This window comes from Saccostrea echinata, unplaced genomic scaffold, assembly GCF_033153115.1.
Source record: "Saccostrea echinata isolate AGI-Se365-2 ecotype Australia unplaced genomic scaffold, CSIRO_AGI_Sech_v1 ptg000045l, whole genome shotgun sequence".
Taxonomy (NCBI): Eukaryota; Metazoa; Mollusca; class Bivalvia; order Ostreida; family Ostreidae; genus Saccostrea; species Saccostrea echinata.
Window position 1 is genome coordinate 6,000,001 of NW_026889794.1, and position 114,375 is coordinate 6,114,375.

Genomic DNA, 114,375 nt, shown 5'->3' on the forward strand with positions numbered 1-114,375 from the left:
CATAGGAATATAGAGGAAAATCTTTTGAAATTTTCTCCTCAAGAACAGCAAAGCCATAATAGGTCATATTTATATGGAAGCATCCTCAGGTAGTGTAGATTCAAATTTGTTCAAATCATGATCCCCGGGGGTAGGGTGGGGCCACAATGGGGGATCAAAATTTTACATAGGAATGCATAGGGAGAATCTTTAAAAATCTTCTTCTCAAGAACAGCAAAGCCATGATTGGTCATATTTATATGGAAGCAAATTCTTCAGGTAGTGTAGAATCTAAATTTGTTTGAATCATGACATCTTTAAAAATCTTCTCAAGAACAGCAAAGCTATGATTAGATATATTTGTATGGACGCATCCTCAGGTAGTGTAGATTCAAGTTTGTTCAAATCATAGCCCCTGGGGGTAAGGTGGGTGATCAAAGTTTAGCATAGGAATACATAGGAAAAATCTTTAAAATTCTTCACAAAAACAGCAAAGCCATGATTGGTCATAATTTGAATAATTGTTCAAATCATGACCCCTCAGGAGAATAGAGGGGCCATAACAGGGGATCATAGTTATACAAAGGAATATAAAGGATATATCAGTATAAATTTTCATCTTAAGAACAGCAAAGTCATTATGTGTCATATTAATTCAAAAGCACCCTTAGGAAGTGTAGATTCAAGTGTTCAAATCATAAAATACTGAAATGATTTCTGCTTTTTCCTAGCCAAAGTGCTCAGGTGAGCAATGTGGCCCCTGGGCCTCTTGTTCCAGTTTATTTTCTATTATTATATAATTATTTACCATTCCGTGGATTTTTACAGGGTTGTATTATACTCAGGTGAGCATTAAAGCACCTGGGCCTCTTGATTTTCAAGGCAATTAAACACTTTCTATTTGGGCAAAGTCAAGGTCAAAGATTTATGCCAGATCAATGTTGTACAACTGTTGGCATCATGTTTATGATGAGTTTCTGAGACATGGTCAAAAGTTAATGCTATATATATATATATATATTAGATTCTTTGGTTAAATGTGGGAGTAATTGGTGATGTCAAGGAGCAAAGGATAGATGGCCATGTGTGGCAGGCTGATAAAAATGGAATTCAAGCTTCTTGGCTGTGTAGAGACCCAGAATCTGGAATCGTGGACTTTGAAATTGCTGTTGGAACTACTCCAGGTCAACTTCTATCTCTTTTTTTTTTTTTAACTTCAGTCACTAATTTTATGAATGCAAAAAAGAAGGGGGAAAATGATTTTTTTTATAAGCTTACAATGTCTATTTGCAAAGAATCACTATTTAGCTGAGTTAATCTAGTCCCACAGCTCTTTCACCCCAGGTTAAAGTAAGAGCATTTTCCATTTTCCCTGTAATTGTATGCCCTACCTTGATGTACATGTGACTGGCATGGATGATGCATTTAGGGATGTGTATTATAAGTCATGCTTTTGATGTTGCATATGACCCATATTTTCTAGATGATTTACCAGATTAAATTTTTGTAGCTGCTGATCATGAGGTTCATTCCCAAGTAACATGTCCTACCTTAAACTTGCATGGATGACACATATACTAGTAGTCATCTTACTTAATATGATGCAAAGTGATGTATATTATTTTAGTTGTTTAATGAAAGGTCTCTCTATAATGTTGACCTTCCATGTCACCAATGAATCTTATTGATGATTCCTTGTAGACAACATTCATAGTGCTGAGCTTCTTGATCTATAATTACCCTTTTATTGTAGGATCTATAGTTACCCTTTTATTGTAGGAGGAAGTGATACTTTGCCATGGAAGTCAGTGGGGAGAGAGAGTAGTCAGTATATCAGTGGCCTAGATCTAGAACTGACCAATCAGACCACAAGATCTCCTGTATATTATTTGTCTCTGAGGGCCAGGAATGGAGCTGGACTCGTCAATTCCCCTTCTAGAATCTCTACTCCCATTATTGTAGTGGAAGAGGACAAAGCTGGTTTGCAGACATTTTCAAAAACATTTTGGAATAGTTTTACATTTTCTTTAAAAATATTAAAAGTTATTTTACCATTTGAGGATTTTCAGAAATTGTTGAGTTTTTATTGAATTTTTTAGGCATAGTTGTGGATGGTCCTGATAATGTGGACCAAACAGTTATAAAGAAACAAGCTGTCAACATCACATCAGACATTGACTACCAGCTGGACTCCTCTACTGTCTCTATCCAGTTTACTGGCTTTGAGAGTGCTCTTCATGGAGTCATGCATTTTGAGGTGGCAGTTGGTACAGAACCCAGTGGAGATGATGTTCTTCCATTCACTACTGCAAATGTTGTCCATATGGAGGAAACAGATATTGTTGGACACGGTATGAATTTCATTTAATTTTGAGGTATTGTATCTTCATGATCATCTATAAATGCTCTCATGATGGAAGATCAAAGGAATTATTTTGTACATTCTTCTCTCAGTCTGCCTGTCCACTATTTACTCTGACAAAACATTTGGAATTGGTATTGAAAAAAAAAACTTATCCAAATTATCCAATTGGCTGAAGATAATTTCATAGTCAATCTTTTTGTTCCTGGCTACTTAAGCTGTCAGAAATTGATGTAGATTGCACTTTTCATTTTGTTCTACTGGCATATATATACTAGAACTACATAATTCTCTTGATAACAGGTTTAACAAGTTCTGGATATGTTCAAGTAAATTTACCTCTTGAAGCCAACAAAACATATTACTCAACAGTGAGAGGTGTCACAAATGGTGGAAATACATTGGAAACAAGTTCTGATGGATTTACCATAGATCAGACTCCGGCCATTATAGAAATTAACAGGTAAATTTAAGAATAATAAGTTGCATTTTAGTAGGAACTGCATTAAGAGATAATGTTTGAATTCTAAAAAAAGCTTTCTATTATATATTTTTTAGACTTGGAGATAAAACCTCACAAGAGATAGACAATGGAGGGTTGCTTTATAAAATGACGGAAGATTCCCTATCAGCAAAATGGCATTACAATGAATCAGAATCTCAAATTGTAAGGGCATGGTACTCTGTAGGAACCTATCCATTTGGTCAGGATATTACTAAACAACAAGATATATCAGTATCCCAGATGCTGTCAAGTTTTCTTGCTAACAATGAAATCATCCCAGATGTTAAAGGTATTAAATTTTCCTCAGTGAATTTTTGTAAACAGGAAAAAAAAGAGCTTGAATATTAAAAACCAAATGAATAAGCTTTGCTAAAAACAAAATATAAAGTGTATTCAGTCACTTGAATGACTCAGATGATTATTGCTATCTTTTCTCATGCATCATTTGTAAGCTTTCAAACAATTTTTAGCTTCTCGGAAACAATTGAACCATTTCAACCAATTTTGGTATAATTATACTAATTATATATGTACAGCGACTATCAGAAATATCGGAGCGTAACAAATACCTAATTTTAGTTAGATTGCATGTTGACATAACATCTTTCACAATAAATGATGAAACTGACTGGGAAGCAAAAAAATTTTATGCCCCTGCAATGAAATGACTGGAACATATAGTGTTACCCCTTTCCATCTGTCATTCTGTCATTCCTTCATAGTTTTCCAGACTTTTTTTTTGCTATGCTTATAAATAGATAAAGAGCTGATTTTTAGTATGTCTCTTGATATTGATGACTTATATAGGCCCATTTTTAGGTCACCTGAGTCACTCAGGTGACCTATTGCTATCCGTTCTCGTCTGTCGGCATGCGTTGTGTGTTAATATTTGAACATTTTTAGCTTCTTCTCTGAAACCGCATAACCAATTTCAACCAAATTTGGCATATAGCATCTATGGGTGAAGGGGAACAAAAATTATGAATTTCATGGTCCCTGCCCCCCTGGGGCCTGAGGGGTGGGGCTAAAACCACCAAAAATAATGCAATCTTTAAAAATCTTCTTCTTTACTCCTGGACATCAAGCAGTCAAACTGTTGGCATCGTTGTAATAAGCATTGAGCCCTCTACCAAAATTGTGAAATTCATGGCCCCAGGGTCAGAGGTTCTGGCCCAAGGGTGGGGCTATATAGATCATATAGTGAAAGTGCATTATTTCTTTGGAAATCTTCTTCTCTGCTCCTGGGTATTAAATAAAGTAACTAAGTACATAGTTATGATGAGTAAGAGTGCCTCTTCCAAAATTGTGAATTTCATGGCCCCAGGGTCAGGGGTTCTGGTGTTAGGTCGGGGCTCTATTGATTATATAGTGAATCTGCATTAATTCTTTGAAAATCTTCTTCTCTGTTCCTGGGTATTAAATAAAGTTACTAAGTACATAGTTATGATGAGCAAGAGTGCTTCTTCCAAAATTGTGAATTTCATGGCCCCAGGGTCAGGGGTTCTGGTGTTAGGTCGGGGCTCTATTGATTATATAGTGAATCTGCATTAATTCTTTGAAAATCTTCTTCTCTGCTCCTGGGTATTAAATAAAGTAACTAAGTACATAGTTATGATGAGCAAGAGTGCCTCTTCCAAAATTGTGAAATTCATGGCCCCAGGGTCAGGGGTTCTGGTGTTAGGTCGGGGCTCTATTGATTATATAGTGAATCTGCATTAATTCTTTGAAAATCTTCTTCTCTGCTCCTGGGTATTAAATAAAGTAACTAAGTACATAGTTATGATAAGCAAGAGTGCCTCTTCCAAAATTGTGAAATTCATGGCCCCAGGGTCAGGGGTTCTGGTATTAGGGCGGGGCTCTATTGATTATATAGGGAAAATGCAATAATTCTTTGAAAATCTTCTTCTCTGCTCCTGGGTATTAAATAAAGTAACTAAGTACATAGTTATGATGAGCAAGAGTGCCTCTTCCAAAATTGTGAATTTCATGGCCCCAGGGTCAGGGGTTCTGGTGTTAGAGCGGGGCTCTATTGACTATATAGTGAAAATGCATTAATTCTTTGAAAATCTTCTTCTATGCTCCTGGATATTGAATAAACTAAGTACATAGTGACGATGAGTTATGATGGTTGCCTCTTCCAAAATTATGAATTTCATGGCCCCTGGGTCAAGGGTTCTGGTGTTAGGGTGGGGCCTCTATTGATTATATAGGGAAAATGCATAAATTCTTTCAAAATCTTCTTCTCTGCTCCTTGGTATTATTCAAACAAAGGAAGTGCATGGTTATGATAAGGAAGAATGTCTCTTCCAAATTGTGAAATTCATGGCCCCTGGGTCAGGGGTTAGGTGAAGAGGGGGAGGGGGCTCTATTGATTATATATTGAAAATGCGTAATTTCTTTCAAAATAATTTTTCTTTTCTACTACTGGTTATAAAGCAAAGAAACAAGTGTATAGTTATGATGAGCAAGGGTGCTTCTTCCAGAATTGTGAGTTCATGGCCCCTGGGTCAGATGGTCTGGTGTAAGGATGGGGCTTTATTTATTTAATAATATAGTGAAAATGCATTTCTTTAAAAATCTTCTATGCTTCTGGGCAATTAAACAGAGTAGAAGTTTTAATATGCAAAGGTATTTTTACCAGAATTTTGAACACCTGGACCATTTAGTCAAGTGTTCTGGTCCTGCCCAGTTCTCTATTAACTTGTATTCTGCTGAGCAAAGTTATCCCCCTTTGCCATTCCCCTTTGATAATTAATCACTGTAAACAATTTATTTGAAAGGTTAATAGAATACAAGAATTATGCAAGAATATTTATTGTAAAATAAAAAAATTACTTTCACAGTTTTAATGATCAGGTAGACTTGGAAATAATGAATAAAATTGAGACAAAAATAACATTTTTTTAAATGTTCTTCAAAGGCCAAGAGAGATTAATGTGAGAAGTTATAATATGGGGTTAAAAAATAGACATTTTGTTAAGTAGTCTGCATGGTAATAGTGATAAATGGGGGACAGATAGTTACAAGACCAATTATTTTGTTGATGCTAATCATACTATATTTCTTGCTTTTGGGCAACAAAGCTTCATTTATCAGCTTATGGATCCTCTAAATTGTTGTATTGTACTCAGGTGACCATTAAGGCCCTTGGGCCTCTTGTTACAAAAGTTATGGCCCTTACACTGAGTCTCTAAAAATTTTGATTATTAATTATTCACAGTTTTGCCACCTTTTTTATTACTTTGCATATTAGTGCTCATCATTTCATGCAGCTTTTAGCATGTTATGGTATAGACAACTGATTCCAGAAAACAGAAACAGTATTATGATATTTTTTATTTTTCTGCCATTTTCTCCCATTTTTATTTTCACACTTGTGGACTTTCATATATTTAAAACCTGCATGTCAGCAGGGGCATTCATGTCATCCTGACACATCTGTTTATTTGATTTTAGGGAAACCTAACATCATTAGTGCATGGGCAGAAAACTCTGTAGGCCTGGTCAGCAAAGTTAGGGCAGGAACAGTGGTCATTGACAAGACAGCACCAAAGGCTGGAACAGTCAACTGTCCTGCTTTTATTCATGTAAGTTGTAACAATCCTGAAGAAGGAGTGACATTGAACTTCTCATGTTGAAAATGCTTATGTTTATCCTTGATTTTGGCAATTTTCAAGCCTTCACTTGATCATTCTTATTACAAAACACCCAATCATTGAATGAGAGTAGAATATTACAGGGACCTTTTGCCAAAGTTTTATCCTTAGTATTAAGAGTAAAATACAATTAAGGAGGCTGACTGGGGTTTTCATTGCGCGATACTTTGCATGGTATACTGTGGAATCATTTTAATTCATGGGGGTCAATGTTTGTGGGCAAGCAAAATTTTACTTGTTTGTGGGGACAATAATTGTGTGGCTTATAGGTAGATTCAATGAATCAGTATGTTTACAAAATAAACATTTGTGGGGATACAAATTCGTGGGTAAGGGTGACTCATGAAATTTTCTTTCCTGGTGACCTATTGTGCTTAATAACAAAATAAGTAATTTATGGGGAAGACTGTCTTTAGAAACCTTACCTTCAATGAAATGTGATCAGAAAAGTATCCCCCCCCCCCATTTTAATTGCTATATTAATTAATACTCATGGAAATTTAGCAGAAAAGCTGAAACGTGTATGCATAATGGATAAACTATGAGCCCTTTACCAGAATAAGAAAAATTTTGGTCCAGGAATTGTGTCAGGTAGAAAATGAAATGTCATGATTATATTAAAAAGTACATCAAATTTATATCAGACATAGTGGAATCATGTCGTCTGTCTCATGTTTTATCTAGATACTTGAAAACTATGTACTGTATATTTTTTCACTCTTTATTTCAACTCTTTATTAATATTTTTTACCATTAGATTTATTTATCAAAATTAAAAAAAAAAAATTGTGGCTTTTCTTGGGACCTGTGTGAGTGTTCTTGTTTTGTTCATCATTTCATACAATGTGTGAACAAATTTTAGTCTTCAGTTCCTGTGGTGTGTACCTGGACAGGATTTGTGGACACAGAGTCACCAATTAAAGAATACAGAATCATGATGGGGCATTCCAAGGGAGACAACTCTATATTCTCAAATGGTGTAGTTCCTGGCCATATCCAGACTTTCACTATACAAGGTACATATAATACAGTAAAACACGCTTATAAAGGAGTGCAAGGGATGGATGGTTTTGCTTTGTTATAAATATCTGTTAGGTTCACAATATATTTTAAGTCACTTGGAATGAAAATCACTTTGCTGTAAGCATCAATTCAAAATAAATGTATTGGTTATAAGCTTGTTTTGGTTGAATGAGAATACAAAAAAGAATGTTATACATATAGAAACAAAATAAAAATGAATGTTTGATTTAAATGAGCAAAGCATGCTCAAAGTCATATTTTTGCCTGGAAAGCAATATCAAAGATTGACATAAAGATTATTTATATATTTAGCAAAAGTTGAAAATGCACAAGGTACTATGTTTACACTGATTCAGAAGTGATCTGTTTGACAGTGGATGAATTATTATCAGGTAAAGTCAAGGTTGACAAGAGACTGGATAAAGTTGTTTTATACATTATCAAAGTGAACAAAGAATCACAGAGAGCCAGGGTTACTTGTTGTAATCAGTGACAAGTGGCAAATAGCAAGTTATATAGCCAAGTCTCTGTGTACTGAATTGTAGCACTAGGCAAGTGACATCCCGGTATATTGAATACCTTACACAATAGGCCAAGTGTTCATTGTATATATTGCATTCATTATCATCCCTTTAAGGCTTGGGAAAACCAAGTGTGATACCAAGGAGATCACTCAGGTTTAGCACGCTACAATAAGCAAGGGTATTTTTACAGATTTTTGAAATTCTTGGACAACATTGCTTCGTCTATCAGTTAATTTTGTTTAATCCCTCTATGGATCCTTTACAGTGTTGTATTATACTCAGGTGACTGTTAAGGCCCTTGGGCCTCCTGTTGTTTCTTATAAACACCAATGCCATTTGCAGAATGTTTTTTCATTCAGGTATCAATAGCTTTCTGGAATGTAGGGTTACTTTTTTGGAAAAAGTTGACTTCTTAGTGTCCTACTTTTCTCTTGTAAAAATCGCTGAATCCTGGCTGCAATCTGTGTTAAAATATTTGGGGAATAAGGCATTTAATCCTTCCTCTAATTTCCAGAATAAATTTGCTCATCCAATAGTTCAGTACATGTAAATCAACAGTTTTTAAGTTGAGTGGTAACAGATAGGCTTCATTGTAAGTTTCCACTTGACGTGATAATCAGTAATTATCTAATCATTCCACAGGGAATCTGTCCATTTGATGTTAGCTCTAGTTTTCTTCAGAATTTAGTCTAGTAAAAGTTCCTTCTTCATGTCTTCTTCTGTAAGAGGTATAGGAAATCTTGATTCTGTTTCTTCAACTTTAGGAACTTCCAACTTAAGGGAATGGAATTAATGTAAGTGGGGGAACAGTTTTCTGTCAAATCGTCTTGAAGAAACATTGAAATAACATCTAACCTATACAAGGAACAAGAAAATGAAAAATATGAAATTGCTAAGAATGTTATTTTTTTTTACAGAAATATTAATTAATGATGATTTTTACAGGTGTTGGAGAGAGAGTTGAGCATGATGCAAAGTACTACGTTACAGTGACAGCAGTGAACACAGTTGACATGACTGAGAATGCTTTCTCTGATCCTATTAGGGTGGATCTAACTCCTCCCCAGAAAGGAATGGTGGTTGATCTTCACTCTGTATACAGGATTGATGCAACAAGCACAGACAACACTGTGGCCATGAATGCCAAGATCTGTTTGACAGAAGAAGGTAAGGTCTGACTTTAAAATTGAAACATTTTATAAAGTGATGTGCAAATTTTTTCAGAATCATCATTGATATTAACCAGAAGCTTTATATCAATCAGTTATTAGTCGCCCGCATGGCGCAGTGGTAGAGCGTCTGCTCTAGAGTCGCGGAGTAAGGAGTTAATCCTTATGTCGTGGGTTTGAATCCTACTGTGGGACGTGGAAACTGGTCCTTCGGATGAGACTGTATAAACTGAGGTCCCGTGACGCAGGAGATGCTGGCAAAAGAAAAAGATCCCTCACTGCTCAATGGCCCTGAGTGCCGAGTGTAGGTCAAAATTTGCAGCTCTCCACCGGCAAGTGGTGGCATCTCCATATGAGTGAAAAATTCTCAAGAGGGACGCTAAATAACAAACAAACAAACAAACAATCAGTGATTATGTCATAGCATGTCACTTACTTTTTGAATGATTCTAATTGTCTTAAAGCTGCATCATTTTCACTCCAAGTAATTATACGTGAAATGTGTCAAATGTTTGAATTTTGTGAGTTTGGTTGGAGACATGAGGCCCAATTTAAATGCTTAGTACACAATTACCAATTATTATCTGTACCTTTTATTATTAATAATGAAATTATATTGTTACTGATTATTTTTATCAGCACCTAATCAACTGAATATTGTCTGTAATTTAATCACTTGTTTTATTGTAAAAGTATTAAATTTTGGTTTATTCAAACGACTTTTTACAGTTATGGACTTTATTTGGGAAACATCACAAATTATCAGGTTTGTCACCCTGGGCACAAGCACCCTTGGGTGACAACCCTCCTCAAACCTGATAAATTTTTTATGTCTCCCTACTATACAGTCCAAAATAATTTAATTATCCTGAAGAATTTAAATTTGATAAAAATAGATTACTAATAGCTGATAAATAGTCTATAATAAAAAAGAATACTAAATGTCTAGAGAATTTTAGCATTCAATATCTTGGCGTTTTACTGAATGCTGAGTTTGCATTATGTATTGTATACAAGTATGTCCCAACACCCTGCATGTGACGGAGACATCATGAATTAATTGACTCCCTGCATGTGACATGCTCTAGCCCAATCAGATTGACTGTATTATTTTGAAGGATAATGATGTAAGTTAAAATTTTTCTTCTTTGTTACAGAATGTAAGACATTGGATGCAGTATGTTCAGAATCCTTCACCTCTCTTTCTGTGACTTGGATTCCATTCACTGACTTAGAATCCAGCATTGTGGAGTATGTTTCAAGTTTACAAGTCATTTGCAAGTATTTTTTTTTTAATCCAAACTGCTGGTTGTACTACACCTATACTTTTAATGTGAATATCTTTCAGGTACCAGGTAGCTGTTGGAACAACCCCAGGAGGAGGACAGGTGAAATCATTTTATGGAATTCCAAAAGGCAGTAAACATCATACAGTTACAGGACTCAATCTGAATGGATACAGACAGGTATTGATACAGCAATCTGTTGCTTTTGCAGTATATTCTTGTATATTGTATATGCCAGTATCTTGACATTTTGTCAAAGTTTGTTGTATCACAGAGTTTATCAGGAATTTAAAAGCAAAAACATGTGCAGATTTAAATTTAGCAGGTGTTTTTAAAAAATGGGCAGAATAATGCATTAATCTGTAGAGAGAGTAAAATTTAGTGTAGAAGTAATTAATTAAAGTTTGATGCATGATGGCTAGATTTATGGATTAGATTTTTTTCTATTTCCTGGAGGTTTTAATGAAAAAAAAATACAAAGATAGAATGAACATGGTTTGCAAAAGGTTTCTGTCATTAGAATAAAACAGTGTCATGATAATCTAGAGAAGAGTAGAAAAAAGTACATTCATGTTAAATTTATCCAAAGCAGGTAATTGCTGGACTTCAAGACCCTCTAAACTTAGAAGTTCAGAACTAAACAAATTTTATAACCATGCATGCAGTTAATGAAATCAAATGACATTATATCCATCGATCACTCAATGTAGGGGAACAAAAAGAGAGATATCTGACATATTTATAAGTGACCATATATTGGAGATAGTTTTAAAAGCATTATCCTGTGAAAAATCCATTTCCAAGGTAAAATTACAATTAAACACAGATATCTTTGCCTATGATGTGTGAAATCAGCTCTTCGAAATAAAAATCTTGTCCAACTCTTTCATAAGGCTACATAAAATTGAAATTATGGTTTTTGGGGCCACGCGCATCTATTTTGAGGGAGCAGCATTGCAATTTGTATCATATTTTCAATAAAATAAAATGTTGGTAATGTGGAGACCAATCTGGGAAAAAAATTCTGTCCTCATTTTTTCATAGTTTTGCTCTAGACTTTCATTTCCAGTATCCATTCTGTATTAATGTGGACATTGACAGTCATTTGACATGGGCACTTTGTTCGAGAGAAGTGAAATATATGTATATATTAATTTTGTTAATTTTGTGAGATGTTGAATATATCTACAAAATGACTCCAGTATAATTATAAAGGAAGAATATTCCTTGTTATTTTATACAAAATTCTGGAATAAAAAATGCTTCCTGCATCTAATTTATCGCTGATAAAAATCGCTGCCCATATCTGTTTTTATGAAAACCATGAGAACCATAATATAAATTTTACTTAGCCTAAAAATCATAATTTAAATCATTATTATATCTTGTTTCCAGCTATTTGTATCAGTAAAAGGAATAAATGGAGCAGGATTAAGCAGTGTTTCTACATCAAATGGGGTATATATTTCCTATCTTAGCCAAGGGAGACCTCCATTGGCTCCCATTGGAGTTCTGGACATGACTGATGGAGAGGATGTGGACATGTAACTTTTTCTTTCAATTATTTCCTTCTTCTTCATATTGTTTTATGCTGCTTCAGATCATTTCAAGAATGATCGTGCCTATTTGTAGAGATTTCCAGACAAACATCAACACAATACAGGCAGGATGGGATATGTCAGGGGACCCTTGTCCTGTGGTTAAATACGAGTGGGCCATCAGGAGAATAGATGGACTTGAAATTTCCAGTTTCCTTGATATGGGATGTTAGTATTTTGTTTGTAGTCTAAAACTTAATAATGTACCTTATTATATAACTATTCTATGCAACGTGTTATCTGATTGTTTCTAGACAGTCACATGACCATAAAACTTCATATTTCCCTGTCAATCGTCATCATGCTTTTAATCATATTCAACCTCTTTGGAGACCTTATGCATTTTCCTGGGATGCTTATTGTTCGTTGAACAAAAACTTCAGAGAGAAACAATGTCACAAAATTTACATTAGTAGAAAGGTTTCATATACCAAGCAGTGTTGAAATTAATGATCTTCTTTCCAATAAGGATGCTTAAAAAAACAAATCAAAGACAATTGTCTTTGAAGTGTCCAATCGTTTTGGTGACTTTCTTTTAAACTAAAAGTGGATTTGAGAGTGGTGTCCAATGTTAGAGTTTGTGTTCATTTTTAAAGACAAGTTTCAATATATTAAACTATTTATTGCATGGATGTTTGAGAAATATGAAGATTAATTCAGCCAAGAAAAATCATATTCCCCTCAGGCAAAGGTCTGGAGGAATGTGATTTTTCTTAGCGAAAAAAAAACCTTCATGTTTCCCGAACATCCATGCAAAAAATGTATAATGTGTTGGGGATGTGGTGTCCATGTCTTTAATTCTGTTTCACTCTTTCAGTGAAGAAAACAGGACTGATTGATGGCTTAGTCATGAAAAATCTAGAGACATTCATAAATTTGGTGAGAGTCACCAATGCAATAGGGTATCAATATACAATGAGGTCTAATGGAGTAACAATCCAAGAAACCCCATTGCTGCCAGGCAAAGTGTATGATGGAGACATAGATGGATTTGACTTAAACTATCAACCACAGATAACCACTGTATCTGCTAACTGGAATGGTTTTGGATTATCACCTGATGCTACTGTTCAGATTGACTTGAAAAGTGGTAAGAATGAATTAGGCAGGGTTCGACATTAACGTTAGTCCGTTAGTCTCAGACTAATACATTTTCATTCGGACTAATAAAATCTGTGGCTAATTAGTCCGAACGGACTAATAAAAATTTCTGGAAAAAATTTATAAATTACCGATGTTCGGATTCTCGACAACTTTCACTGGGAAACCCCGCATGTATTTTTAGCTATCTAGCTTCTTGGCGGGAAGTTAGGTAATTTCAAGTCAATGCGGTGCTTAATTTTGGAACTGATTGGTATGAAATTAAACAATTTAGCGATCATAATTTAGTAAGACACAAAAAGAAAGATGTTGGACGTTTGGATGTAATATGTAGAGAGAAAAAAAACGAACGAGATCGGGAACAAGATCGTAGTTCCTGATCGCGAGATTTTAACGAATCTTGAAATAAAACATTCACGTATTTAATGCTTTGTTTATTAAAAAAAGTACATTGCAATGTTTATTTTTAAATTAACCCCTACAAAACATCGATGGCTTTTTTTTGATGGACACATAAATTCGCGTGCGGACTAGTAAAAGTAAAGAAGCACTAGTCCGACCGGACTAAAGCCTAAAAATGTTAGTGTCGAACCCTGTTAGGGTATATTGGTCCATTAATTTGGTGATTGTATAGACATAAAATTGTTTGTAAATTAAAATGACACTAGTATCAATAATAAATATTGAGGAAAAAAAAAGGTTCAAATGATTTTGAAACTTAGTTGGCTCTTTATTTGAGTTTTTATTGTGACTATTCCAATACTTGTCATGGGTGTTTTTTTTTGAGTTTCGAGCATGCAAGCTGAAATAGAACAGATGTTTCATATAATGTGTTCAAATCATTAGTTTAGAAGAGAGAAACAGTTATAGAACAAGAATAATGGAAAATTTTTATGGTTGCAGGTAACCCAGGAATACAAATCGACAAGAACAAGCTTGAGGCACAGGATAGAAGCCAACAGGTGGCTTACTACTTGGTGGCACTGGGAACAGACCGCCGCTTCAACAAGACAAGGGACAATGTGGTACCATACACTAATGTAGGAACCAACACATCAGTGACCTTCTATGACCTTGACCTGACTCCTGGCATTGCTTTGTACTACTTCTCTGTCTATGCCATCAGTAAATCTTTCTCCAGAACCCTGGTAACCTCCAATGGATTTTATGTCGTATATGATGGTGGTGTTACAGGTAAACTTCAAAGAAAAAAAATTTTCTCATTGAAAATCAGTTTAAGAATCAAATGTTTACAAATATTTTGACATAACTTTTTCCTGCTTGAAGTAATCTAATGCAATTTATTTTTTAGCTGGAACAATATTAAGTCCAAGTGCATGTGTTCCTAGTGCATCAGAACTAGATGTGCAATATGATGGTTTTACTTCTAAACTTGGTATTTTAATGTATTACATTGCCATTTCAAACCACACAGAGGCAAATTCAACTAACTGTAAAGAATTTGTAAGTAGTCACCACATGTATCTTTAATTCATTTCTCTATAGAAAATTTAACATTTATATATACATAAAAAAATGATGAATACATTTTAGGTTGATGGGGGTAGTTTACCCGAACATGAGAGAAAAGCCTTATTCTCTGTACTGGATGTAAAAAACCAAGGACTTAACACCTATATTAAACTGACAGGATTAAATCTACAACATGGGAAATCTTACTATATATGGGTAATGGGTGAGTGAACTTTCTGCAAAGATAGACAGAATTTGATTAGCTAATTAAAGAGTATTTTAAAACATTACCTATTGTTTCATTATTTTATTTTTTTTATACTATAAGGCACTGATAAGTCAGGAGCCTGTGATATGACATATTCCAAGTTTTTGGTGGATGTCACAGCTCCAGTTATAGGTGACATAAAGACAGGCCCTTGGTATAATATGGTATGTGCAAAATGAACACACTTTAGATTTGATATTAATTATGATCATTAATTTTACTGCACTGCCGTGCTCATTCTCATACAGGTTAATTTCCATTTCAAAAACTTGATAGGACCAACAACAGCACTTTTCAATGCAAAACCATTTTATTAACTCTACATAAAAGCCTTACTATTAAATTTCTTTTCATCTTCTGAATGTAACCTAATTCTTTTTTCAGAGCGTAGCATATTCCGCAGATAATTCTACCATTAATGTAACCTGGAAAGATTTTGAAGATTTAGAGTCTGGAATTTCCACATATGAGGTTTCCTTATGGAAGAATAAAACTTGTCACAGAGACAGCGAAACAGTCTTGATAACAAATTGGATATCACTCAGCAGAAATTCTTCCTTCTATCAGCTTGTGGACCAAGAACTAGAGGTACTGTAGATAAGTGTTACCAGAATACCAACACAGTCCTGCGTACTCTCCCGATTTACCTGTAATTTTTACGTTTTTTGATCCCCTTATTATACTTTATGATTTACATGTCAAATGTCCTGATTTTGTAATTAATTTTCACCATTTTCTCTTTTAAAAGTATTGCTAAGAAAAATAAATCAGTACAAATGCTTGAGTGATAGAAAATCATGCAATTCTCCAGCATGTATGTTACATGTAGCTGTTTGATGGACAGGCATTCATATAAACATCAAGATTATTTTTTGTCCGTAAATGATATAATTTTAGATTTTGCAAACAACAGAGAACATATGATAATGGATGGGAACAGATTGCAGTTGGTCACTTGAGTAGCTCAGGTGGCCTAAAAACAGGATTATATGCTGTTTGCAGACCTGCCTACCAAAAATGCAATTGTAATCTGTAGTTTTCTATCAATTTGTCCCTAAGATTTCACTTTTCTGCAGATTTTACTTTCTGTATCAAAATTGTGAAATTCATGTGCCCAGCGTTCAGGGCCCAGGTCTCAGGGAAGGGCTTAAGATGATAAAATATTGAAAATTCTATAGATATGTACCTTTTGGGGGGAATAGGACAAGTTCACAATATCTGTTGAAAATTGTACATGGGAATAAATTTTAAAACTAACTTTTAAAAATTTCCTGATGAAGAACAACAGAAACATATTGACACAGGTGAGCATTTTGGCTCATGGGCCTCTAGTTTTGTTTTATGCAAGATGTTATAACAGCCATTATACTATGTGATGAAGTTGCTATAAAAGGTTGAAATTTTACTTAGATCTGTGAAATTTAAGTGTTCTTCATTCTAGGTTAATGTGCCATATTATTTAAAATTACGAGCAACAAATTGTGCTGGTTTGTCTGTTGTGAAGCATTCACCACCAATCCTGGTGGACTACACTCTTCCCACATCAGGAATGGTCCAAGATGGCAAGGATTTCCAGAATGATCAGCTCTGGTTCTCGGATCCAAGCTATGTAGAAGGTTGTATTTAAATATGTCATCTAGGTTTTCAACCAGTGTGGGAAAATGGCATATACATGTATATATAATTATAGTAGTACTTTGTAGTTTTTTTTTATATTTCAGCAACTTTTAAAGTTCTCAATTTACAATGTTTAGAAATAATCAAAAATATTTTTATTAATAGGATCTTTTCTTCATTTCACCAATCCAAATTTATTACAACATGCTTGTCCAAATCGTGAGATCTCGATGAAGGACACAGGATGGAAACAACTGAATAAGCTGGGGATGTTGAGTCCTGACGGAGAAGCCTGGAGAATTAAGTATGAGGACAAATATGTGATACCAGCTCCTGTTGAGGACAAGGTGGACCTCAAATTGGTCCTCACCAAAGATTCTACAAACAGAGATATCATGGGAGCTGGTGCTATTTATAGAAAAGCTGAGCTTTATAATGGAGGGGAATACAAGGTGAATTAATTAATATGATATACTGTAAATAGGGTTATTTTCGCCCCTTGTTTTTTTCGAACTTTCAAATTTATGAACAATTTGCCCCGTTTTAAATTCACCCAGTCACAGTTCTGGGTTAGAAATTATGCTGCGTTCTTTGAATTTGCCCCAACAGACAGTAGGGTGAAAGGGGTGAAAATAAATCCGGGGCAAAATTTTCCTATATATATCAAGGTAGTAAGATAATTTAAGCTACCATGTAAGTCATGCACAAAAACTAACAAATATTCAATATGTGTTTGGATAATTTTATTTTAGTTTAGGTAGGTTATGTAAATAAGATTGTCATTTATTTATGATTTGAGCTAAAAATCTTTGTTGGAATGAATTACTCCTGCAATTGCACCATTATGTAGAGACTAGGCAGTTGTAGCCAGTGATCTCTTAACCCCCACCCCCACCCCACCTCAAAAAATGGCAGAGGGCTACTTTATTGCAGTTATTTGAAATGCTTAAAAATTCAATGAATAATTATATTTTTTAAAAAAAAAAGGTGAGAATGAAGGCAGCTGACCAAAATGGTGAGGTAGTGACAGAGATTCTGTTTTGGGAGAGCACTGAAGATGGAATTGCTACATACAAATACAAGTTAGAAAAAGAGTTTGAAAACTGTGTGTGCTGTTTTAGAAATCCAGTACCTCAGGTATTTTAAAAATCTAAGTGGTAATATCTCTAAAACACTAAAAGAAAAAAAATTTACAAGACTAGTATTTCATGAATGTCATGACACTTAATATGTACATTATAATATTTACTTTAGTCCTGTGAAGGATGTAATTGCTCCAGTTACCTTGTGAACCAAGGATATTATTTGAATGAGACCTTCAGTACAACTCCAGCCCCAACTACTTCAGCTCCCGTAAATATAACCTACCCACCATATGATGTTGTGGACAAACAAGGAACTAGTGTCATTGATAAAGCTGATCCTACAACTAACATCGCTCAAAGTTCTTGTGGAGTCCAGATTTACTCAGGTTATATTTCATGAGTTATAGCTCCCCCTCTACACACATTTGTTTTTAGCTGGTCCCTCTGTAGTTACAAAATGTATCCAGCCAATAGAAATCTTGCAATCCTTCCTTAGAAATGTACTCAAAAGTTCTAAATATTGTTGCTAATGACCTTAGAAATGTACTCAAAAGTTTTAAATATTAATTGTTGCTAATGATCTAAAGGTTTGAAATGATCTTGTTCAGGGGCAATGAACTATATAAATCATGACAATTATTTTTGAGCTATAACTTGTGACCCAGCCAACTCTAGAACTGAAATCAAATATAAGTACATTACTGCTTTTGACAATTAGTTGTATATATATCATAATCTTGACTAGAGGAGGAGGGGCAATGAGAGACTGGAATTATGTTAAAAATCAATCTGGGCTGTATCTTTTATCATGTATGAATGTAAACCTCTGCATGTTGCTGCCAATGAGCTGAAGATGTGTGTATAATCTTGATTCGAGGTGATTGCATGGTCTTAGGGTCATTATCATTGGTATGGTTGACAATGGAGAAGACATGTTTAAAAACTTCTGTTTTGTTTTGATTTTAATGTGAATAAAAATGCTACAATATAGTTATACATGTGTGTGTTAGCATGATTAATAATTTTATGTGTGATTTTCAGAGAATAAAGAAGCTAATTCCAGTGCGTTTGTTGTGTCCTGGTGCAGATATCATAATGACAGCTACAAATTGAGAAAATTAAGAACTGATATTGATGTTAATCCAAGTCAAAATTTTCACAACTACAGGGTGCACTTTGCTGTGAAAAATGAGGATGCTCAATCTGTAAGTTGACCATTTATTTGATATCTTTATTCCTTTGAAATTAAAAAGGATGGTAACAAAAATAAACTTTTTAAAGCAATATTAAAAGTACAGAGTCAGAAAAGATAAAATTAAGCTTCCTTACTTCCTCCATGATTGTGAAGATTAAAAATTAATCAAATTACCCCCCCCCCCCCCCCCCATTAAGATAAAGCTACAATAAGGGGTTCAAGTATAGGAAAATTCTTTAAGAAAACAGCTTGGCTACAATAACTTAAACCAGTATGTACAGTGGCTGCAACGTTATTGTTGACAACTTACACCAACGATCACGTTACACGAACGATTCTGCACGATTAACGCACGATTAAAGCTGTTACACAAACGATCCTTCACGCACATCATTCTACACGTTACACGATCTTTCATGATTGCTAATGCAAATGCACGATTCTTCACGCAAAATAGTTAAAAATATTTAGGAGTGGATATTTTCAAAACGAAATAAGGCTTAATAATTATTTTAGATTCCAAATCATTGATACTATTCATCGACTTTGGAAAACTTAAAAAATATTCTGAAATGGATATTTTTGAAACTAAATAAGACTTCTTAGTTATAATTAATTTTGGATTACAAAAATATATTTACGTAATTTTCCGACTTAGGAAAATTGATTTTGTTCTTTACGATTGATATGTAAAGATGTTATTTATGATCGATTGCTGTATGTTCTATCAGATGATATAGGTGGGCCGTGAGTTTTGATTAATTTCTATTGAATTTTATGATATACAGTAAGGGGCATGGGATTAAAAAAAGGCATAAAAATGAATTTGTGAATTTCTAAAATTAACAATTATTTTACAAATCATTCATATGCAGGAAATATAAAAATAAAGTAAGTTACAGAGATAAAGACTGATAAAAGTAACCCTGATAATCATGTCGTGTACATTCGCCGACTAAATATTTATGTAACTAAAGCATTGGGAATTATTTAATTATTTTTTTTTTGTAAAAATATACATTTTTGATATAAAAATTTCTTAACCACAATTAGCAGTAAACATAATTAATTTACATCAGAGAAAAAATTGTTAAACATCTTAAATACGGTTTACCATTAAAGGTCACGCTATTTCATTGAAGAGAATACAATATTGTACGACTTACTATATTGCTTATGTACAAATGATATTAGTTTGTTCAATATGTAAATCACGCTTCATTTATTTTATTTGGAATAAAGAAAACAGACCAGCGAAATGCTTGTTTAACAAATAACATTCCGATAAAAACTAACAAAATGAAATTTGCACGTTTCTTAACGCACGATCAGGCACGATTAAAACCGCAAATGATTGAGCCTGATACACGCACGATCTATCTTTCACGAACGATCAAGCAAGTTACACGAACGATTCTACACGATTGGTTTGTCAACAATAACGTTGCAGCCACTGTAAGCATTATCAAGTAGTAAAATTTGAAGTTTGTTAAAATTATAACTCCAGGACGAAGGTTGGGTTAAACTTTGGGTACATAGTTTTATACAAGAAGAGGAATAGACATAAACAATTGTTTGATTGCCTGGGACAGGTGACAAGTAAAACTGTAGAACACTTGCCTTGATGGGCAAGTGAACAAGCAAGTGAACATAGATGGTTAGCAGCAGTTTCACAGTAGATCTTAATTTAAAATATATACATGTAGCATAAGCAGAGCTTCTTTGAAATTAAGAAATTCAGTGATTCAAAAGTTAAACAGTTTGCATTGGATATCAGAAATATATCAAAAATGTGAAGAAAAAATTATTATACCCCCCCCCCCCCAAATGAAGTTGGGGGTGGGGTGGGGTAAGGAGTACATAGGAATCACCTTCAGTTGTCAGTCTATCTGTGCAATCTTCTCTGGACTACAAGTTTGTAATGGAGAATCACTGGAAGCTCATACTTGGTGCAGAAATTGTTCATGACTAGAGAAAGTATCTTGACCTTGACCCATTTGGGCAATTTCAAGGTCAAATGCAGAAAAGGTATAAAATTCTTGTCCGGGCTTTAACTTAGCAATGGAGAATCATTGGAAGCTCATTGTTGGTAGAGAGATTGTTCATATCTAGTGGAGTGTCATGACCTTGACCCAAGATCATTTGGGGAAGTTCAAAGTCAAAGACAGAAAAAGTATAAAATTCTTGTCTGGGCTTTTTACTTAACAATGGAGAATCATTGGAAGCTCCTACTTGGTACAGAGATTGTTCATGTCTAGTGGGAATGTCTTTACTTTGACCCAAGGTCATTCTTACATGTTCAAGGTTACTGACAGATAGACTATAGAATACTACGGAATTCTTGTCTGGGCTGTAAGTTGTAATGGAGAATCATTGGAAACTCATACTTGGAATAAAGACTGTTTATGGCCAAAATTTGAATGGGCACTTTAAAAAAAATGCAGCAGGGGTATTATTTTGTGAGCTTGCTCATAGTACTTATAGTTTAAGTCCAGGTGTATCTTTTCAACTACATGTATAATAATAACCCAGTAGAGCTACAGTCTCATGAGAGACTTCTGATTTTCTTATTTGAATAGAACTTTGTACACATTTAGACTACATACATCTTGATTTTGTGTGCTTTTTTCCTTCTAAAATTATTTAAACATGCTGCTCCTGCATGTCTGCTTTAAACGAAAGAAATGTTATTAGAATCTTATCAAGAGTTCAGGAGAAGTATGCTATATTTATCTTTTTTTCTGATCATTTAATGTCAACTAGCAGAGCTACAGTTTTATTAAGGATTTGTTGGTTTGAGGAACAGAAATATGTAATTGTAGATCATTCAGAACTTTATATTGACCTTTTATTCTTTGTAGATTGTGATGTGCATGATGGTATACATGGATGAGAATTTCCTGAATGAGATTTGTGATGTCCCTCATCTGTCCACTAATGCTTTATTGTTCATTCATGTGTTCAAACGACTGAACAAGCTACCAGAACATGCAGACAAATTCAGTGTTTGGTCAGCGAGAGCCTCCATCTCTGCTCTTGAGATGCCACCCCCTGTAGGAACTGTATGTAGATCAGGTCCACAGTTCATCGGATTTACTAATCCTATCATGAAGTATGAAGCAGGAGTTGGTACAGCACCGCTGGGGACAGATGTTGTTGAATTCAGAGAGGTAAATCATTAATACATGAGTCAAATTAATCTGCAGCATCTCACTGTATTTAAATTTCAAGTTTATTCAGATCAGAGCTTATAATGCTAGGGTGTGACCACAATAGGTGGATAATGCTCAAATCTTGCAAGAGGCATGGGGATCCTGGGAGGGCAAAAGGTGTCAGACTTTAAAATAATATACAGTGAAACTTGTTTAATCCGGATGTTGTATAATCCGAAATCTTGTCTAATGCGGTATAAAATTTCAGTCTGTTGCAGTAAATTTCATTGTTTTAAATGTTGTCTAATCCAGAATGTTGTCTAATCCGACCAAATTCTTTGGAACCAATGGTGTCCGGATTAGACAAGTTTTACTGTAGTTACTGACTTTTTTCCAGTAACTTCAAGACCACGATTTATATAAACTTACATACATGTAGTATTAAGCAATCTAGTGCAGATAAGATCAGAATTGAGGTTTCTAGGTTATAATACAGGGGTTCATTTACATATTTATGCATCAGAAAAACAATTTGATTCTTCTGTCCAGTTATTTTTTTTAATATATTTTCAGATTGATCAGCCTTGTGTACCTTGTACTGGAAATTGCTCTTACTATGTCTGTGATGCAAACTGTTTGACTGCACAGACTGTCCAGAAAACATTTGTCCTCACCAATATCAGTCTACCCTCCAAGAGAATCACAGTAAATGATACTGGACATCAGACAGAGGAAATCGTAACATACTATCTAACAGGTAAAAGTCCCAACTTTTAGCTAATGCTTACAATATTGAAATCCATATGAGTTTTCTTCAGTGTCCCGGCTAGATTGAAAGTTTTGCTGCAGCTCCATTTCTGTGTAACTGTAAGATATTGTAAACGGATTGAAGTTGCACTAGTCTTTAAGATGTGTTCTAGAACATATTAAATTTGAAAAAGTAATTCCTGTTGGATCATACAAAAAATAAAGAGAATACAAACTTTAAGCTTGAGCATGTGCAGTGGCTTGTAAACAAATGGCATGTTGGAAGTCAAATGAAAATGTGGTAGTTCAATAATTCTAACTGGCTCTGGGCATAAAAAAAGAAACCCAACCTGGGAAAAAAAGACTGGAAGCAGTGTATTTAAGTAAGGGAGCATACAAGGGAGTACCATATATACTCATATACTATATACCATACATAGACTTTTTTGGGAGTTAAATTTTAGTCCAAAACTCTATGTCCCACTTATAGGCGAGTCATAAAAAGACTGGTATTTTTCTGGAATGTAGTATTTCTTAAACAACTCCTACGATTATCGTTGCTAAAGTCTGGACATAGTATTTATTTAGTGTATTCTAAGATTCTATTATTTATGCATTCTAAGATTATGCTTTAAGTACCTCAAGTATTTAGAAATTAGAAATTTAATAACTTTATTTTATCTTCAGAGTGTATTGTTTATTTTGTTAATTATTTACTGAACTAATTCCTTAAATGACCTACTGTAAATATATTGTTTATCAGTAAAATTGAATTGCGAACCTCGTATAATGCCAACTTGGCATTGATGAATAATATTGAAATATTCATATGTACCGTCTTAAATACACACACAATGAAGACACATTTTAAATTTGTGTGAATTTATAATAATTTAATTTTGTTTGTATTCTAGCCTCTGATTGGTTAATATCCAAAAAGGAACACAAATTATTTCTGTATAACCTGGTTTGGTATGGGGACACACCCCCTTGACAACCAGCTGAATCGTCTGTTTCCATACAATCCTCTCATTTCCAGTCCTCGGGATTCATGGAAAATTCCAGATTTAATAAATGTACCTTTAATTTCAAACAATAATTCGATCTTACCACATGTAACCAAACAACATGGCTGCTAGGCCTATGTATCAGTTTTTACCTCCCCTCGATTCCCATCACTTCCGTTACTTCCGTTACTACGGTTGTATTATTGAGCGGCAAATTTGAACTAATAAAAAGTAACGAAATTTTACACCCATAGTTATTAAATGATTTTAAAATTAAATTATAAGGAATGACTCTAATCCTTGGCCAAATTATTCGAGTATAACCTGGTTTGGGTCAGTTTACGCTGTTTTATAATCCGCTTCGCGGATTATAAAGCGTAAACTGACCCAAACCAGGTTATACTCGAATAATTTGGCCAAGAATTAGAGTCATTCCTAAAATAAATTAGGTGCAAAAGAAATATTAGTGAATTCAGACTCTTCAAAATATTTATACTCTATACAGTATATATTATTACTATATTCATAGTAAAGGGTGTGACAGGATCAGGAGACACTGCTGTAGCCTCCTCTAATGGTTTCTATGTGGATGACACGCCTCCTGTTTTTGACTCGGAAATCATGAGTGGATTTTTCTACTATGATGTAGGACAAGGGGAGAATACTCCAGTCAAGCTGCAAAAATCTAATGACACAATCAAGTGTATGTGGAAATGTGACGATGATGAAAGTGGAATTATGGTATGTCAATTAATGTCTGTAAATGTATTGGGATGATTTTAATCGATAATATGTTTCAAATAAAAATTATATACAGAAATTATATTTATTTAATAGTCATAAATTTATGATTCATAGCTTTAGATTGTACATGTTATTTGTGACCAGAGGGTTTGTAGCAATCCTGCACTGAGGTCATTTGAACAAGGTCAAGGTCACTGCATTTACTTGTTCATGCCTTGATTTGTAATGGAATAAGTTTAAAAAATTATACCTGGCCTGAGGGTTGAATCTGTTATGGCCTTGAAAAAAGGTCATTTGGCCTAGCTCAAGGTCACACAAGGTGAAGAAATGTAAAATTCTGAAGGTTTCAGAATTGTTATATTGTGAAAAAAAGACTTTGTAATGAAAAAGCATCTTGAGGTCATACTTGACACAAAATTGGTTGTGACAAAGAGGTCTGGAGTTTTTTCTAGGTTGTTTGGATATGGTCAAGGTCACATGGCCAAGAAGTTCTTTGGGACATTACCTTTTAATGCCAGGACTGAAAAGTCATACTTTCATACACAACACAAAGGTTGCTGGTGGGCAAAGTGTTGTGACCTTCAACCTACAAATGTATACCCTACCAGATATGCCTCAGATTCTGCATTTAACATAAATGTGCCAGATTATTGAACAGTTAAAAGTTTTTGAAGAAGGGTCATTACTGAGTAACAATAAGCTCTTTGCATTGGCAATGCACACTACTTGATTTGGATGATGCATCTGACATACATTTTCAGAATGATTGAATGGGTTAAAATTTTTGAAGCAGGTCCATTCCTAAGTAACTATAAGCACTTTGTGAGGAAACTGCATGGATGTTGCATTTAGGTATGCACACTATCAGGTCTGCTGCTGCCATCATCCAGGGGAGCTTTGTAATTTTTCACTACCAGTGCTTTAGTTGGGGGAGGGGGGGGGGGAATATTAGTCACAGTAGGACAGCTGTAGTTTTGATACTCTTCATCAGGAAAATTTTTGGGCAATTGGTACATCACCAGGAGCAACAAACATTCAGAACTTCACATCAACAGGTCAAAGTATTATTGGAATCAACAATGGATTGGGTGGAATCCTAGAACATGGCTACACTTACTATGCTAGCTTTATTTGTACTAATGGCGCAGGGTTAAATGCAACCTACATTGACACTGAAGGTGAGTTTTATTGACTTTTCTCTGAATCTCTCTTGAAAGATTTTTTAACTTGCACTTTTTATAAGTATTAAATAAGGAACTGTATAATATTTCATTGTGTTGAGGTGTGGATGTGAAGTTGATCCCACCAGATGTTGACATGGTGAATACAACTATACCAGGAACCTCTCACTTCACTGAGGAAGTCTACCCTAAAGAATCCCTCCAGCAACATGACCCCACCTCTATAGGGATCACATTCACCAAGTCTGATGACCCTTCTGTTAACAGATATGGTATATTGAATTTCACTCATCTAGTGCATTTGAATGAACAAAATAGTCATTTACTGAGAAGTGTCTTCAAATATTCATTGTAAGCCATGTGAACAAGTTCAAGAACAGGAAATATTTCAGATTTATTATCTTTATTAAGAATTAAATACAAAGAAGTACATAGCGTAAGTTTAAAACCAATTAAGTTCAATGAGTTAATTTGTTTTTGATGCATTGATTTGTCTTTCTGTTTTTCCACAACTTGATCTATTTCCAAAGTTTTAAAATTATTTGAGATAGCATGGGGGCCTCATATTTGTTAAACTCCATAAGCAAACAAAGAGTCTTTGGATATAAATATATCACAATTTTTAAAAAAAATTGTTCTTTTGATATGACAGATCTTTGTGTTGGGTCTGCAGAGGAAACAGATGACATCATTCCATGTACATGGGTTGGCTACAACTTGTCAGGGTCTGCAGAGATAAAAGATGGTGCTCTCTGGGTCAATGGATTGAAAATTAGAAAGCTCTCAGACCTCAAACCTGTACAGGACTACACCACCAACAATAGCAATTCCAGAGACAGTTTTACAATGCCAGTGGGCCAGCAGATGTTTATGACCATGCGATTGTGTAATGAAGCAATGTTGTGTACCAACAAGAGTCTGGGTGTGGTAATCATAACTAACAGTGATTCTGTAGTAGCTACCTCTACCAATGGTAGTGCCATAGAGGAGAAATTATCAATTACCAGCAGAAAACGAGCAGTAGCAGAACTAGACATACAGACACCAAGGGGTAAGGCTTCTGCTACTGAACATGAAAATATGATAATTCATACTTAAAACCAATTGATTAAAATTAATGTAAATTTTCAACAGGACTAGCAAATGGTCAGGCCATTGTTGTAACCAAGCTGAGTGATTCTGATCTTGCAAAAAGCTATCGTTCAGATGCTTCCATAGATTTTGTGTCTTACGTACAGAATCCAGCAACATCCATGGACATGGTTGAAAGACTTCTATATAAAAGGTTTGTACTGGCCTGGCAGTGTTTGGAATTAAAGCAGTTAAAAGAAATTCCTTCTTATTTGATTCCAGGAAGAAAGTGGGTCATGGCACCTAAATGTAGGTACAGGTGGCTCAAATTATTTGACATTTTCCTGGACATTTTCCAGGAAAATGTCAGAACTGGTGCCCTTACCAAAAATGGATATTTTGTCACCTACACCTGGAGGTGACAGTCCCGGATCAGTTTTCCATGCTTGCAAACTGCAATAAAGAATTTAAAATTGCAATTGCACATCAAAACTCTCCAATCGTAAAATAAATTTCACTAAACAGTTGGAAAAAATACTTGAAGTATTTAATATTGCCTATTAAATCGGTTAAAAGAAATGATGCTTGATTTATATGCAAGTTCATTCTCATGATCTATGTACATAGAAAAAAAACTGCTGATATGTGCGTAAACAAATCCTGCTGACAAACAACATCATTAATCTATGAATCTAAATTAAAATTTGGTTCCCCAAAAAATGTCATTCAGAAGGTGACATGTCTGGCTTATTGGCCGATCGATTACAAAGGGAACACTGCTGCTATGTGATAATACTTTAAACAGATTTATTTTTTGCCCCATATTATTTTCACCCTTTCACAATTGCAAACAAATTTGCCTTATTTTAAATTCCTCCAGACACAGTTGTACTTAGTTGGCTTACTTGCAATGAAGGGGAAAGGGTAAAAATAAAACAGGGGTGAAAGTTTCCCTGTATGCAGTATTTTATCAAGGATCCCTATTCAGTCACTCTTCTTTAATCTATGTAGTATGTATATCTATTCATCTCATATTAATTACAGATATTAATTACAGAATATATTTTCTGTCCTTTGGCCAAACCTGGCTCATTTTTAGCTCTAATGGCCAGAGACCATAAGAGAGCTTATATGATAGTAAAGTGTATTTCATCCATCTACCTGTTTGTCTGTAAACAATTTTTCAAAATGCTACTCCTCCTATGGGTTTGGTCCACTTTCAATATTACTTGATACACAAGTAGTCTACACTAAGATACATAATTCTTTTTATCGGTTTTTAATGAACGATGTTGCCATGGTTACTAAAAATAGAAATTTCTGTGAAATTCTTTCAAAACCGCTACTTCTCCTACAGTTTCAGTCCAATTTCAATATAACTTGGTGTACAAGTAGACTACACTAAGATACATAGTTCTTTTTTTTGATTGGTTTTGATTTTGATGAAGGATGTTGCCATGGTTACTAAAACAGAAATTTCTGTGAAATTCTTTCAAAATGTTACTCCTGCTACAGTTTTTGTCCAAGTGCATTTAAACTTGACTCAGATAGAGACTAAACCAAGGATCATTGTTTTATTTATTGCTGTTGCATTTCAAGTCCAAGTGCTACCTTTCTCTACTTTTGTGAAGTAAAAACCAGTAGAGCTACAGTCTCATCAGAGACTTCTGGTTCATATAAAGAGTGCTCTTGGGAACTGTTACTTTGAGCTAAGTCTCTAGACTAGAGGTCAAGGTAAAAGCAGATCTTTTTATAAATTTCTTTAATATTTTTGTGCTTAGATAAGTTTGTTTCACACTTCACTAAAAGAGTACTATGGGTAAAGAGTCAGCAGTGTTTGAATTGAGTCAAAAGTCAAGTCAGACAGATTCTACAAGTTCCCTTTACCATTTTGTCCTTTATATTTATTAAAAGTAGGGTTCTTTGAGATGGTCACCTTTCCAGTGATGTCTATTAAATGTAAGACTGTGTTTCAGGTTTTATGGGAAAATTTTTGCATTCTCCGTGGTACCTCTAGGCAATGTCCCAATGCCTGGTCCAGTAACCATTACATACCCAGACAGTGTGGGTCATGTTACCACAGGAAACAGAACAATGCTACTGCACTGGAACCCAGGTCAGTATGTCTGTGTAAACAAGTTTATGAGCATTCTCTCCATTTTCAAAACTTGTCATGACATAGATTGTAGAGTTCAATAAAGCTTCAACAATTGTACTTTTCTTTTTAGTGATGCAGCATTGGGAAATTTCTAGCAGGACCTGTAAACATCTTCCAAAAGAAGAACAAGAAGTCTATGATGCTACCAAACAAACCATGTCTATGAAGGTGTCCTATCAATTGCGTTGTTATTTTCATATTACCGGTAGCTTCAAATTAAATACTGCCAATAACAAGACAGTAAAGAAAGATACTCAGCTTCCAACAAAGCTGAGCTAATGGGTTAACCATATAACTTGGTTGGTAGAGCACTGCACTTACATGCACCTGGGGTCTTTAGTTCAATCAAGCAGAGATTATACTCTGTTTCTACATTTATAATGTCTTTTGGACCTGGATAACAAAATATGTTTCAACTTTGCAACTAAATCATTGCCACTGAGTCTTTTTTCATGATATCATAGTGAGTGACTAGTTTGTGGTGAAAGTATTTATTTGCTTTTCAGTTACAACTAGCTTGTAAATATTTCTTTAAATTTATAAAAGTAGGTTTTCAAACATTTTACTAAAATTTGCCTGTTGATTAGAGGATAATAAGGACAGGGTTCTAAGTTTAACTTTAATGTGCATGTGAGGTAACAGACTAGAGTAGCAATTAAGAAGAAAGACAATTTCCTTAGCTCAAACTCTTCCACTATCCAGGTTAATTCCAATACATTATGCTGTAAATGTTTTTGAAATTGTCTTCATCATTCATATATCAGTCCAGGGATTTTTTTGTGTGAAGAAATGCTTGTTTGAAGTTGTGAAAGTAACTCTTGTAGTATGATCATGGGAGTTATAGTTAAAGGAAAGCAAAATTGAACTTTTCTATTCTTGTTGAAGTATCTATTAAATTTAGAGGCATTTTTATCTGTAAGTTATCTTTTAAATGAGCCCAATGAGTTGTTTTGTATTCCTTGTGTATGTCTTAATAACATTGCAGGTGTGTAATACATACTTGATTGATGAAACTGTGAAAGGGAAGGAGTTGATAAGAAGAAGAAGGGCAGTCTCAGACACAACTACTTATTTTGGGAGAGAAACACTATTTGCCCTCTCTATAACCAGGGCATCCATCTATAATTCTGCTCCAAAACTAAACAGTCAAACTGATGTTAATGTAATAGAAGATTCAGGTACTAGCAATATCACTCTCAAGACTCTCTTGCTATTCTGAATAATCAGTGTGAACTGCTTGAACCCTTTTCAAATGATATCCTCCACATGATTTATTATCATATTGATACAACTGTATTTGAATAGGTATCTTAAACTATCAGCTAATTGCTACTGATGAGGAAGGGGATGCGATCTTGTTTGTATTGCAGAACAAAACTTTGAAAGGAGAGGCTCATTTGTCACCAAGTGGATTGTAAGTTTCACAGAATTTCAAAATTTAGATACCTTAATGCCCAGCCATGAATATTTAGTGTTTGTCATGCCTGTCTTCCATCAGTTCATCAATTGCTCTGCATTTTGCTTAGTTTCAAAGAAACTGTTCGAGATATTTTAACCAAAATTCATACACTGATACATATTGATGAGAGCTTTCCAATCGATTTTCTGACCTTGACCTTCCCCATGACCTTGACTTCACTATTCCCTGTTTCATATTTAGCTCAGTTTAAAAGAAACTATTGAAGATTTTATTTTTTTTCAAAATTCATACATTGATACAAATAGATAGCTTTCGTATGACGCATAATTTATCTTGCGAGTTACTTCCCTTGGCCGCCATCTTGGAGGTCCAACTAGCGAATTTTCCTCTTTGAGCAACCAATTTTAAACTTGTATGGCAGAAATATAGGGGCAAAAATCTTTAAAATACTAAAATTACGAATTAAAGGAATCTTGTATTAACATAAATTCGTAAGAAAAATTATGTTATCTTTACAAATTGCCCAGTTTGACAAGTTTAAATTGGTTGGATAATGAAGGAATTCAGGCTCATATACCTCCAATATGGCAACCAACGGGAAATAACTCTTGCGAAAATCGTGTCTATTGAAAACTATCTATTGGTGGGAGCTATTCAATTGTTGCATTATTTTTTTTTACCTTGACCTTCCCTATGACCAAAGAAGGAAGGTATATTTCTCTTTTACTGTTGCAATATAAATGTACCTTGGGTAGGGTATTCATGTCCTATGGACATATTTCTTGTTTTAAATAAAGACTACTAAGCTTGGAATGGATCTGATTGAAACCTTCCTGTATTTTGATATATCAATTATAGTTTGGAGTACACCCCTTGTCGCGATTGTGTTGGTGAAGAGAGGCTTAAAGTCTTGCTTTATGAGAATCAGACAAACCCAGAAATTCCACCAACCAGCACAGAAGTGGCCATCAATATCCACATCCAGCCCATCAACGATCCTCCAACTGTGTTCTTAACACTGAATGGATCATCATTACTGAACAAAGATCTAACTGAACCAATAATTGTATGTATGTTAGACCTCACAGAGTTTTTCTGTTTAATGGAAATATTCGGTAGCAATTTAAAAGAAAGGCTATTAAACACTCTGTAAAACTCTGTCAACATATTTGCATGTGCATGGTTCAATCTGTTTTGTCTTTTCTTTTTCTTGATTTATAAAAATGTATTACATTTCTAGGTGTTGCTGGAAGCCATCAATGATTTCAACTCTACGAAAGAAGGAATTTGGAAAGCTCGACTTGGTGCCTATGATGTAGAAAAATCTGATGCTCTGAATCTCAAGATATCTAACCCTTTGAACTTGAACATTTCCATCACAGAAGAAAAACATGTTACACCAAAACTTTTTGACAATTGCAGCATTGAAGAAGAAATAATTGTAAGTGTGAAAGATGACTATCTACTTAAAAATTCTATGTCTCTAAGTGAATTTAAAAAAAAGATCAAATCATTTATAAGTCAAAAGAAAATGGAAAATAACTTCAAGACTTTAATTCTTATACAAGTATATTTGTTTTTAGCCCACAATGATGCCATGTGCAGAAAACTTCTCACGGAATCTACCACATAGTGAGGAACAACTCAGCTGGTTTACCTGTAATATACAGTTTATGCAGCCAAAAAATCAGTCAGGAAATTTCACATTTAGTTTCTATTTTGAAGACAGCTCTAATGGAACATCTGTGCCTATTACAATATCCTTTGGTATTATGGAAATGCCTTGTCATAACCGTGGAACATGTGAAGGTACAGTGTATCCACTCCTCCCTCTGTTGGCAGGTGGATGTATTGCATTTCATTTTTAGGTCACCTGAGTCTCTATGGTGACCCATTGCTATCTATTTTTGTCTTTGTTCAATCATGCATTAATTGTAAACTTTTGAACATTTTTAGCTTCTTTGGAATAGATGAATCAATTTTAATCAATTTGGTATGATAAACATTTATGAATAACGGGAACAAAATTTATGAATTTCATAGTCTCTACCTCCCTGAGGCCTGAGGATTGTAGCCAAAACCTTTAAAAAAAATAATGCAATCTTCAAAAATCTTATTCTTCTCTCCTGGACATTAAGCAGTCAATCTGTTGACATGATCATAAGAAAAAAATACTTTTTACCAAACTTTTGATTTATGCCTCCTGGGTTCAAGTTCCTGGATGGGGTTAAGTTGGTCAAATATTGAAAGTGCATTTCATCTTACAAAAAACTTCTCAACTCAAGGACATCTAGCAGTCAAATTGTTTGCAAGATTACTATGAGTAAACCTTATTTAGATTCATGATATTAAACAATTTTACAAATGGAATTTTTCTTCCTCACATTGTAGCTATTGGAATCTACCCCTGTAATGACACCCACAGGACTCACAGCTTTGATGCCTACTACAGATGTCATTGTACGGGAGGATATCAGGGTAGATACTGTACAGAGGACATCAATGAGTGCCTCAGTGACCCCTGTAAACCCCCATTTGTCTGTCACAATAACAAGGGAAGCTATCACTGTGCCTGTCCTTCAGGCAACCCTAACTGTGAAATAGTCATGTGGTTGATAGTGGTCAGTGTGCTCATAGTGGTTATCATCCTGGTACTGATTGGAGTATGTGTCTACAGATACGAGAAGTACCAATAGTAAGTTACTGCTTACTGCTTATTGGTTGTATGGTCAGGGTATTCTTATTGATGATTGGTAAAGTACTGTATGTATTATTTGACAATAAAAATCTCTATACAGAAAACACAATAATGAATTGACACATTCCCCCTGGTCGTCCGCGTGACACAGTGGTTAGAGCGTCTGCTCTAGAGTCACAGAGTAAGGAGTTATCCTTACGTCACGGGTTCGAATCCTCTGCAGGAAGTGGAGACCGGTCCTTCAGACGAGACTGTATTAACTGAGGTCCCGTGTCGCAGTAGGTGTTGGCACAAAAAAGAACCCTCACTGCTCAATGGCCTTAAGTGCTGAGTATAGGTATAAATTTGCATCCCTCCACCGGCAAGTGGTGACGTCTCCATATGAGTGAAAAATTCTCGAGAGGGACGTTAAACAACAAACAAACAAACATTCCCCCCGACTTTTAAATAATTTGCTCATAATGAAGCAAAATCATCGGTTCATGCTGCTTCATTACAAGTGTGTTTTACTGTACATGTACATAAATAATGATAAAGATACCAATTGGTGCTCATATTCACACATTGCTGGGTTTTTTTCTTTGTTTTTTGTTTTGTTTTTTTTTTTGGTTGTAAAAATGCAGCAAAAAGTTAATGATATTAATTGATATTAACGATATTACACTATTAAGGTATGTGTCTAACTTCTGCAGAAGCACCAAATTAAGCACCGGTAGTATAATTTTTTAAAGCAAAAATTAAAATAATTTTAAAATACTGTACTTCTAATTATCTTGTTATCTATTTCAGTAAGAAGTATATGTTAAGGTAGGTTGAGAATTTTAGATATCTTTCTGCAGTAGTAAAAGGAAAATTAAAGGCCACATGTGGCCCCTCTTCTGACATTATAATCAAAGCACATTCAAGTTGTGACAATTTGTAATTATAAATCTGAAATGATGCCAAGATCAAAACATGATGCAGTTTTGCTTTTGATCTAAAACATGGGGAAAGGTAACAGATCTCTAGATTTTCATTCTGTTTGAAACTCGAGGTCTCTTGATATTTCTTATTCAAAGGTCAAGGTCAAAGGTTAAGATTATTGATATTACCATTTTGATGCAATATGTTCACACATTATGACTTTCATATTTCATATTTTGGTAAAAATATCTTGAAAATTACACCTGTACCTGTACCATAGATTTAAGAATACCTTTGTCAAAGTAAAGGTCAAAAAACATAATGGTTTGTACCTGTCGGTAGGTAGACCAAGTGTTGTCTGATCAATATCAGGAGAACCCTTTGCTTGACAAGCATCAGACTTGGTACACTGGTACCAACTAAGGAGTAGATATTGAAGACCCCTCACAAGGTCAAGGGTTAAACTACTCTGGACATAGGAAGATATTGTCCATTCCATTTCTCACTTTGTTAGATAGACGTCAAAATTAGTACACTGATATCCTCTGAAAAAAGTAGATGACGCATGTGGATATCGAAGTCATTAATTCAACAGTTAAGGTTAAAATGGTTTCATGAACACATTTTTATATAGAACCACAAAAATGAGAGAGAGAGAATTCAAAATAATTCAGAAAGTTACGATTATGGATATAAGCTCTGTTTGACTTTGTCAGTGTTTTAGTTTGTATTTATCAGTGAATGTTTCTGTTGCTAATGCAGGTAATATTTGTTCTGTGAGATACCTAATATTTCGGCAAATAAGCATATGTTTTGAAACACTGGTATGTTAATATTTATGCTTTACCAGGTCTGGATGATTTAAATACATGGAAGTCACGAATGTTAACCACAAATTGCTACAAATACACAGTAAAAATATAAAGGTGCTCATCATTCAGAACCAAAAATTGCTATAAATACACAGTATGAATATAAGGTGTTCATCATTCAGACCAATCAAATAATGGCATTTAGAAAAAAGAAAACAAGTAAAAATAGCACTTAGTCACATGCATTAATATTTTGTTTTTGTTAGTTTTTTTCTGAGATTAAAATTTCAAGTTTGTTCACTTTAATATGTAGGGAATACCTTATTCTTCCAAAATGTTCATCTTGCTTCTAACGACTTTTTGTTGTAAAATTCTGTTTGAGGAAAAAGCAAAAGCACATGTTCTCTTTTTGTTCCCTTGAAAGTGTATTTATAGATGTATGAGAATGATGTTTTCTGATTGGTCAAAAAAAAATATTTACTCATACAAGAAGCATATATATATAGCAACTTTCAGTTATCGTTCATGACTTCCATGCATATATATATATATAGAAATCTTCCAGACCTGTTTAGTCATTATACATCATAGAACCTTAACTTTCATTTGTAGAAAAAGTATTTCTTCAGCATCTAATCCATCCATATTACATAGCCAAGGTGAGTAGCACAAGTTAAAAGATGTGACATTTCAGTCAGTGATTAAAAAGCTAGCATTCTTCAGGGCTTTCAAAAAACTTAGAAACTGGTGGTAGTTTACTAAATAGGGGGTACCTTGTGGAAGCAATTTTTATTAAATATGCTTTCAAATTTTTCTCCATAAAATATTTTGACTGGTACAATTATGACTTCATCCATATAAAAGTACTGGATACTGGCAGATTTTGAAAGGCCTGGCTGATTCTTTTAAGTAAAACAGTTTTAGAATACTTCATAAATCAATCATTTACATTCATTTATTATAGAACATGTCAAATTCATTTTTTTCATATTGTTGGAGATAATTTTGGGTTTAGTTATCTTAAAGGTTTTTTGTTTTATTTCAGATGAATTAATAGAACCAGCTCCGGATTATGTATGTTTAACTTAAATAACATGATATCAGTAATGCAGACATTATCAAATTGTAAACAACACATATATGTACCCATTTGAATATATTTGTACTTTCTTGAATTAGAGAAGAACTGTGATCTGCATCTATTATATGCACTTTAAAGATTTGAATTTATGCTGCACACAGATACATATATAAGATGTACCAATTTTACTATTTCCAGTACACATTTGTAGAATTGTATAATTACACGTGTATGCAAAATTAATAAGATTACACAGATACATGTATCAAGATTTGTTAAGTAAACTCATTTATCTAATTGAGCAAAAGAATTAAATGCCCTTTGATCAGAATTCAATACAGATCAGAAAATTGATTTTAAAAAAATGGACAATTCATTTATTATTACAACACTTACTTTTTAATTTGCATTACAGGAACTGCAGGAAATTTTTGACCTAGATCATTCTTTCCCTGTACATGTACCGGTTAGTTAAGTCATTGTTTAATATGTTAATTCCCATTATGAATAGCAAACCATTTAAAAACTACATACTGCAACACAGGTCTAAGAAAAGATGTTTTTCAGGGATTTGCTCAAAGTAAGAACACTGGTCGACCCTTCACTGAAGCTGGGTTTGTTAATAAGGTTTTTTCTGAGGAAGAGAATAATGATGTGACAACTGGCCCAAACATTCCAAAACTTTCTGTTGGAAAAAATTATCCATCTTTTGTACGCCTTCTGCTTGTAAGTCTGCATACAGAATTATTTGATTCAAACATTTGATGTTGTGTTTACTAAGAATAGGATGATCTATTAAATTATTTCAACAACAAAAAAGGAGGCCATTTCTGGATATATAGTTGACTTTATAAAGCTTTATATTTGGTTTATTCATAAAACTTGCTTTTTATTTGGTTTGACTATATTCTGAAGTTTTAACTGGCAGAGATGATGTCAAACTCTGAATTTATTTCATGATAAGCTGCATGACTTTCTTTTGAAAACTGCAATAAAGGACCAAGAAATGAATTTTTTTCAGGGATCTGCTCAAAATGAGGACAGTGGTCAACCCTATGCTGGAGTTTGGTTTGATAATAAGGGTTTTTCCGGGACATCTGGCCTAAACTTGAATAAAGATGATCCTTGCGTTCCACGATCTGCCATGGAAGATGTCAATCAATATCTTCCTCCAACAGTAAATAAAATTAGCAAACATAAAGAGTCTATAAAGTTGTTATTACATTACGTAAGACTGTATTATGTAGTTTTCAAAAAGGTTTTGACAAGACCTGAATTCATTTCATGATTAAAGCTGCTAATAATTGACTCCCTTTTAACAAGTACCAAAAAAATGAAACTTGATTATAATGATGGTTGACTGTGTTCCACACTCAGATTTTTATTAGGATGATCACAAGCCAGGGTGCCCTTGAATTATCGTTACTCTGCCTCATTTTAAACACTGAAGTACTCCATTAAAATATATTATATTAAATATATTTCAGGATTACCCTCATTCTTCAAGTGATGAATCTGATGAAAGCCAGCAGACTCTAATGGTAGAAAGGAGGCATTATCAGAGAAAAGGAAAAGTTGCACCAAGTCCATTTTCTGTGCCTAGACCTAGTGTTGTAACCAAAAAAACATTCTGAGATCTGAAAGAATTTCAGCTTGTGACCATGAAAAACTTTTACAACAATTGTGTAAATGATATGACTGGTCACATAGATGTATAACATTTTTTATTTGTGGAACTTTTTTTTGTTATTTGCTTCCTCATTATAAAGATGCTCTATATGTGTAGAAATTTGTGCAAATTGTCAAGATGTTTCATTTGTTGTACTCTGTATATTTTGTTTCTTGAAGTTTAATTTCTTTTAAACATTATGTTTTACCAGACATTAATACTAAATTCTGCAACAAAATGGCTGTTTGGTTATTATGCTGTAACAAGATGTCCTCTTATGTAAGACCAAGCACATATAAAACACTATTAATATGCAGTAAGATATATTAAGGATTTAATCTTTTGTTACAATATACACTGTAAGACTAACTGATTGGTTTGCGAATTGAAACATCTGTGGATGCCCTTTGTTACATCCCCTGCAAACAAAGTTTGGGGGGGTCCCTTATTATATAAACTGCAAACAAAGTTTGGGGGTACATGTACCAGTATATAGGAATCACCTTGTCCATTTGTCTAGCTATTGATGCAATCCCATACAGATCACAACTTATTAAAACAAAAATTCGAAGCTCATGCTTGACCTACATTCATTTGAACAAGTTCAAGGTCACTGATACAATGTACTTTAAAGTATGATTTGTGTCCAGTCCATAACTTTCCAGTGAAGAAACACTGGAAGTTCATATGGGCAAGTTCAAGATCACAGACAGAAAAATGCATAATTCCTTTTGTAGCCATATTTATTGGAAGCTCATACTTGACACAAAGGTTGCTATTGAATTTAGGGTATATCTTGATTTTATCCAAAGGTCATTTGGGCAAGTTCAAGTTCACTTGCAAAAAAAGTGTACTAGACATGTCCTGACCATAATTTTCTAATGGAGAAAAATTGTAAGGCCATACTTTAAACCAAGATTATTCATTATGGGTGTACCACGACCCTTACCTAGTGTCATGTAGGCAAGTTAAGGCCACTGGCAGGAAAGTTTGTTAATTATGTTTGATTCATAACTTTCTAATGAATGAACATTGACATTCATATGAATATTTGACCTGAGGCTGTGTCATAGCTTTAACTGAAGGTCTAATGTACAATTGCAAGGTCACTTGCAGTAAAAAATTAATCGTCCTAACTTTAACTTGTAATGGAAAAGAATAGAAGTTTTTACTTGGCACAAACATTTCTTATAAGAATGTATCCTTTGTGACCTCAATAGGGCTCATCTACTGCTCAAGGAGAACTATTATACCAAGTTTAATTGTCAACCATATGGTTTTCAAGGGTTTCAAGCAGTCAGTATATTCCTATGTCCAGTTTGATAATTGACCTTGTGACCTAAACATCAGTAGGGGTCATCTGCTCAAGTGCATCAAGTTTAATGTCATGCAAATGGTTCTCAGATATTGAGTGGTCAGTAAATTCCTATGTCCAGTTTGACCTTGTGACCTTGAATTGGTCTTGACAGAGAACTAATGTACCAATTTTGATGACTGTCCAGCATAGGGTTCAGAAGATATCAAGTGGACAATATTTTCCTATATTATACTTTCATGTAATTTACTTGAATTTGATTTGTTGAGAAACATTTGTTAAAAAACACTGTTACCCTCTGAAATGATGAAACCACGCCCCCAGCATGATAGAACTTAGCAACAGTCAAACATTGCTTGACGACAGGTGAGATTCCAAAAAATAGTGACTGCATGGAATATATGTGCGCACTTCACCTTTCTTTGTATTTGTATAATACATCAGTATAATAAATGGGTGAATTAAAAAAAAATGACCACCAAACTGAATTTTTTTGGAAAATTTCAACTACTTATAACATATTTTTCACTTATATCATCATATTGCACATGCATTCTAGTTTAAAATCCTGAAGCGGCAATATAATAGACAATTGGATAAAAAAGTTTCAGATTTTTTATTAGTAAAATTTCATTTGAAAAAAGAAAATATCATTACATCTTAAAAGACTTTCTAAAATACATAATCACAAGAAATTTTAGTTTTTTATGCTTCAAAATGGTAAAAGGGGTATAGATGATTAAATCTAGACCTTGATTGAGTATCTTCTCTTGTATATGTGACAAAAATTGGCTTTTTGATTGTTATTTTACATTATTTTTTTCAATTCTGGTTTGAAAAGTTTTAATACGAAAAAAATATGAAGCAATAAAATTCTTCAAAAGTCACTTTTTTGTCCGTTCAAGTCAATTCTTTAAATCTAAGCCAAACAAGAATTTTTATATACAAGTTCTCTTACAAAAAATACTAGATTTTGAAGTGACCCTATGTTACATTATTGTGTTGCACTCCTGACATCTGATATGTATTTTATTTAACATTGTTTTAAAAATTCTAACACACAATAACCCATTCTTACTTTGTAAATCAATTTGTCGTTTTGATATTTTTCATCGTTTACGGCAGGTTTTTCATATTTTGAAGACCTTAAAACATGATTATTTGCAAAGTGTAATATATATAAATTGTATTTAAAACTATAAGTGAAATGATGAAAACTTCTCCCTGAATTGAGTGTAAAATTTCTGAAATTTGTTGATAGACATAGTGCTTTGAACATCAAATAGTATCAAACATTTTTTTTCAACTTATCTTTAGTAAAGATAGTTAAAAAGCATTGGTAATTATAAAGCAGTTTTGTTGCACTCCTGACTGCAGTTAAATTTAAAATTAAAACCATATAACACAAAAATTCATAAAGTGTTGGCAACATCAAGTGGTAATGAAATTGTGCAATATTTATAACCCAACACTTCAGTATTAAAACAGATGAAAGTATTTAAAATTCACATTTTATCTGAAATTATTCCCTATTTATGCCAAAAAACTAGCTTAAATGTATATTTAGAAGATAAAATATATTTTATAGCATATTTTCCTCTAGAGGACAAACACAGTAACCCACTAGAAAAATTCTATTCATCATTTTTTCTTTATTTTTATTCTTACTGGATGATTAATAATTCGAACATATTTGTTGCACTCCTGACCAAAAGCATTGGGGCCTTCAAAGTAGAATTGTGAAGTGAAAATTACATAAGAACTTGTTCTGTTGTTTCAGTGAAGTTGAGGAGGAATTACTTGAATTTTATGACAATTTTTTAGTGTGTTTATTTTTAACGTTCATTAAAAAATCACAAAAAAGATAAAAACACATCTGAATTGATAAAATTGAAAAAGGAAGGATTTTAATAATAAAACTGTCAATAATTTAGTATTAAATTAATATACAAAAAGATCATTATTGATTAATGAATACTTCTAAGCGTGAATAGAAGTGTTTTCGACACACAATTTGAATCTTTAAAAAAATGTGTTGCACTCCTGACCATAGAAATATGGATCTGAAGCACAGACAGATCCTGTAGTTCATAAATCTATTTGGTAAAAATGTTCTTTGTGTCTTTATTTTCCAAAATAAAAATCAGAAAATCATATAATGATAATAGTTTTTTCATGCTTGGGAGCAAAACATCAAATGTTGCACTCCTGACATTATTGGGTATGCACATATACTTGACCCTCATTAATGCTGCTTGTGATTTATATAAAATTTTTAAGTTTTAAAATGTATATCAGTTATTGTTTTACACTTCAAAAATTCTTTTTTGTCTTAATTTTCTTTCAGAATTTTACAATTGATGTTTTTTTGGCAACACTACATTTTTTCTGTTGCACTCCTGACATGGTATAACATTTTTTTAAACATCAGCCATGACCACAACTTGATTAAACAAAAGTTACTACAGTCCAAATTTAAAGCTCAATACTTTGAATATTATCAGGAAAGTCTTTATTTTCAACATAAAGCATTATTATTTATTTCACAGATCTCCAAAAAGTATTGAAATTTCAAAATGTCACAAAAAGGTGTTGCACTCCTGACAATTTTAGCATCTTTTTTGGGCATAACTTTTTTGTTAATTGAGATATCAACGAGATATTTGGCAGGTAGTTAGACACTACCAAAAGACATATGCTGAGACATAGAAATCTATTTTCATTGCCTGTATTTTTAGTGTGGGTTGATAAATATGCGTTTGGTCATTTTTTTTTAATTCACCCAAATACTGCATGTAGTTGAGGGTACATGTAACATTGAAAATTTTCAGCCCTCGAAAACCATTGTCAACCTCAGCTGCGGCTCAGTTGACAATGGTTTTCTTGGGGTGAAAATTTTCAATGTTACCCTCAACTACATGCAATATTTGTCAAGTGTGAACTTGAAAAGGCTCATGAAACAGGAATCCTAGCTTGACCATAATGTTATTTGGCTGGTTTTATCAAACCAGTTAACAATGGCAATTTTCAAACAAAGGAAGATGACCCCTGACCTTTGACTGTGACCTCAGAATCAATAGGGGTCATATACTTTTGAAGGGAAACCATGTACCAAGTTTGATGACTGTCAGGCTAATGGAAATGGTTCTGAAAATACTGAGCACAATGCCTTCCTATCTATGAGTAGTTTGAACTTTTACCTATGACCTTGTGACCTTAATCAATAGGGGTCATCTCCTCCTTAGGATAAACCAGTGTACTAAGTTTGACATCTTTCAATGAAATATGGTTCAAAGCAAAGGGTTCTTAAGACATTGATTGGACAAGACTTGGTCTAATGGCTCACTGACCACCAGGTGAAAACCATTATGCTCCCTTTTTTCAGGGGGAGGGGAGATAAAAAGAACTCTAGTAATCAAATTGAATAACACTATTGATGGTAATAAACTACAGGTTATGCACAGCCCAACAGTGTTTGAATTTTTTACTCTGAATTTTAATCAAAAAACCCATTTTGCAGTATGTCATTTTAAGAGAATACAACATCCTATGATTAACTACTTTGATGTAATTACATGTAATTAGCAATAAATAATTTGTTCAGTTATGTAAATTGCACTTCACAAGAGTACACTAGTCTAGATAAACCAGAGGTATTTCAAAGAGGACCAGATTAGTTATTTTTCAACTTTTAAATTAATCATGTAAAGTTATAAATATAGGGTTTAGTTGTAGTGCTAGTTGTTTTTATCCCCCATGTTCATGAAAGCTTTTGAATGAGAGAAGATAGGGCATTTATATTTGATATGTGATTTACCTGTTTCAAGACCTCTCTGGAAATACCCCAGTACCCAGGTTTTTTGACCTCTGACCTTGACCTTAAAGTTTAACCTATAGTCTTTAGTTTACATTGGCAGTAAACTTTTGAATGAGAGAATATAGGGTTTTCATATTTTATGTGAACGTCACCTATGACAACACCTTTCAAAAAGGTATATCATTTTTAGTACACCTGAGTGGCTCAGGTGACCTATTGTTATCTGTTTTCGTCCATCGCCATCTGTCGTGTGTTAAGATTTGAAGATTTTTCAGCTTCTCTGGAACTGCTTAATCAATTTCAACCAATTTTGGCATAGAACATCTATGAGTGAAGGGGAACAAAAATTTTGAATTTCATGGTCCCTGGTGCCTGAGAGATGGGGCTAAAACCATCAGAATTAGAGCCATCTTTGAAAGTCTTCTTTACTCCTGGACATCAACCAGTCAAACTGTTGGCATGATTGTAAATAAATAAGCATTGCACCCTCTACCAAAATTGTGAAATTCATGGCTCCAGGATCAGGATTCTGGTGCTACAGTGGGGCTATATAGATCATGTGAAAATGCATTATTTCTTTCAAAATCTTCTCTGCTCCTGGATATTAACAATCAAACTAAGTACAAACTAAGTACATAGTTATGATGAGCAAGGGTGCCTCTTCCAAAATTGTTAATTTCCTGGACCTAGGGTCAAGGGTTCTGGTGTTAGGTTGGGGCTTTATTGGTTATATGATGAAAATGCATTAATTCTTTGAAAATCTTATTTTCTGCTCCTGGGTATGAAGTAAACAAACTAAGTGACTGTATGGTTATGATAAGCAAGGATGCCTCTTCCAAATTTGTGAAATTCATGGCCCCAGGATCAATATATCTGGTTATGGTGGTGGGGAGGGGCTCTATTCATTATATAGAGAAAATGCTTATTTAAAAAAATCTTTGCTGCTCCAGGTTAAAAACCAAAGAAACTAAGTGCATAGTTAAAATAAGCAAGGGTGCTTCTTCCAAAATTTTGACTTTCATGACCCTGGAGTCAAGGGTTTTGGTGTTGGGTGGATCTCTATTGATTATGTAGTTAAAATGCATTAATTCTTTTAAAATCTTCTCTGCTCCTTGGTATTTAGCAAATAAACGAAGTGCATAGTTATAATGAACAAGTGTGCATCTTCCAAAATTATGTAATCTGTGGCCCGAAGGCTGGGGTTCTGGTGTTTCAGGGGGTGGGTGTGTCTTTCAATTACACAGTGAAAATGATTCTTTGAGAATCTTCAATCTAAGTGAATAGTTGTGATGAGCAAGGGTAACTCTTCCAAATTTGTGAATTTTGTGACCCTGGGTTCTGGCAGGGGAGGGGAGGGGGGGGGGGGGGCTGTGTTGTTCACATTGTGTGTCCACACAGTCTATAGTGAAAATGCATTATTTCTTTGAAAATCTTCTCTGCTCCTGGGCATCTGGGAGAGAAACAGAGTGTAAGTAGTAATAAGCAAGGACATTTTTACCAGATTTTTGAAATTCTGGACCAATTGGTCAAGTATTCTGGTGCTGGCCAGGGTTTTTTGTATTCTACTGAGGAAAGTTATTCCCCTTTGCTATTCACCTATGATAATTAGTCACTGTATATAAAGTAATTGAAAGGTTTATAGGATAAGTGAATAATGCAATAATTTTTGCTGTATAAAAATACAAAGTACTTTTATAGTTCATAGTTTTAATGGTCAGGTACAATTGTACATGCAGACTTGTAAATAATAGAGAAATATTAATGAGACCAAAAAAACCCTTACTTTATTAAATGTTCTTCAAAGAACAAGAGAGGCCAAAGAGAATGAGAAGGGTATATCAATAGTGCTGAAGTATTTAAGAGGGCCGACTGGGGTTTTCATTGCGCAATACTTCGCGCAGCATAGTAAAATAAAGCATATTTACTCTTTTAAAGCAACTATTTTTACATGATTTATAAAAAATAACAAATTTAGGAAATCTCAGGTTATAAATTTCTTAATTATCTCCCTTTGAAATGAGATGTAGCTTTCCTCTGAATGTATTTGAAGCCCACTCAAACTTGTATCTAAACATTAATTATTTTTTAAAACCCATGGTATTTAATTCGTTGACACTGAAACAGCTTCTGGAAATTTTTTTTACAGAAACTTTCATTTTGCACAACTGAATTTTGCATGGTCAACCTCTGAATCGATGCATATAAAAAACACTAGAAATCTGACTAGATACTTTTATTTAAAAAAAAAAGGAGAAAATATCCAGTGCATGCATGAAATGTTTAGCAATTATTTCTGCACTAAATTTACCGGTAGTAAAGAGCAATAAGTTAGAGAGTTTAATTGTGCATTTTCAGTATTGTTAACATACATAATGCACCTGTACTGTAAGTTGTTAATTCCAGTTCAATTCATCGTTTCTCTCAAAATCGTATAAATAGTACATGGGTTACAAAAGACAATTATATGTACAAATGAAAATTGAAAAGCTAACCTTTAACTGAAATTAATTTCAAATGGACAATAATCACAATATTATATTAATTATCCAGGTCCAATCAAGGGTGTACGGGGATTTACCCCGGGTTGTATTCCATACACCCTAAGGCCGAAGGGTGTATGGAATACAACCCGGGGTAAATCCCCGTACACCCTTGATTGGACCTGGATAACAAATTTATTTCCTATGTACCCAAATAAAATTTTTGTAAACAAGTCCAATCAACTGTCTTTCAAGCTATTGATAAGATTTACTATGTCCTACGATGCATCATGACATCATGTTATTTGCTTTTTATCATAGAGAAACTATGCATTGTGACGTCACGTTTTTTACCCTCAGCTCAAGTCAGGTGTACGGAAATTTACACCCGACTTTGTAACCAATCAATCTACATAGGAAATAAAGTTTTTTGTACCTCAACAAATATGTTAGGACATGACGATGAAACTGATTGCACATGAAATTTTTCAGTAATTGATTACATAGGAAAAAAATCGCAAAGATGTTGGAATATGTTCATTTCCAAATGTAAGCCTGGCTCTTTCAGGATGAAACAAACATTACATTCATAGATACTAAGCATTCCACACTTTAAAGTTGATTCACATTGATTCATAAAAATGTGGGTTAATTAACTCACATTGTGTGTCCACACAGTATCCGACAGTAAGAACTGCAATAAGGCGCGATGTGAATATTGTTGGTCAACTTAACCTAGAGTAACCAAGTGGGTAGACCTACCAAACTTTTGACTATAGCTTTTTAAAACAAATTAATATTGTTTCAAAAATGCTTTCACAGATATAAAGATACGTGGAATTAAATTTCACAATTCACTGAGTAAATAGACTAGCTGTAAAATGGTCAGGTACATGACATTGTACTATATTTGAAATTCAACAAAATCATTAACGTGGCATTTAGACAATTTCTACTAATTAAGCTTTCACATAAAATTAACATCTTGATATACATAAAGCATACATACATGTAGATCAACTAGTAAATCAACATGGTCACCTAGTCAGCACTTATTTATTCATGAGTGACTGACTTTTTATAACCTTTTTTCTGGCTAAGCACTACAAAATTCATTATAGTCATAATTTCATAACATATATTTATAACAGTCACAGAGCATGTATAGACTAGTTGCCCCAAGAAATTTCAAGAATTTAATCAAATCATTATGGTAAATTTACTTTTTTTCCCTACCATGCATTAGAATGACATCAAAACACACATAAATCACATATCAAAGGCACACATATGATCCAATAAACAGTGTTTAATAATCAGAAATGACCATTCACAGTGCTTCAGAATGCTTCTAAATGACTTGATAGCTTGCACTACTGACCCTGACTGGACTTTATTTATTCCATGAGGAATTAGATTGTTACTTTTAATGCATGAAACATCCTAAATTATAAATACCTGAGTAAATGTGTAATAAATAGAGTTTGATAAGCTATTTCTTATGTGACTTAGCCAGCTGAACTACACACAATATCTTTTTTTTTCAAAGTGGAATGAATTTCTCTGAAAAAATAACAATATAATGCATGTCTGTACATAGTACTGTAGCTGATTATTACTTGTAATGCAAGTACAAAAATATCTGACTGATTTCAATGAGATGATTGGAATTCATTACAAGAAGAGAATTATAATGTAACTGATCATGTGAATTAAAATGCTCACATGTGCATTTTTTAAATCACTGATGAATTCAATTGAATCTATATGTAAATCATTTATTAAAAAAATTAGAAGAATATTCATGAAAATGGCAGCATTGTAGATGGGTATTAATTTTTTAACTTCATAACCAATTTTTTTTTTAACTTCATAAACAAAACTTCTAATTTCAAGAATCCAGAGGAGAAAACCATTATGCATTTAGACTGTGAGTAAAATTCGAGATCTTTTTGACTGAACCCCTCTCTCTGTCTGATGCTGAAATTGACGTTTACAACTAACTGAAGGATCTAAATTATTCCAAAGAAACCTATTTTTCTCAGAATTATGCATATTGAATAACTCATGATTTGAGAGTGGTGGATTCATTGACTTCATTTTTAGATAAGGAACATTCAATGACTGATTGATATGCTCATTTCCCATTCCATAACCATTGCAGGTTGCTCCCCTTTGTAAAATAGCACCCTCTGCATCCTTGGTTTCAATTTTAGTTGGATTGCTACATTGTGCCATGGGTCTGAAGTTAATAGGATGACCTGGTTCTTCTATTGTCCACTTGTAGCCATTGGAACGTTCCCCTGTGTCATCAGAATCCATGTTGTCTCCCTTGAAGGTCTGGCTGGCCACAACAATACCATAATCTGTAGCGCTGTGTTCTTCATCTGGTGGTTGGAACACGTTCCTGTCGTGGGTTGTCGAGTTCTGATTTGAGTTGGAAGGTGAGGGGTTCATGTTTCTTCTCTGTGTCCTCTTTGTTTCCTCATACAGAATCATCAGCTTCTCAACCTGACATAGATCAATTATAGGCTCAGTATTGCGTGATACCAAAATTACTAGGGTCAGTTTTACCATAGAAATATACATTCCATAACCTCTGTGAATTAGTAACAGCTTTTCCTAATGCTTGTTCTTTAATCTTTTGGATGTCAAGAGACACCAGGTAAGCCTCTTTTTTTTCTGACAGTTGATTAATTAAGGAATTCAAGTTGGTGAATAATTGTTTATTCACACAAGCAATGGGACCATTTTTCTTTCTTTCCTAATTTCTTCAAACTTCTGTGTGGATTACTTACAACCCAATTCTTGTCACACAATCTGACATGAACATGATATGTAAAACCATTATGACACCATGATGATAACTAATCAAATTTTCAATAGATTTTCTCTAACATGTTCGAGAAACAATAAAGGATCAGTATGGGAGTGATGAAACATATAATTGTAATGGGACAAAAGTTGTTATTAAATGTTATCCTTGAAAATCCTTCTCAACTATGACCAGAAACTTGCTGAAATCTAAACCCCTCTTAGCTGCATTGCTTTTTTTTCATTTTCCAAGTATCCTACATAAAATACTTGAAAATTCTTTCATATCAAGGATAAAAATAAATTAGACTTTTGGAAATTCAATTTCTCAATAAATTAAAAAAAAATGTTCATTAAATTTTTCATGAAATCAACTTATCTAGAGTTTTTCAACTTGAATTCCAATAAATTAATAAAAGATTTGGTCCTTGGATTTCCACCAAAATATTCAACTAACCTGTTCATCAATACATTCAAACTGCCATGGCCACTTTACATTGTACAAGAATTGTCTGTGGTCATAGCGATTATCATCAGGACTGTAGGTTTCTGCATGATATGATGGAGTCAGTGTTGTCATTTTGTGTCGATTGATGGAATAACAGCGGAAAAAATGCTTCACCTTTACTGCCACCTACAGAAATGATTATTTTATTATGGTAAGGAACTGGTCTTTCTACTTCTATTCTAATTAAAGTATATCTCAAATTCAAGTCAATATCTTTCATGCTCCAAACAAAGTAATATTTGATGCCTTGTCAAGTAGGAATTTATGATAGTGACTGAAATGCTGTTTGTGGGAAATTTTTGTCCCGGTTTCATTTTTGCCTTGGTTGCAAGTGGGCAAATTTAAAAGGGAGTAAATTCAAAGAAGACAGCATTTCCTATATAACGCAACTGTCTCCCAGGGTGAATTTAAAAAAAAAATGCAGAATAGTTTGAAGGTGTGATAGGGCTAAAAATATCCTGGGCCAAAATAATCCTGTATACAGCATGTAATAATATGATTCAACCAATATCTAGATTTACACCCACCTCCTCTGGAGAACACCTATCTTTCCACACTTGAACCAGTTTACAGAACATACTGTATGGGCCGCAGCAGTTTTGTTTACGTAGACGACCATAGAGGGAGAGTTCCTCATATGTCATACCCATGTCCTCCTGTCAAACAAACTAAATTTACTGAGGGAATGTTTTGTATTTTATATAATCTAAGTATAATTTAAAGGATGGGTTTCTTGATTGATAATAAAAACATCAAGCATACAGGTCAACTAAGACAGATTTTTCCCAAAATAAAAAGCCATTCCTTTTTCTATCTTGCTTGGCTAGAAAAATGTCTAAAGGATTGTCTTATTTTGCACTGATAAATGATTTATCTTCTTGGTCAATAATTTGTCTTTAAATCAAATGTTTACTTGGTACTGGAGTCATTTTACCTCATCTGTCTGGGCTAACTGACCCTCTCGCAAGGGCTCTAACTCCGCTGTTGGAGGGGCATGGTATATCCTACAAAACAGTCACTTATCATCATTATGCATGTCTGTGTATCAAAGACAAGGCAAAAATCTGAAATATATGCTTTCCCATATCTTCAGTGAAGTCCATTTTAAATAGTATAATACATCAAGATTTTTTTTTCCATTTGTTTCATTAATTACAGAAGAATACTAAAACATATATTTCTGCTTTACTTGTTTTTTTTTTTAATGTAAACTCTTACTTATTAAGGGCAGTAAAACCAAAGTGTTGTGAACAGTAGAGAATGAAGCGACGGAGGTCTGTTTTACTAATTCCTCCGATTGGGTTGATGTCAGCGCTGGAGCAGTCATACTTTGTCATGTAGCCCCGCAGACTAAAAATACAATAGTATACACTCAAACAATTCAAGCTATTTTAAGAATGGACTATTTTCTCCAAGGCCTTTTTAACATTTAGATACTTGTTTACATAGAAATGTTTTATTGGTTTCATGCCACTTTTACAAATCAGCAGTCTATCTTTAGTTATTTTAAAAATATGCATTATGTAACAAGAGGCCCATGGGCCTTATAGGTCACCTGAGTATCATGCAAACTTTCCAACAATTGAATTTGGTTCATGTTTTAAACCAGAGGCCATGAAATTCACTTCAGATTTTTAAAGAGGCACCATTGCTCACCATAACTATACACTTAACATGCTTACTTTGATTACTTAATACCCAGAGGTAGGTCAGAGAAACAAAGAAAAATTGCATTTCCACTATATAACTAGATGCTGTCGTAAGACGTACAGTAATACCCACACATAAGTGTTTGCCTCTAAACTCTTCCCTCTTCCTGGGTAATGAATGAGTGATACGTATCGTAATACGGATATTAAAATACCGGTATTAAGGTACATAATTATTAATTCCAGATGAGCGCAGACTAGAACAAACTCAATATTTTTACCATAGATGTATCTATACAAGAATAATTACTGACAGAAAAATTTTACATGTTCCAAGCTGCACTCTATGTTTCCCATAAGAAATAAAGTGCCCCACCACAGCATGATACGCCCGTCAAATACTGTTCAATTTATATCATAAACAGTTTAGAGTGCAAGAAAATCAAGTCAACCTTGATACAAGGATTTCCAAGATTTTTCCATTCCTTGTAATATTTTTTATACATGTACATCTCTTGTGGTGTAGGCATGAATTACAACAAATACTACATTATAGATCCTCAACTGGTTGTGTTAGAGCTTGACTAATGCCCATCTGCACCCCCCCCCCCCCCCCCCCATCTTTCATATTTGTGAGACATGATGATCTGAAATTTGTTAGTTGATATTTTCAAAAAATTAAATAAAAATATCATATTATACAGTATCAATTTAGTCATAACAGCTTAATCTATACCAAATTAATTTTAAAAATAAAAGACTGGCCATCAAATGACATAGGCCAATGCTATAAACTGACCAGCAGTTCTCTGTCCAATTCCCAAAGGATACAGATAAGAGCTGCTTGATCAGAGATGCTCTAACAGAAATGATTGAGACAGCTAGTCTTCCTACATTGAACTCATTAATTATTATCTTTAACTGGATGCATGTCTACTCATTACTCCCAAGGGATGAATGGATCTACGCTATCTGCTTTGTAGTGCAATTAAAATGCATATTTATGTCATTATGAAATTAAATTTGAAAACAGATTCTTTTTCAATTTGTTACAAAGACGTATAAAAAGAAAAAAAAACTTGTGTAATCTTGATGCAACGTTTTTAATAAGGTTTCTGCTTGACTCTTAGATTTGTAGGGACTATCTACCATAATTAAAAATTTTTTTTTTAAAGAATACTTGATGTTTTTTTTTTATAGATTCAATGTCAGACTGGTTTTAAGCTGCAATTCATATGGACAACGGGCATGCTGATTCCAATATCGTCCCCCCAGTATAATTCATTTTAATTAATTAGTTTATTATACAATATCAAATCACTTTTAATTACTTTTCACCAAATTCATTTTAAAAGTTATGCTAGCCCAAAAAAACTATTTAATCCAACACATGCAGCCATTTCCTCTGCCCGATTCCCAAGAGATGTAGTTAACACCTGCTTGATCAGAGATGCTCTACCAGTTAGCTCCTCACACTAAACTCATTAATTTCTCTCTAATTTGACATGCAATTTTCTGTTATCAAATTTCTCCTTGACCAGTGCTTGATAATTACACCCATGGGAGAGGTGGAATTTCTCTTATAACATTACATTTGTTTAGATTGCTGTAAAGTATATAATGAAAAAAATGAGTATTTTCTTGATTTAACATTTTTTTAATAAGGATACTGCAACACTTTTACATTTTTGGGGATTGTGTAATTTAATAGCAAAAAGAGTTTGTTTTTTTTAAATTTCACGTAAATTAAAGGTCACAGTGACCTTGAAATAGGTCGCGACACACCTTCTACTTAAGATGTATAAACTGGCCAAGTTTGATGATTCTAAGTCTAATAGTTTTCTAGTTATGAGCCGGACAGGATTTTTCCATATTTGGCCATAGCATCTTAATTAAAAGTCAGAGAGACCTGGTTTTAATGTGCGACAAACCTTCTACCCAAGATGTATCAGCTGAAAAAGTTTGATAATTCTAGGCCTAATAGTAATAAAGTTATGAGCCGGACACGAAAAAGCTAACAGACGGATGGATGGACAGACATGTACGCTATAACATAATACGTCCCGTCTTAAGACAGGCGTATAAAAATGTCAAGAAAAAGCCCATTTTTATCTTATTTTGGTTGGATTGCAAAAATAGCATCATTTCTGACATCATTTTTAGCCTGTGAGTGCATGTAAATGTAAAAAATGTATTGGAAATATTTCCAATGTAATCTCTTCTACAAATTAAATAAAAATCAATTATACACAAGAGGCCCAAGGGCCTTAACGGTCACCTGAGTACAATACAACAATTTAGAGAATCCATAAACTGATAAATGAAGCTTTGTTGCCCAAAAGCAAGAAATGAAGTATGATTAGCATCAACAAAATAATTGGTCTAGTATCTATCTGTCCCCCATTTATCACTACCGGTATTACCATGCAGACTACTTAACAAAATGTCTATGTTTTAACCCCATATTATAACTTCTCACATTGGCCTCTCTTGACCTTTGAAGAACATTTTAAAATGATAAGTCATTTTTGTCTCAATTTTATTCATTTATTATTTCCAAGTCTACCTGATCATTAAAACTGTGAAAGTAATTTTTGTATTATACAATAAATATTCTTGCATAATTCTCATATTCTATTAACCTTTCAAATACATTGTTTACAGTGATTAATTATCAAAGGTGAATGGCAAAGGGGAATAACTTTGCTCAGCAGAATACAAGTTACTAGAGCACTGGCCAGGACCAGGACACTTGACTAAATGGTCCAGGTGTTCAAAATTCTGGTAAAAATACCTTTGCATATTAAAACTTCTACTCTGTTTGCCCAGAAGCATAGAAGATTTTCAAAGAAATGCATTTTCACTATATTATTAAATAAATAAAGCTCCATCCTTACACCAGAACATCTGACCCAGGGGCCATGAACTCACAATTCTGGAAGAAGCACCCTTGCTTATCATAACTATACACTTGTTTCTTTGCTTTATAACCAGTAGTAGAAAAAATATTTTGAAAGAAATTATGCATTTTCAATATATAATCAAAAGAGTCCCCCCCCCCCCCCTCTTCACCTAACCCCTTACCCAGGGGCCATGAATTTCACAATTTGGAAGAGGCATTCTTCCTATTCATAACCATGCACTTCCTTTGTTTGAATAATACCAAGGAGCAGAGAAGAAGATTTTGAAAGAATTTATGCATTTTCCCTATATAATCAATAGAGCCCCACTCTAACACCAGAACCCTTGACCCAGGGGCCATGAAATTCATAATTTGGGAAGAGGCATCCATGCTCATCATGACTCATCGTCACTATGTACTTAGCTTATTCATTATCCAGGAGCATAGAAGAAGATTTTCAAAGAATTAATGCAATTTTACTATATAATTAATAGAGCCCCACCCTAACACCAGAAACCCTGACCAAGGAGCCAAAAAATTCAAAATTTCTGAAAAGGCAGCCATGCTCATCATAACTTTGTTCTTAGTTAGTTTATTTAATATCCAGGAGCAGAGAAGAAGATTTTCAAAGAATTAATGCATTTTTACTATATAGTCAATAGAGCCCCACCCTAACACCAGAACCCCAGACCCTGGGGCCATGAAATTCACAATTTTGGAAGAGGCACTCTTCCTCATCATAACTATCTACTTAGTTACTTTATTTAATACCCAGGAGCAGAGAAGATTTTCAAAGAACTAATGCATTTTCACTATATTATCAATAGAGCACCGCCCTAACACCAGAACCCCTGACTCTGGGGTCATGAATTTCACAATTTTAGAAGAGGCACTCTTGCTCATCATAACTATGTACTTAGTTACTTTATTTAATACCCAGGAGCAGAGACGAAGATTTTCAAAGAATTAATGCATTTTACTATATAATCAAGTGAACCCTGCCCTAACACCAGAACCCCAGACCCAGGGGCCATAAAATTCATAATTTTGGAAGAGGCACTCTTGCTCATCATAACTATGTACTTAGTTACTTTATTTAATACCCAGGAGCAGAGAAGAAGATTTTCATCAAAGAATTAATGCATTTTACTATATAATCAAGTGAGCCATGCCCTAACACCAGAACCCCAGACCCAGGGGCCATAAAATTCATAATTTTGGAAGAGGCACTCTTATTCATCATAACTTTGTTCTAAGTTAGTTTATTTAATATCCAGGAGCAGAGAAGAAGATTTTCAAAGAATTAATGCATTTTTACTACAATATAGTCAATAGAGCCCCACCCTAACACCAGAACCCCAGACCCTGGGGCCTTGAAATTCACAATTTCGGAAGAGGCACTCTTCCTCATCATAACTATGTACTTAACGTTAGTTACTTTATTTAATATCAAGGAGCAGAGAAGAAGATTTTCAAAGAATTAATGCATTTTTACTATATAGTCAATAGAGCCCCGCCCTAACACCTGGGGCCCGTTTTACAAAAGAACTTACGACTAAGATCAATATTTAATTCTTCATATAACTTTTTAATTAACATTATATTGAAAATGGTATTAATCTTTTTAAAAGGATGTAGTAAGATATGTTTACAATAGCAATTTTAAACAGAATCATTAATTTTGCAAAATTTTACAATCAACTTAAGTTTTTGGTCTTAGTCATAAGTTCTTTTGTAAAACGGGCCCCAGAACCCCAGACCCTGCAGAGAAGATTTTCAAAGAATTAATGCATTTTCACTATTTATATAATCAATAGAGCCCCGCCCTAACACCAGAACCCCAGACCCTGGGGCCATGAATTTCACAATTTTGGAAGAGGCACTCTTGCTCTTCATAACTATGTACTTAGTTACTTTATTTAATACCCAAAAGCAGAGAAGAAGATTTTCAAAGAAATAATGCCCTTTCACTATATGATCTATATAGCCCCCCATCCTGGTGCCAGAACCCCTGACCCTGGGGCCATGAATTTCACAATTTTGGTAGAGGGCTCAATGCTTATTACAATGATGCCAACAGTTTGACTGCTTGATGTCCAGGAGTAAAGAAGAAGATTTTTAAAGATTGCATTATTTTTGGTGGTTTTAGCCCCACCCCTCAGGCCCCAGGGGGGGCAGGGACCATGAAATTCATAATTTTTGTTCCCCTTCACCCATAGATGCTATATGCCAAATTTGGTTGAAATTGGTTAAGCCGTTTCAGAGAAGAAGCTAAAAATGTTCAAATGTTAACACAAGACGCATGCCGACGGACGAGAACGGATAGCAATAGGTCACCTGAGTGACTCAGGTGACCTAAAAACCCAACAGTCAAAGAATTTCTTGAATAACTCCCTAAAAATCTCAAAATCTTATTAAAGAGCTCTTTTTTCTAAACAAGACCAACTTTCAATAAGTGAAAGTAATTGTATTGCCACTCTATACATAGCTACAGTAATGACAAAGTGCTGTAGGCCCTTACCCCTCGTCCACATTCGCTGACCCTAGGACAAGGAGTCCCCCAGATCTTCCCCTGGCCCACAGACAGAGCTGGGCAAAGAGGTATGATAACACCATCCTAAGCCTAGCCTGTTAATAAAATTATACCTTAATTAATCTTAGTTTATGACACCTGAAAAAACATCAATGACAATTTAAAATATGATTACGGTCAAGGCTTTGCTTTCATTTTTTTGCTATTTTAGATTGACAAATTTCAATAAACTGTATTACCTGGACATTCTGTAATGCCAGGTTCTCTCTTAGGCTACCTCCATTGGCTTTGAACTTTGGCAACAATTTCAGAGCTGCTGTAAACACACCTAGGACAGCTGCCACAGCAACATCAATACTGATAGACAGGTGGAAACTGTAGAAGAAATGTGACTACAAGTATTAACAATACATTAACAACTATGTATTTTTAAAATATGAAATGACTATGATATGAAATAAAATACGAAATGACTAAATAATTATAAAATTCAAACTTTATACTATTGGTTTATATACTAGTTTATATACTAGTATATGTACATCCCGTTGTCTGTCTATAAATCTGTCTGACTGTTCACAGCAATTTTTCAAACAAAAACATAATAGCCAATGATCATGAATTCATACACTTCAGAATGTAGATGAAATTTAGCTAATTCCCTACATACAAATTTAGCAGCTACAATAAATATAAATACATGTAAATTGGCAGAGAAGGTTTATTCTCACGTAATTACATGAGAAATACTATTTGCTCTCAAAAATTTCATTCTTCTCAATTTTATCCAATAACTATCTTACAAGGATCAAATATCCCCAAAATTTGGTGATTTAAACAGTATGTACATGTACAAAGGATGTTCAAATGATATAACTATTGGCCTTCCATGTCAAATACTCGTTTCATAAACAAATATGTATATTCACAGTATATTGCCCAGAGCTTAGTCCTCTTCAAATTCCCTAGTGGCCATAAATCTCAACATAAAACATACCTTCCAATCTGACCAGCTAACTCTGCAGCTCTTGACCTAGTTTCTTCAGAACTATTTTCTGTGCCCATGTAGCAAGTAGTGAAAAGTTTGCCTGCTAGTTCACTGGGGTCAGATGGAGTGTAGGCCCCATCTCCTACTATTCTCCTCACATCTGCCAGAACATTTTCATCTGCAAGGTAGATTTATACCCATCAAATCTAAAGATGTACATGTACATTTCAGTAAGGGAGATAACTTTTGCAATCTCAATTTTATGTTAAACACATCAAGTTTAGAGCTCAAGATAAGTGTCAAAAGAAAAAGAACAGGTGGTCTCTCTCATTCTTTCACAAGCTGACACCCATTCAGTTACAGCTGTATTGTAAACTGACAGAAGGCAAATAATGTGATATATCTAGGGACATGAAATATGTGTATTCAAGCTCATGCATATCAAGATTAAAGTGAATGCATTCTTCTATTACATGAAGCCAAAACACTTTTAGTCATAAAAAGTATTGGCACCTGCATCAATTAAGTCATGTGTTTGTGAATCATGAAAAACTCTGAAGGTGTATTGTGGAAAACTTTTACAGTTACTGAAAGAATAATGTTCCCAATCAAATTCACAATACGGTTTTTTATTTGCCACTTTGCTCATAATGAAATTACATCCTATGATTTTTCATTAAGATATGCATAGTATACATGTACATGTATATCAGACTGAAATGAAACACAATACTTATGATGATGGCAAATTGCAAACAAAATTACCTCCTCTTTGCACAGATTCTACCACAAGATGGCACATTGAAGCCACTATACAGGCAGTGCTGGAGCTGTCAATTCCTCCACTTAGTGGAAGGAAATATCCACCTTGTCCACTTCTCCGCAAGTAATCCCACAGCCAGCAGGCTGGACCCAGGCTAACATACAAAGAAATTAATGCCAATCTCAAAACAGTTTCTGTAAAATGTGCACATATACATGTATTTTATAATGCATTTTTATCATCATCTTTCCATGCTTATGTAGATATTGCAGTTTATAAAGTTTTAACTCATTGAATTTGTACTAATCTTGTCCAGTTCATCATCAAAGTTAAGATAAAAGTTACCACTATTAACAATTTTTATTATCTGCTCTGATGATGAAATTCATGTATGCTTGATGACTTTGGATGGTGTGTGTGTACCTGATCTCCTCCTCAGGAGTGAGGTAATTCCACTCAATAGGGTCAGTGGTAGGCTGGAAAAAGTCTGGATGAGACAGGGCAAAATCACAGTGAACTCTAGGAAATGACTGGACATTGGATGCCTGATAAATCAAAATATATACATGTATAAAGCTGATTTGTAGTAGTGTCAGCATAGAATCTACCATGTTAAAATCAACAATTCTAATTGTTAAAATACATACCATTTCGGATCTACTGCGAATAGCATTCCTGTACATTCTTACATCCTCTAGATCAATAGTAGCAGTATTAACTACCTGGAATTATAACAGAAGTTTAATTCAGATGATACTGATATAAAAATACACACATGTACCACAAATGCAACTAAATTATATGAGAACATTTAAACTGATGACAATTTTTGATGCTCCCTCTGTGACTTTTTCATACCACTTTAACCAAACTGTGTCTTTCCACATCCTAGATACAGAACTGTGTAAAACCAAACTGTTTTCTACCTCTTCCTAAATGGAACTATGTCTTAAAACTTCCTGGACATCAAACTGTGTCTTACCACTTCCTGGACATCAAACTGTCTCTTACCACTTCTTGGCTACCAAAAGTGTATTACCACTTCCTGGATATTAAACTGTGTCTTACCATTTTTTGGAACCAAACTGTCTTAACACTTCTTGGCTACTAAACTGTGTCTTACCACTTCCTGGTTAGGAAACTTGTCTTACCACTTCCTAAATACCAAACTGTGTCTTAACACTTCCTGGATATCAAATTACTTCTTACCATTCATGGACATCACACTGTGTCTTTCCCATTTCTGGATACCAAACTGTGTCTTACCACTTCCTGGACTATGTCTTACTACTTCTTGGAAACCATGCTGTATCTTTCCACCTTCTGGATACCAAATTATATTTCACCACTTTCTGGATATCAAACAATTCTTCCATTTCCTGGATACCAAACTGGGTCTTACCACTTCTTGGATATTACACTAAGTCTTACCACTTCTTGGAAACCACACTGCATCTTCCCACTTTCTGGATACCAAACTATATCTTACCATTTCCTGAATATCCAACAATATCTTACCACTTCCTGGATATCAAACTATAGCTTACCACTTCCTGGATACCAAACTGTGGCCCCTGTGAGAGGATCCTTCCATTGATTGCAATCATAGAGCAGCCATCATAATAATTCCTCTCTCCATCACAACCCATCTGATTGGCAAATATGTAAATCCCACCACACTAAAAAACATTAAAGTATATCACCAGATTTAAAGGCAATGATCTTTCCTTCTACAAATTTTGGCCATAAGGATTGTGCATTTTTTTTTTTCATCGGACAGCAGAAGAGTGCTGTGTTACTTAATTTTTTATGCGAAAGTTAAAAAATTATCTGAATTTCAGTGGAGCTCTTTTCTTGTATCCATTGTATATGGCACAGACCAGAATTTTTTTTAAACTTGCATTTCAGATACTTTAACAGAAAAAAAAGTGCTTGCAAATTGCAGTGATCATGTAAATATTACAACATGACTTTTAAAATTACCTAGGATTCTTTTTTTATAATCATTTCAGTCCTCTGAATGTTATAAAACAGTTTGTCAATTTCTTATAGCAAAGAATAACAAGAGGCCCAAGGGCCTTGAATTGCTCTTCTGATAAATTGTACAACCTATCACTTCTATTTGATGCATCTAAGTATCCTGTATATTAAGATAAAGCCTTGAAATTCCAAAAGTAGGTCGACATGACCTACATTTTGGTTAAAACACTCTGAGAACCCAAGATGAATCAACTAACAAAGTGTGATGATTCGAAGCCCCTTATTATCTTAAATATTCAGATATAGCCATGAGATTATGAGATTCCAAACTTTTTGGAAAACACACTCCTAGACCCAAATATGCCTCAACTGACAAAATTTATGGATTTTAAGACTCTTATTATTTGAAATATTTAGATGTTGCCTTGCAATTCCAAAAGTAGGTCACTGTAACCTACTTTTTAGTTGACACATTCTGAGGACCCAAGATGCATCAACTGACAAAGATTGATGATTCTTAGCCAATTAGTACCTGGGATATTTAATTAAAGCCATAAAATTTCAAAAGTAGGTCACAGTGACCTATTTTTTTGTTGTCATACTCCGAGAACCCAAGATGCATCAACTGACAAAGATTGATGATTCTAAGCCAATTAGTACCTGGGATATTTAATTAAAGCCATATAAATTGAAAAGTAGGTCACAATGACCTACATTTTAGTTGACCTACTCTGGGGACCCAAGATACATCAACTGACAAAGTTTGATGATTCTAAGCCAAATAGTACCCAAAATATTTATATTTAGCCATAAAATTTCAAAAGTAGGTCAGGGTGACCTACTTTTCAGTTGACGTTTTTTGAGGACCCAAGATGCATCAACTTACAAAGTTTTATGATCATAGGCCTTAAACTGTCAGAAATATGCCTCAACATGCTTTGAAATCAAATGCCTGCAAAGTTCAAAAAGTAGGTCACTGTGACCTACTTATTTTTTAAATATGTTTTATGGCCCCAAGATGCATCATCTTACAAGATTTAATGATTTTTAACTGCTCAGTATTTGAATTACATGTAATGACCTTAAATGTTTTGAAAAAGATTAGCCAAAAAATTCAATAAGTAGGTCAAGGTGACCTACTTTTTATTTGACATACTCTGAGGACCCAAGATGCAACAACTGACAAAGTTTGATGATCATAGGCATAAATTGTTCAATATATGCTTCTTAATCAATTTGAAAAAGAATGGCTGCAAAATTTTAAAAGTAGGTCACCATGACCTACTTTTGAGTCAACATGATATGACATCCTAAGATACATCAACTGACAAGATTTGATGGTCATAGTCCTTCTAGTAAGCAAAATATCAATGTTTTAATAAAATGTAATTTTTGGTCAACTTTGAAGTGACCTTGAGACCACGCCCTCTGCCCCAGGGTAATGCCTTGAACAATTTTTAATCTTCAACATATCCTCATCCTTTTGTGTAAGTTTGGTGATAATCTGCTCAGTGATAATTGGTGATAATCTTCTTGAGAAGAAGATTTTTTAAGCAACCTGTACTTTTGGTTTTATTTACCTAATTATCTACCCTTGTTTAAGAGTCACAACCCTGGTTTTTGTATAAATGGGAGCCCTTGGGCCAAGGATACCCTGTGACTATTTGACAACAATTGGCCAAAGGGTTCTTGAGTTATGGCCCATATTCTAAAAAGTTTATGCACACTGCACACCACACAAATGGCCATAGCATTAGCTCTTTGAGCCTTTGGCTCAGAAGATTAGATTTTTATGCCCCATATTGAAGATTCGGGGGTATATAGTTTTTGCCCTGTCCATCCTTCTGTCTGTTTGTCTGCAAAAACTTTAACATTGCCCTTACTTTTGACTGGTTGGAGGTATGGCTTTCATATTTCACATGTGTATTCCTTGCGACAAGATCTTTTATTGGGTACCCTCATATTTGACCTTTTGACCTTGGAGTTTAACCCCGTTTTGCAAAATTTTACTGAATTTTAACCTTGGCCATAACTTTTGAACAATTGGTGCTAGGGCTTTCATACTTCACATATATAATCCTTGTGACAAGACCTTTTTTTGGATACCAACAACTTTGATCCTTTGACCTTAACCTTGGAGTTTGACCTACTTTTGAAAAACTTTAACCTTGGCCATAACTTTTGAACGGTTGGTGCTAGGGCTTTCATACTTCACATATGTAGTCCTTGTGACAAGACCTTCCTTTGGATACCAACAACTTTGACCCTTTGACCTTGACCTTGATGTTTGACTTACTTTTGAAAAACTTTAACCTTTTCCATATCTTTTCATATTTCACAGGTATATTCCTCGAGACAAGACCTTACTTTGGGTACCAACATATTTGATTTGCATTTGAGAAAGCTTTGCTATAAGTTTGCTATAAGTTGCCATATAGTGGCATCAGTGTTTCACAAACACATCTTGTTTTTTATACATGATAGACCTTGGATGCATTTTGCAGAAACTGAGGTCCATTTTTGATGTTTGTGTCAATCTTTTTTTTTTAATCTTTAAGGGGTGTGTACTTCACATAAGTACATGTAAATAAACTCTCTAGCAATTATCTATTATAATTCATATTCAAGCAAAGTACCTTTTTATATTCCATTAATGGGTAATTCTGATCAAAATTTACACAGTATTTGCACAGTATTTTTTTTTATACAGAGACATCAATCATCAGATACTAAGAATATCCTCTACTATTAACATCTACTCATAAAAATCTAATTATTCATGCATACTGACCTTCATGGTGGCTGACTTGATCAAGTCAACTCTGACATAACCTTTCCTGAGTTCATGGTGACTTCCGCTGCCATTGGCTATTATTTCTACACCATCTAAACTAAGGTCAATGTGGTGCCTAAAATAAGAGATGCCCTGACAAGATTAGAACTAAATAACAAAATCCTGAATTTTTTATTAGCACTCATTTTCAATTTGCAATCATGGCTTGGTCAGGCTTATATAGGCCTGAATAAGCTGACTAATGGTTGAATTGTATTTGCTTGTATACTTAAACCAAATGCAAAAACCCAGAAGTCCTGAGGAAAACCCTACAATCTTAATGCAAAACAAAAAAAAACCTAAATAAATATTTGTTCTTCCTTCCTTTACATCACTCTTTTTAACTTGTATCCTAGAGAACATGCTGTATTATCTGTGGTTTAACATTATTTACATAACAATCTCAGTTCTGCTTAAAGGCAAGAAAAATGTGGGAATAGAGATAAATTTGGGGAAAATGACCACATTTTCTAGAGGAAATTGCCTGTATTTGGCTGTGATTTTGGGCCATGTAAAAAAAAACCCACTGGAACCATACCCTAAATCTCTGTGATATACCTACCCATCTGGAGACCAAAGTTCTTCACAAATTTCACTCCCCAGACAAGTGTCAACAGTTGATATAACAGCATCTCCTATAGGCACAGTTTTCTGAAGGAAAGAAATATTCTCTGAATCTTATTTAAATGCCTGAATATAGACCTCATGTTTTTCGCAAGAAAATATCATATCATAAAAATCCAAATAAACACTTATGTCAAATCCTAGTTTGGTGATCCAAGCTTCTAATCAAAATTAAAGAACTTATTTGATTTGGATTAAACGTAACTCCAGATTTTTTTAAATTTTGTCACCTGTCCAGTAATTTCCTGGATCATTCGTGGTAGGAAGTATTCCTCGGTACACTTGTGTCGTTTCCAGGATGTGAACCACCGAGTTTCTCTATAGTTTCCATCATTACACAGCGTCATCTTTGGGCGGATCAGCAAAATTTTTCTGCAATATAAACTTCTTGTATAAAATTCTTTATTTCCATTCAGAACTGATAGCGTGTTTTACAAAAGATATATACTTAAAATATTCTACAGTTGTATTTTCATACAGACCTGTTGACAAAGATCACCCTGCAGTTGTATGCGACATTCTTGTGCATAACAGGCCTTGAAAATAAATTCACAATTAAGAGACATAAATAGTACATAAGTACATGTAAATGTACTACACAACCACAAAAAAGCTCTAATAATACTATAAAGACAAATTTGCAGTAAATAACTATTCTAATATGAAAATGAATTATATCATACTATTAAACTAGAAAGTATTGCAGATCAGAATTTTGGATTATGTTTACTTAATACCTGACACATACACATAATAAGCAGTATTGCATTTCAAAAACAATGTTCTTTAGTGTAATTGGCTTCAAGATCTAGGTTTTTAAGATGTTTTATCAGATTAGATACTGTCAAACCTTGTTATCTTGAAGCCAATGGGACTGAGAAAAAACTTCCAACATGTTCAAAATATCCGAAGATTTGAGACATTGAGGTTAATACAGTACATAAAGAAAAAGTGGTTGGGACCTTTAACTCATTTCATCATGGTATTCAAAATATAAAAGTTCGAGATAATGAAGTTCAACTGTATATTATACTTTATTTGCTGTAATATGTCAGATTTGAAATTGTCTTTAAGAGCAAGAAAAAATGATCATTTTTCATATAAATATTGGTTAATGGCTTGTTGAAAATCAATGAAAACTTAAGCTCAACTTACATTCCAATGTCGCACATAATGTCCATATTGTCCCGGTTTGATATCAGTTCTGCTAATACTTGCCAAGAATGAAGAAACGTGTCACTTTCTAGGAAATGGTCCCCACATCCATAGCCTCTGTAGACGCACAGAAAATTACATGTATGATGTAGAAACATAATCAAATATCGATAGAACAAGCAAATTCAAAGAATTGTGGTCCCCAGCTTTCGGTGTCTTAGTGGATGGGATGCCAGTATTTATGGCATATTGTAACTGTCTTGTTTGTGTGTCCCGTCTTGTCTGTGTATTATATAAAAAAGACATAAATTATTGAATTAATAACAGTTATGGCAAAGATTATAGCTTCTCAAAACTACATCAAACTTCAAGATCAAGGTCATGAGGTCAATTATAAGAAAATCTGAAAGGTCTTGTCACAAGTAATGCACATGTGAAAAAAAAATATCAAAAACCAGAGTATACAATCAGAAAGGTCTTGAAACAGGTAATGGACATGTCAAATATGAAAACCCTATCTCTTCTCAATCAAAAGTTATAAGCAAAGATAAAATTTCTGAAAAGTAGGTCAGACTTCAAGGTCAAGGTCACAGGGTCAAAAATCATAATATATTTGGAAAGGTCTTGTTACAGGCAATACACAATATATAATAATATGAGAGCCCTATCTTATCTCATTCAAAAGTTATGACCACTTTAGAGTAATGTTAAAAATTTTTTAAAAGTAGGTCAAACTTCAAGGTCACAAGGTCAAAAATTATAGTACATTTGGAAAGGTCTTGTCACAGGTAATGAACATGTGAAATGTGAAAGCCCTATCTCTTCTCATTCAAAAGTTATGACCAAGGTTAAAGTTTTTGTGACAGACTGACAGATGAACAGACTGGCAGATAGACGAATGAGATTTAAAGTTCCTTCACTTTCGTGAAAACGGGGGACAAAAATGACCGAATCTCTAATCAGAAATAAAAGAAAGGAGTAAAAATGGAAAATTAAATATTTTCATTACATATTACTAATTTTTCCTCAACTTTCAATGAGGACCTATCTTTTTTCTTTTTAATTATCATTATTGTTTGCATGTAAAGAATGAAATATAATCACAATGATGTTATACCCGGTACATGTGTTGGAAATCATTGAACCAAAACACAATGTAAACAGCTGTGCTGAATAAAAAATGCATGAATGATTATCTTTGTGCATTAGGAAGAAATAAAATCGTACGTGACTTCCAATTCTGGGCCAAGACGATAAGTTGCACCTCTTTGCTTCGCAATCTTGATACCTGAAAAAAATAAATGTGTACTTGCAAAAATTCACAGTCACTCCTCAGTCAATTTATATACATTTATTCAGATTACAGTGGCTATATAGCCTGATATGGATTCAGAGCATGCTGAGAAAAAAAATCACCTACATTTTCTTGAAGAACATCTAGTAGGTACAAACAATGAACATGATTATGATAATATAAGCTCCTAGCCATCTAAAAAAATTGTAAAATTTAAGTGTAACCCTCGTCCAGCCCCAGGGTGGGATTTTGATGGTCATATATTTAAAATTCATTATACCTCTTCAAATCTTCTTAATCCCTGAACATTTAGCAAGGAAACTGAATGTATATTCAGCATTTTTATTGTGCCACAGTCAAATTACCACCCTAAGTAAAACATTCTGGTCAAAGAGCCCCCTATAACTGGTTAAAGTGCTCCCAGCAGAATTTGTTACAAATTTGTCTTTATGAAACTATCACCAAACATTGGTCAAAGTGCCCAAAGTTTTGGTCAAAGTTCCCCCTAATTTTGGTCAAAGTGTTCCTTGATATATTTTAGGAATGACTCTAATTCTTGGCCAAATTATTCGCGTATAACCTGGTTTCGGTCAGTTTATGCTTTATAATCCATGAAGCCGATTATAAAACAGCGAACTGACCTAAACCAGGTTATACGCGAATAATTTGGCCAAGAATTAGAGTCATTCCTTATAATTTATTTTCAAATCATTAAATTACTATGGGTGTAAAATTTCTTTGCTTTTTATTAGTTCAAATTTGCCGCTCAATAATACAACCGTAGTAACAGAAGTAATGGAAGTGATGGGAAGCGAGGGGAGGTAAAAACTGATACATAAGGCCTAGCAGCCTTGTTGTTTGTTTACATGTGGTAAGATCGAATTATTGTTTGAAGTTAAAGGTACATTTATTAAATCTGGAATTTTCCATGAATCCCAAGGACTTGAAATGAGAGGACTGTATGGATACAGATGATTCAGCTGGTTGTCGGGGGGGGGGGGGGGGGGGGGGGTGTCCCCATATCAAACCAGGTTATACAGAAATAATTTGTGTTCCTTTTTGGATATTAACCAATCAGAGGCTAGAATACAAACAAAATTAAATTATTTTAATAGGATTTTGTTGTTTCAAAACCATCCCTAAGTATTTCTCAAAGTCCCCCCCCAAAAAAATTTGGTCAAAGCACCCCATAACAAATGTTTAAGAATATTAATAAAAATTTGTCCTTAGATTACAAAACAGTCCTCTTACAATATAATAGTCAATATATTTTTTCTTAGAAATTTGCATTATTGCTATAGAAATTTTTCATTACGAAACATTTCCTCAATATTAGGTAGTCATTTAAAACAATTCCCTTGAGATAATGGTTCAGTTTTGTCCATGTTTAGGTACATACAATTAAATTATAAATTAAATTTAACACAAATAAGTGTACCTGTAAACCGAGTTTTTGTCAAATGAAACACACACAATGGAAAATAAGGAAAACTTGTTTAATCAAGTTATAATAAATTATCTGTATCGTGTAATGGAATGAATACAGTTGTCAAAATCTCTCTCAACAATCTCAGGGTGACAGAGGGAGGCTGTCGACCAATCATCATAGGAAACTGGGTGTCAAACTTCAAAACAGATTGATTGGCAATAAACTCAGTAGTAAGAGCTATGTCAGATCTTACTGGTATTATGAGCAAAATATTTAAAAGGAGATAAGGTTTCAGCTTCATCATGTTCATGTAGCTGACACTTCCTTCATACTTTTTATTTGTCAAAATGAAATAAATGACCAACATTGGGGATGGTTTGTGTCATTTTAATATTATTTTTCCTGTGTGATCACAGTGATAAAATTTTTTTTTAAATAGGCCTGGGGTGCTTTGTCCAAAATAAGGGGGCGCTCTGGTTAAATTGTGGAGGGTTTGTGTTACTTGATTATTTTTCCAGCGTGATGGAATTGTTTTTTTTTTTTGTATATTCTATAGGGAGTGCTTAGACCAAAATTAGGGGGCCTTTTGATCGACCAAAACTTGGAGGTGTTGCTGTAAGTAAAGATAATTGTTTTTATATACATTATGTTACGGGTGCTTTGTCCAAAATTAAGGTGTGCTTTGACTAAAATTAGGGATATTTTGACAAAAAATTAGGAGGTTTTCTAAAATTATTTTTCTATAAATCATGTTACAGGGCATTTTGACAAAACAGGTGACTGGCACTTTGACCAAAATTTGTAATGCACTGAAAATACACTGTAACCTCCAAATTAATCATAACAAACCATTTGGAGCTTGTTTATGCCTTCAACCCTAAAAAAAAAATCCGTATAAAGAAAAAAATCAACATTTTCTCATTTTTTTTTTTCTCACTTCAAATTTATATGCCATGAACATTATTACATTCGGAAATTCTCTGGATTGCTCATAGTGTAGATTTAATTATCTGCCCCTGTTTATTTTGCTACATTGACAACACAAGAAAGAATTGATATTAAACTGGGTATGTAGTACAATATCATTTTAATGATAGAACATTCTATCTAGGTTTGACCAACTCTAGGAGACACTTTGACGGGGGGGGGGGGGGGGGGGGGTAATGAAGTGTACCGACTGGATCCTATTCTTTTCTGTCAATTTTCTCCAAAGGTAAACTGGTAGAGCATCTTTTGTACATAGGTTTATAAAAAATTGATAAATCATTAAAAATTGAACAATATTTTTTGCACATCGCCGAATGCCCTCGATTTTGACTTATAACCTAATTTCAAGTTCGTCAATATTTCTTACTTTCCGATATACGTGCAAGATTTCCTTTAAAATCCATGGCCCATTGATTTAAAGTACTAGTTGCTAATGTTGCTGTCCTCCCCATGGTTTAAATCTTTTTGCACAAAGAAAGTAAGACAGATATAGTTTTATCCACTGTTGCCTGGGAATTAACGAAATCCAAAACGAAAGTAAAGGCGATCTCCGTTTGTCGTAAAAAAAAATGGTTTACCTAAAAATGGGGAATGAACGATTTTTTAAATTTTCAGTTACATTCACTAACTTCTTTTTTAACAATTATTGATTTTTTTCAGACTTGTCTGTTACTGTTAATTTCTTTTTAATTATCATTTTACAACCCACCTTGTATTTACGACAACCGGGAATGGATATCGTTCATCGCCATTTTCTTTCGAAGAAAAGGATGTCCGATGTAAATCCGATTACGTAGACATATCAGCCTCTCGTAATCTATCTGAATCAATTTCTTTAAAGGTAATGATAACAGAAAAAATTGCTTGTTATTTTTCATAGAGGAATTTTGTTAGACGTATGTTCTTTACATTTCTTAAATAAAAAAGGATAACTTGTCTGGCGTATAAACAACGGCCTTTTACCCACATGACCCAGGTAATTTTTTTCCTCGTTGTATTATGTATTTTCTCTAAGTCATAAAATTCTCAAACACAGTTGTTTTAATTATAAATTAGATATGTAGTGTGTGTTTTTTTTTCTTTTCAAAATGGATTTAGATGTTTTAAAGTAAGAGCTAACACAATAAAAACATTTCAGTAGATCTGCCTAAAGATAATTTCTAATTATAGATAACCTGGGGTTATGAATTCTATTAAGTACATAACAGCTCAGAAATAGTGTCCTTACAAAAACTACCAAAGCTGCCCCAGTGTTTTTGCATTGATTTTGAACTTCAAAAATTTGTTTCAATACAATAAACAGGTCCAGCATAATCTCTTGATTTAGCTGAATAGCTTGAATTAGCTATATAGATTTATTAAGCTATTCGAAATAGCTTGATAAAGCTATTAATATGCAGTTTTCAAAAAATGTTTTTGTAAGAAAGAGACAAAAAGTCACAAGTATTTGACTATTCATATTAGGAGTGAAATGGTTCACCATGGTATCGATTCACCGCAGTATTTTTTTCTCGGTTTGATACACGGTGCAAAATCTTTTAATTTTCGGTTCGGTTCTTTTTTCAGTCAGGATGGTTATTCAATCGGGGCATAAGGTAAAACACGTTACTCAGTATAAGTAAGGTTAGAAAACGTAAATTTTGGAGGACTGAAAGTTTGTAAAATAATTTTTGACAGTCAAATAATTCTAATAAATTTCTTCTAGTCAGTTTGTAAATAAAATTCGTAAATTAAGTGACTAGATTTAGTAAAAGAAAGCATAAAACAACGTTTAATTTGTTTCCTTCTAATTTGTTTCCTAAATGTACATGTATCATATTGAAAATAACCGTACCGAGACAAAATTATACAATACTTATCGAACCGTGAAGGATTATTATGTGTAAAAATATCATGATATTATCATGATATTTTTGGTAAAAATTGTGATATATCGTGATACATTATTTTGACGATACCCATCCCTACTGCACACAACCTTGTGTGCATTGAGGCATGGATTAGAGTGAGTGCTTCACATTGTGTGAAATTATTACCAGTCAGTTACCTTGTTGACCTGAATTAACCTCATTTATAATTTCATTCAAAAACTAACTTACCAACCCTTGATTTATTGTGAATATTACAGGAAACAAACATAATTTTTTAAAGCCTAATTAGCATTCTAATTCTGCTTATTACTCAGTTATATTTGTTGCTTGTTTTCTTTGTGTGATAAAATACTGGAAGACAGCTTTTGATATTCCAAAAATGTCTGGTTTACATTTTATAATACAAAAGTACAACTTCTGTTATCTTAACAAATTTTAAACAATATTATTGCACATTTTTGTGTCGTTTGATATTTTGTGCGGGCGACCTGAAATTCATTTGGGCAACCTGAAATCAGTACCAAGGTTGCCCAAATGGCGAGACCAAATTTTGACGAGTGTCGAAGCCTGGAGTTCAAAGTTGAATACTGTCACTGCACCAAGGTGCGACATTTTGTACATCCTGAAAAAATAATAGATTTAAGAAAAAAGTGTGATAAATAGCTAAATCAAGCTATTCTGAATAGCTTAATAAAGCTCTGTAGCTAATTCAAGCTATATAGCTTAATCAAGAGATTGTGGTGGATCTGGTAAAGCTCTATAAGTATGAAAATATGGATATAGTGAATTTATGGATATAGCGAGTGCTTTGGGATCCCTGGCAAAATTCCATGAAAAATTTTACAGAATGACAAACTTGATATAATGAAATTTTGGAAATTGTTAACTGATTTTGTGTCGGAAAGAACAATATTTGCATCTTTTATAACAAATTATGGGTAGACTTGACTTTACCGGTCCCCAGATCCGCAAGATCCACACGCTCATTGCACTGTGACATAAGATTTACGTCACTCAACTGATTAGGGTTAGTTTTGCACATTTTTCGACTGGTTAGGGTTAGTCTTGCACCTACCTGAAAGATTAGGGTTAGTCCTTGCACAAGTTTTCAACTGATTAGGGTTAGTCTCGCATCCATCTGAGAGATGAGGCTTAGTCCTCGCACATGGGTTAGTCTAGCATCCGCCCGGGAGATTTGGGTTAGTCCTCGCATACCATCCGAGAGATTAGGGTTAGTGTCTTGTTCTTTTAGATTAATTAGGAAATTCAGATGCATCTGTATTTTTTTAAGATCTTAATTCAGCTTCAACGACATCTCGTTGGTTTGTTTACATGAAAAAAAAATGGCTAAGTACGAAAGAAACGGCACTAAGCATGCGCTGCACGTGCTTCGTCACAATTATTTTTTGTCTCCTCTTCAATGAATGAACAATATATGTTACTTTTTTTTTTCAGAGAACGAGGTTAAAAACTTCGTTTAAAAACGAATTTTTAAACTAAAGTTTTAACCGTAGAATTCAATTTTGGGGTCAAAAAGGCTTAAAACCTCATACTTTTTATTTTTTACGATCGCTCACGCGATCTCATATATACTGAAGTCGCCTATGGCGACACTATATTTTAGCGCGTTTTTCTGGGGACCGGTAAAGTAAAGTCGTTCCCAAATTTTTCTCGGAATTTAAAATATTGAACTGCAAATATTTTAAGTACTAAGTCAGAGTTGGCAAAAAAGTGGGAAATACTCATATTTCCCAGGACAGTGGGAAATACTGGTAATTACGAGGAATGACTGGTATTTCCCGGGAAATACTGGGAAATAAGAAACACTTACATATTTCATGAATTTTATCAGGGGTATAGACATGTAGTGCACTTTATGGGTTAAGATATCTATCTGGTATCACTGTCCCTGATTTAAAAAAAATATCAGATTTCCAAGTAATTCATTTTATATAATCATAATATTCATATACCAGTCATGTCTTTTGTTTCATGACTGTGTCAGATGTAGTCTATAAAGGTCTATGAAATGAACCCAAAGATCCGAACTGGGTTTTTTATGTAACTTAAGAAGGATCTAAGAAAATTGTTAGATGTAGAGTATGGTGTAAATATCAAACCTAAGAAGAAGTCTTTCATTACATTTACTACTCAAGGTACTACATTACATTTACTACTCAAGGTACTACATGTAGTAATTATATCTCAAAACAGGAGCACAAAGCTCTCCAGAGCAATTTGTTAAAACAACATGATTGATTATAATAACTACAGTGTTTATGGAAAACAAGTTTGTTTTGTTCTTGGATTTATAATTAATAATCTAAATAATTTTACAAAACCTTAAGAAACTAGAATTTGAAAACTGCAGTTTTGTTTTTAATATACATGTACAACCAGGGAAATGTGTACTTCTTCAGAATGCTTATGGGTAGGGGAGCTGGAGTAGTGATACATTCTGAATATGTAAAATTGCAGTCATCTTCTGTATTTATGTTTATTTTATTTCTGAATTTTGTATAAAATGGAATGGATTAAAGAAATAATAAAATTTAAGTTTGTATTTCCCAGTATTTCCCAATATTTCCCAGTTTAGAGAAAATTTGTAGTATTTCCTAGGATGGGAAATATCGGTATTTACCATTGGTACTTCCCACCACTGGTATTTCCTGGCCAACCCTGTACTAAGTATTAATATGATATTTGAAATTCAATCCATCAGAAAACTAGTAATCCAAGGTAAGTTTTGTATTTGATACTTCCCTGGGCATATTCAGATTTCAGTTGTCATACTTGAAAGAAAACATGTACATGTATATTCCAAAATTCACCTAAATAATTTAACAGATTCATTATATGGGTACATAACAAATTATGAATATGGATGAAGTTAATTCACAGGTCCTCAGGATTTCGCTATGGTCGAGTTTACTAAAAGTGGTACATGTACTAAAATGCTTGGGGCAGTAAAAATTGTCTTTATCTAGTTTGTAATGGACTGGACACTTGTGGTGTATCTTAGTGCCACTAAATTTGGTGTTGGTAGTATAAATGGCATTTAAATTTGATGGGTGGTATTGGAAATATCGCACTATTCTGACAGTTGCACAAATGGTCAAAATGTGTTAGACATCAGGTATGACAATGTTGAAATGTTTATGAACTGACAAAATATTTGGTAAGCATGTGACGTTCCAGCACTACGGTACAATTTTATTGTACACAATACAAACTTATTGTATTCAATCATGCATTTAATTTCCTTTTTACTTTATATTCATGTTATTGCTTATTTGAGGAAATTGGAAATTGGTTGTTTGTGAAATGTGTCATTTTGTGGGGCAGTATCTTATGAATGAATTTATTTATGAAACTTTTTTTTAGAGGATATAGAATTTGACCAAATCTGGCTCAATGAGAGTGCTAGAGACTGAAGCGACACCGTCGTATAACATGGGAAAGAATAAGAAGCACAAACTTCGCAAGACCAAAGAGGTGTCAGACTCGTCAGATGATGCTTTAGGAGGTGAGCATCTAATCATTGCAATGTTGTATAAGGACTCTCACACCACTATTTTGGTACAAGGACTAGGGTTGTAAAAATTGGGAAAATTATCGCATTATTGAAGTTCAGGGGGTAATTGGGAAAATCAACTTTAAGAAAAGTCACATTTTGTTTTTCTGGTGTTTAATCACTATAATCATTACAAAGGACAAATTCAATTTGGTACCTATTCTGAATTGAAAATGGATCAGTTTAGCAAGCCCACTTATGGACAATCAAGAGCCCTGTATATGCCTAAGAATTATTAGAATTGAAATGAATTTATGAATAGTATTGTTATAAGTTAAAAAATCATGAATTTTTATGATGCACAATGTGATTTAAATTTTAAGAAGGAATGGAAAGAGAATACATTTAAATGCACAAAGTGAATTTCGACTTCAAGACCAATATATTTGCCGCGGTACAGTATGCACTGTAGACTTGAAGTTGAGTGCTTTAAGGATCTTTGTCTTTTTCAGTGCCACGCTGTAATCACATTAACATGGCTGTTAATGTAGCAGCCATGAAAAAGGGATTAGTAAAACAAGTATATGGAGAGTGTGCTGTAAGTTTTTTACCATGCTGCCATTTAATTTTCTTAATGTTTTGGACATAAATGATGGACCTCCTACATTTGGCAAGCTAAAGAATTTAATAAAATGTTTATACTCTCAAAATATTGCATTAATATTTTCTTGTACTTTTATATCTTATACATGTAGATTCTGTCTGACTCTAGTGTAAACTATATATTTTAGATGTTAAAATGTCCATTTGTTCTTTTAAAAAAATCTGGAATGTAATTCAAAATTTTTGATTTTTTAGTCATGTACCAATGAAACTACTCGTAAAACCACAACAGAAGGGGACACAGGCCAGGAGGCAGAGGCGTCCTCTGCTCTGGAAGTAGAACCAACTCTCTGGGTTTGTCTACAATGTGGAAATCAGGTGAGCCTGCATCATTATATGTATTAAATAATAGACATACTGTATATACATGTATCTAGAAGATGAGTGATTATTTTAGCAGAGTGGTGAAATTTTGATTTATTCGAAGAAAAACTATGGATATCGTATGTTTCAGGGATGTGATCGTAACTCTCGGGAGAAGCATGCATTGAAGCATTACGAGACACCAAGGTCTAGCTGTCATTGTCTAGTTATTAACACCACCTCATGGACAGCATGGTATGTTAAAACAGGCTCTTATGAAGGGGATTGAGCATGTTAAAGTATCAATTTTCTCATGTTGATAAAAAGGTGTTATAAATTCTACTTTGAATAATCATATACATTAGATGATAATGAGAAACATGGTAATTAAATGAAAAAATAAATTAAATTAAAGAAATTTCAAATTCTTGCATTTCCTGAGTTTTTAAATTGCTCTTTAAATGTAGTTATTGAATTTCAAACTCCTTACAAACAAAATTGCCAGGTGTTACAAGTGTGATGATGAAGTTCCTATAGAGCAAAGTAAGAGGTTACAGGAGAGCATAGATATTATAAGGAAGCAGGCAGGACTGCCCCAGACTGATATAGGTATGGAGACTGTCATTAAACATAATAAATTATCAGTTCTAATTTGTAAGTGTGATGTGAAACAAACTGAAAAGAGCATTTCTGTAACATGTAGGAATGAAACAGTTGGAAAGATAATAGAACTTGAGCATTATTTCCTTTTCTATATCCTAAAATATATAAATCATTTTATTTTGGGGGGAAAAGTTGAAGAATTTATGTACATGTGAGAATTCTTTGTTTTACAGGTCGTAAACAAAGTCAGACTGGTAGCTCAACTGGAATTATTGAGCAGTCCTCCAAATCCTCCACTTTGACACCAAGGTCATCAGGAGTGTGTTCAAAGGTCAAGGTTAGTAAGAAAAAGAAAACAAACTTGTAATACAAGCCCCCCCCCCCCCCCCCCCCCCCCCAGCTATACTGTGCTTCAATTTGTGTTCAAGGTTTTATGCAATTCTCCAAAACATGTGCAGTGAAATATTACTTCCTTTTGGAATGATTTTTTTGTGTAAAAAGAAATAATTTTTTATTGCATTGTATTAATTACCCTTATTTATTTCAGGGTTTGAGTAATCTTGGAAATACATGTTTCTTCAATGCAGTTATGCAGGTAAATATTTAAGTATAGAGTTAATATAGGTTTTATCATTACTGTCAGTGGATTTCAAATGGATTTGCATTGCAGTTCTTTTTCTTTTTTCCTTTAGAATTTGACTCAGACACCTTGCTTAGAATCAGTGGTAGTAGAGAAAAGTAAAAAGGGTCGCTCATGTACCCTCACCTGTAAACGGGACAGTGACCTAGATTCTAGCTCAGGGTCAGATGACAGTGATGAGGAGATATTACCAGACCTTGTAAGATGGAAAAAAATCTGGACTTAAAAAAATATATGTTTCTCTTTTTTTAAACATAAATAAGTATAGAAATTGAATTATTGAGCATTTGTTTGTATATCTAATGTGTTGTGTTGAAGAAGTACACGTATTTTACTGTTTAAATTTTGTTCAAAATAGAGAATTTTTTCCCTGTTGTGAAAATTGGGGAAATATTTAGTTATGTTAACTTACAAATAATAATAGATAATTGAAAACTGAATATTAATATAAAAAATTATACATGTACATATAAGTTCTCTTTATCAGGGCATGTATTTTCTCATTTTCAGGCTCCTATAGAAATATCATTACCAGAAGCTGGTCCCTTGACACAGACCATGATAGCATTTCTACAAGAGATGAACAACTCCTCTGGTCGTTCTAGCACTGTTAATCCTATTCCCTTGTTTAGTCAGATATGCAAAAAGTAAGCAGAAAACATGTGCTGAATTTTATTTAAGGAACTTGAATTTTTTCCATATATGAAAATGAAATGAGCAATTCTTTATTGTTCCCATTTATTTTTGTTGCTAGATCTTGCAAAAAAAAAGGAGATTTACAGAAAACGAAAGATATTTGAATTACAAAATTTTGTTTTAGAGCCCAAAGATTTCGTGGTTTTCAGCAACAGGATAGTCATGAACTTCTGCGATACCTTTTGGATAACATGAGGATGGAAGAAATCAAGGTGTGCAAAAAAAAAAATGTTCCTAAAGTTTATTTTGTTGAAACAAGTTTTCAACTAAAATTTGTTTACATCATAGATATTGTGATTAGGGTGAATTCATAATGGATGGGATACTGTTTCATTTTTAAATACATGTACATGTATCACAACCTTATACAGTTAACAAGCAGCACTTTTATCTGACAGTTAGATGTTCATCATAACCATGATTTTTTCTGTATAATTTGATTGTGGTACTCAAATCTGACAAGAGTTGTTGATAAAGTAAGAATATGCTGTTTTATTAGAGATAATAAAGGGATTTTTCATGCCACCGAGTAATTGAAAACACAGTCATGACTGTTTATGAAATAAATTTCTTTGTGCATTAAGAATTTCTTTTATGTTTGAGCTTATTTGTGTTTGTTTACAGAGGGGACAAGCTGGGATATTAAAGCACTTCAAGCTGCCAGAGAATGTCAACCCAAAGAAAGTGGATGACGAAATGAAAATTAAAATCAAAGGTACAGTTGTTTGCCAGATCTAGTGTTAGTGTAAATGAAAGAAAACAAATGACAAATATAAGAAATACTTTTCTCTGTTGTAGAATACGGACGCCAAGTAAAATACACCTTTGTAGACTCTTTATTTGGTGGATACCTGATGAGTACAGTTACATGTGAGGAATGTAAAAATGTAAGAATTATGCAATACTTCCTTAATGTATACAAATAAAACAAAAAATGTTTAATTGTTTTATGTGAGATAGTACCTTGCATGTCCATTTGTGTATTACATCTTGTCCTTATATTCTTAACATTTTTATATCAACCTCTAGATATCCCAGATATTTGAGCCCTTTCTGGACCTGTCCTTGCCAGTGACAGAGGAGAAACCCCAGCGGCCTAATCAGATGTTGGGAGGGCGTAAAAAAGACAGTTTGGAACACCATGAGGAAACCGTTATAGACCACACAGATAGACCTAGCAAACATATGGAGAGGAAGCTGAAGAAACAGGCTAAAAAGGAGGCTAAGGTACATCAGTTTATTGCATATAGAACTTGCAGTACGAGCAAGGGCAAAGAAAGATATACATATTTCTTCAGTAGGGTTAAGAAGCAGACATTTTGACTTGAAAAAATGATTTCCTTTAATGGCTTAAAAAAAAAGTACTGGTTGCTAAAAAATCTTCTTCTCAAGAACCACTGGGCAGATTATCACCAAACTTACACAAAAGGATGAGGATATGTTGTAGATTAAAATTTGCACGGGGATTTACCCTGGGGCAAAGGGCGTGGTCTCAAGGTCACTTCAAAGTTGACCAAAAATTACATTTTATTTAAATGTTGATATTTTGCTTACTATAAGGACTAGGATCATCAAATCTTGTCAGTTGGTGCATCTAAGGACCTCATATCATGTTGACTCAAAAGTAGGTCACGGTGACCTACTTTTTAAATTTTGCGGCCATTCTTTTTCAAAATGATTTAGAGGCATATTTTGAACAATTTAAGGCCTATGATCATCAAACTTTGTCAGTTGATGCATCTTGGGTCCTCAAAGTACGTCAACTAAAAAGTAGGTCACCTTGACCTACTTTTTGAATTTTATGGTTAATCATTTTTAAAACAATTAAGGTCATTAATTCAAATACGGGGAGGCTTAGAATCATTAAATCTTGTAAGATGATGCATCTTGGGGCCATAAAACATATTTATTAAAAAGTAGGTCACAGTGACCTACTTTTTGAACTTTGCAGGCATTCGATTTCAAAGCATTTTAGAGGCATAATTTGGACATTTTAAGTCCTATGATCATAAAACTTTGTAAGTTGATGCATCTTGGGTCCTCAAAAAAGGTCAACTGAAAAGTAGGTCACCGTGACCTACTTTTCAATTTACATGACTATAATTAAATATTTCGGGTACTAATTGGCTTAGAATCATCAAACTTTGTCAGTTGATGCATCTTGGGTCTTCGGAGTAGGTCGACTAAAAAGTAGGTCACCGTGACCTACTTTTGAAAATTTATGGCTTTAATTAAATATTTCGGGTACTAATTGGCTTAGAATCATCAAACTTTGTCAGTTGATGCGTCATGGGTCTTCGGAGTAGGTCGACTAAAAAGTAGGTCACCGTGACCTACTTTCGGAAAATTTATGGCTTTAATAAAATATTTCGGGTACTAATTGGCTTAGAATCATAAAACTTTGTCAGTTTATGCGTCATGAGTCCTCGGAGTACAACAACTGAAAAGTAGGTCACTGTGACCTACTTTTGAAAATTTATGGCTTTAATCAAATATTTCGGGTACTAATTGGCTTAGAATCATTAAACTTTGTCAGTTGATGCGTCTTGGGTCCTCGGAGTACAACAACTGAAAAGTAGGTCACGGTGACCTACTTTTGAAATTTTATGGCTGTATTTAATATTTTCAGGAATTATTTGGCTTAGAATCGTCAAAATTTGTCAGTTGATGCATCTTTGGTCCTCGGAGTAGGTTGACTGAAAAGTAGGTCACGGTGACCTACTTTTGAAAATATATGGCTTTAATTAAATATTACAGGTACTAATTGGCTTAGAATCCTCAAACTTTGTCAGTTGATGCATCTTGGGTTCTTGGAATAAAACAATTGAAAAGTAGGTCACTTTGACCTACTTATAAAATTTTATGATTATAATTTTAAAAAACATTTTAGGTATTAATTGGCTTAGAATCATCAAACTTAATTGATGGGTCCTCAGAGAATGACAAGTGATAAGTAGGTCACCATGACCAACTCTCAGGTACTAATTGGCATAGAATCATCTTGGGTTCTCAGAGTGTGAATTGGAATTTCAAGGGTTTATGTAAATATACAGGATACTTCGAAGCTTCAAATAGAAGTGATAGGTTGTACAGTTTATCAGAAGAGCGATTCAAGGCCCATGGGCTTCTTGTTAATTACCTTCTACCCCACCCCCCATCAATTTAAAATTGCTTTTGATACAACCACCCATCTAAATTAAAAAAAAAATTGTGTCACATATATATATATATATACAATAAAATTTTATGTATTAATTTTCAGGTATTGTAATTTATCTGACTTTGAATGAGTGTTGGGTTTTGACATCTATCCAACCAGGGCCCGTTTTACAAAAGAACTTTTGACCAAGATCAAAATGTTATGCAAATTAATTTCTTTTTTGCAGTACTTTAGAAATGTTTTAAATCTTTTTGAAAAAAAAATATGATAGTTTTATGCCAACAATTTTTGACAGAAACATAAGTTTTGTAAGATTTTATGAACAACTAAAGTTTTTAGTCTTAGTCATAAGTTTTTTTGTAAAACAGTTCCTGGTGTTCCTGTTACAGCTTAAAAAAATATGTTCCTTTAGGCCTATGATACACACCACTGAAAGCCTTTATTATATTGATTTGTATATCTGTTCTGATGCATAACTTTGTAGTCTGTAAAGCTTAGGTAAAGCTTTTACAAGTATGTATACACATGTACTAGTAGAAATGACATTCCTACAATTAATTAAAATTAATATTGTAAATTATAGCCTTAAGCTATCCTTAACAATTGTTGTTTACACCTTGTTCATAACAAAATGATTCCTGCTTTTTTTTTTGGGGGGGGGGGGGGACTAAACTTCTGTAGCCAGTGTCTGTAAAGTGAAAACTTTGATTAAAAAAATATATTTAATGAATTATAAATCCCATCTAACAACTTAGACCATTGGTGCATACAAGTTCGACAAGTTAACACTTAACAGGTTAAGGACTGGCATGTTTTTGACATAATATATTTCATATTGTTTTCAAACTCATATCTCATCTTCCTTTTACTCTGTATGTGGTATAAAGTAAAATATTTGACTTGCAAACTCCGTAGTCATGCTCTAAAACGTTCATTATCAGATACGTTTTTTTCTACTTTCGGTTTAAAATAAAACGATCTTTCTGATTGTTTCTGATATCATTTAATTTACCAATGTAATCATGTTTGATTAAACTGGCTAAAAGAAACTGGACCATGGAGTCCAAAGCACAACTAATCCGTTTTCCAATCCCCCACTCTCATTGCAGTCACAGTTGCACATGCTTTTATAGTTATCTGCCCTTGTTTCCTTTTTTGTTCGATTCTACTTTCACTTTCAATGTAAACACACTTTACAACTGTTTAGGACGAAAATATCGGTATTTACCGATTTATACAAAATGAGAGGAAAGAAATACTTTGCACTTGATTATTTGTGAGGGTAAATACAACCACCCATCTAAAAATATATCGAGTGAGGACAACCACTCATACAAATTTAATTGCTCCAGACCCACTACCCATACAAAAATATATGAAGTGCCGTCCAACCCTCCCGTACATTTTTTCCTGGAATAGCCCTCAGATACATATGATGAAGTGAGTTGGAAAACCTAACCACTTTTTCTTTGTTTTATTATGTACCCTTGGCATCCATCTTCGCTAGCCAAGGGTTTCTGATACGCTACTCTCCTCATAGAGAGTAGCGTATCAGAAACCCTTGGCTAGCGAAGATGCTTTGCATCTTGAATCTTGAGATGTCTCTCAGTTGTTTATTTTGCCCCATCAAGTTCAGAAGAGGTTTAACTGTTACTGGTTGTATAACATCATTTCTTTTCTTGCAGAGGAAAGCAAAACTGACTAAAAATCAAGTGTTTCCATCGGATGACCCGAGTTTGCCAAAAAATGAAGAGGATGTAGATCAGGAGGAGGCAGAAAAAGAAGAAGATGGAGGTTCTAAAGACCCAGAGGAGGAGTCCAGCAGTAGAGAGGACCCCTCAGGTAAATTATGAGTTATTATATCTGTGGATTTTAGCCCTGAAACAATTGCATTTGTCATTCTTGAAAAGTATTGACAAACATGTAATATGGTGTATCAGTCATTTAAAAGAATACTGTATACAGGGAAATTTTCGCCTCCGTTTTATTTTCGTCCCATTCGCCCTACTTACAGGTGGGTGAATTTAAAACAGGGTAAATTTATAGAACACAATATATTTTCTTAAACAGAACTGTGATTGGGTGAATTTAGAAGGGGCAAAATTGTTTGGATGTGTAAAAGGGCGAAAATAACCCTGTATACAGTATTGCACGTGTACATAATTTGGTGTATTCAAAATTTAGCACAATCACTGGGTATGGAGTTGTTGGCAAAATCATGAATTAGGGCTTTACATGTCCATGTCGTATGTTGTGTTTATAAATGATTTCTTAGCGGTATTCATGAATTAGCGCATCGTTGTCTGCGCCAAAGCCGCTAAAATATGAAGCCCACTTTAAAAGGGTTTTTATCACGTATCTAAATTTTTTAGAAATGAAGCACTATTATATTCTTGAAACATATAATTATCGTTTAATTATGAAATAACTTTAAAAACAGTCATAATTAAGCGATAAAACGCCCGTAATATCGAGTTCTCGAAGTAAAAATCTCCACTGATTAGATAGGGGTCATGTGGTACTGAAATGTCATAGGTGTCAATGGTCAATTAGAACTCGTAAAGCTTATCATAAGAAAAATGTATCAAATAGATTTTGACGTTAAATAATATACACTACACAATAAGATCGATGGAAATTTTGACATCGACGATATTCTTTTAGTTAGATGGTCAATCTTTTATGTATGAACATCTAGCAGAGAGAAATAACCAAGAAAATATGCCAACAATAGGAGAGGACACCGAAGACAAAGCCGTTGACAACTCGGGACTTCCGACTAAATAGAACGAATAACTAAAGTTGGACTTCGTAAATATTTATAAATATAAGAATTTTGAATTCAACTTCTTCATTATTTTAACATCGTTAAAGAATTTATTAGTGCAGTGCTATATTCTTCATATTAACTGTGCTCCATACGTGCAACAGTACATGTTCATCTTTTACAAGTGAAAGATTCGTGGTCCTCAAGATATTGTCGAACTAAATAGAACGAATAACTAAAGTTGGACTTCGTAAATATTTATAAATATAAGAATTTTAAATTCAACTTCTTCATTATTTTGATAAACTGTATATAAATATTCTCTCTGTTCCAGTGAATATCATGTACTAGAAATGACATTTCTTCAACACTGTTCAATGGCGCCGTAGTACGCCATTACGAAGTTCACAACATTCCTACTAGCATATACTAGATTCTGTGCGACTTTAAAAATGCGTGTTGGGTATTTTTTCTGTTTTTAAAAAGGTACCATGTCCTTAAGATATTTTATAGTAGAGAAAAAAATCGTAATTGGGCATAAACGATTGTTCTGAATGGAGACAAAGCCCCCACGTTTGCAGAAAAAAGGGCCCCCTTCTCGACCAAGTCTAGGAAATGTGTAAAAAAGTCTTCCTAAAACCTTTCTTGTGCACATTTGTGCATCTTAGAGCCACAAATTATACCCTACTAGCTGTCAATTATCCAATTATCACTTATTTATTTACTAACAGGTTTAATAGACACAACAAATTAACCGTTTTGTATACACAGTAAGTACTTTTCTTGACCAGGATTGACACCTATGATGTCAGAGCAATGGCGCATAGCATCGGTGATCAAAATATGCATATTGAGAAATTCAAACTTTGAATCCCTGAAACATCAACAATATTAATTTTCTAGCAAAGATTTTTAAATATATGATTTTAATAACATGTAGACTTTGTCATATCAAAATATTTTGAGACGTGATAAAAACCCTTTAAGTACACATACAGTATATTAGATGAATATCTTACGTGAGAGAGAGATTAGATCGATATTTAATTCTAACCACATCCAACAGGACAACATGTACGTGTATGCAACGTTGACAGCAATGTTTACAGCTAGATTGAACTAAAATGAAAACTTCATGATTTGCATTACCAGTAAACAACAACATCTTGTATAAATAAACATGAAACATGTTTCAGATGCTGACATAGAAGACAATCTGGAGAGTGATACCTCAAAATGTTTTAGTAAACTCAGTTTAGAAAACTCCCTAGCTGAGCCCTCACAGTCATCTCAGGAAAAACCAGAGGTGGATCAAACAAGTAACCAAGGGGTGGATAGTGGTACCTCAAGCAGCAATACTGATACGCTTACCTCAGGAAATAGCACCTCAACAATTAAACAGGAAGACTCCTCAATAGGGAAAGATGGAGGATTGGTCAGTATACCATCAACCACTCAAAGCTACAGTACTGACCTCAAAACGCCAGACAATAGCACAGAACCTAAATATAATGGTCAAACAGAAAATCCTGTTTTTCATAACGAATGCGTTTCTCATGAATGCACTCTGTCTAATTGCAAAGAGAATGGTGGATTGGAAAATAACATGGAATGTGACAATGATGTTGACAGTTGCTGTAAAATGGATTCAGAATGCAACATTGGTATTCCCAAAATAAACCATATACTTAGTAATGGTTTTGGAGAAACTGACAATTGTGGTAGGACTACTAGTGAAAGTGTGGAACCTCAGACTGGGTCAGATCAGATCAAGGAGGAGGTCCGAGTGAATGGAGAACCTATGCATTCCCACTCCAGACACAATAGCACAAATAGTGAAGTGACAGCAAAGTTAGGAAACTTAATTCTAGAAGATTCATCTGTAGTCAACAGTGTTGAATACCTTCAAGAGAATGGAATAGTAGATTTGCAGAGTGGTGGATCCAATTGTGAGAAAATAAGTGTTAGCACTCCACCTCCACATCATTCCAAAAGTGTGAAAGATATAAAGAAGGAAGCGTTGGTCAGGTCAAAGGTCACCCTAGGGTCACGGTATCACCCAGCATCTAGGGAGTGTACCATAATGACATGTTTACACCAGTTCACCTCCGCAGAGTTACTGACTGGCAACAATAAGTTTGGATGTGCTAATTGTACGCAGAAGAAATACTGGCACAATCAAGGTGTCAGCAAAGGTAGATATTATGATATATTGTTCTGCTCACTTTCACCTTCATAAATTCTTAGTATCGGTATTTATTCGTAAATGGATCTTGCAAAAGGAATTGTTCTGAAAAAATTAAACAGGGAGTTAATTTTAAAATAATTTGTTTATTCAATTTTTCTGTCTGTAATTAACAGGTTTTTTCTGAACTTGTTTAACAACTTACTTCTGCCATACTCTTTATTGTTTTAAACCTACTAGTACTTATTCTTGATTTACATGGATCAATTTAACAGTCTAAAAAAAGAATATTCAATACAGAACGAAAATTATCCAACATTAACATTTTGTTATTAAAATGAAGTTACTTTAGCTCAAACCACTTAAACATAAATCTACAGCCTGTATAGTCATGTATTTTCAGACCCCACATAATTTAATAGATTCAATAGAAATTTCAAAATAATTTCAAAAATTTGGAGAATTTTTTTTTCTTTTTTTAAACTTAACTTGGTTTAGTAACTTCTTTCTTTATTCATAATTTTGAGAAATACGTGTACATGTAGCTTACATTTTTAATAGGTGTTTTATTTTCAATTATCATGTTTTAATCATGGCACTGACTCAGAGACTGGTACATGGCATTGTTCTACATATGTTTATGACTTTACAAGCTATGGCATAAGTAAATTTTTGGTTCATTTGTGCATTCATCATGTTTATAAACATGTGCAGATTGTATATTTCCTAACAGGAAATCATTTACATTGTGAACAACAAAGCCATCAGAAATATTATATATTTAAAATATTCATATTTCAGATAAGAGAGAAAAAGTTTATTCAAATGCAGCAAAGCAGTACTTAATATACACACCCCCAGCCGTGCTTACTTTACACCTTAAACGATTTGAGCAGGTGAGAAATTTGCTAAATTTGATTTTGTTTTTGTTCAATACATTAAATTTTCCTAAAAAATGTTGCCATAAGCATTTACATATGGAAAGGAATGACTACTGCATTTGCAGACAAATGTTTTTTTTTATTCCAGAAATTTCAAAATTGAAAAGTATTAAATTTTGTTTAAATAATGCATGCCAAACTAATAGAATTTGATCATAAAACTGAAAAATTAATGCATGTATAGACAGTCTGTACATAAATTATGTTTTAAAATTGTATGAGTATTCATGTAGCACCAGTATCTCTACAGATAAGCTAACCTTTGTGAAGGATTACACTCTATCATTTGTTTGTTAGTGAATTGTTTAAAGATGTTTATAATGTGTTTTATAGGTGGGTTTTAGTTCTCGCAAGGTGAACAGGCAAGTAGATTTCCCATTTGTTCTGGACCTAGCCCCTTACTGCAGCTCACTGTGTCAGGTAATCTCCAAATTTTTATGAGTGAAAAATAGCTGATTATGTCAAATTTCTTAAAACTGCTGTATAGGTATTTTATACATGTACCATATAAAGAAATGGGTAGAATGTTAAGTTGCTTTTTTAATGTTTTCACATGGTTACATGTATAATGCAACTGGGTTTCATTTAATTACCAGTTTTCTTTTCAATAACACTTTTTAAATGCAGGGTGTTAGACCAGGACAAAAGAAAATTCTCTATGCATTGTATGGAGTAGTGGAACATAGCGGGCGCCTAAATGCTGGACACTATACAGCATACGTCAAAGTCCGACCAAATATCGGTATTACAGGAGACTTTGTTAACTCGGGAGCACCCTCTATCAATGACTGTATCAAACGTTACCCAGAACAACAGAACAGCACTGCCAGTCTAGAAGAACAGGAGGAAAGTTTGGTGGATCGTCTGGTACCACCTGGTAGGTGGTACCACATCAGCGATAGTCGTGTGAGTGAGACCACGGAATCCACTGTCCAGAGAGCCCAGGCCTATCTTTTGTTTTATGAACGAATTTATTAATGTGTGTTCAAAGTTAGGGAAAATAAGTGATTGCAAATTCTTTTTCTATGTGTCAGTTTTTTTTGTAAGAATTCTGTAACAATGATGGGAAAGAATCTTTCTTTAATTTTCAATACAAATGTTCTTATGAAATGTGATTCATTTTATTATTATCTTAAGGGAATTGGTCTGAATATGAAATTGTAATGAAAGCTTGTTAATTTTGAAGTTTGGTCTAATTGTTCATTAGGTATTGGATGATTGGTGCAAGGGACAATACCCAATTAGATTTCATGTAGTTTGTATGAAACTTGTTATAGAGTTACTTCTTTAAGTGATATTAACAATATTCTATATGAACGTCAGATACAGTCTGTACTGTGCATTTAATGACATTTGTTCTTGAAATGTACAACACTGGAAAAAAGTCTTTCAGGTCATTTATTAAAAATAAAAATTCATGGTTGTTCTATAAAAATGTGCATAATTTTATGCCTTGAAATTACTCAATTCTGTATCCTTCAAATTGCATGTACAATGTACATGTAAAAATACCATTTTTTATGGAGACAACATGCAGCTCTGATGAAACGAGTACTTATCGTCCAGGTACTGTATTGTATATTAACAACTGAACTTTGATGGATTAGTTTACAGTGCAATCATTACACAGTCATGTACAAACTCCCAGTAACAGAATTAATGCCATATGTCAGTGACAGACAACAATAAAAGATTGTATAATAAATTTGAATGTGTAAACAGCCATATCATTTTGCACCAGTTAAACTCAATAAAGATCATAACTTTAGGTAATTTTAGGTCTACCACATAACCCTTTAAGTAAGGCTTTATCAAAGTATGTGAGAGACAGTTGAGTCATGCATATAACTTACAACTACTCAATCCATTACATTTGCCATATATTTACAACTGCATCATTTGATATGATTTTTCTAGAGTCTTTTTTAAAAATAATAGTTAAACCTTAGTTTTGAGATAAAACCATGTGTTATTAACCATGAGTTTTTATGTTTGGAATATGTTAGAGATCTACATGTAGTAGTTTCATGTGTACATTGTTACTTTTGAACGGTATTTGTTTTTATTCAAGATAGTAGTTCTGAAAGAAAAAGCCGTGCTGTATATCAGAATTCCTTTGACATTAAAATGTACCAAGATAAATTTTATTGAAGCGAGAAATATATTTGTTGATACAACTTTGAATTTCTATTTATATGTATCATATGGTACAAATGATCTAGTAAAAACGGATCCCTACAAAATCATGTTATTATGAATGTATGTTGTTAATGATGATCTTGACTGTTTTTGTGATACAATACAGATATCTTCTGAATAAATTTACTTTACATTTTCATGTTTTGAAATTAATTTTATTTTATAAAGAGCTAGGTTCACTTTATACATAAAATGACCTTATGGATATACAAATTTATTGACTAAAACCCTATGTCCCATTTTCAACATTAATATAAAGTAGAGACTTAGTGCTTTCAGATATGACAAAGTTTCCTGTAAATAGCCCAGGTATTGATAAACGGGTTGTGTGAAATTGCAATGTTCTTGAATTTTGCTGAAAACAGGTGTATTTGAGAACGTTCAGCAAAGAATTTAGATATGAGCACACCCCTCGATCCAAAAATTAAAATATGTTTTATATTCTTCATATGCAGTTATTTCATATGTTTGCACATTTTGGATCAGAGGTTGTGCTGTATACAAAATATTGAAAAATAGCATCATTTTTTGCCATATTTGAAGAAATATTCAGGATATGTGAATAATGACACAATTCATGACGTCATAATGCATTAACTAGCAAGAAAATTATGTCATTTTTAGTAGACATTCAGTCACCAAGGGTTCAAGTGATATTTATTGCCTTGTTGACTAAAACAACAGTTTTAATTTTTCAGAAATTCACAGGGCCAAAAAAGGCCCAAAGTGGCCATTGCTCTTTGCCAATATTACAGTTTGAGTTTAGGTGATCATATTTTGGACTTGTAACAGGAAAGGAGAAAATACATGACTGGACAGGGAATCAAACTCAGGGACCCCTGCATCACTAGTCAAGTGCTCTCCAACTGAGCTACCCAGGCCAATATCCACTGCCCAAACCATTACAGACTAAGAATTTATAAAAAGCTCCTTTGAAATCATTTTGAGATATAAAAGGTTTGGACTAAGTTTATCTAAAATATCTGAACTACAGACCAGGATTTGGTGGTCTGTCTACTATGAATGACATTTCACTTCTTACCAATTTGTAGATAGATGATTGATTGTGTTGTTTTACATCCCATTCGAGAATTTTTCACTCATATAGAGATGTCGCCATAGACTGGTGAAGGGCTTCAAATTTAGACTTGTACTCGGCACTCGGGGCCATTGAGCACTGAGAGTTCTTTATCGTGCAAATGCCAACCGTGACACGGGACCTCGGTTTTTAAGGTCTCATCTAAAAGATCTGTGACTTTCACTTCTGGTGCTGGGTGCTTGGTGAAGGAACAGTCACAACCTATGTTTACGTCTTAGGTTTGACGTGGTGCGGCACCTGGAAGGTTTTATCATTCAGAGTGCAGTAGTGATTTTTTTAATAATATTCAACTGATTTACATAAAAAATATAAATCTTGTTTTTTAAATAAGACTGCATATTCCAGTTTCTTTTTTTCTTGGGGGGGGGGTGTCAACTTTATATTCTATGGTTTGCTGGGATGTAACTCAATTACAAGGAATATTTTTTTTTTAATTGGCCACTGTTAACATATGTACAGTTTCTACAAAGAAAAAAAAATCATTTTTAGGAACTTTAAAGTTTCACCCCCCCCCCCTTAAAAAAACCCCCACAAAACACAGAGAATTTAGTAATGTTGAGGAATCTATATGTTAAATATGAAGATCTGTGACATCAACCAAGTTACATCAACTGTGACTAGATATACCATATATACTCACCCGTAAGTCATTTGGTTGTACATGTATTTTTTTTCAGATTATTTTGAAGGAATTTCCTATTGACCAACTCATAAGTCAGTGTGGTTTTTTGCCAGATTCTGTTGCCAATTTCATATTCTATTGTATTTACCTGTGTTTCAATGTGTGTTTTGGGGTATGACATTTATATTTGATTGTTAATTAAAAAGTAATCAAATATGAGATCATTCAAATCTGTTAGCACTTTCGTCAACCTTAAATCTTCCTTTCCTGCATTGGATTAAGTTCCGCCCTTTATAAACGATTATCATTGGAGGTTTCACAGAATTACATTATTTCCCCTTTCATAAAAATACCAAATTTTTTAAGTCTAGCTTATAAGTCAGACATAGAGATTTGGACCAAAATTTAACTCCCAAAATTCTGACTTATAGGCAAGGATATATGGTACATTGTTAAAACAGATATTAATTTGAACTTTTCTAGAATATCCAATGACTGAACATAATGTATGGTGTCATGCATTTTTTAATACATGTTAACAATTAACATGAAAGCATGCTCTACATATGCAAATTACTGGAACAACCTTCATATACTGGTATACTGCATTTGAAAAAATACATGATAACATATGTTTACAGCATTTATGTCCATGATGTCATCCAAGTTTAGAACATAATATATATGCAAATTATGACAATTATGAGGCAGCTTAAATGACAGTGAACATTGGTGAATATTACAACATTGTTCAAAATGATGATGAAACATGATATTTAATGAGGACCACAGAGCATGAACTTCAACATGATTCCCCCCCTTTTTTTTTTTTTACAAATGACCAAGTTTGATCCCCATTTCTCTAAAACACAACTTAGTCTAGTTCAGTCTGAGATAACGCCCTGATCCTCCACCTCGGAAGTGTCCGATTTCTCATGCAGAATCACATACTCTCTTGAACTGAAACCAAACTTGATCATATCCTTCTCCATGAGCTCCACAAAACGTTGTGCCTCTATCTGGTTATTGTTCACAAAAGTTCCATTAGCTGAGCCGAGATCAATTATGTAAGGCCGAACTCTCCTACCAGTTGAACCATCACTCCGCGTAAATTCTACCAGTCGGAACTGTAGAACTGCATGCTGTTTGGAACATGAGGGGTGATCAACAGGAATATCTACCACAATACGGTCTCGTCCAATGAGATAGGCACTCTGTCGATGGATATGTAATACAGGGAGAGCTTCATCACCTTTGAATGGATAAAGTCTCCATCTCGTCTTTGGTTTTCTTGCCTCTGGTGGCTGATTATACTTAATAACAACACCCCTGTACACATTAGTATCCTCTGCTAATTTTCCAGATGTGCTGAAATTGGGTTTCTCCTTTTCCACAGGGTTTGTATTGTTTTTATCCCTTGTATCACCTGGTCGACCATACTCGTGTCCATCCTCCCCTGTGTTTCTGAATGGATTATTTGTACCGTGTCTTTGATTTTCCCGCCTGCGGTCATCATTTCGCCTCCTCTCTCTCTGCTGGTCCTCTCTCTGTCTGTGTGCTCTGTCATGTCTGTTCTCTCTCTCTTGCTTCACTCTGACCCTGTCTGTTTGTCTGTCCTCTCTGTAATCTCTGTTCCCTCGCTCTCTCTTGATATGATGTTTATCTCTTGCCAATTCTCTCTCTGCAGATCTTTCTCTATGTCTATCTGCTCCTCTTTTGTCCCTAGGTGGTGTCCATGGTGGCTCTTTTTTAATTTTTGTTTGAGGACTCCCTGATCGTCTCCTTGTTGACTTTAATCTGACAGGGCTCTGAAAATTATCAAAATCATCAAGTAACAAATTAAAGACAGGGAATATTCAATGATTAAAGTTTTGTTTTTTCGTGTACATTTTCTTCATATTTTTTAATCCAATACAAGACAATTACATTCAATGATACATATCTTTCATTTGTACGTTACGCAATACCAAATAACCTAACGTGGCTTTAAAAAAGCAAACATTAAGAAAATAAGAGAGTACTTTCAGTATATATATATATATATATATATATATATATATATATATATATATATATATATTCTTTTTTACCATCTTTGTTTACCTGTACGCTTACGATATTAGTTAAGGGTTATCAATGTTTGCAATGATCAACAGAATTTACCAAACTTCTTGATTTGTGTCGCTTAGGCATTGATCTGCTCAGTCTCCTTTTACTTGTTGAATTCCTCTTCACTTTGGGATGGGATAAATAATGTACCGTGCAGAAGATGAAAAGAAAAAACGAAATTACATAAGATAAAAATTTAACAAAATAACATCAACATTTTGAATACGTCCGAATTTCGTTCCTACCGGAAATGAGATATTAAGACGTACCAGTATTTGTCGACGTTAGTTAAATCAGCAAAATATGAGTCGACCGTAAATCTTCGCTATTTTTACAAATTGTACAACTATTTAATGGAATGAAACACACTCATTCCCTGTATTCATGAGGAGAGAAGCTTTAAGAATTTTGAAATTTTAGTCCCTACAAGGGGACGACCAAATGATCCTGAAAAAAAAAGGGGAGGGGGGGGGGGCAAAATTTTTCGAGCAGATTATTTTTTTTCATGCCAGTCACCACTGAGGACAGATTATTCGTTTTCAACATTTTCGAGGACTGATTATTTATTTCCAAAATCTGCCCCCCCCCAATCAAATGGTCTTCCCCTAAAACCCTGTTCAAAATAGAACTTACGATAAAAAAAAAACAAAAACAAAAACAAAACAAAACAAAAAAAAAACATAAATAATAATATTTCTTCAAGAGATAACAACTGAACTTAAAAATTCAATTTCAATAACATATTTAAATCAAACAATGCAAATTATTCTACATTCAATTAAAAAACTGCTCACAAGTGCATAAAGAAGCAAGATTTATGAGGGATTATTTCTTGTGGTGGAAGGCTATTTAGACGAAAATTAATTCTTGAAATATATGGTGATAACGAACAGTATTCAAGCTCAAAAGTCCATTAAACAATACAAAATAGGAGCAGAGCAAACACGGACCTCCAAAACATCAGAGGTGGGATCAGGTGCCATGGAGGAGTGAGCATCCCCTGCCGACCGGTCACACCCGCCCTGTCCTCCTTGTCATGATCGGGAAATAACGGAAAAATCCTTCGACAATTCAGTGTGTAAATAATGGCCTAACAATAAGTATTAAAAACGTCAGTCAGCATATGACTTAATGATAAATTGATTTTGCTGACAAGGTCATTGTATCGACCATAGAACTTACGAAATGATGACTTTAAACGTGGCTGCTGATATTCTTGTTTCATCAACTTGTTTGTCAATAATTTACCTCGTTTTAGAAATTGTACATACGTAGAGCATGCTCTTGCGTATCGAATCAACTGAGAGATATAAACCCCGTATGCAGGTGATGAAGGTATACTGCTGCATAAGTAAGGGAAGTTGACGATTGAAAAGTTAAAGTCATCACGTTTATAATAAAGCTTGGTTGTTAGATTACCATTAACGTCTTTTTCAAGTAAAATATCCAAATATGAAACAGATGTGTCAGACTCTGTAGTATCTTTTATCTCAAGCTCACTGGGATATATCGTATCGACAGAAGAATGGAAATAACCATTGTTAATTGACAATACGTCGTCGATATATCTAAATGTCGTGTTGAAAGTAACAGCAAGTGTTTTCTTCTTTTCACGTATAAGATTTTCGACAAATTCTGCTTCATATGAATACAAAAAAGTGCTAACTTCAGCTCGTATGTAGTTGAAAATGAAGACCTAAAAGTAATCATCTTGAAATGTCCTAAAATACAGGGAGCCCCGATCTTTCAAATTGTCAATTGGCGACAGATCTTTATTTATATTATGAATTCTGTTGAAGATTATGCCAGGCGTAGGACTAAATATGAAAAGAAAGACCTGGACACTTTGTCAGAATGGATTAAGTGCTTAAGAAATATATTAAAGATTCGTATGAAAAAATTTAAAGGCAACATGCGAACCATCTAATAGATAGATACATACATAGTATCCTCCCGTTTTCACTAAATCGGAGGTGATGCAAGAATTAGTAAGACTACATGAACAATATGTTATATGGTTCCAGCAGACAGGGCTTATAACAATATCATCTTTGTTTGTAAAGCTCATTATTATAACTATATTTTAGAAGAGCTTGGTTCTAATTCTACGTCTGGAAATCAAATTAATACTCGCAGCTCACTTTCTATACATGAGATTCTTCAAATCACATTTCAGTGTTTAATGCTTTTAACATTCCAATCAACCAAAGTGTGTTCGACCTACCCTACCTATAATGGATTCCTAAACTTCATTAAAATCCTTACAAACAAAAATGCATTGCAGGATTTAACAAATGCTCTACCAAGCCCCTATCTTTACTCATTGCAAAAATATTAACTGCTATAAAGGAGAAACTTCAGACGTTCTGTCCTACAGCATATTTTAAAAGTGGTGTAAATCAGATATGGATTCTCAAAAACTCCAAAGAATTTTTAGAAAATTTAAAATCGGCAAATTTTTCAAATGTCAGTAACATCACTTTTCTACACGTGATACAACCATTCCTCACGATAAATTAAAAACTAAGCTTTTTGATATCATAGAAAACTGCTTCTTCAATAAAAACGGAAGTCGGAAATTTTCTTATCTTGTGATTGGTAATCAGCAAAATTACTTTGTTAAAAATCATCCTGCTTCTACACAGAAGTACTCTCAATTTGTTGATATTAAAACGATGCTTGAGTTCCTCATTGACTACATTTATGTAGTCTTCGAAGACTAGGGGCCCGTTTTACAAAGAACTTACGACTAATACTAACAAAAATAGTTGATTTTAAAATTTTGCAGAATTGATGATTTTGTTTGAAATTGCTAGCATAAAAATATATTGTTAAATTCTTTTGAAAAAGATTAAAATCATTTTCAAATAAATGTAAAATAGAAAGCAAAAAGCAGAATAAAATTTTGGTCGTGGTCGTAAGTTCTTTTGTAAAACGGGCCCCAGGTCTATGAATTCCGATGGGCACTAACTGTACATGTGATCCTTTACTAGCCGACCTGTTTTTATATTCCTATGAAGCAGATTTATTTAGAAACTTCTGCATGAGAAGAAGAAAACACGTACCGTGGCCTTCAACTCGACATTCAGATATATCGACGATGTATTACCAATTAACAAGTTACTTCCATTCATATGTCGACTCGATATACTAGAGTATCTCAGTGAACTTAAAATAAAAGACACCACAGAGTCTGCAACATCTGTTTCATATTTGGATGTTTTACTGACTATAAACGATAATGGCCAACTAACAACTAAATTGTATAACAAAGGAGATGATTTCAGCTTTTCCATCTTCAACTTTCCTTATTCATTAAGTAATATTCCGCTTTCACTTGCATATGGTGTTTACATTTCCCAAGTTATTCAATACTCAAGAGCATGCTCCGAGTACAATCAATTTTTAAGGCAGGCTACTGGCAGATAAGTTGATGTTACAGGGATTTCAACAACCTCGTTTTAAGTCAGCATTTCGTAAATTCTATGGTCGTTATAATGACATTGTTAGCAAACATAACCTCTCATTGGGTTCCATTTTGGCTTTTAAGCCTTTGTTTTTATACCAAATTCGACTACGGAATGTTTCGTCTACCTGATCAATACATAGGGCTCACGGCGGGTGTGACCGGTCCACAGAGGTTGCTTACTTCTGCTAGGCATCTGATCCCACCTTTGGAAAATCCAGGGATCCGTGTTTATTCACAGATTTGTATTGTTTATAGATTTTTTGAGATCGATCACTGTTCGTTATCTTCACCTTTTGCACTCATTATTCACAAGCATAGCTACACAGTCCAGAAAACAGTGAATTATTAGAATCATGACTCATTTTATGGCAGGTTACCGGTACTAAAGAACTACGCACGCTAACTCTCGATTCCCGCCTACATTTTGCACCCATTTAATTTAATACTAATGGCGATTTGGCCGTAAAATCAATGCAAAGAACAGTTCAATGGTAATTGATTGATAATTTTAATTCCAGTGTTAAATAGTTAATAAGGGGGGGGGGGGTTAGACGATATTTTTCATTGAAATCGGGCTTTAAAGCATCACCACATTTCAAAATATTTTTGGATATGAATAAATGTTCCTTAAATCTTTTCTTATGTTTTACTCATATAAAATTAAACATATATCATTAATAAAATACAATGTTTTAGTTGTAAACCCCTATAAAATTCGTGAAAAATAAGCATTTTTGTAGTTTTTTGTCTGTAAACATATGCCCCCCCCCCCTCCGTGAAACACAAAAAGCTTTGGTGTGAATTTGTGAAATGACAGTTCATATTACCTGTAAAAAGGAATTTTTGTTTCATGGGGGGGGGGGGGGGGTTGTTCTAAAAATATTTTCCCTTTTCCGTTGATTTCTATAGCGAAAAACACAAGTTTTACCAAAATTATAGAGTCATCTCTCTTTGTTTTCCCAAAGAAGTAATGTTTTATGAAAATTCATATAAATATCTATGTAGATATGAAAAATCATTCAAATGTGTCAACTTTTGAAAATTGACTTGGAGGCAGGCGGGAGAACAATACTATCGTTCGCAGTTCTTACTTACTTGATACACGCACCTGATCCCATATACATCGATTAAAAACATGTGTATCATTAAATTGAATGACCGGAGACATTTCCGACATTTATTAATAAAAAAAATTATCAATGAAATACGATAACAAATTCTGCTAAAGATATTGTTCGCTTAATTATATGACATTCGTTTACAAGCGCACGGATAAATTTATTCCTTTAATCATTACAAATAAAATATCTTCATGACAAAAATATATATGGCACAGCTGAAATATATACAAAATGCATTAAACTTTTAATAATTTACAAAGATAGCTTTCGTTAAAATCTAGAGAATAGTTTAAAATATACTTAAAGTTTGCACAAAGTATTTTAATAAATAAATAAATAAGAAATAATATCCTTTAAAAAATGATGACATGATAGAATGTTGTAAAAAGAAACAAGAATTTTGAACGAATTTTTATATTAATACATAAAGGATAAAAAAAATATAGATTTTACAATTAAATAAAATTTCCAAAAGGGGATATACGAGCACATTGTATATTATATGCAATGCATTAACATCGACTAATAAAGGGTGTGAAAAGATCGTATTCATCAAGACGTTTAAAATTGTATAATTATCGCTTATATTTCTCGCACACAAACTAAAATCTCTGAGGAGACTGTAGCTCTACTAGTTGTACTAAATAATAGTGAAAGAGAAATGTAACACATTATATGGGAGTTAAAATCTCGATGTCTTCCAAACCTGTACTAGTACCTATTTCTACCGAAAGCAAACCAGGAATGTAGAAGTAATTATAGTCCTTTATAAATGTATCTTGCTGAGGTTTACTTGTGTATCAAGTTGATTGAAATTGAACAAAAACTTTGGTGAATTAGCGTTTCGAAAGACTTTCAAGAAAATTTCAATTTATTTAACTGAACCATGGCAACATCATTCATCGACCCAAGATCGATTCATAGAACAGTGTATCGTGCTGTAGTCTAACTTTTACTACGTTTTTTAGATTTCGAACCAAAACTTTAGAAGGAGTTGCATTTTGAAGAGATTTCTCATGTTTATCTTCTTTTTTTTTACTCTGGCAACATTGTTAACCGAAATGAAAAACAACAACAATATTTTAAAAGTAATCTTCGTGTGTAATATGTTATTGTAATCAGGCAAAACTGTAGGAATTTTTTTTTTTTTGGGGGGGGGGGGGGGGGGGTTGATTAAAGAGAATTTCCAAAAAAAAAAAAAAATCAATTTTTAGTAGCAATGGCATCACCGTTCATCGAATTTAAAAACAGATAGATAGAACTGAATAGCTTGACATATTTTTTTTTTGTATACATCGTTAAATTGTACATGTAATGAAATATGTGGAGATAACGAACAGTATTCGAGCTCAAAAATCCATTAAACATTACAATAAAAGAGCAGAGCAAACACGGACCTCTAAAACTTCAGAGGTGGGATCAGGTGCCATGGAGGAGTGAGTATCCCCTGCCGACCGGTCACACCGCCGTGTGCTCCTTGTCATGATAGGGAAATACCGAAAAAATCCGTCGACAATTCAGTGTGTTAATAATGGCCAAACAAATAGTACGAAAAAAGTAAGTCAGCATTTCACTTAATGATATTTGCTGACAAGGTCATTGTAAGGACCATAGAACTTTATGGTCCATATCGACCATGATGACTTTAAACGAGACTGTTGATATTCTTGTTTCATCAACTTGTTTGTCAATAACTTGCCTCGTTTTAGAAAATGTTCATACGTGGAGCATGCTCTGGCGTATCGAATCAACTGAGAGTTATAAACCCCGTATGCAGATGATAAGGGTATATTGCTGCATAGGTAAGGGAAGTAATTAAAACTAAAAACTATAGGAGGAGAAATGTTTAAAAAGAACTTCAAAGAGGATTCTTTTTTAGTTATAATGGCAGCACAGAGTTATGAACTATAGTGTAATCTACTTGTGTACTAAAATTTATTGAAATCGAACAAATTGTATGATAAGAACATGCAATATTTTGAACGAATTTCAAGTGCTGTTCTAATTTTAATAATTATAGCAACTACGTTTATTGAAATTAATAGATAACATATAGAGGTGAGTATATTGATGTAGTCTATTTGTGTAAGGAGAACCAGCGTTTTGAAAAATAAATTATAAAAGAAATTTTGTGTTTAAGTATCCTTGGCAAAACGCAAGTGCGATATAAAGGAATCTGTTTTCATCCTTCTTGTCAATCAAGTTTACTTGTAATTAATCCAAAACATTAGGAATGTAACGTTTTGAAGATTTTCAAAGATAATTTTATCTTTATTCATCATAGCAACCGCTATCAAAATCTGAAAAAAGTTCAATTCAATTCGGAAAAAAAAACTATAGGAGGAGAGGCACGTTCAAAAGTTATTTACAGATAAACACACAAACAGATAGACGGACGACAGAAACTGTACCATCGCATAGAAGCTCTCCTATCAGAAGAGGGAGAAAAACTTACATCCAAGGCAAACATAAAGGTTTAGTGGAATGATTCTGAAATTGTTAAGGAAATGGTGTGTATATTGTGTAAATGCATGATTATTAAGTCCATTTCTGAAACTGGTCGATTCACGGGAACAATCGCTTCATATATCCTGTTAAGAAAACAGTCCCATTATATACCACTGTCGTAAAACAGTTTAAATAAATATATCTTTTCGTACAATACTGAACATAAAGCCTCATTACGCAAAACTTGCCCTATACTTCAATCATTCCCTGAAGAAATTCTCACAGAATTCCTCAACATTCAAATCTTTTCTGACGGTGTCATGATGTGTCCAATATACCATAACTGCAAATAGCACGTTTTGACGCAAAATCTGTCACTAGAATAAATAATATTGACCGTCTTTCCAAGGTGGCTGTCTGAACGCTGAACATCCTACTTTAATATCACATTGCCAATTCTACAAACCAACTTCATCTCCAGTGTGGCCAAAGGTTTCAATGAACCCGATAACAAGGCTTTATATTGTTCAAAAATGTCAAAAATGCATTCTGAACGATATTTGAAAAAATCAATTTTGATATATGAATTTCACTTCAACTATAATGGTTATACTTGAGCTTCGCACAGATTAATGTACAAGTCACTGTCGTACGAAACCGTGGCCGTAGATTCTTTTTCCTGGCTTGGCGGATCAAACAGTTCGATTTTGACATTATCTATATTTTTCTTAAGTTTTCTGCTTTCAGATTTTGAATGACAACTGTCGGAGCTCGATTTTCCCGTGTGACTAGACTGCACACTGTCTGAGGGAAAATCTGCAATGTTAGGTTTTCTTGGATCCGCCTCTCCTTTGTCTTGTATACCGCTGTCATTGTGTTTAGAAGCAACAGAGCCATGTGAAACTTCATTAAAATCGAGTCTTAAACCCTCTTTTTCCTCTGTTATTTTTGACAAAACAATTTGTTTAGGTTTTTCTTTCTCCTTTTGATGAATAAAACACTGCATTTGAAACTTTCCAGCCTCTTTGTTGGTATGTTTAAGTCGCGCAGGAGACACAATAAACTGTACGTTGTTAAGAGGTTTGGTGACCATGGCATCGGTCAAATCAAGGTCCAAGAGAGCGGCAGCTTCTGTGCTATTTTTGCTGCACGTATTCTTCGCCATTTGCCTGACCTCTGAATTCGATTTATGTTTCTCAAATGCTGGCATGAGGAAAAACAAAAGTCCTGCTAGCACCATCGCAACACCGGCAAAAATAAACCCAGCATGTTCATTCTCATGATTACTGTTCAGATATACTGCAAGAAAAACCATATCTTAAATGACACATTACCTTTATATAGTCGTGGGTAAAACTTTTCTTGCATTTTGAGCAATATTACAACTTATTGATTGCACAATAATTTAATCTCTAAGCTTTGTTTTCATTGTACAATATGAGTTAGCCCTTACCAAAAAAATACTATAGTTAAATATAGTTTACTATAGTAAATTATAGTAAATCAAAGTTTTTACTATAGTAAATGAAAGCATTTTTACAATAAAATTCAAATGATATTTTATAATTCTCAAATAAAATTTTTTGTTATAGAAAGGATAGGTACGGAAATTTTAATGTTTTAAATATCAAAAAATATTTTAAAGTAAAGTTTCATAGTAATTCAAATTTTCAGTTTAAAACTATAATAAGCTATTGTTAACTAGTATTTTATGTAAGGGCTAATAGTGAAAAACTTGGGACTGTTCACAGGATCTTTTAAGGATAAAACTGAACCAGGAGTTAAAGAAAGGTAAATTAATCAGTACAAATGTATAGTATACATTTAGCATTTTAAGTTCTATATGTATAAGAAAATCTCAAAACTGGTTCCGTCTACATGGATAAAAACCTGATGGCAACTTTGTTGACTGAACATTATACACACATATAGTACACTAGTTAGATAATAAGAGAAGATAAAAACTAAAAATAATTGGACACTTACATGATATTGGTGATCCAATGAGAATTGGTAAAAATTGAGCAGCACACACAAATCCCCAGGCCCTCTCCATAATTTTAAACTTCACAATTTCATAAGTGTACATTTTAAGAGTGTAAAAATATCCCCCACAAAAAATGCCGAATCCCCAAGCATACAGTGCAAAGGAATTGTAGTCTTTTTCCAGCAACAACAGAAGCGTCAAAACACCACAAGCCAAACAGTTCGCTTGACAGAGGCAACGCCGGCAGATGGAGCAGCTTTTGCTGTCTTTGATAATGATATAACCTTGAGCAACGACCCCAAGAACAAAACCAAGGCCCAGGTAGACAATAATTAGAAGCAGGTCTACTTCCGCCATTTTGCGATCGTATCCAATTTTAATCTGAAATGGAAAATTGTATATCAAAAATATTTTATGTGTGTGTTCCTCTGTACAGTCACGGTGAGTAAAAATGGGAGCCATCAGAAAACACAATTTCTGCAATTTTATTGATTATAATTTCTCTGAGATTTTTGTTATTACTCAAACAATAAATTAAAATAAATGTTTTTGTTGTGTTGACGGAAGATAAACGTTGTATTAGTGCACAAAAAAATTATGCATTACCCGCATTAGTTGGTTATGTATTTTTTTTCTGCAATGATTACCACTGTCATACCTCGTATAAGAGAGACATTTTGTCATTTATATTTTTAAATTTTTATATTAATATTTTTTTTACGGATTTTCCCGTTTACCCGATCATGACAAGGAGTACACGGCATGTGTCACCGGTCGGCAAGGATACTTACTCCTCTCTGGCACCTGATCCAAACTCAAGCTGTTTTCAGAGGCCCGTGTTGGCTTTACTCATAATTTGTATTGTTTAGATGGACTTTTGAGAATGATCAGCGTTCGTTATCTTCACATTTCATTCATATAAAGTGAGGGAAAGTATTAAGTTGTGTTATTAATCCGTACATCACACACATACATAGATGGAAAAGCCTTAAGACAGTTGACCTTTGACACTTCCATATATGGAGTAACATATCTAGATGGCTAAAAACCCAGATCTCTCTTGTTTAGAAATCAGTCACTGTTAGAGCATCTGATAACAGCAATGATTAAGTTTTCAGAAGAAAATATATTCTGCGGACATAAATATACAGTAATATAAACATATTAATTTCAACTACTTGTGATGGTAAAATTATATTATTAAATTTAACAAAATATAAAAGTTCGAACAAAAACTAAAAATGAAAATTAATTGATGCCTGCGATTGTAAAATTTACTTATTATTCTCTATAAACCGGTTTGATTAATATCCAGGCGTTGGGTTTCTGCATTTGGTTACTCAAAAATTAAGCTAGCATTATAAATGAGCCAGCTATAGACACAAAACTTGAATACTGAGTCGGGATGAGGTTTCTTTGATCAACATGCTGGGGACACTGAACTAGATTGGTACATTCAGATACACCCTGAAATAACTTCATAGTACCTGAAGTACTTACTTGAAATTACTTGTATATTTCCAAATGATCGAATATACAGTTTCAACTTTGTATATAATTTGAGTTTTGCATTTTTTAAATACGGACGAATGAAACTTGGAAGATGGTTTTACCAAGATGATGAATGGCACAAAAATCCCAAAGGCAGCTATACCGGAAATGATCATGAGAGCTTGTAAACCACGCATGCGCAGAGCACTAAAATCAAAATATGACGGTTCCACCTCTTCCTGGTCTCTTCTGCCCTTTTTCTGGCTTTTGATATGCATGATCATTTTCCGGCGAGGGTGGTACATGGACGCGGGGCGATACAATGCACCCGCTACAATAGTTAGAATGAAGATGCCAACTGAACACTGCATGGTTTTCATCCAAACCATAGACCTGTAAATTTAAGGATAAAAATCAGTTGATGACCTTTTCATTCAAAGACAAATATTATATTATTTAAACAGTCTATTTTTTCTATCAATTTGCATATTAAGAAAATTCGTTCCCTCTTAAAAAAGCAAATTTCTAAAATTAACATCGACAATTACATGATCAGTTTTGTGATTCATAATAATTAGACAACCCTACATCTGGGAATAGCAATTAAGTACATGTATGTCTAGATCTGACATTGAACGATTAAAGAAATAATTAAAAAAAAAAAACTGCATACGCAGCAAAAGACAGTGTGACGTTTTCATCCATATTTGTGAGAAGCTCAAAATGTATAATCAGTATTATCTTTCTGGTTTACATACATAGCATTTTAGTATACCGTTCATTAACTTTACTCAGATTTTTATCCTCCTTGTATATTTTTCAAGCATTAAACAATGCATTGTAAGCACTTTAAATCTACATTTGCATACATAACACCGTACATACCATGTTATTAGATACAACATTTATGATCTTTATGTCCAAATTCAGAAAAGTTGTTTGAATCTTAAATACTTTTGTCTCGAAAAATTGGGGGGAAATTTAAAATGCTTGATACACATAAAGAGCGTTTTATTTCAGAGAATAAAGGTGTATTAACTAAAAAAAAATATCACTATGAAATGTATCATTTAATATAAGATATTTTGAAACATAAAAGGACCAAGAAAACCTCAGAAAACTCGTGTCACAAACGGTATGAATTAAAAATTGTATCTTTGTTGGACAAATATAATCTTAGCCAATATATTTCATCAATTCACATCACAGAAGAAAAATATTTTTAAAAAAATATGTATTAAAACAGTTACCAGATTAGTGCTAATGGATTGTATTGATGTACATCTGTTAAAATATTTCCTACATAAAGAAGGTAAAATAACTATTTTTTATAGTCTGAAAATATTCACGGGTATCAAAGCTATATACCCTGAGTATAGTATATACGTATACATATCAGGGAAAGCTCAAACCTGCGACAGGAACTATTCCCCTAGGGCTTGTCCGAGGGGAATAGTTCCTGTGAAGGGTTGTCGAAAGAGCTATCCCACTCACATCCAGTGGATAAGCGTTTTATTATACTGATGTATATTATAATATCTGAGGACTGGATAGGACATTTTATTACGAGTATACATGTACTTCTGTTAAAATGTTTCCCATTTCTTCTTAAGTTTTAGATAAAAATAACTATTTTTAATAGTCTGAAAATTTTCAAGTATAGCAAAGATATACCCCTGGGTAAACTAGTAGTTTGTTCTATGCAACTCTCAGAAAATTTTGAATTCATTTAGCATTTGACGCCAGTTTTGAATTTCTGCAATATGATTGGTTGGCGACTTCTCCAACTATACCCCAGAGTATTGTGCTATCCAACCCTGAGAAATTATAATAATTTATAATATACAACAATATACATGATATAAGAAAAGACTTATCAACTGGTTGTGAGTGGGAAAACTCTTTCATCAAACCTTTGACAAGCATTATTCCCTTCGGGTAAGTCATTCGCGAGGAGCTATCCCAATCACAGCTGTGGGATAATCGTGTATTATACCTTTATGGAACTCCTCAGTGTTGGAGAAGTTGCCAACCAATCATATTGCAGGAAATCAAAATTGGCGGCAATATAATGAATTTTTTTTTGAGGGATGGTTAGTATACACTTATCTATGGGCTGTGAATGGAACAGCTCTTTTAACGAGCCTTCGACATGAACTATTCCCCGAGGGCTTGTCCTGAGTGGAGACAATAGCACTGGGTGGTGGATAGCGCACACTAGTGCTATACCCTGGGGTACGTGAGGATTTTCAGACTATAATAAATATTTATTTTACTTTTTTAACTTATAAGAAACGTTTTAACAGAAGTATAATAATTTGTGTTATTGACTGCCATCACCTACACAGCTAATCCTCCTTTAACTGAATTTGGGCTTTTAATATATTTTCAATTTTTATAGAAACGAAGTCGAACTCTCTTAACACCCTCTCCATGTTACATGTCAATGTCAATAAATATTCAAACTATAGATTACTCTGGGTAAGAGACCTGTTTTATTTCTTTTTCAATATTTGTCGTTAAAATTGGATTACAGTAAATATAGAAGAATCACAAACAACAACAACAAAAATAAATAAATTTAAAAAAAAAACCCTTTTCATTTCAATACACTTGCAATAATACTGCCCCCTTAAACAAAGACTGATTCAATCTATCACACACTGCATAAACTCTTGCTGCTGATGTTCTGATAGAAAATGCCTAATCAATGACTGTTTACGCGGCCAGCTGTATTAATAATGATGGTTATAACACAATAAGGGTTTATCGTGACATCGAATGCCGCGCTGGATATATATAGATATCGATTAGTTGCCATAAAAACACCACTGTATGTCTGCAAGACCTCAAAATAAACTGAATTTCATCCATTTAATATTCAGCACAGCCGTGTATGTGGAAAAGACAGTTTGTGAAAGCAGTATTAATTGGTTTGTTCTCCTTTTTTAAAAAAGTAGGTTTTATTGATTTTTTTCTCTCTCCAGTATAGAACCGACGGAGGCCTTGTTGATGAGTCTGACACACAATAACGGCACGTCTTCTGACTGCTGAAGTATCACAGCACATTATTACTCTAATCAAATATTTCATTTCTTTCACGAAAACAAAATGCTTTTTACTAGTTATTTTGTCTCCTAACCATGTTTCAGAAGAATATATAATATATATATGCATATAATTACATGTACACACAAACGTAACTTTCAGTAATTATTTGGGAAGAGTACCTACTGACCGCTTAACGCGCTTGCCTGCTGTTAATCTTTTTTTTTCATTTTTAGCTCTACTGGTCAGAGACCAGAAGAGCTTATGCGATAGTAAGGTGTCCGTCGTCCGTCTGTCTGTCTAATCCTCCTACAGTTTTGGTCTGATTTCAATAATAACTTGGCACACAAGTAGACTATACTAAGATACATACTTCTGTGTATCGGTTTTTGATTTTAATGAACAGTGTTGCCATGGTTACTAAAAATAGAAATTTCCTTGAAATACTTTCAAAACGCTACTCCTCCTACAGTTTTGATCTCATTTCAGTATAACTTGGCACAAAAGTAGACTACACAAAGATTCATAATTCTATTTATCGGTTTTAGATTTCGATGAATGGTGTTGCCATGGTTACTAAAAATAGAAATTTCCTTGAAATACTTTCAAAATGCTACTCCTCCTACAGGTTTGGTCTGGATTTAGTATAACTTGACACACAAGTAGACTACTCTAAGATATATAGTTCTCTGTACCAGTTTTGGATTTTGATGAACGGTGTTGCCATGGTTACTAAAAATAGAAATTTTTTGAAATACTTTCAAAAAGCTACTCCTCCTACATGTTTTATCTTATTTCAATATAACTTGGCATACAAGTAGACTACACTGAGATACATAATTGTCATTATTGCTTTTTGATTTTGTTGAATGATGTTGCCATGGTTACTTAAATCGAAATTTCTGTAAAATTATTTTAAAAGGCTACTCCTCCTACAGTTTTATTCTGATTGCAATAAATCTTGCCACAAAAACAGACTAAACCAATGATCATTATTCTATTTATTGCTGTTGCAAAGTTTCAAATCCAAGTGTTACTTTTATCTTCCTTTATAAGTACAACCAGTAGAGCTACAGTCTCATCAGAGACTTCTGGTTTGAATAGCAATTAAATCAAAAATAAAATATCTTTTAAAAGACAACAAATACTTACGAAATATCATAACTTTAGTAATGATATTTGAATAATGATATTTACGTCACCTCTTAAATCTCAAGAAATGCATGGCCGTTTATTAGCTTTTAAAGGCAGGGTAAAAACCTTCACAGGTGTATCAGATAAGTTCTTTCAAATATTAATGGAGAAGATGGAAACTAAAAAGACCCTTTTTTTCAGATGTATTTATATGTAGTTTAAAAATGATTTACTTCAGAGCTACACAATAGATATTTTCTATTTGTTTGTTTTTCAAGGGGTCTGAATACATTAAGGAAAGTCTGAATTTTTTTTCAAACGTGCATTGGTGAGTTGTGTAAACCTATAGGGTTTAGCACAGACATATTATTTGAACATTTTAAACTTAGACAATATTAATATCATAATCATTTTTAGTTATTAGTAGTGAAAGTAAAATGAAATAAAAGTTTATTAAATCAGAATGTATATTATTAGTACCTCAAATTCGGTGACTTTATAATTGGAAAAAGGACTTTAATTTTATGAACTATTATTATCTTGTTAAAACAAATTTCTATGACTATTCTATGACTCTATTCTTTGACTAGTTTGGAATACTTTTTGGACTCTAATTTATTTGGACTTCACCTTAATTATTACTTTTGGAGTTTTAGTTCTACGCTCTTCGGGAATCTTTGGGATGGATCTTTAAAACTTTTGCTACAACTAGAGTATTGGTCTATTCTGGTGAAATTTCAGAAACAAGCATTTAAAAATCTATACGATCACGGTTGTTTAATAAACTTTTCAAAAAACTTACAAATCTTGTTATTGGCTTACAGTTGTAGTGTTTACCTATTAAGTCCGTATATAACAAGAGCCATTACAACAGCCCCAGCACCAGTGCCACATGTCATGATCATCTCCGCGAGTTCCCGCCTCTGAAGAAAGTATCGCCCCACGATAATGCTGGCGGCACTGAGGGAAATTCCCGTCCCCACAGACAGGATCCCACAGTAGATGATAAACAGCTGATCGACCTTGTTGGAGAATGACAAAAGAAGCACCCCCAAGGAACAAATCACACCCCCTACAACTGCACAGGATCGGGTACTTTTCCTCTGGCATACGGTTACTACTGCAGGGGTAAGAAGAAGCGAGATGCTCAGCCCAGCTGTTCCTAACCATACTGAAAAAAGAAACAATCTTTTTATTTATTGATTGTTACTGTTTAATTGACGAGTCGGCAATATTTCAACCATATTTTCGCGGAACAAGATACAATGAAAAGTTAATTGGATGGTTAATTAAAACGTTGTTTCACGACACATGTACTTGAAGTTTTAAATATTTTCCTGATAATTAAAAAATCCATACTATAATAATAATAATTTCATTATTGTATAATTGTATGGCATTTTTTTAAATTATAGGATACATGTATGTGTAAAACTTCAAGTACCTGTGTTTCACTCCGCAGCAAGAAATGTTCCTTTACCTCCAGAGGTCACCAGTTTTTGCTAAGTGCAAATATTAAGACATGATCCAAAAGAAGTTTGACTTAATTGGCAAATTTATTTTTACTTCCTATACATGTTCATTATAGACATACTTAGTTCGGACTTACTCATCAATAGTTAGCCACCTTCCCGGATCGCCGTGATGCTCAAAATATATAGGTAAAAAAAGTCGTCAAACTTTATTTACTTTGTATATTTTCTATTTATTAATAAAGAAATCCCAAGAGGACGCTTTCTTGTGAATTATGTATTTCTATTGCTTTTTGCAGACACTTAATGGTATCACACCGGTAATTGTTTTCACTATGTAATTCTATATAGAATAAAAAATCATTAAAAATCAGGTATTCGAATTCATGAAAAAATATTTAGCAGGAAGTGTTAAACGTTACCAGTCACATCAGCTGACACCAAAAAATAGGGTACCTACACGGCATTTTCTGATTTTTTCCATCCGCAAACAGGAATACCCTCAAAACCACGTGTATTCAATGTGTTTATAAACATCCTGTGTGCACCCCAGGAAGTGGCCTCCTATGCCCCGAAAGAAATAGTTCCTGTCAAAAACCTTTAATATTTTACAAAGTACATAAAATATCCTAAGCACAGATACCAAAAATGTAAAAATAGAATAAGGGAAATTAAAAAAAATTCTCACAATAAAAAAATATTTCTTTATTATGTATGGAACTACAATTGACTAAGTTCATTTTGATTGGTCAATTACCGGTGTGATACCTTGAAGGACCTTTGAAGTTGTCAGATTTTTTTCATTTTTGCACCTGAGATTTCTTAAATAACTGTCACTAACATCCTGAAGTCTGGGGATCTAATTCCCATTATTGCTGGAGATATGATGCATTTATCTCCCTTACTCCAGAGCTGTCAAGAATACACACTGAGCACTCTGACAGAAGTTTTTTGGTGCATATTTTGAAGCAGAATTTCATCCTTAATAGACTAAGCCTGGCAACCAATTTTGTATCCGTGGAGAGTATATGCATTGTTCTTCACAACAAACAAAAAATAATTCACAAGTCGGAGACCATTATGCAATTATTACATAACAAAATTGCATTTTACCCTCCTAAGAATGACAAAATTTACAGAAATTGTTAAATATTAGGCTGATAATAAAATCTGCATCTGGTCAATTTATGTTCCAAATAAAGCCTAGGTACTTGTCTACAACCTGCTATGCAGAAGTTTATCTAAAAGCTGTGTTGTAACACAGGGCAGTCCAAATGATATCAGCATCTGGGGAGGTTCTAGACAGCTCTGACACTCCATTAAACTTGCTTTGATGATAAGAAAATGGAGAAAACAATTCAGATGTAATTTATTGTTGTGATTTATGTAACTGGCTTTCTCTGCAGACACAAATTAGCCATGAAATTCCAATTGAACATGCATAATTATCCTCTTTTCATTGAATTACTCAGGAATTTCAAAGGTGTTTGATGAATTTGCATGATTAATTCAAGATTACAGCTTTTTGTTTCACCAAATTTACACAAAAATTCAACAATTAAATTTAAAAATATAAATCTTAAACATTTTTATGGGTCTTAACACTTTTAAATGTGAATAAATGCAACAAAGAAACTAATATCAGGCCATCCTCCATGATTCTTGGAGGTGGGTGGGTGTACAAAAAATGCTGATAAAATTTATAGGAAGTGACAAAAGAAGAGCATGGCACTTTATTAGCTGAATTATGGCTATTCTGATATTTTGATTGTGTAAATATGTCAAATTTCTTCATCACTTTAATTTGTAATTTATTAATATTTCAGTACATTAATGTGTTTAACAAATCATGCTAAAATAAACATCCTGACTGAGACTTAATTTAAAAGAGAGGGTCAACACCTACATAAAAGTGGTAAAATGACAAAAAACATTCTCCGGCAAACTGAAAAATCTTGAATGTCAGCTGTGAAAGCATGGAAAAAGTCTAGAGAACCATAACAGGCATACCATGGTGCTAAGTGACATTCTGTACTATATGTGTGATGCATGGTTGGGACTCAAAATAAGTATTCACTCTCATGCCCTGACAGTATTTATGCATTTTTGGTCATAAGCTTCTTATTTTTGAAAAATTCTTAATAAATTTTATTTGTGCATTACTTTTGTTAGACAAATTTAACTCATTTCATTATTTCTATTCCTCCACTCCAGTAATAAATGAATCACTTAAGGTGAATAAAATGAAAGTAAACCCAGTCTCTGTAAAATTTAACACTTTTTAAAATCATGTTTTACTTCTTCACATTTTATCGCAGTTGTCGCTTTTGTTGAAAACTCATTCGCAAACCCAGAATTAGTCTTTTCTTGAAAAAATCAGCCTAAAGTGCTTTTACGGCAAAGTCTGTAGACACTATAATTGACTGCGGTCAGGTGGTGCACAGAGTTTAAAGTCATATAAAATAAAAAACCAACATTTTCTAACTTCTTTCTACATGTCAGATGCATAATCCTCCTTTGAAAGTCATAATTTGGAGTTTTGAGGTTAAAACATGACATATTATTAGTATTTTACATAGAAATCTGTATAAATTAATGTCAACCCTGCTTCTAAATTTAAAAATATGTGCTTTCACACAGAAAGTTCATAAAATGACATATTTTGTTGAAATATGCCTTTATAAAATTAAAACTGCTTTTAATATGGGTGTAGATGATTTTACACAATCACCTTCAAGGTATCACACCGGTAATTGTTTTCACTATGTAATTCTATATAGAATAAAAAATCATTAAAAATCAGGTATTCGAATTCATGAAAAAATATTTAGCAGGAAGTGTTAAACGTTACCAGTCACATCAGCTGACACCAAAAAATAGGGTACCTACACGGCATTTTCTGATTTTTTCCATCCGCAAACAGGAATACCCTCAAAACCACGTGTATTCAATGTGTTTATAAACATCCTGTGTGCACCCCAGGAAGTGGCCTCCTATGCCCCGAAAGAAATAGTTCCTGTCAAAAACCTTTAATATTTTACAAAGTACATAAAATATCCTAAGCACAGATACCAAAAATGTAAAAATAGAATAAGGGAAATTAAAAAAAATTCTCACAATAAAAAAATATTTCTTTATTATGTATGGAACTACAATTGACTAAGTTCATTTTGATTGGTCAATTACCGGTGTGATACCTTGAAGGACCTTTGAAGTTGTCAGATTTTTTTCATTTTTGCACCTGAGATTTCTTAAATAACTGTCACTAACATCCTGAAGTCTGGGGATCTAATTCCCATTATTGCTGGAGATATGATGCATTTATCTCCCTTACTCCAGAGCTGTCAAGAATACACACTGAGCACTCTGACAGAAGTTTTTTGGTGCATATTTTGAAGCAGAATTTCATCCTTAATAGACTAAGCCTGGCAACCAATTTTGTATCCGTGGAGAGTATATGCATTGTTCTTCACAACAAACAAAAAATAATTCACAAGTCGGAGACCATTATGCAATTATTACATAACAAAATTGCATTTTACCCTCCTAAGAATGACAAAATTTACAGAAATTGTTAAATATTAGGCTGATAATAAAATCTGCATCTGGTCAATTTATGTTCCAAATAAAGCCTAGGTACTTGTCTACAACCTGCTATGCAGAAGTTTATCTAAAAGCTGTGTTGTAACACAGGGCAGTCCAAATGATATCAGCATCTGGGGAGGTTCTAGACAGCTCTGACACTCCATTAAACTTGCTTTGATGATAAGAAAATGGAGAAAACAATTCAGATGTAATTTATTGTTGTGATTTATGTAACTGGCTTTCTCTGCAGACACAAATTAGCCATGAAATTCCAATTGAACATGCATAATTATCCTCTTTTCATTGAATTACTCAGGAATTTCAAAGGTGTTTGATGAATTTGCATGATTAATTCAAGATTACAGCTTTTTGTTTCACCAAATTTACACAAAAATTCAACAATTAAATTTAAAAATATAAATCTTAAACATTTTTATGGGTCTTAACACTTTTAAATGTGAATAAATGCAACAAAGAAACTAATATCAGGCCATCCTCCATGATTCTTGGAGGTGGGTGGGTGTACAAAAAATGCTGATAAAATTTATAGGAAGTGACAAAAGAAGAGCATGGCACTTTATTAGCTGAATTATGGCTATTCTGATATTTTGATTGTGTAAATATGTCAAATTTCTTCATCACTTTAATTTGTAATTTATTAATATTTCAGTACATTAATGTGTTTAACAAATCATGCTAAAATAAACATCCTGACTGAGACTTAATTTAAAAGAGAGGGTCAACACCTACATAAAAGTGGTAAAATGACAAAAAACATTCTCCGGCAAACTGAAAAATCTTGAATGTCAGCTGTGAAAGCATGGAAAAAGTCTAGAGAACCATAACAGGCATACCATGGTGCTAAGTGACATTCTGTACTATATGTGTGATGCATGGTTGGGACTCAAAATAAGTATTCACTCTCATGCCCTGACAGTATTTATGCATTTTTGGTCATAAGCTTCTTATTTTTGAAAAATTCTTAATAAATTTTATTTGTGCATTACTTTTGTTAGACAAATTTAACTCATTTCATTATTTCTATTCCTCCACTCCAGTAATAAATGAATCACTTAAGGTGAATAAAATGAAAGTAAACCCAGTCTCTGTAAAATTTAACACTTTTTAAAATCATGTTTTACTTCTTCACATTTTATCGCAGTTGTCGCTTTTGTTGAAAACTCATTCGCAAACCCAGAATTAGTCTTTTCTTGAAAAAATCAGCCTAAAGTGCTTTTACGGCAAAGTCTGTAGACACTATAATTGACTGCGGTCAGGTGGTGCACAGAGTTTAAAGTCATATAAAATAAAAAACCAACATTTTCTAACTTCTTTCTACATGTCAGATGCATAATCCTCCTTTGAAAGTCATAATTTGGAGTTTTGAGGTTAAAACATGACATATTATTAGTATTTTACATAGAAATCTGTATAAATTAATGTCAACCCTGCTTCTAAATTTAAAAATATGTGCTTTCACACAGAAAGTTCATAAAATGACATATTTTGTTGAAATATGCCTTTATAAAATTAAAACTGCTTTTAATATGGGTGTAGATGATTTTACACAATCACCTTCAAGGTATCACACCGGTAATTGTTTTCACTATGTAATTCTATATAGAATAAAAAATCATTAAAAATCAGGTATTCGAATTCATGAAAAAATATTTAGCAGGAAGTGTTAAACGTTACCAGTCACATCAGCTGACACCAAAAAATAGGGTACCTACACGGCATTTTCTGATTTTTTCCATCCGCAAACAGGAATACCCTCAAAACCACGTGTATTCAATGTGTTTATAAACATCCTGTGTGCACCCCAGGAAGTGGCCTCCTATGCCCCGAAAGAAATAGTTCCTGTCAAAAACCTTTAATATTTTACAAAGTACATAAAATATCCTAAGCACAGATACCAAAAATGTAAAAATAGAATAAGGGAAATTAAAAAAAATTCTCACAATAAAAAAATATTTCTTTATTATGTATGGAACTACAATTGACTAAGTTCATTTTGATTGGTCAATTACCGGTGTGATACCTTGAATCTGCTACGGCACAAGGGTTTCATTTCACATCATGATAATTGTACAAAGTAACTTGAGATAATGGCGGAATGCGAACGTCCATTTCAATTACTTCTACCCTTTTCATGACCTTGGCGTACTTGAGATGAATTGGTGGCGATGTAGTCGATATCGGATAAAGTGGAATACTGTATTTAATTCGTATCAAGTTCCTTATCTAGCTAAACGGAGTAAATTTGAAATATTATATAGTACAAATATGACGTCATCAACATGGCTTCCTTGACTGTTAAATCAAATTATCGTAAAAAATAAGATGCTGCTTAATAAAATAACTTGGACAATATGCAGTCTGAGATCTATACTTTTCCATGTAAATATAATGGCTTAATTAAGATTGACAAATCAAAAAATATGTAACAGGAAATGAAGTTTTTTTATTATGGATAAGAATTTTCTCATCGAGGAAAATTCACACACCGACATTTTTTAGAAGCCTACCTATGTGCATGTCGGTCATTTTTATCTTCTTCTCCTTCTGTATGCTCAGATAAAAGATTCCAAAGGCGTAATGAATGCCGTTACACAGGACATACACCAAAGTGGCGGCCACAGTTATCACCCAACCCCAACCCCCATCAGGAAAATGTTCCCCAAAGTCAATGCGTGTCTTTGGTTTTTGATCCGCCACACATGAACCGTCCTTGTCTTTTTTGATGTCCGAGTTATTCTTGGAGAACGTCATACTGCTGTCATTATTGTCGCAGACTTCAGAATGAATCGCTGATAAGTCCGGGTTCGGCTGAATGGAATAGGCTTGGTTTCGGCTGCTACACGAACCGTTGTCTATGTTTTGGTCGACAACAGCCTGGTAATAGTCGGTCGATGGCATCTCACACTGTTTTGTTTACGATGCGTAAATTACACATCCTCGTCGTGTCGTTCTGTCTTTAAACCGCTCACGAAAATCCATTATTCACAACGAAATATCGCAATAAGATTTAAGTTTTATTATTACAGTTAGAATGAATATGCTAAGACACATTTATTAATCCCTGCTATTTGCACGTAAAAGTAAAAATTGACATCCTTTGCATTTTGTGTTTACTGCTAATCAATTCACGATCAATAACTGGCAAAATGCATGCGCAATCTTAAAATGGAACACTTTTTAACAAAGAAGATTCAGCAGCGACACAAAACATTAAATTTCAGTTCACAGTACCGTGCGTTTCCATGGATCGATGACGCATGCAGACCCAGATTCTCGTGAGCTGCTGACGTCATGGTGTCGCCAGAACGAGGGAGACAGTCTGCCATAATCACTCATCTAATTGTGTTCTCCTGGTGTCACTACAGACGACATTATAGTAAATTATTACAACTGTTACACGTTGAAGCTGCTGCAGCTGACTGCCACGAGGTCGTCCAATCGTGGCTAATTAGATACGAAGAAAGAAATCAAGTGTACTTATATTGTGTTGTCTCTATCATGCATAAGCCCAGTTCTATTTCGCTTTACCGTTTCCCTAGTGACGGAGCACTCTATCGTCTTTTTCTATTGGCATTTTGTTTTCAGTTCTAGATTTACGTCATATCGACTGAAACATGCTACTTTACATGTAGTACATGACGTTCTGTTGGATGTTTTGGTCAATGAATTAAT

At 33.7% G+C, this 114,375-nt stretch overlaps 5 protein-coding genes across 7 annotated transcripts in view; 2 read left to right on the top strand and 3 right to left on the bottom strand.

The window, feature by feature from the left end:
* LOC133201669 (uncharacterized) overlaps positions 1-37,641 on the top strand; it is a 224,096-nt gene extending 186,455 nt beyond the window's left edge. Inside the window, 45 exon segments of the mRNA XM_061337456.1 lie at positions 1,004-1,163; positions 1,759-1,959; positions 2,079-2,330; positions 2,645-2,804; positions 2,900-3,135; positions 6,303-6,433; positions 7,365-7,518; positions 8,995-9,216; positions 10,376-10,469; positions 10,567-10,684; positions 11,900-12,048; positions 12,137-12,270; positions 12,920-13,192; positions 14,107-14,397; positions 14,516-14,667; positions 14,758-14,899; positions 15,005-15,108; positions 15,329-15,532; positions 16,386-16,560; positions 16,727-17,013; positions 17,549-17,698; positions 17,816-18,032; positions 18,688-18,851; positions 21,703-22,011; positions 22,567-22,750; positions 24,277-24,488; positions 25,483-25,669; positions 25,774-25,944; positions 26,325-26,723; positions 26,807-26,957; positions 28,720-28,859; positions 28,972-29,069; positions 29,887-30,079; positions 30,207-30,315; positions 31,180-31,387; positions 31,562-31,766; positions 31,927-32,130; positions 32,713-33,016; positions 33,809-33,826; positions 35,347-35,393; positions 35,780-35,808; positions 36,231-36,281; positions 36,383-36,541; positions 36,837-36,992; positions 37,303-37,641. Coding sequence (XP_061193440.1) covers positions 1,004-1,163; positions 1,759-1,959; positions 2,079-2,330; positions 2,645-2,804; positions 2,900-3,135; positions 6,303-6,433; positions 7,365-7,518; positions 8,995-9,216; positions 10,376-10,469; positions 10,567-10,684; positions 11,900-12,048; positions 12,137-12,270; positions 12,920-13,192; positions 14,107-14,397; positions 14,516-14,667; positions 14,758-14,899; positions 15,005-15,108; positions 15,329-15,532; positions 16,386-16,560; positions 16,727-17,013; positions 17,549-17,698; positions 17,816-18,032; positions 18,688-18,851; positions 21,703-22,011; positions 22,567-22,750; positions 24,277-24,488; positions 25,483-25,669; positions 25,774-25,944; positions 26,325-26,723; positions 26,807-26,957; positions 28,720-28,859; positions 28,972-29,069; positions 29,887-30,079; positions 30,207-30,315; positions 31,180-31,387; positions 31,562-31,766; positions 31,927-32,130; positions 32,713-33,016; positions 33,809-33,826; positions 35,347-35,393; positions 35,780-35,808; positions 36,231-36,281; positions 36,383-36,541; positions 36,837-36,992; positions 37,303-37,449 — 7,851 coding nt within the window. The 3' untranslated portion in view covers positions 37,450-37,641.
* Positions 37,642-44,834: 7,193 nt separating this feature from the next.
* LOC133201832 (glutamine-dependent NAD(+) synthetase-like) lies at positions 44,835-68,057 on the bottom strand. Its single transcript, XM_061337634.1, has 19 exons — positions 67,923-68,057; positions 65,073-65,133; positions 63,846-63,962; positions 63,173-63,226; positions 62,921-63,062; positions 62,629-62,717; positions 62,025-62,142; positions 58,801-58,932; positions 57,901-57,975; positions 57,677-57,798; positions 57,256-57,407; positions 56,500-56,668; positions 55,742-55,877; positions 55,491-55,597; positions 49,637-49,768; positions 49,353-49,422; positions 48,946-49,074; positions 48,368-48,544; positions 44,835-47,607 (listed from the first exon to the last, which is right to left on the bottom strand). Exons 1-19 carry the CDS (start codon positions 68,005-68,007, stop codon positions 47,020-47,022), a joined length of 2,655 nt encoding a protein of 884 aa, XP_061193618.1. The 5' UTR covers positions 68,008-68,057; the 3' UTR covers positions 44,835-47,019.
* A 284-nt stretch (positions 68,058-68,341) lies between these two features.
* On the top strand, positions 68,342-87,236 carry LOC133201833 (ubiquitin carboxyl-terminal hydrolase 16-like). 2 transcript variants are annotated; one of them, XM_061337636.1, is made up of 19 exons: positions 68,342-68,396; positions 72,811-72,952; positions 73,453-73,538; positions 73,799-73,921; positions 74,058-74,161; positions 74,412-74,515; positions 74,743-74,846; positions 75,057-75,104; positions 75,202-75,348; positions 75,660-75,796; positions 75,970-76,057; positions 76,470-76,560; positions 76,644-76,732; positions 76,875-77,072; positions 80,691-80,847; positions 82,969-83,967; positions 84,759-84,853; positions 85,232-85,318; positions 85,526-87,236. In XM_061337636.1, exons 2-19 carry the CDS (start codon positions 72,841-72,843, stop codon positions 85,874-85,876), a joined length of 3,120 nt encoding a protein of 1,039 aa, XP_061193620.1. In that variant the 5' UTR covers positions 68,342-68,396; positions 72,811-72,840; the 3' UTR covers positions 85,877-87,236. The 2 variants fall into 2 exon arrangements, with proteins under 2 accessions (XP_061193620.1, XP_061193619.1); XM_061337635.1 differs by lacking the exon at positions 68,342-68,396 and adding an exon at positions 68,508-68,531 and having other exon boundaries at positions 72,820-72,952.
* Positions 87,237-89,325: 2,089 nt separating this feature from the next.
* On the bottom strand, positions 89,326-91,123 carry LOC133201691 (smad nuclear interacting protein 1-like). The gene is made up of 2 exons (XM_061337481.1): positions 90,982-91,123; positions 89,326-90,626 (listed from the first exon to the last, which is right to left on the bottom strand). Exons 1-2 carry the CDS (start codon positions 91,009-91,011, stop codon positions 89,703-89,705), a joined length of 954 nt encoding a protein of 317 aa, XP_061193465.1. The 5' UTR covers positions 91,012-91,123; the 3' UTR covers positions 89,326-89,702.
* A 5,550-nt stretch (positions 91,124-96,673) lies between these two features.
* LOC133201834 (monocarboxylate transporter 12-like) lies at positions 96,674-114,156 on the bottom strand. Of its 2 annotated transcripts, none has more exons than XM_061337638.1 (5): positions 113,935-114,156; positions 106,463-106,796; positions 101,566-101,836; positions 99,952-100,333; positions 96,674-99,264 (listed from the first exon to the last, which is right to left on the bottom strand). In XM_061337638.1, exons 1-5 carry the CDS (start codon positions 113,960-113,962, stop codon positions 98,573-98,575), a joined length of 1,707 nt encoding a protein of 568 aa, XP_061193622.1. In that variant the 5' UTR covers positions 113,963-114,156; the 3' UTR covers positions 96,674-98,572. The 2 variants fall into 2 exon arrangements, with proteins under 2 accessions (XP_061193622.1, XP_061193621.1); XM_061337637.1 differs by having other exon boundaries at positions 113,211-114,156.
* Positions 114,157-114,375: the final 219 nt, after the last annotated feature.

Coding starts and splice junctions, on each gene's coding strand:
- LOC133201691 (XM_061337481.1), bottom strand. CDS start 91,011: ATGCCTAAGCGACACAAATCAAGAAGTTTG. Junction 90,627..90,981: donor GACACAAATCAAGAAGTTTG/GTAAATTCTGTT, acceptor GATAATTTTCAG/AGCCCTGTCAGATTAAAGTC.
- LOC133201832 (XM_061337634.1), bottom strand. CDS start 68,007: ATGGGGAGGACAGCAACATTAGCAACTAGTACTTTAAATCAATGGGCC. Junction 62,143..62,628: donor GAACTTTGGTCTCCAGATGG/GTAGGTATATCA, acceptor CTCTTATTTTAG/GCACCACATTGACCTTAGTT. Junction 57,799..57,900: donor TTCGCAGTAGATCCGAAATG/GTATGTATTTTA, acceptor TTGATTTATCAG/GCATCCAATGTCCAGTCATT.
- LOC133201833 (XM_061337635.1), top strand. Junction 75,105..75,201: donor TCTTCAATGCAGTTATGCAG/GTAAATATTTAA, acceptor TTTTTCCTTTAG/AATTTGACTCAGACACCTTG. Junction 75,797..75,969: donor TTTAGTCAGATATGCAAAAA/GTAAGCAGAAAA, acceptor ATTTTGTTTTAG/AGCCCAAAGATTTCGTGGTT.
- LOC133201834 (XM_061337637.1), bottom strand. CDS start 113,601: ATGCCATCGACCGACTATTACCAGGCTGTTGTCGACCAAAACATAGAC. Junction 101,837..106,462: donor GTTATATACGGACTTAATAG/GTAAACACTACA, acceptor TTAAATTTACAG/GTCTATGGTTTGGATGAAAA. Junction 99,265..99,951: donor CATTGGATCACCAATATCAT/GTAAGTGTCCAA, acceptor TTTTTCTTGCAG/TATATCTGAACAGTAATCAT.